At 37.0% G+C, this 120,385-nt stretch overlaps 4 protein-coding genes and 1 long non-coding RNA gene across 7 annotated transcripts in view; 3 read left to right on the top strand and 2 right to left on the bottom strand.

Annotated features, from left to right (window-relative positions):
* Positions 1-3,327, top strand: part of LOC127455572 (ventral anterior homeobox 1) — a 5,456-nt gene extending 2,129 nt beyond the window's left edge. The window contains exons 2-3 of the mRNA XM_051723579.1: positions 124-311; positions 2,761-3,327. Coding sequence (XP_051579539.1) covers positions 124-311; positions 2,761-3,309 — 737 coding nt within the window. The 3' untranslated portion in view covers positions 3,310-3,327. The remainder of the gene's footprint in view (positions 1-123; positions 312-2,760) is intronic.
* Positions 3,328-14,090: 10,763 nt separating this feature from the next.
* LOC127455569 (V-type proton ATPase subunit B, brain isoform-like) lies at positions 14,091-48,493 on the top strand. The gene is made up of 14 exons (XM_051723575.1): positions 14,091-14,308; positions 27,775-27,830; positions 28,308-28,406; positions 29,879-29,972; positions 30,105-30,182; positions 30,985-31,124; positions 38,848-38,949; positions 39,780-39,877; positions 40,946-41,069; positions 43,846-43,996; positions 45,130-45,212; positions 45,379-45,483; positions 45,596-45,725; positions 47,428-48,493. Exons 1-14 carry the CDS (start codon positions 14,200-14,202, stop codon positions 47,577-47,579), a joined length of 1,521 nt encoding a protein of 506 aa, XP_051579535.1. The 5' UTR covers positions 14,091-14,199; the 3' UTR covers positions 47,580-48,493.
* A 2,794-nt stretch (positions 48,494-51,287) lies between these two features.
* LOC127455568 (shootin-1-like) lies at positions 51,288-91,352 on the top strand. The gene is made up of 17 exons (XM_051723574.1): positions 51,288-51,412; positions 55,074-55,126; positions 55,351-55,411; positions 62,321-62,415; positions 67,235-67,400; positions 68,187-68,284; positions 69,175-69,256; positions 71,515-71,609; positions 71,758-71,904; positions 80,495-80,648; positions 80,869-81,001; positions 81,238-81,323; positions 82,554-82,660; positions 82,820-82,870; positions 84,253-84,379; positions 84,464-84,605; positions 90,717-91,352. Exons 1-16 carry the CDS (start codon positions 51,355-51,357, stop codon positions 84,571-84,573), a joined length of 1,623 nt encoding a protein of 540 aa, XP_051579534.1. The 5' UTR covers positions 51,288-51,354; the 3' UTR covers positions 84,574-84,605; positions 90,717-91,352.
* On the bottom strand, positions 91,130-104,199 carry LOC127455567 (enolase 4-like). 3 transcript variants are annotated; one of them, XM_051723573.1, is made up of 13 exons: positions 103,831-104,199; positions 102,732-102,860; positions 100,659-100,855; positions 100,314-100,462; positions 97,581-97,750; positions 96,661-96,789; positions 96,385-96,459; positions 94,039-94,197; positions 92,984-93,109; positions 92,665-92,857; positions 91,841-91,896; positions 91,399-91,516; positions 91,130-91,268 (listed from the first exon to the last, which is right to left on the bottom strand). In XM_051723573.1, exons 3-13 carry the CDS (start codon positions 100,853-100,855, stop codon positions 91,186-91,188), a joined length of 1,455 nt encoding a protein of 484 aa, XP_051579533.1. In that variant the 5' UTR covers positions 102,732-102,860; positions 103,831-104,199; the 3' UTR covers positions 91,130-91,185. The 3 variants fall into 3 exon arrangements, with proteins under 3 accessions (XP_051579533.1, XP_051579531.1, XP_051579530.1); XM_051723571.1 differs by lacking the exon at positions 103,831-104,199 and adding an exon at positions 103,063-103,557 and having other exon boundaries at positions 96,385-96,456; XM_051723570.1 differs by lacking the exon at positions 103,831-104,199 and adding an exon at positions 103,063-103,557.
* Positions 104,200-105,988: 1,789 nt separating this feature from the next.
* On the bottom strand, positions 105,989-115,566 carry LOC127455574 (uncharacterized). Its single transcript, XR_007899693.1, has 3 exons — positions 115,346-115,566; positions 109,064-109,160; positions 105,989-107,285 (listed from the first exon to the last, which is right to left on the bottom strand). It is a non-coding gene; the product is annotated as an uncharacterized LOC127455574 (long non-coding RNA).
* Positions 115,567-120,385: the final 4,819 nt, after the last annotated feature.

The following is a 120,385-nucleotide window of genomic DNA, read 5'->3' on the forward strand; positions in this document are numbered from 1 at the left end:
CCTTCATCTTTGTATTATATGCTGACTTCTGCTAACTGTAGGTGTGGGTATTTAGATGATATTCATATAGCATGAGTGAAGTTTGGACTATTTGCTGAAAGCATTTTTTCCCTTCATATTCAGATGCCAAAGGTTCGATACGAGAGATTATTCTGCCAAAGGGTTTGGATCTAGACAGACCAAAACGTACTAGAACTTCGTTCACAGCTGAGCAGCTTTACAGACTGGAGATGGAGTTTCAGCGATGCCAGTATGTTGTGGGACGAGAGAGAACTGAGCTTGCCCGACAACTAAACCTGTCTGAAACTCAGGTACACTCACATGCACGTATCGATACACATAAATATTGCAAAAAAACAATGGGCAAATAATTATGAAGACTGCTGAAGCAAAATACACATATATGAATACCAGCCTATACGTGCAACAATACACCCAGATAAACACGTACTGTATCACACACATCCTTGTGACACTAATCTAATTATTATTATGTTCTCATTGAGTTTCACTGACAGAGGAGTTGGAGTTGGTCTTACTGCAAATGAAAAAGATTTTGATCTTTATTTCATATTACATTTTGATCTTGTGGCATACCTTCAGGCCACCTAGAACATCAGTGATCTAATCGCAACATATCGTCCTGACATTTTTCCAGATAATTCCCTTTTTATGCCCTTACCAGCAGTGCAATAGTTTGACAGTTTGTTAGTGCTGCAAAGGCCTGCTATAAAAAATAAAATAAGCAAAGTGATGCATTTGTGGCACATGCTTTGCACGGGGGTCAATGAGAGGTCATGAGCCTGAGATTACATTACTGAACTGTACATGCACTCTCTCTCTTCCTCTCTCACTCTCTTTTTATCCCTCCCTCTCTCTCTCTCTCTCTCTCTCTCTCTCCCCTCATGTCTCCTAATCTGCAGTGCAGGGAAACTCTGCCCTTTGCCTGACTGCAGTAGTAAGGCTAATTTTAGAGCCATAGTGAAACAAACAGCATAATCAGTTAGTCTGCATCCCTAGGTTTAGTAAAAAAAAAAAAAAAAAAGATACAACTGCAATTACAGTTTTCTCTTTATTTGTTTTAAATTTACAAATTTATTTATTTTTTTCAAATTTTTAAATCATTACTTAAATGTGTATTAATGATTCGGGGGCTCCCCTAATTGAAGACCCTGGACATCTGCAAACTGAAAACGCTGTCTCAACGTGTCAGATTCTATTGGCCATTTGAACTCTTGTCACATTCTATCACGTCATCACTCCACTAACGACTTAAAAATTCATCTGCTGTCCTGTAGGGTGAAATTACAACATTTAAAGCCCTAAGACAGATCGGTGCTGCTAACACAGGGAGGACAATAGAGTTAGCTTCACTAATGCCCTGTGCAGCAGTGCAGTTCAAATCCATGCCTTGATTACATTAAAGCTTCCCATGTCTCTTCTTGGCCGCCTGATGAGGAGGGTGAAGTGCTCCTTAATGATGCCTTCTTGAAATTAACATTTTGTTCAGAAACCACAAAAATGTTCCGTGGCAAGATCAAACAAGGAAAGTCATCTTTTTTAAAGTGTTCTTGCAATACATCAATTTTTTTAATTTATTTTGCAGGGTTGAGTTTCGTGAATGAAATTTGGTTATAATAGGGAAAATATTGTATTTTTTAAAGATGTGTAGGAATTGGTGGTAATTCAATGCTTTTCTTGGCCTTCTGGTACAGAGTATCCACAAAACAGTGAGATAAGGGGATTGAACAAGCGGGGACACTTGAATAGCCAAATACAAATGACAAAACATGCATTTTAGTTGTGATTTAGACACTATGTCTTGTTTAATCTCACAATTTAGAAACTAGCATTCCATTACAACACTGCTGAAACTACTAAGGCATGCACATTGCACCGAGATAACAAACAGTTCTGTTAAATAGAGCTGGACATTCTTTCTTGAACAGTGCAATACAAATACACACCTGATGATGTATAATGTTGTATGTGCACAATCATAAACATTTAAATAGGATTACAGCCATTGCTGTACTTTCAACATCAATGCATTTACACTCTTTATTTTAATGGTTCTTTATAAACATGACTGTTCAACTGTATGACTCATTTCTGAGATGTTAGTCATTCTTGTTCATAGCCCTCCAAATCTATTATCGATCATTTTAAGTACAGTGAATATAAAGTGGGCCTCTTTTTCTTTATGAAAAATGAATATAAATAATAGGATTTTGTTCTTCTATTGGAACTTGACTTAAAACATGTATTATCTGGAAATTGCCATCGCACTTCCTTTGTGAACCTAAATGAAAGAGATACAAACAGTATTGATCTACCAACAATCTATGAAAGAGGAGCTCATGTAAAACCTGTTGTGGTATTTTTGAACATAACATAGACACATTTGTTCACTTAAATAGGTTTACAGTTACTCTTTTAATTTTTCTTTCCATTTCAGCCCCCGCTACATACAATAGGGCTCTCCCACATTATTGCCTAAAACTTTGTCTGATTTTCTTCCCAAATTGGTGCTAACCATGAATTTTTTTCACTGCTAATCTATGCAGATCAATCTGGCACACTATATTTTCTTCTAAAAAGTCATATCATTATATCTTAAATTTAAATACTCCACATTTTTTCAAATTACCAGTCATTGTGCAAATTCACAGTGTGTTTACGTTGTTCTTTTTCAACCTCTTTCCTGCTTCTCTCTCTCTTCTTCTTCTTCTTCTTCTTCTTCTTCTTCTTCTTCTTTAGGTAAAGGTTTGGTTCCAGAACCGGCGCACAAAGCAGAAGAAAGATCAGGGCAAGGACTCCGAGTTGCGCTCCGTGGTCTCTGAGACAGCTGCCACATGCAGTGTCCTGCGGCTGTTGGAGCAGGGCCGGCTCCTTACTCCTCCAGGCCTGCCAGGGTTGCTGCCCCAGTGCGGGAGCTCGTCGCTGGGCTCTGCACTCCGTGGGCCCTCCCTGGGCATAACGGCCAATGGAGGTTCCTCCAGCAGCAGCAGCAGCAGCGCCACCAGCTCGGGCACAGCCGGAGGAAGCCCCCCGCTGCCAACGGTGACCAGCTCGGGGACAGTCACAGGGCTGCAGGGATCCCCGCCTGCCCATGGGCTGTTCAGCTTCCCTATGCCATCTCTGCTAGGCTCTGTAGCCTCACGTATGTCCTCCAACCCACTTGGCATGGCTGGATCCCTCGCCGGAAACTTGCAGGAACTTTCTGCCAGATACCTGAGCTCCTCCGCCTTTGAACCCTACTCGCGGACCAATGGCAAAGAAGTACTAGACAAGAAAGTTTTGGAATGATCACTGTGGGGTCTCTTTTTCTTTTTTCTTGTTGTTTTGAAATTTGAGCTCTAATTATCGCTCCTTTTTAAATCTCTTTCTCCCCTTTTGTCTCGTCCGTGCTGTTGCGTTTTTTCAAGTTGTCAAACTGCACATTGTTGCCTCTCAGAACTGTAAAAAAAGGTGGACTCAAACTTGTACTTTTCCAAAACAAGGATTGTCAGAGCATTTTGCACTAAATCAAAGTTTCTCAACCCCGTTTTGAATTTGAAAACAAAAGCTTGAATAAGGAATGTAGCAAGAGATTATGGAGGGGAAGAGAGAAAAATGTTTTCCCGTACACTTTGTTTGGAGCTGGACATTTGTATTAACAGAAGTTTCTGCTCAGACTGTAAACGAATCTTTAAAAAGCTGCTGGGTAAAAATGGTAGAGAAAATGTTACAAAACATAAAACCACAAAAAAAAAAAAAAAAAAACTGAACTTGTCATTACACAGCAACATCCTTCATGTTTACCGTTTGAAGTTGGAGAGTAATCTAAACGTGATTTTAACAATAATGATACAGTATATACATTATAACTGGATTTATTTCCAAAAATTGGAATACACAGTTTGCTTACGAACGTCATGAATTTGCCATATTAAGCTATAAAATCAGATGTCTATAACATTTTGTATTCGTATGGTTAAACATGTTCTGACTAAATCAAAGGAAAATGCTGTCACACCTTTAAATAGTCAAATTGTCCTGTGTTCATTGTTCTCTAAATGGTTTCTGTGAGCGTGCTCCCCAAAATGAGTTTTGAAGGCAGTCTCAGTTTGTGAGTTTGTATGTCTTAAATATGCAGTTTTTCTCCTCTCTGTGTGTGCTGGTACTGAAGTTGTAGTCCTGGTTTCAATGTTTAGGTGCGTGTTTAAGCTAAAAACCTTTTGAAAAAACTATGGGGCCCAAATGAGGAAAAATTAAGCTCTGGAGCATCAGTTAGACCCTCGCATTATTGGACTAGATGTTTTGCAGAGAGCAGCAGCCTCTACCAATGCTTTTCCAGAAGAATTCAACTTCTTTTCTATCATCTGAGCTGAGATGAGGCAGATCTCTGGGAGGGAGGAGTGCGGAACAATTATTGTAGTATAAAATGAAGATTGAAATTGTAACTAAAATTGTTATTTTACTGTAAATTATTTACGTCTGTTATAAATAGACCATTAGTATATCTGCAAATAATGAAAGAATGAATGTATGGGGAGGGGGGCGGGGTTTCTGGATGAGGAACCAATCAAAGCTCTGGTGGTGTTGTTGTTAAATATCTTGAAGTTTGTGAACTGTGGTATGAGTGTGGATATATATTATATATAACTAAAAAAATCAAACCAAAACCAATCTCTTCTTTCTTTCATTACTCATGTTGTTACACAGTGAACCTTCTTTTACAACACAAAAGATTTCTTAGCAGTCTAAATTCTATATGGCTATTGTGATGGTTCCTACTTGAGAAATTCTCAGTGTCAGTGTATATCATCCAAGGTCGCTTAACACTGCCAGCTCTGGCACAGAACTTGTTGACCTTCTCTCTTGTGTGATGTGTGAGAGACAGGCAAATAGCCTTGTATGAATGAACAGCTTTATGTCTCTGAACATATGGAATGGCAAACAGTCTTACTTTTACATATTCTGTCTATATGAGGTACCATAGAAATGACTGTGTTGGTTATCACACATTGTAAATTACAGGATGTGTTTTAAGTTATGAGACTGGTCTAATGTTTTGACAACTGAACAGTGGTCAGTCTGACCGCACTCTGTGTACATTAAAACAATCGGAGCAAACACAATAGCAGGGAGTCCATGAGAAAATTACTGGCACTGGTGTCTGAATGTGATATTATAGGAAGAAAACAAGCAGAGTGGTCACTGATCCAATATCTGTCAGTTGCAACAATTTGGTTTATGTTGTATTTACTTTTAAAGGTATTTAAAATAATTGGTTTATGGTTTATTTCTATCAATGGCTGATAAATGAGAAAGAATTATTCTATTTTGAGATTTAAAAAAAATGTGATGTAATTGTGACAGTAAGGTTAATCAGACAATTATATTTTTCCAACATAAAGAGGGACAGAAAGAAAGAAGGAGAAAATAATACAATGTCCTTGTGACTGGACGAATATCATGATTTCATGGCGTAATTTCCATTTTCTGAAAGAAACAGACTGATTGAAAACAAGTTGAGATGTGACAAGAAGAAAGTGAAATTGTCCGTCTGTCTTTGTAAATGTATGGGGATGTTGATAGAACAGAGTTTGAAGGCTACTGAACGGCAATGACCAGCCAAAATTAAGCAGAACTTGCGACACAATGAGGTTCCTTTCCATCTGCACCACTGCTTCAAACCCTTGCTGGATCACCACAACCTGGCATTTGAAATAACAAATATTTAAAGTTTTGCATTTGACTATTTCTAGTAAAAAAAAAAGAAAAGAAAAAAGTGACACTGACTATATTAACACTGTACAAAAGGTCAGATTTCCTTGCTTCCACTGAAGCACACAAGATGCTGTTTGGAACATTCTCAAATCATTCAGTGATAACATGGATCATCAGGTTTATGGATTGAGGTAAAAATGGGACATACCAAATTTGAAGAAATTTTCAGTTCAACTTCTCACTCAAATTATTATGCTGATGATATAATTTTGTAATGAAAAAAAAGTTAGAAAAACAATTATGAACCCCACTGTAACTTAAAATATGACTTGTGACGATGTCTGGCAGATATATTCAACCACATCACATAAACATTTTTAACTCTTTAAACTATTTTGACACTTAGAATTTTAAAAGTTTGCCTACATTACAAACTGATGTTATGCCATTTGTGTTAGTGTTAGTTTTCAAATCTGAACAACCACATGTGTATGTATGTGTTTATATGTGTGCACTGACTAGAGAGTTACAACCAAAGGCCTTTGTCATTTTGGTTCTCTGAGTGTTCGAGCAGTCTTTACCCTTCTGAATCTTGGATATATTCCTAAAAAAAAACAACAAAAGAAAACAACGGTCTTGGCCTCCTCTCTCCCTACCCCCTTCACTCCATTTCTCCTCCCTCGCAGCCCAATTAGGCTGAAGGTCGAGCTGCATTGTGGTTGGGGGTGAGGGAACGGGTGGAGACGATGGGGGAGTGAAAGTGTGAAAGAGGCAAGGAGGGATTGTGTCAGACCACCAACACGTTCCCGACGTCACATGACCAGCCCTTAAACCTGGGCTTACAGCGGGAGGAAAGGCAGCATCCTGTGCGTGTTTTGTACTCTTTGTGAGTCCTTTACTTCCTCTTTTATCTGTTCTTACATATGATGATCAGAGTGTAAACGTATGCTGAGAAAGAACCTTGTCCAAGTGTAGAGTGGACTCGTAACCCCAATGTTCCTGGGGAGATTTAAATCCTGTTACGGCCCTCCTGGGCCTTCCCTAAAGTGTCATACAAGCTTAACAGTCTTTTCTAAATAACTGATCCAATAAACCAATCAGAGGATTTCGTAAAGCAGAGCAGCTACACGTAGATACTTTCAGCACGTAAAGTGCACACACCTTGGCTCAGGTGTTCTATAGTTTGTGTGGCCTTAAAGTAGACGTGCACCAAGTAATTTTTTGTTTATTGTACATTTTGCTGGTCGGTAAGATAGTGGTCTTGGACTTTGTACTGATCAATGTGGATGAAGTTTTCGGTTACAATACCATATAATACCGAATCATAGACATATTTATTACCCACAATTCATTTATTCCCACAAATGAAGGTGTCTGATGATAAGGGGATTTGGCAAGTCATGTGATCTCAACATGGTGACCATCTTGAGGATGTAGCAGCTTTATAACAGATTTTTTTCATGTGGTAGACATAATTTTAAACAGATTTGACAAATGTACTAATTATTTCTATGCCCATTTTTATAGTGGAAAAAAGTTACTTAGTATCAGTGTTGGTGTAATCTGGTTACAAAATAATTTGTCACTGTAAGTTATCAAATTACTTTTAAAGTCAAAAGGTAGTGTAATGCATAACATTTTAAATTCTAGTAATCAGATTAAAGTTACTGACTTTCAATTAAGTATAAGTTTACTTCCAAGTATATTACTTTGGTTACGCATTTCTAAAATAGTATTATTTATGTTTTTTTGTCTGCGACAGCTGAAGGGCATACACCCCCTAATGATTAATTGTAAGGGAGAAATGTGTGATGTTGAGTGTATGAATTGGGTGGAACAATGAACAAGGAGGACATATAGACATCATTTTAAATTCATTGAGCAAAAAACACTTTTCTGAGAGAAGTTTTAGAAAGAAACTTAAAAGTAATTAGTAATCATTGAAGTAATATAATTACAATTTTATAGAAGTAATTAGTAATTTCTAATTGATTACTATTTTTTTTTCTCTCCTTTACTCCCCAGTTTGGCAGAGGATGAATCTCACGACGCGTCTGAGACCGTCAATCCGCGCATCTTATCACGTGGTCTGTTGAGCGTGTTACCGCGGAGACGTAGTGCGTGTGGAGGCTTCACGCTTTTCTCCGCGGCATCCACACACAACTCACCATGCGCCCCACCGAGAGCGAAAACCACACATTATAGCGACCAAGAGGAGGTTACCCCATGTAACTCTAACCTCCCTAGCAACCGGGCCAATTTGTTTGCTTAGGAGACCTGGCTGGAGTCACTCAGCACACCCTGGATTCGAACTCATGACTCCAGGGGTGGTAGTCAGCGTCTTTGCTCGCTGAGCTACCCAGGCCCCCCAGTTGATAACTATTTTGAATAATTTACCAAACACTGCTTAGTGTAACATAAAAAATACCCCATGATAGTTCAAAATTATATTAAAAATGTGTTTGGCCAGGAAAAAGTACAATAGATGAATGTTATAAATAATGTAATTATTTACATAAATTATCAGTAATGATGATGACAATGTAATGATCATATGAAATCTGCCACATTTTTAAGCCTAATAAAAAACATAAGTGATTTGAAACATACAGTTAAGTATCAGCGACATAAAAGGCTAATAATACTTAAAGGGTTTTGAGATGATTACCTGCCTATAGACATGTGATGTGCATGCCAGTTTATAAGAGAAACCTGCTGACCAGATGGCACAGCAGTAAGCCTATTACATATCACACAGCAGACATTTCAAAACAATGATCACCTGATGCCAATAATGGTCCCCTTCTGTGTCAGATGATATACAGGTGTTGTAAGCAAATTATGCAGATTTTGAACAGTAATTATGCAGGTGTAATCGCCACATTAAAGCTGCAAGCATCTCTTTGATGTGAAGGTTTTGTCAGCCTATGAGAGCTGCACTACACCAAAATAGCCCATTTCATAACATTTTGGTTTTGTTGTGCAATATCTTATGCAATTAACAATCACTCTTTTTTTTTTTTCAATAGTGCAATTCCGTAGTGGGAGACGATTCATTTCCCATAGCGTTTGAATCTCTGACAAGCTGCGTCACAGTGCATTTTGATTCAATTTACGTTTCCAGCATGCAAGGTCGCTTTAACAGAACAATAATAAATACATCAACACTCCAACCATTCTCTGCCTGGACCAAACCACACCGCATAGCCCTGCTGTTTTTGTGGACAGACTTTGATATGGATGATGTATTTTAAGCGAGGGCAAGACTCCAGTGGGTGGGTACTCTTCAGGAGCATTAATTTGCTATTTTTTGCATTCTGTCTGAAACATTTGGATTGACTCTCAAGAGACTTTGCAAACGGCAGCATCACCACTGCAACAACCACCCACTCCAAACTCTAGTGCTTTTCCCTGCCAACATTTTTTAAACTAGAGAGAGAGAGAGAGTGTGTGTTTGTGTGTGTGTGTGTGTGTGTGTGTGTGTGTGCGCGTGCTCATATGTGAACAGAATGGGTGTGTTAGCATGTGTGTTTGTGTGCACTGGGTCAGAGGTTTAAATCTCAAAAATTTTATTTGGGTTCTGGATCTATTGTGCTGGCAAATCCAGTGAGAGAGTGAGAAAAGTGCAGTTAAGTGTCTAAAGAGTGTTTAAACATTTAGTAAGCTGTCAGTCAGGAAGAGTGGTAACGGTTGAGTTGAAAGCTATACACACGCAGATACAGATTCTCCCAAATTCAGGATTCTGACTGTGTAGATTTCCTGGATTTAAATGTTACTTGAATGGCTCTTACAAAATGAATTTTAGTGAATTGTTCTGGGTTCAGTTCAAGCAAACTTATTTGACTGAATTTGTGGCATAATGTTGATTACCACAGAAAATAATTGTAAAAAATGTGAAGCCCATATTTTTGTTAAAGCAGTTACATTAAATCATTAGTAACAAAATCAGTTTATTTTCTATGACTTTACCACTTTAGATGGTTACCGCAATTCCTCATAGCAAAATTTGCTCCATAAAAATATTCTGGTATCCTTGTTCATATCATGTGAAAGTTACTTGACTTACGTCTTTGCATGGAATTGACATTGAAGCTGAAAGATTGGATACAACTTTACACAGACAATGTCAGTGAATGATTCTATCACACTAGAATCATGTGTGATTTTTTTGCTTAAAAACAAAACTGCTGGACAAATTATTTTCTGTGCCACAAATTATATTGACACAAATGCTGTTGATAAAGCTTAACTTGTATTGAACTTGCAACATTCCTTTAACAATCATTAAGAGGATTGCATGTATATGCAGGATCCACAATGTTTTTATGGAAGTTTTGAGCTTCAGGGATTGTAAGAGCCACAACTTACTAAGATAAAAATATATTTGTATTTCTTTATATAGATGTGAATTTAATAATTTAGTATAATGTGTGATATACAACATTTGAATATTTCTAACTGTTTACTTATGTAAGTTAAATGAATATTCCGGGTTCAATACAAGTTAAGCTCAATTGACAGCATTTGTGGCATATTGATTATCACAAAAATGTATTTTGACTTTCCCCTCCTTTTCTTTAAAAAATCTGGGTCTTAGTTTGAACATGTGAGTTTGGAGTAAGACCTAAAATAGTGGTAGCACTCTGTCTAATTCTTCTATTTTATTGGGCCACCATGAATTGTAAGCATGAGCTGAATGAGTGTAACATTTTCTATTTATTTTTTTGTTTTGTTTTAATAAATGTTCTTAAAAGAAGTTACTAGACTACTGGATGTTAATCGCGTTCCACACATGCTCACAATTCACGGTGGTCCAAAGAAACAGAAGAATTAAACAGGGAAGGGATGAAAAAAAAAAAAGATTTGTCCCTAATTTTCCTTTTTTTTTTTTTTATTCAACACATTATAACCAAAATTCTAAAGGACTTTTATAGTATCCAGTGACAGTAACTGTACGTTAAACCTGCATCACTGTTCTTACATGTTGGATGTAGAGAAAATGTAGAGGAAAGCCCTTGAAGCCCATGTAGAGCTCTGCAGGTTTTTAACTTTCCTGTCGTACTACTGGAAAAAAGTCACCTCACTGAGGTATTTTGTTGCTCTTTCTATCTGAAGCACTTTCAAGTAGTTTAAAACTGTGAAGCCTTAATGGAGAGACAGAGAGTGAGAGAAAGCTCTAGCAGCTGGATCCCTCTATGTCCCTGAAACTGACACTAATAATGGCACTTTTCCACTGCACGTTACGGTTCGACTCGACTCTGCTCACTTTACTTTTCTGAGCTTGCTTTTCCACTGCAGTTTAGTGCAGCCTCATCGTGGGTGGGATTATAGGCTAATCGTCATAGTTGCACTGCCCCATCCAGCTCTCGTTGGATCCTCTCCTCGGCTACTAACGAGAGGAATGTCTGCACCTCGTTTATTGACCACGGCGTGGTTTTGCGCACAACCATTTCTTTTTACAATTCGAAAGTCGCGTGAACAAATGATACTGCTATCGCTGTTGCTAACTTTAAAACTAGCGGGTTGATGTCCCGTGTCACAAATCCAGTGACGCTGATTCTCTCTGACCAATCAGTGATCTGCAGGGTTTTGACGTCACATTTAGTATCGGCTCGGCTCCCTTGGAACCTCGACCGAGGTGGTACTAAAAAAAGTAAAACCCCCAAAAAGCGAGCAGAGTCGAGTCGAGCCGTACTGTGTAGTGGAAAAGCCCCATAATATCACCCCAGAAAGAAAATCCATTCTTTATGAGTTATTCTTTTAAAGAAATACACGTAGGCATCATTCTTAAGAGAAAATCTACCATTCTGAGTAACTTACCTTGATCAAGTCTTCCAAGTAGGCTTTTATCATAATGAGACGATAGATTCCAGGTGTGAGTGAGGTTTCATCTTTATAGAGAGTGTATAATGTAGCTGCAGACCATGTGATCCAATGTGCTCAGAGTAAGGGCTGGTGGAAGAAGGATAAAGCTTTAAAGACGTGACATAATAAAGTTCCTCAAACAAACTTTTTGCATGCAATGTGAACTTTCCAATTCTTGCGTATACGTAAACCTTATTTTCTCATCTGCAAGGGCTTTGTGCTTGTTTTGCACATCATGTTAAATAGACCATAGAATAGTATATCTATTTTTTCTATTCTGAAGTTGCTGTTTTTTCTGTTTTCATCTGATTTTTGTAAACACGTGAATATTCAAAACTGTTATGTTTTCCATACATTTTGTATTTTATGATACTGTTAACATAGCAAAGTTTAGACAGAGCCATAGTGGGGGAGGATATCAACCTTCTTATAGATTACTTACAGTTGTCTCTGCACATTAAACTGGGAAAAGACTGGGTATTTTAACATTAAAAAAAAAAAAAAACAATTTTTTTTTTTTTTTAATCTGATTGCAATGGATAATGGCTGTTGTTGAACAGAACTTCTTTAGCTTAGTAATTGGATTTCAAATGATCATCACTGGATGACCACTGGTTTTTCTAACTGGATTATTTTTAAGTGATTCCAAAAACTGAAACTGCTTGTAATGAATGATGGCACATTTGTCCCATTTGCCATCAAGGCCATGTATGCACCTGTGACTCACTCTATGAGAGGCAGATATTTTATGAATATTCTGTGTGTAAGTGTTGGTGCACTCTCCAAAAATGAGCTGAGTAGCATCATTGATGGAATGGAATCCGAGCCCTGCATTCAATCTTCTTGAATAGACAGAGTGTGACTTATGTTTTGGGATGTATTGCATGTAGTCTGGGTCGCTAGTTCTTTTACATTGTGTAGTTTTGCTAATGGTATTTGAGGATGAGGGGATGTCAAGCAACCTATCCATGTTGGTATCTACATAATTAGCCTAGCTTCTACCAAGTGACAGACGATTTTGCACTAAAATATTGGGAAAAGCTATGGTTAGTTGAATTTAATTATTTGCTTTTACAATTGTGTTTACCCTGCTGACTCTCAGACCCTTTTAGAATGGACCTGTGACTCATTTTTGGGACACGACCCACTTGTTTAAAAACACTGTGACTTGCTTGACTTTAGAGAAGTATAACTATTATGATATCATGTGTACAGAGACCTTTAAAGGAATATTCTGGGTTCAATACAAGTTAAGCTCAATTGACAGTATTTGTGGCATAATGTTGATTACACAAAAAATAATTCTGACATGCCCCTCCTTAAAAAAAAAAAAGCAAATATCAATGTTACAGTGAGGCACTTACAATGGAAGTGAATGGGGCCAATTTTTGTAGGGTTTAAAGGCAGAAATATGAAGTATAAAATTGTATAAAATCACTTACATTTTTTTTTCTCCCCTTTTCTCCCCAATTTGGAATGCCCAATTCCCAATGCACTCTAAGTCCTTGTGGTGGCGTAGTGACTCAACTCAATCCAGGCTGTGGAGGACAAATCTCAGTTGCCTCTGTGTCTGATACCGTCAATCCGCACAATTTATCACTTGGTGTGTTGAGCGTGTTACCGTGGGGACAAGTGTGGAGGTCAACACCATTCTCAGTGGCATCCACGCACAACTCATCACTTACATTAATTCTTCTGTCAAAACTTGTGTATTATTTGAGCTGTAATGTTTTTTAAATCGTCATTTTTACAGTCGTTTTAGGGTTTATTGACATTACATCATCATGGCAACAAAATTGTAAAATTGGCTATAACTTTAAACAGAAAAGGTTAGTAAGTGATTTTATTACACGAAACTCATGTAAACACATATATTATGTCTTGTTGCTATACTTTAAAAATAGTGAGTATTTAAATGTTTACATTGGTCCCATTTACTTCCATTGTAAGTGCCTCACTGTAACCCAGATTTCTGCTTTTTTTAAGCAAAATATTTTTTTGTGGTAATAAATATTATACAACAAATGCTGTTGATTGAGCATGACTTAAACTGAACCCGAAATATTCCTTTAATTGTCAACAGGTTATGTATGTCAGTCTGTGTGTTCCTTGTATAACATGTACAGAGACAATGGGTAAAAAAAAAATGAAGAAGAAAATACATTAGTACAAAGATTAGACATTTACATAAAATTAGAAGCCAGAGTGTTTCTCACATTGAACTTAAAATATGTAAATGAATGATAATACCGATTAAATGTTTAAAAAAAATTCAAAGTAATTTAAATTGAAACATTAAGAACATTTTTTTAAAGTTATGCCTTCAAAATTAATTAACCTGCTTTACTGTTTCACAAAGAAAACTCCTCACCTCAGTAAAATAATTCACTTACCTTGACACTTCTCTTCATCACGCACGCCGCCGCACGAGACAGGTACCCTACACCACACGGACGCGCGCACGCATACGCACGCGGGTACGCGGACGTCCATTCGCGTGAGCGTGCACGACTGCTACTTCCTGACCGCGGTGTCATATGACTCCGTCTCTTCATCCGCTCCAGCGCACATCTGTTTACACACAGACGCTTTAATTAGTTACGAGCAAAAATAATAACAATGTCTACATTAGTAGCGAATCGGCCCGTTGACCTGAACGGCCCTGAAGCAGCGGCACGGCAACACGCGCAAGCAGTGGTCAGAAACTACATTTCCCAGCCCAGACTGAGTGAGTGTCATTGACCTTTCATTCATACGGCTAACAGCAGCCAAATCTGTCATTTTTGTGGCATTTTATACCCTGCATTGCGATTCGATCTGCATTTACTGTTCATTCAGAGATTAAATAACGATAGGGCAGGTCTGAAATACGGCTAGTCCTGTTTTACGACAAATTTGGCTGAATGTAGCATAGCTTTCCAGCTTTTAGTAGCCACCATAAGCCGAGATTTATAGGAAATAAATCAATACTTTAGCTTGTGTGCAAGTTATTTCTGGAAAGGTCATTGTGTAAATTAAAAAGGAGAAATGGGTTTAAGAAGTTTATTTTAAGTAGAAAACGAAAGACCTTTGGTATATTTGAAGGTCTCATCAAGTAAACATGCTAGCTAGCTAGCAGTGCTAAATCTAGTTATTTTGAAGGCTGGCGGATTAATCTGATCGGATCGTTTAAAAGTCTCTTTCAAAATTATTTTGGTTATACACTGCACGATTTAGGTGATTAATAGGCATCAACATAAATTTTGTGTATGAGTGTTTGAAGTCTCTGTCCATGAAGGGTTAATTGAACTTTATTATTTAGACGATTAGCAGTACCAACATTAAATATAGAGTTTAGGGCTTTATTTAGTGATTTGAATGCATGTTTTTAGATTTGGTCTTCGATTCACACGCAATGGTTATTACACAGCAAGAGACAGATGAAGTGATGATCCCTCTCATGTGACATGATCACGTGACAGCCAGCTGAGCTGGTGAATAATGTGCATGAGGAACCTTATACTTCATACAAATCATGTGACTTTTTTCTTTTTTTTTTTACCAGAAAAAGTAACATATCTGTAACCAGAGTACCCATATCTTCTATTCTAATGCCCTCATTACTAAAGTGAAGTCATATATTATTTGATTGTTTTCATATTTCAATGAAAATGCTGTAATAAGAGTTTTCTTCCCTGCTATCTGCCATGTTGCAGAGTAGTGTTTTTCAGAACAATTCCATTTTGTTTCCAAGACTCTCTTTACAGCATTTTACTGTACAGAGTATCACCAGTACAGAGCCTTTTAGTTCATCCTTTTTCATTATGTCTAATTGTTTGACTTTTCAAATGCAAATTGTCCTTAGCCTAAATGTTTCAACAGGTACAATGGCCATGTTGCCCACCAGCATTTTTTGATTGTCAATATGCTGTAAAAACCTGCTTGGTTAGGGATGTTAGAATTAAAACAGCCCTGACTATATTAGATAAATGTTATGTTGAATACATGCGCTGCTGTTGCTTACAGAATGGCCATTTCTGATATTAGTATATTCAGAGAAAATGGACTCGCTGCGTACAATTACATTTAATATGCTTGTGTCTTTGTCCCTCGCAGTCTGTGTCACTATGCAGATGTATATGACCTGTAAATCATAAAAAGGGGTAAATCATTGCAGCCTTTTATAATTTTAGTTTAGTAGCACAATCTGCTGTTTTAAAGGAATATTTGGGGTTCAATACAAGTTAAGCTCAATTGACAGCATTTGTGGCATAATGTTGATTATCACAAAAAAAATTAAATCCTTTTCTTTAAAAAAAGCAAAAATCTGGGTTCTGTCACGTCATTCTTGTTTTAACCCCAAGGACTCTTATTTTGAATTGTACAAGAGACTCTTAGTTTGAAGTTTTGTGTCTTTCTCTCTTATGTCTGTCTGCCTATCCATTGCCCTAATTGTATTCCAGGTGTTTCTTGTTAGCCCTAGTGTCTATATATCCTCTTGTTCCTTGTTCCAGTGTTGGTTATTGTTTGTGTGTAGTGTGTTAGTTGCCAGCACTGCTGTTGAGTTTGTGTTACCTTCTTCATATGATTCCTTCTTCATTGTATCCCCTTATTTTGTTTATAATTAAAGTTATGTGTTTGGATCCTCACTCTCTCACCTCACCTCTTCTCTTCACAACCCTGACAGGTTCCAGTGAGGCACTTATAATCAGGGTTGGGGAGTAACATAATACATGTAACGGGATTACGTATATAAAATACAAAATATAAGTAACTGTATTCCACTACAGTTACAATTTAAATCATTAGTACTTAGAATACAGTTACATTCAAAAAGTATTTTGATTACTGAAGAGATTACTTTGTATTTTATGCAGTTTCGTTTAATATTTAGTCCTTTCAGATGGAAAACATTTAATATATAAATGATGCGATCCAAAGTGCATTTGAACAGCAGTGAAACACTTATGATGTGTACATTCATACGAGCAGACAGAGAAGTAAGTTTAAAGTAAGTTTGGAGCAGAAGAAATAGAAATAAACATTGTGTAAATTGTCAGCTTTACACTGAGCTAAAATGCTATTTCTAGCCATTTTACATGCACATGTTACCAGGCACGATCCTATTTTTTATCAAGAAAATTCACGTTGGATCATAATTAATTTTTTCTAGTAAGACCTTTGATATTAGGGCAAAAATCTTATTCTTGATGATAATGTTTGTATTGTTTTTCTGTAAAAATATCTAAAAATCCTTATAAAAAGATCAATTAGATTTATCTTGTTTTAGAAACAACACTGCATAAGATATTTAGGTTTTTCAGAGAATGTATTTTTAACATGTGTATTTTGTCTTACTGTACTGACAGAGTTTTTATACTCAAAACAAGTGAAAAAATCTACCAGTGCTGAAGAAGTAATCCAAAGTATTTAGAATACATTACTGACCTTGAGTAATCTAACGGAATACGTTACAAATTACATTTTACAGCATGTAATCTGTAATCTGTTGTGGAATATATTTCAAAAGTAACCCTCCCAACCCTGCTTATTATGGAAGTGAATGGGGCCAATTTTTGGAGGGTTTAAAAGCAGAAATGTGAAGCTTATTTTATAAAAGCACTTACATTAATTCTTATGTTAAAACTCATGTATTATTTAAACTCAAGATGGTTAAATCATCATTTTGTTTGACATTTATATAGTTATGGCAACAAAGTTGTAAAATTGGCTATTACTTTACACAGAAAAGGATAGTAACTGATTTTATCATACTAAAATCATGTTAAAACATATTTTTTGTCTTGTGGCTATACTTTTGTAACAGTGAGTATTTTAACATTTACTTATTGGCCCCATTCACCTCCATTGTATGGAGGTGCCTCACTGGAACTCAGATTGTGCTTTTTTTTTTTTTTTTTTTTTTTTTTTTTAATATCATTTTATTTTATTTTTTTAAAGAAAAGGAGGAACAAGTAATTTTTGTGGTAATCCAATGTTATGCCACAAATGCTGTCGGTTGAGCTTAACTTGTATTGAACCCCGAATATTCCTTTAAAGACATCACAAAACCATCACTTCAGCCTTTAAAACTATTGCTTTGATACATAAATGGCTTATTTATGCTGGTTTCTTTAGCATTTTTTCAGCTTGTTGCATTGATTGTAGTGAACAGATTGCATTTTCAACAAGGAAATCCCAGTAAGATGCAATGACTGACCAAGAGGAGGAAACAGGCCCTGGATACATTGCTGATTCAAACATGATTTTGCAACACAATTGCAAAATTGTGTGTTTTTCTGTATTATTTCAGTGGTTTCACTTATCCATTGGTACTAGTTTTAAAAGAGCTCATTTGTGGATGAGGATTTTTTGCATTCATGCAATGAGTCATGGTGGAAGTGTACAATTTAATTATGGGGGAAGTATAGGCGCTCTATGATCCAAATGTTCCACAAGAGAAACAGTATGGTCACCCAAAGTTTTTCCTCTTATCTCTTATGTGCATATGTATTGATGTTGTTTTTTTTTTTTTTTTGTAATAACCTATAACAGGGGTTCTTAATGGGGGCGTTCAAGGGATGCCAGGGGGCGCTGAGAGCAAATTAATGGTTACAAAATGGGGGGGGGGGGTTGTTTATCAGTCATAAAAATCAAATCTATCATCAAGTTTCTCTTTGCATTAAATCATTTATCTAGACTTGGAGTATATCAGTTGGTTCTCAATTATACGGGTTGGTACACATTTGTACCGCGGTTCATCTGATTTTGAAGTCTAGAGACGCATCTGAAGTATCTGGTTTAGCAGCGTCGAATACACAGGCGGAGGCACAACCTCGGCTAATGCACCTGTATGTAAAATATGGCTCTGTAGATGGATACGGCTCAATGGACAGAGCAGAACGAGCACAAAGCTCTAAAAGCTCGAGCTCTTAAACTCGCAGTTTTGCGAGAATCAGTGAGAAGCAAGGCGCGAGAAGCGGAAACCATTTGAATTCGGCACAGAATTCTACATCACCAACCTTGAATTTACTATAGTATCTAACTGTACTTTAGGCAGAAATAGATTGATAATAAATATTATATCACTACTTCAGCTTTATTAAATTTGTCAGGCTACGTAAGGGGAGTGAGGGAATATAATAAATTTGTTACAACTTGTAAATATTTATATTTTGCATTTATTGTTTTTATAAACGTGTTTAGAGTAGGTCTACTGTTTATAATTTCAAAAATGCCATAGTTTGTTTTATAGAAATCATGTTACATCTAACCATGGTAGTGAAGAAGATCCATGCTTCCATGTGTTTACTATGGTCTTGTTACAAATACCACTGTTAAAACTATAAAAAATAAATTATGAATAAACTAAAATGTTCAAAAAGGCAAATGTAAAATATTTTAACAATATCACTTTTATTATTAGTTTCTGTCTTCACATTTTCATTTTATAAGCCCCAGATATAGCCCTCTATCTGCTTGAATTCAAGGAACGCAAGGTTTGATCTCACATTCATGATGCATAAGCCTGCTGAATTATTTAACAAAACCTAAAAATTATGCAATGCATTGAAGTTGCATTGAGCAAATTAAGCAAATAACACAAATATTGAATGTTATGTTTTTCTTTTTTTTTTTTTTTTCTTTTTTTTGGTACAACAAAGTCTCTACTTTCAAATTATGTCACATAATTTGGGGGGTTCATCAAAAAAAAGTTTGAGAACCACTGACCTACAAGCTATTCCATCAACTTTCTCTGAATTTGTGTTCTGCATTCAACCAGCTGAAACATCAAACGACGACTCCCGGCCATAATGTGTTACCGGCATCTCTTCGATAGCATAATTTGACTCTTGTGTGTGATGTTTCAGCACTTGAGTAGTTAATTTTGTTTACCCATTTAATGGAGAACCTGGCTCAAATTACCACTCGTCTGGCATCTTTCTCTCACCTTTTTTCTGCATGTGTATTATTGATGTTCTTCACTGTAAATCTCATTAATTTAGTCCTCAAAACACGCTGTCCCACTGAGAAGGCCAGGGAGCATGTTTCTTTTTTTCCCCTGAAAATGTCAAAGGAAAGATCAGGCTAAAAGCCTCTTAGCAAACCAGGAAGAAAATAAATGACTTAATGTAAGAATTGAAGCCTGCCCTACTAAAAAGCCAAAGAAGCTGCATGCATAAAGACCCCCGATCTGAACACTCAGCCCCCCCCCCCCCACCACACACACACACACACACACACACACACACACACACACACACACACCTCTAATGTAGGCATGCCAGATAGCAGCACCATTTTGTGCCTCATCACTGGCAGAGTGCATGCTGATAGTGGGCTGTGAGTGAAGGCAAACAGACAGATCTGTACCAATGAATCCCTATGCCATCAGAGTTGAGAGGCCAAGTCTGTCAATGCAGGTCTGATTGGTCCTACTTTGTTCTCAAAAACACTGTGAAAAGATCTTTGTACCCTGTGTTTAAAACTTTTAATTCTCAAATTAAAAAAAGAAACTGTTCTATTAAGACCATTCAAAGCACAGTAAAGCATTCAAGCTGCTGAAAGAATTTCAGCATTTTTCAACAAAATGTTTGGTATGTAGAAAAAATGCCATTCAATTCCATACATTTTTTCACTAATTTCTTTCTATTTGGCCCTCTCAGAATTCCCAACACTTTGTAGTTTGCTGGTCTGTTTAAGTAATCTGTTAGCACATTTGTGCCCAGTCAAATTTCGAAGATGCCTGAAGAAACAAAGTAAACATACAGTGTATTCATCTTTTCTGTGGAAGCAGAGGCCTTTTTGTCTTAATCATGTCATTTTCAACAAAAGCAATTAACCCAGACTGTCTATTCCTTTTGTTTTAATGCTGAATAGACTTTAAAATGTGCTGAAAAGACATTCAGCACAGTAATGGTATTTCTGTGAAGAAACAATTACCCATAATGACATGGTTATAAACAAATCTTTCAGATGTCACAGCCCTCCTTTATTTTAACTACTGTTTCCTGTTGCTAATCCTTTTGTCCGCCTGTAATTAATCAGTTGTCGTGACAGTGAAAGAAAAAGCCCTCGGTGGGCGTTCAACTTCATCTTGCCATCAAAGAAAAGGAAATGAAAGACGAGTACAGAACAGTCGACTTTCAAAAATAGTATCCAAGTATATGAAATGATGTGCTGCTTGGATTGGAAAAAAAAATAATCCTTGCCCATTTTACACACCAGATATATGACACAATATCAGCTTCCCGGCCTTTGAATCTATGGTTTGATACTCAATGTAAATGTGTATATTATATTTACATTTCTTTTGTTATTGTAACTTTTAGTGTCACTTTGATCTTATTTTATATAATTAGCCGTTCTTACGTCATAGTATTCACATCAAGTTTCCTAAACGGATATTAATTTAAATATATCAATATGCATTTAGCCTTCGTACAAAAAGATTACTTTGCCCATTTTATTGCAAAGTGTGTTACATACTGTAACCGTACCTTGTTTGTACATCTGTGCATGGTGTTGAATGCACTATTAGTCAGTGAACTTCCGTTTAAAGTTTTATTGAATTATGAGTGAAAATATTCATTGAGATACAAGAAAGTTGCTAGGTTTAAAATATTTAGGCCCATTTTCCTCCAACTTCTAAGTGTTAAGGTAACTTAAATGTGCCATCCACCTCAACTCAAATAAATGAGATATGATAAACAGCATAAACTTGGCTTGTCGGAGGCTCGCTTTCGGACCTTTGTTATAGATCTGTTGCTAGGCAGCCAACGGGTGAAAATGCGCCTATCCCCGCAAACCACTCTAAAACTGTTGCAGTAACATTACGGCTGTTTCGATCTATTGTAACTGCACCACTTTGCCACCTCTCCTCAAGAGGCGTCGGGGTTAACCAGCTGTCACAGTTTAGCTGTCTCCTCTTCAGTCTGCATCCCACCAGGAAACGCGCACACAGATTACAGCTCTTTCCACCAACCCCACACACACACACACACACACACACACACACACACACACACACATACACATACTCGCACGCAGTTGTCTGATTACACACGGCCCAATCAGTGCATGCGTGTGGGGAGTCCTCCGTTGCAGTCTCTGCTTCTACCTGTGGGGTTAAAAGCATTCCTATTTGATGGGGGTGTCATCACTGTGGTCTTTGTTAGGACAGATGAACAGCCACAATTTTTGTTGCATGGTTGCGCACGTCTCTGTCTTTATCAGACTCTCCGTGGTCTTGCTTTTATATTTTTTGTATTTTTTAGCTGTCATTATGTTTTTGTTTTTTTGCGGTAGCTTTAGAACTTTATGATGGCTTTCAAATTTTTATTTTTTTATTGTGCCATTTAGCCCTGTCATGTTATTCCAAACATTGTAACTTCAGACAGACTGACTCTGAAATGGCTCTTGAAAAGGACATTACCTTTTCATTTACAGAACATTACCTGACCTGTGTGTAAACATACAATGCAAACTTTGTAATTTAATATTTTTTAAATATTATGTCAAGTATTAATGTGTTTTCAAATGTTATCATTTAATTGAATAAATAAAAGAGTGTTCCGGATTCAGTACTAGTTATGCTCAATCAACAGTCTTTGTAGCTTTAATAATTACCACAAAGAATAATTTAGACTTGTGTAGACTATTTTTAGTATTAAAAAAAGCTAACATCACAGTTACAGTGAGGCACTTACAATAAGAGTGAATAGGGCCAGTCTAAATTGTTAAAATACATACTGTTTCAAAAGTATACCCACAATATGTAAACATTATACATGATTTTAGTGTGTTAAAATCGCTTACCGTGATTACAGGGTTTAGCGGCAATACAACATCATGACAATAAAGTTGTAATATTGGATAAAACTTTACACACACATAAGGTAAGTGATTTTATCACACTGAATTCATGTTTACATGTATCCACGATATTGCCACAAGAGTCCCATTGCGGGTGATGTGGGTGGAAATTCCAATTAAGCGCAACAATAATTGTTATAGCACAACACTGAAAATGGCAGAAACTTTGGCCTAACAACTAACAACTGCACTTTTGAGTCTGTAGCACATTGTGCTGTCAATGCCATAATTAGATTCCCTCTGTTAGCATTGAAGACCAAGAGAATACCATCAAGGTCCCCTGTGAGGTCTGATTCACTGTCTTTCATATGTCTGTCATATTGGTCATCCAACGTTTCTCTTTTATTTCCGAAATGCATTTTATTTTGTTCTGCTTTGAACTTGTTTATTAATCTTCTGCATTTCTGAATGGGCGTAAATCTGAATTTAGAATCTAGCTGCTATTACGTGTCTTTACAGAAACCATTATTATTTTCATAAAAATATTTCTCTTATTTTCACAGAAATGTGCTAATGTGTGTTTAATCAAAAGCACAACATGTACATTTTAGCCTATGCCATTCATGTTTTCGCATAAAGAAAGGTCTTTTACATTGTCCGTACTTGCGTAATAGCTTCATAATTTGTAGTTTTGGGGGGGGGGGCAGTTTGGCCTTTGCCAGTCATTCAGTTAATTCTTTCTGCCATAAAGCATTTGCTCACTTATATGCCTGAAGCAGTCTATTTATTATTACTACAAAAATTACAGGTGTCATATCTAACTATAGTCATTTCAGAGTCTCCGAATTTTGAAAACAAATTGTTAAATCATTGCAACAGGTCGAGTGATTTGATACTCTTGTCACCTTGTGCAGTAGCAACAAAATCCACTTCCAATAGCCTGTCATTTTTACTGTTATGATCCATTTTGTCCTCATAAACGCTTGAATGAAAATCTTTTTCTTGCAATGTCTCATTGAAAAAGTGGAAAAATAGTTTCAGAAATGTGTCCAGCCTTGCGTGAGTAAGTCTACACTTTAAAACATGCTTTGACTGTTGTTAAATATTCCAGCTCAAATGAGATTTAATTTCTCGTACTTATGGGGTTATGGATTGTCCTTGGATGGCAGTAAACTCTCCCCTTCAAGGGGTTTCTGTATTATTCCACTGCTTTTGGACTCTGGAGACTGGTCAGTCATTTTCAGTTACAGTTTACGGTAAGATATCCAATGTTTCTGACTTAATTATCAAATAAGCTAAATGCGAGCATTGCGGGAAATGAGTAGCGGGTGTCATGGCTCAGTTGTGTGTCTTGTTTGTCTGTTTAATGACAGTTGAATTTGTGTCCATCTGATCCCAAACATGGGGCAATTAGCACTCTTTTAAAGTATCTTATGGGAAACCACTGTGTGCATGCTCGCTAAAATAAAAAAAGAAACACGGAGAGGATGTATGTGAATGAGAGAAGCCTGGCACCTTTGCCTGCACTTTTGTATCGTTAATTCAGTTTAGCTGCGCAATGCAACTGGCCAGCCCAAAAAACGCCTGTCCCACAGTTTCCCCCCTCCCTGTTAGCGCTTCTCTTTCACAGCTGAAATGGAAATGTGTTGGAATGCTCCATGCCTCCTTTCACCACCACTTGAATGGGCCCTTTAGTATTTCACACCAAGGTGTCCTTCAGGGCGCAGGGTCAGGCTACCAAAACAGCTTCTACCGCCGGATTAGAACCAATTAACATCTCAGCACACAATAGGGCCTGGCAGCTCCACAGGCCTCGCGTTGACCCGCGCTGGTGTTGCATGCCTAGCCCTCGGACCGGCGCACTCAAACTCAAGTGTCCCAGGAGGGGTGGGGAAAGTTTTTCAAGCCTAATGGAAAATGTTGCTACTTCACGCCATGTGAATGTATAGCCATTTTTTAATCTTTATTTTACAAGGCCTCTTATGAAGCACTGAGTCCTCTGTGTGTTGAGTTGAAGTGGGCCGCCATCTTCATCACAGTGCTGGAAGGTGATTGGCTCACAGCTCGGGAGGGTTATTTCATCGCCCCATTTTTCTTTCTTTTTTTTTTTTTTAGTATTTCTTTTAGCTTCTTTATGATCAGACTTTTCTACGTCACAGAGCCTGGAGGTGATTGGCTCATGGTTCGGCAGGGTTATTTTATCGTCCCATTTTTTTTTTTCTCTGTTTTTTAGTATTTCATTTATCTTATTTATGATCAGATTTTTCTACTTTAAGTATTTTTGCGGTTTGCAGAACTCATTATTGTCATTAATTCCAGTGCATCTGGATACAATGGTACCAAAAATTTACCTTCGGCATTCGGTGTAAAAATTGCCATCAGGTCTTGCGTCCTGTTTTGGTTGAGCAGATTAGCACCTGCACACCTTCATTTAACATTCGTCTGGTGTTTTGCACAATATCGGAGCATGTCACGAGCATTGTTTGAGTAAAGATTTCAGCTCCTCGCTATTTTCCATTTAGCGTTGCGTTCGAGAGACTTTTAAGGGGTTGATGTACAATTATATGGCTGCAATTTTCCAGCCTCGTAATTATGATCACCTCTCAGTAAATAGAAATATGTATCTCTTTTGAAACATATGGGCAATTTGTAGGGTAAGTGTAGCTATTAAATCCATTTTATAAGCACCTCCCTGTGAAGCACATACTGCAATTTGTTTGGGCAGTGGCAAAAAGGACAGAGGCAAAAAGGACAGAGGCAAGGAAAACCCATAATATCTTGGAAAAATTATGGAATTTCGAGAAAACGAGCATTTTAGTGTGTATGCGCATTTGTAGAAAGCATCTGTTTTTGTGTGTTTTGAGAGAAGGGAATATTCAGTGTTGGGTTCTTTCACAGTAATAACTGCAATTATGAGACTAATCATTTATTTAGGGAAGACGTGTTGCACAGAGAATCACGATAATGGTAGTTATGGCTGAATTCTTTCACATTCGCATATAATACAAGCTTCGTGAATTTCTCTTTTTTTTTCTTTCTTTTTTTTTTTTAAGTCGAAAATATAATGAGAATATATATTTACAAGAGAAAATATAATGTTCTAAGATTTCCAGCCATTTTTCTTAGCTTTTTGAAAAATAAAATACAATATATAACAGGAAAATAAAGCACTTTTTTTTTCTTTTTTTTTTTTTTCTTTTTTTTGTTTTGTATGTTGCAAGGTGTTAACATTCAATAATATGAATTTTTGTTTGAATTCTGCCATATCAATGAAATTGATATGGTGTTATTTTACGTTCAACTTTGGTGGCCCACATTTGCAGGGCAGTAGCTATGACGCTGGTAGGTCTGGTTTAGTCCACTGGGCAGTATGAATTAATTACTGTTAGTTAATGGTATGCACATTTATCTCCATTCATTGGTAGAGCCACAGGGCAGCCGGTGAGGGGAAAGCGCAGCAGACCTCTGATGTTCAGCAACTGTGATACTTCTAAGCTCAATAATAGACTGTCACAAGACGTTTAAATCAGTTTTTTACACAATATTCATTCATTCATGAGAGCAGGGGGGCTTTACAAAACTTTTACAAATTTATTCCAGCACAGTTCTTCCTTTGTTCCTGAACTTTTTTTAAATGACAAAACAAACAAAAATAATAGATAGATAATATATCTAAAAAATATCTAAATAGAAGAAAAAAGGAATGGAATAATGTTATGCATTTTTTTTTTTTTTATATATATATATATATAACCCATCCTTTTCTTCACAGCCAGTCAGGAAAGTCATGATGTGCAGGTGTGTGTGTGGGAAATGGCAATAGTACATTGACAAACGATTGTGCAGTCTGAAGCCTAATTAGTGGCATAGTGTCTGCTCCCTGTGGGGCTGGGCGTTCATTCTCATTTCCTACTGCCTTTGAAATCAGACCACAGTCTGACGACGCACACAAAACCGACACACTGAGGCGTGATGGACAACCCAGAACAGACAAAGCTGACTCTTCTCCCTCTAGCAAGCACTGTTTCACTCGCTCTGTCTTTCTCTCTCTCTCTCACACACACACACACACACACACACACATATATATACTCACAGTGAAACAAAGTGAAAGGACACACACCAAATTGGCTCCCGTGACAGGATGGATAATGTTTTCCCTTCTAAAGTAAAAGGATAAAGTATGAGACCACATCCTCGGCTCCTAATGATGGCCCACCCTGAGCATGCACCTGCAGCCTTGTCCAAAAACATGTTTAATGTGTGTTTCTGTATAGTAGTTAAATGCTCATTAAAAAAGTTTTTTTGTGTTTAAAGTTGTATCTGGAACTGACACAAAAATTAAAAGGTTTTGTTTTACTTTGTCCAGAAACCTCATAGCCCTGAAGATTAGCAGCATTTTTATTTATTTTTTTTATTTTTTATATTTTGCTTTATTAAGAGTATAGAGTGGAGAGATTGGGCAGAGAGAGGGAGAAAGGTCAGACTTGAACCTGCATCACCCATATGTGCACTGTGACCCAATACCTCTGCACCACAGATCTAACAATTATTTATTTTATTATTTTATATCTTTCCATTCTTATATTTAGGGTGTCTGAGCATATGACTCATAACTTTAAAAAAAAATTAGCTGGATTACAGTCAGACTGTCCAAGCATGATTCACTAGTTACATGCTCTCCTGTCAAGATAAAAGAAGTGGTGTCCCAAAGGCACATCTGTGTCCCACTCAAATTTCTGCCATCTTTACAGAATAACCCATCTGCCTGGTCTGTTATCAGACTTTTTGGGCACCTGGACCTGGATCATAAATTACCATAGTCTGAGCAGAGTAATTGTCGCTCAAGGAACATAGACTGTTCCATCAGCAAAGTGAAGATGTCTTCTACCGTTGTGACATCTGCCGAAAGAGCGTCTCGAATGCGCCAACCATGTCCTCTAGCCGTGACATTTGGACATGGAAATTTATGAAAGCCATTTAGAATACTCCGGTAAAGGTCACTGTGTACAATTAGATGCACAGGTGTCAAGAGAAAGAGTCCTCATTTCCATGCGATTGTGGGCTTTTGTGGCAAATTTCATGCACTTTATTGGTCATGGCTAGTGCATGCAGTGTGAGTGTACGTGTGAGCGTGCACGCACTTATGCCTGTCAAAAAGACATGCAGCAACCTAGAATCAATAAGTGTTCCATATATCTGTTTACTAATAGCATGTTTAGTATTCAGAGCCATTTTAAAATGTTGAAGTAAAAACAGAAAATGTAATGTGTATAATTTACTAATAATGTATAAATGTAGATGAAGCTTCCATTGCTGGCAAAAATCCAGTACACCTTTTTGCTGTAAAAAGGTGTATTTTTTTTTTTTTTTTTTTTTACATGCTCTTGTCCTCCTCAGCCTACTCCACTGTGTCAGGTGTAAATGGACCGCTGGTCATCCTGGACCATGTCAAAGTAAGACTTTTTTTTTTTCTCTCTCTCTCTCTTTTTTTTTTTTTTTTTTTTCCACCACCAGAAAAGTGTTTCAAACTAAAGGGGGATGTGATTCTTTTTTTTTTTTTTTTTTTTTTTATAAACTGTATTAAAGCTTCTCATGTAACAGAAAAGCAAAGAAACATTTGTTTTGATGTATGTTTAGATTTTTTGTTGTTTTATTGTTAGCACTGTCCTGTTGACTCACCATTGGTCAAATACTTAGTCATGAGATTAAAACAGGAAATAGTTATTAATGTTAAACTTTGGGTTTATTTCTGGAGAAACAAATGGGCTTTTATCAAATGCAGCAATAAAATTAGTTGTATTCTTTACAGAAATACTTAAGTTAAAGGCATTTTTTTGATAAACTTTTAAACACTAGATTTTAGGTTGCATTTTGTAATTTCTGTTTAGTGGGGCCATATATTGTTTTCATTCTTTATCCTCATTTTATAGTTTCCACGTTATGCAGAGATTGTGCACCTAACTTTACCTGATGGGACCAAGAGGAGCGGTCAGGTGCTGGAAGTGATTGGCACCAAGGCTGTCGTTCAGGTAAGTGACATACAGTTTTTCATTCTAAAGTGAAAAACTGTATCAGAATTTGTTGTGTGAAAATTCAATAATGTCAAATTATTCTCAAATTTTGGAACACTGCCATAATACAAAAACTTTTATTTACTTATTAGGGCTTTTTCACACTGGAAATTGTTAACCCAGGGTCATCCTTAACCCTGGGTAAACTAAATCCTGGGTTATCTTGTTTCACACTGTTCATACTTAACCCTGGGTTAAAACCTAATCCTGGGTATTCATGTTCTGAGGTTTCACACTGTACATCCGTAAACCCCAGGTTAACGTTCATATTTGCGATGTCAATTACAATTATTGGATAAATGCATCTTGCGACGGACACGCAACCTGTCAATGGAGCTTCTCTACTGTGGAAATGTCGGAAAGCAAATCAGCTGTTTGTCTTTCATCTTCTGAAATATATCACGAAATACATGCAAAAGGAATACTGTCTCTTCATGATGTCTGCATGATGCCATTTGACATCACTGTTCGACATTTTACCAGTTTCCCTCAGACGGAGAACGTAAACAGTGCGTGAATATTAAATTAGGTAAGTACTGAGGCATTATATGATTGGTTGTTGCTTAACAGCTTTACGTAACATTCTAACACCATATCTTTTCACACGGTATACATTTGGCACAGCAATGCAGTGCTAACCCTGCTCCGGAGCAGGTTTCCATAACCCAGGGTTAAAAGCGGTGCTAACCCCCTTTCAAAATTGCAAGTGTAAAATGTTGATTTACCCGGGTTTAAAAGCTGGGTTTAAAAAGACAAAAACCCGGTGTTAGCCGTAGTATGAATAGCTCTATTGCATTGCAGATTAAAGGGATAGTTCACCCAAAATTTAAAATTCTCATCATTTACTCACTTTCATGCCATCCCAGATGTGTAAGACTTTCTTTTTTCTGCAGAACACAAACAAAGATTTTTAGAAGAATTTTTCAGCACTGTAGGTCCATACAATGCAAGTGAATGGTAACCAGACATTTCAAGCTCCAAAAATTACATAAAGGCAGCATAAAAGTAATCCATATGACTTCAGTGATTTAATATATGTCTTCTGAAGTGATGCAATCACTTTGGGTGAGAAACAGAATGTGAAAGTGCAAGTGGAGATTTATAGTAAAAAAGGCCTTAAATATTGATCTGTTTCTCACCCACACCTATTATATCGTTTTTGAAGACATACATTTAACAATTGGAGTCACACAAATTACTTTTATGCTGCCTTTATGTGATGTTTTGGCGCTTGAAAGGTCTAGTCACCATTCACTTGCATTGTATGGACCTACAGAACTGATATATTCTTCTAAAAATCTTTGTCTTCTGCAGAAAAAAGAAAGTCATAAATATCTGGGATGGCATGAGGGTGAGTATTGATGACTATCCCTTTAAAAGCGTATTGCAAAACCGCACTGCTGAAAATGTTTCCATTTTGTGTCCATCAGGTATTTGAAGGAACTTCAGGTATCGATGCAAAGAAGACAGCATGTGAGTTTACTGGCGACATCTTGCGCACACCCGTGTCTGAAGACATGCTTGGTAAGCATATAACAGATACATGTACACACAGAAATTATTTAATGATCTTAGAGCGTGTTATTCATATTCGATTGTTTGTTTTTTTTAGCTTTTTCTTCTGAATAACCAGTACGGATTACATTTTTATTTTAGGACGTGTCTTCAACGGATCAGGTAAACCAATTGACCGGGGTCCTACTGTTATGGCTGAGGACTACTTGGACATCATGGGTAAGAGACTATTTTATAAGATCTATTTTTATAAGTGTTATACAACATTTACACAACAAAAGTTATTTAACAATCCTCTTCTGGTGTAACCTGGAAAAAAGTGCCTTCTTCAAAGGCTCATTGGTGACAAAACCGATGTCATTAACTAGATGTTGGGTCGAATATATGGGATCAAACAGTTTTGATTTTTAGCAGTAAATCCATGCCAATTAGGCTACCATCAGCCATGTTAAATATGTTATTTCTCTCTATGCATTTGTGCAGCTTGCTCTCCGTTTGTTTGCAGTGTTGTTAAAAGGCCAGCATGTTAGAATATGTTAAAAATGCTTAAAATTCCAGCTTGATGGTGTTTGTATATTTTGAGGTAGAATGGGAATTTTTGTGTCCTTTTTAAGCCATTTACTGACCTCATGACTCTGATCTCGGCTAAACTTAAATGGCAAAGGTGATATTTTGAGCTAACAAACGTATAGAATGACAGTTCAGGGCAGCGTCTGAATGAGCTTAATGATAAGAGGGGGTGTAATAAAAGAATGCTCAGGCCTCAAGGTCTCATCACTCTAAACCATGTTTAGCTTGCGTATATGCTCTAACAAGAAAAAGTTTTTCTAAAATATAAAACATTAACGTTTGTCATGAGTGGGAAATGGATAATTTTGCCTTAAAAAAAAAAAAAAAAACATTATTTCTTTAGCCCTCTTTTTAAATTTTTTTTTTAGCATATATAATTTTAAACTTGCAAAGTATTAGATACATTTTCCTGCTCCGGTGAGACATCCTTTTACCTTTTGACCCCTTGTAGGTCAGCCCATCAACCCTCAGTGTCGTATCTACCCAGAGGAGATGATCCAGACTGGCATCTCTGCTATTGACGGCATGAACAGCATTGCTCGTGGACAGAAGATCCCCATCTTTAGTGCTGCTGGACTGCCGCATAACGAGGTATGTTCAACAGCACAGGTAGTTCATTACATGGCAGGTTTAAGAGCTTCACCTGTCAAGGTTTGCTCATGAAGACATTAGAGGTCGACTGATTTGAGTTTCGCTGATGCCGTTATATAGAGAAGCAGAATAGAATACAATTTAATGACAGCTTTACATTAGACATAAACTAAATTGCAGAAATTAAATGAACACTACTTTTACATGAAACTGCTTATCATACTCTGACAGATTTCATTAACATTGCTTTTACATTCAGCTAGCCAGATATTTAGCTGAGGTAACTTTCTTTGAAATACACTCCAATAATGTATCTGTCTTTATCCAGAGCCCAATTCAAGAACGCAAGAAACAATACAGACCATGCTGCTTGCCAGTCTGTTTTTAATTATACAAATTAAACCTTGAGGGATTTATTTAAATTCTCTTATTTGAGGTGTTTGTGGTCAAATTTGGCACCTTATTGTGCAGCTTTAAAGCAGCCGCTTGGCTTTTTGATGTATTATGTTTGTGACTGAGACAAGGCTGTGTGATTAACATTAATTTTAGAAGGATTTGTAACTGATTTCACCCTGTGGTGTTTCTGTGGAGAAAGTGAGGTGGGTAAGGGTTTGTTGCTTTACATTTTCCCTTTGTGTGAATGCAGGAGGAACTGGTATGATTTCAAGAGCTTGAGAGTAAGATAACACTTAGCACTGATCAATACATGCTGTACATGTTATAGGTCAGCTGGTTTGTTTGGTGCCAAGGTGAGTAGGATGTTTTTGTTGTATTCTATGATGATCCACATATGATTCTTGAACCGAAAACTGGTTTCTAAAACTTTCAAAGAACAGAGACAGAGGTTGCAGTCAGTTCCTTTATGACTAGTATAGTATTAGATGCCACATGGAGAGGTGTGTGTGTGTGTGTGTGTGTGTGTGTGTGCGCGCGCGCGCTGTTTTTTGAAACACTTGACTGAAATGTTTCTCATGATCTTAAAAATCTTTTGATCTGAAGGTGTATGCTTAAATGTTTGAAATTAGTTTTGTAGACAAAAATATATTTGTGCCACCATATTAATTTATTTAAATATAAATCTAAAATGTAATTAAAAAAAAAAAAAGTTTTTGAAATTGATGACTTGGACCAAATAATAAAGAAAAGCAGCCAATAAGTGCCCAACATAGATGGGAACTCCTTCAATACTGTTTAAAAAGCATCCCAGGGTGATACCTCAAGAAGCTGGTTGAGAAAATGTCAAGAGTACATTTCTGCAAATTCTAGGCAAAGGGTGACTACTTTGAAGATGCTAAAATATAACACAGTTTTGATTTATTTTGGATTTTGTTTAGTCACAACATAATTCCCATAGTTCCATTTATGTTATTCCATAGTTTTGATGACTTTACTATTATTCTAAAAAAAAAAGGATAATAAAGACTGAGTAGGTGTTTCAAAACGTTTGACCGGTTGCGTGCGTGCGTGCAGATATATAGATATATATAAATTGGATAATAGCCTTCACATACCATACAATGTACGGAGGGAGAGAAATACAATGCCTTTTGTTAATGGTTACAAGGATCTTCTATGAAAACAACAACACATGGTTTCTTGTCATGAACAGCTTACTTGGATTTTATGCTTTTCTGTTCACGGACGGATGGACGGAATACCAGATTGATGGATGGATAGACAGATGATTACACACTTTACCCTTAAACATACTGCTGAGCCTTGTTTGGTTATGTCCACCAGCTATGACTGTATATGACTCAGAATTCGCTAAACTTCCCTGCATTCAGACTGGAAAATTAATGCAATAACCCACAACATGAGCTGTTAAATAGATAAGACTGTCTTGTATTGTTGTAAGAGATGGAAGCTCAATATTGCTAGAAAAGATCATTTGCTAGTCCCTAGAGTCCAGTTTAGTGTTTACTGTAAAGTAGTTCATAGTAATATAATGTCATTTCTAAATCTCGATGCAATTGTTTTACTTATAAATTTTTGTACCGTCTTGGAAAACCAGGATATTATTTAAAATTAACCCTCCTATTGCATTCGGGTCATTTTTGACCCGGGAGAGGTAGATAATAATTTTGAAATGCCACATCGTTTTTAGTACGGGAATCAAACTTTGAGCTTTGTCAAGACTATCAAAATACACATAATAATGTTTTTTGTTTTTTTTTCACTATTTTCATAAAATTGTTTGAGATGTAACCATTTAAAAAAAAATTAACATCTTTTGCATTCGCGGGTCAATTGTAACCCTGGTATCAATGTGCACATGATATTATGTAGATATTTTTATACATCTATGAATAATATTTGTGCGTTGCCACGGAGACATAGCGCGTGTGGAGGCTTCACGCCATCCACCGCAGCAACCACACTCAACTCACCACTCGCCCCACCGAGAACGAACCACATTATAGCGACCACGAGGAGTTTACCCCATGTGACTCTACCCTCCTTAGCAACCAGGCCAATTTGGTTGCTTGGGAGACCTGGCTGGAGTCACTCAGCACGCCCTGGGATTCGAACTAGCAAGCTAGCGAACTCCAGGGGTGGTAGACAGTGTATTTCACCACTGAGCTACCCAGGCCCCAATATTTGTACTTCTAAACACTTCACTTACATTTATCCTCGTTCCCATACTCGCACACTTTATCTCTTACTTGGACTGCATCTTGTTTACAAACATGCACACACACATACAGTCACACACAGACAAGTACACGTTCCTGTACAAAACAGACATGACAGATGTAACAAACATAACAAATAAACTAAATCAAAGATACTACTGTCTAAAGGGGGTGTGGCGAGAGCAAAAGTTCATGCACAAATTAGTCTATGTAGGGTTTGAAAGAGGAAATGTCATCTGATGCCGAACCAGCTTGCAGCATACTAACTCGTGCTTTCCTTCCGGAGCCCTGGCTTCAAAATTTACATTTTTAATATTTTCCATATTAGCGTATGGAGCAAATAAATGCTTTTTTCCTATTTTCTGTTTGCTGTATTATAGAGCACTGCAGACCAATTGAATAAATGATGCAGCTAAAATTGTGTGGGTGTGTTGGTATGGATGTCAGAGTGTGTTTTGTGTGTGTAAAAAAACAACATTGGCATTATGTAAACAAACTGGCATTTAAAAGGTTATAATCCTGAAAATGAATGAATATTTGGTAGTTATGATCAGGACTGATGTTGGTTTAAAAAAATTAACTTCTTGAAAGTGGAAAATAATATTAATATATAATATTATTATGGCAGTTTTTTGACGTGGACATTTTTGTCCTCTAAGGACCTCTGAATTAGAAAACTTTAAGGGTTAATGTTGTATACTTGAGTTGTACAGTTGTTTTGAAGTTAAGTTGAAAAAGAATACGTTAGGTTCATAACTTTTGATCAAGTTGTATTGAGCAGTTTTGAATAATAGGAAATTCAAATTACTAGTAATTCTCACATTAGATGTTAATATTAATTGTATATTATGTTGTTTAGATAAAATTTCACAGAAATGTTGATAGAAAAGGTGTCTTCATGTATCACACTGGTTTTGCTTTAATGTATATTTTGAAACATCAAAGAATTTCTACATTTTATTATTTCTAAACAAATGGCATATTAATATATATTTATATTTGTCAGTTAGCATGCCAAAAATATCAGTCTTGTTACATGTATGAACAGATAAGAATCTATTAATGACTTACAATATAGTTTATATGAAAACCATTGGGTTATGAAAGATTTATAAGCTTAAATTCCACCGAGTCAAAATTGACCCGCGAATGCAAAAGGTGTATACAGATTCTAAATGCAATAGGAGTGTTAAACAATTGCTTTACCCAACTTCAGTCCTCAAACATTCAAACATATCAAAAGCACCTCAAATGTATGTGCAATTGATATAAGAATCACGTCACCTCAATTTTAAACTCTCTGGCACAATATGAATATTTCTGTTATTATAAAAACAATTGACTTATGTTTACTTTGTGTGTGTGTGTATGTATTTTCATTTTGAGTCATATCTTTTATTATACTGTTGTGACGAGGAGGAGGGCGTTGCCGGGCCGTGAGGCTACACGGCCGGCGCTGAATCAGCTGATCAGCGGGAGAGCGAGATAAAGGGGAGCCGGAGATGCCAGTTCGAGAGAGAGAGAGAGACTGAACTGTTACAGTGATGCCGAAACCCCTGGCGGATGGCAGCGGCAAGGACTCCGCAACAGCGCATCACTCCTCCCTCCCGTGTTTCGGCACCACTGTAACAGTTCAATGATGGGCAAGGAGGAGGCAGGAACTGGCTGAACAGTCAACATAAAGGTTTAATGATATATATGAACTTAAAACAACATAAAACATAAACGAACAGACACACATGCTGCACGGCCGTGTGCGTCTCTCTCGAACTGACGTCTCCGGCTCCCCTTTATCTCGCTCTCCCGCTAATCAGCTGATTCAGCACCGGCCATGCAGCCTCACGGCCCGGCCACGCCCTCCTCCTCGTCACAGCTGTCTTAACCCCTAAAATTTGCCCTTTCCAATTCTTTTGCTACTTTAACATTTTCTTAGTGAATGTTGTGTCCTTGCAGTTATTAACAGATGGTAGGTAAACACAAAGGAATGAGAATGGCACCAAAATGTACATCAAATGTCTAAAATATCTCAAATGTTTTATTTAAATGGAATATAATTCAAATTTAAAGATATTTATTTTAACAATATTTTATCTTAGACCCAGTAGCAAAAATCATTTCATTGCATAATTTGTTTTTGCCAAATAACCTAACCTTAATTCTCAGAAGATGTCTCTTTATTATAATGATTTTGGAATTTCTACTTTGGTTACAAAGATACAGAAACATTGTGAAAGATTAATGTTTGAAAAACTGCTCTGTAAGAAGAACATAAAAGGACAGTTTTGAGGTTCTATATTTCCAGTGGCTCTTGGTGACTAAATTATTCAGTCTATTGGACAATTATTAGCTTGTGTAAATGGTAGCACTGACTAGATCACTCAAGCCTGATATTTTAACACTTGAGAGAGCTGCCCTCTCCAAACTATCAACCAGCAAGTTCCAATTAACACTGTTAAGCACACACATAAGCAAACAATAATACTAAAACCACAACACACTCTTGTGATGTTTAGTGTGTCCAGGTCTAAAGGAAGGAAGGCATGCATGATGGCATTGGAGAAGGAAGAATATTCTGTCCTGCCAACAAGATGAACAGTTAATGAGTAGAAAAAGTTTATTGTTTTTAGTATAGAAGCAGTTAAGAGAATAAAGCTATAGTGATTGTCATTTATGAAAATATATGATCAAAAGCCAAGGTTGAATAGTGTGAACTTCCAACAACCGAAGTGTAAAGTGGGTTTCAGTGTCACGCTAATGAAGGCACTGTGCTCTTGCCGTTTGAGTGATATAAAAAGTTTCTCGTTTCATTAAACAGGAGTCGTGGGGTCACAGCCGGCTTTATCCCCTCAGAGAAACAGGTGTTCAGGGTCAGAGTTCAGGCAGGGGTCAGGCCGGATTAGACGTCGAGGACCATTACATTAAGTGATAAGCGTGAAATTCCTCATGCTTATAGTCGTAATCTCTTTGTTGCAACCACACACAAAAATACACACACACACACATATGCAGTATATTCTGTAAACAGGCTTCTCAAAAAAATGTGGTGTTCATTTGAATCATATAGTTTGTTATATTCAAAATGTTTTACATGTATTAAACAGAATATAGTATCAAACATTGTGTTTTTTTTTTTCTTATCAAACTAATTCTGTGTAGGAATTTAAATAAAATTTTTATTTCAACATTTTCTGAAATATGTGAATATCTACAATAATAGCCCAAAATAGATTCTTCAGAGCTGTCACACAAACGTGAATGTTTATCCTGTACCTAAAGGTTTTAACTACTTATTAGTTCCAAGTCATGGAAAACACAAATGCCAGGGAAATATGAAATTGTTATTTCCGGCCTAAAAAAGTCCTGGAAACGAATACTGGAATGTACAGTGCATCCGGAAAGTATTCACAGCACTTCACTTTTTCCACATTTTGTTATGTTACAGCCTTATTCCAAAATGGATTAAATTCATTATTTTCCTCAAAATTCTACAAACAATACCCCATAATGACAACGTGAAAGAAGTTTGTTTGAAATCTTTGCAAATTTATTAAAAATAAAAAACAAAAAAAATCACATGTACATAAGTATTCACAGCCTTTGCTCAATACTTTGTTGAAGCACCTTTGGCACCAATTACAGCCTCAAGTCTTTTTGAGTATAATGCTACAAGCTTGGCACATCTATTTTTGGGCAGTTTCTCCCATTCTTCTTTGCAGGACCTATCAAGCTCCATCAGGTTGGATGGGGAGCGTCGGTGCACAGCCATTTTCAGATCTCTCCAGAGATGTTTAATCGGGTTCAAGTCTGGGATCTGGCTGGGCCACTCAAGGACATTCACAGAGTTGTCCCGGAGCCACTCCTTTGTTATCTTGGCTGTGTGCTTAGGGTCGTTGTCCTGTTGGAAGATGAACCTTTACCCCAGTCTGAGGTCCAGAGCGCTCTGGAGCAGGTTTTCATCAAGGATGTCTCTGTACATTGCTGCATTCATCTTTCCCTCGATCCTGACTAGTCTCCCAGTTCCTGCCGCTGAAAAACATCCCCACAGCATGATGCTGCCACCACCATGCTTCACTGTAGGGATGGTATTGGCCAGATGCCTGGTTTCCTCCAGACATGATGCTTGCCATTCAGGCCAAAGAGTTCAATCTTTGTTTCTCATGGTCTGAGAGTCCTTCAGGTGCCTTTTGGCAAACTCCAGGCGGGCTGTCATGTGCCTTTTACTGAGGAGTGGCTTCCGTCTGGCCACTCTACCATACAGGCCTGATTGGTGGAGTGCTGCAGAGATGGTTGTTCTTCTGGAAGGTTCTCCTCTCTCCACAGAGAAATGCTGATGTTCTGTCAGAGTGACCATCGGGTTCTTGGTCACCTCCCTGACTTAGGCCCTTCTCCCCCGATCGCACTGTTTGGCCGGGCAGCCAGCTCTAGGAAGAGTCCTGGTGGTTCCAAACTTCTTCCATTCACGGATATTGGAGGCCACTGTGCTCATTGGGACCTTCAATGCTGCAGAAATTTTTCTGTACCCTTCCCCAGATCTGTGCCTCGATACAATCCTGTCTCGGAGGTCTACAGACAGTTCCTTGGATTTCATGGCTTGGTTTGTGCTCTGACATGCACTGCTAACTGTGGGACCTTATATAGACAGGTGTGTGCCTTTCCAAATCATGTCCAATAAACTGAATTTACCACAGGTGGACTCCAATCAAGTTGTAGAAACATCTCAAGGATGATCAGTGGAAACAGGATGCACCTGAGCTCAATTTTGAGTGTCATGGCAAAGGCTGTGAATACTTATGTACATGTGGTTTTTTTGTTTTTTATTTTTAATAAATTTGCAAAGATTTCAAACAAACTTCTTTCACGTTGTCATTATGGGGTATTATTTGTAGAATTTTGAGGAAAATAATGAATTAATCCATTTTGGAATAAGGCTGTAACATAACAAAATGTGGAAAAAGTGAAGCGCTGTGAATACTTTCCGGATGCACTGTAGTTAAAGCAGTATTCTGAGTTCAATACCAGTAAAGCTTAATCAACAGCATTTGTGGCATAATGTTGTTGTTCTTCTTGACTGTTTTTTCGACTGGTAGATTGCTGCTCAGATCTGTCGTCAGGCTGGTTTGGTGCAGAAATCAAAAGACGTGATGGACTACAGTGCAGAGAACTTTGCCATCGTCTTTGCTGCTATGGGGGTGAGTGCTTGTCTGTCTGTTTTTTTTTATTATTTGTATCCATTTGTATGTATCCAAGTATGTGTTTCTTTTCTTTTTTCTTCTCTATTAACAGTGGTCAAGTGTGTGGTTTAGTTAAGGTTCCTCTTCTAACATGCTTAATTAAAATTACATAAAATCCTGTTTTACATGTAGGTCTGTATAAATAAAGACCATTTCCTATACTAGTGCTTGGATGTTAGCCTACTGCTTGCATGAATTGTAGGATGCTTGTGTAAAGTGATACTCTGAGTGGACAGAATGTGAAATTGTGTACTTTTTTGAGTGAGTTAATGAATGCTGGTCCTCATAGGTGGTTTAATCCTGCTCTTCAACACCACCTTAACCTTCTGCCCCCACATGTCTGCTTACTCTCCAAACCTTTGTTATTGTCACCTGAGTGGCTGCAGTCTGTCCTCTCAGACAGGTATTACCTGTGTCAGGTTCACCTGTGTATTCAAGTATGGAGGGCTTCCATTAACCTGTGTTTGAAATGCCAGTGACCCAACCTTGTGTCCTCTGGCCGCTTGGACCTGGTTGGGACTAATGGCTAATGCATTCGCTATTGACTACCTGTAACTCTATATCTTGATTTCATAGGCAGGGTGGTCAAAATGTTAAACCTATTATATAGAAAAGAGGATGTTCCTCTTGCAGGAAGTGTACTTCAAGAGGTCATTTTGAACTGAATAATGAACAAACAATACCTGAAATTATTTACAATTTTGGTCATTGTGCTACACCGACATTAGAGTGGGGTCTTAATCTTGGTTTGTTCACTGCTTAAGTTTATTTGTTTGTTTAAATCCCAGGTCAACATGGAGACTGCCCGTTTCTTTAAGTCGGACTTTGAGGAAAATGGATCTATGGACAATGTGTGCTTATTCTTGAACCTGGCCAACGATCCTACGTGAGAACTCATTTTAAATGATCTTAATTATCTTCCTGGCAACAAAACACCTGATTTGTTGTTGTTAAAGTGTCATAAACCCCCCTATTTCAGCATCATTTGTTCACACCTAAGACTTGCATAAAAGAAGAAATAAAAATACAAAGTGTATTTTTAAACTTCTTAAAACAAACATAGTTGGCAAGCTACAGAGAACTGTTGAGGAGAGAGAGAATGAAACGGGCGAGCACTTTAACATTGAGCTCAAACGCATCTATCACGGCTCTGATATGCGAACCGTTTAAATGAGACTGTTGCACGCCCGTCTATTATTGTAGAAACACAATGCCACGTAATAACGAAACGAACTGTGATTGGTCGTTTACATGTCTGAGACGCTCCTTCACATGCAAGCAGGTGATTCTTGGCGCTCTCACAGCCTTAAGAAACAAATCGTCAAAACGGGAGCATTTTACATCCGATACAATAATTCAAAAATTCTGAATATCGGCCGATTTATCGGCCTCGCCAATATATCGGTCGACCACTAATCACGATATTCGTTAAGACAGTTCTTTTTGTATTCCACATTAGAAAGAAAGTGATGTGGATTTGGAATTACATGAGGGTGAGTTAATTATGACAGAATTTTTGTTTTTGGATTATTCCTTAGAGTTTAAGCAGTTTTTAATTTATGAGAAAAATAAGGTCTTTGGTTAACATTACTTGAAGAGACTTTTCCTGTTTTGTTCTACAACATAAATTTACAACAGTACTTCAGCGGTACTGTAAGTACTAAAACGGTTGTCCCATTCATTTTTGCACACGTCATGCGCCCTTGTTGGTATAGTCTTTCAAGTAATGTTACCCACAGACCTTATTTTACTCATAAATTGAAATCAAAAACCTCTTTTCTAAAAACTCATTAAAATTCAAATAATCAAACAGCAGATTTTCCTTGCAAGTTGGCCTTTAAATTTACATCATGACTGACCATCTCTATTGTTTTTATACAGTGTATTTTGTCATTTTATTAAATCATGCATTGTCTTGTGCTACCTTATGTATTTTCTGAATTTCTCTATGTAGCATTGAACGCATCATCACCCCACGTTTGGCATTGACCACGGCGGAGTATCTGGCCTATCAGTGTGAGAAACATGTGCTGGTCATCCTCACGGACATGAGCTCTTATGCAGAAGCTCTGAGAGAGGTGAGGAGGATTTGATGTCTATGAATTATTTCCCATAACAATTGTTGTCCTAGTATGATAAAATGTCCATTTGGAGACCATAAAACAATTGGTTTGTGAGAGCAATCGCAGTGGGTTTTATTGGCAGATGGTCAAGATATCAGGCCTCAGTTAATGTTACTTTCTCGGTTTGACCAATATTTTCTTAAGTTTGTACGCTTTTTGAAAAATCTTGCAATGGTGAATTCAGCCATTTCAACCATGTTGGTCGAAGGTCTCCTTTAGAAAGACATAATGCACTTGTACTTGCACCCTCATATAAACCATTCCCATTGACAATGTATTGCTTTGGAAAGCATTTAATGGAAATGTAGTTTTTTTCTATTAGATGCAAAGCTACAACACCATTCTCTGCTTTGTAGGGATTTTTCCAGTGCCCTGTTTCTTATTGTATCAAGTTGTTTGGTATTTGAAATTTCAGAACTGCTTAAACATAATTGACCTTGTGATGTAAAAAATAAAGTCTCTCTCTCCCTGATCCCTTATCGTTTTATGATTTACTAACAATTGTAAGATGCACTTCTTTTGCTAGACGCACAAAAAGCACATTTATATCGAGTCATCTTGGTGTATCCTATATAACAACCTTTTTTATTGTCTCTAGCTCTGATTACCAATAAAAGTAGTTGTGTGTGCACAGAGCTACTTGATATCATATTTCAACTGTATGCCAGCGATCAAACAGACAACAGTGTGAACAGCTATGAAAGAGCACAGTCTCCCGTAACAAAAGCATAGTAACCTGCTCTTGACATTTGGAACTGTGTTGGAGCAAAGAACAGTGTCACGGTTAGTATTGTGTTTCCTGTGTAATTTATGTTGAAGAGCCACTGTGTCCAATCATAATGAATGGATTTCAGTACCATCTGCAAAGTGTAAGAAGCATTTAAACTTGTTGTTTAAAGAAAAAAACCCACATAGCCCACTCGACTTTGTGCATAAACCAAGAATATGGCTGTATTTGAAATGGAATGCTAGCATACTGCATACTTTGTACTGCATACATTTAAAAAAATATATATAGTATGTTAAAACGTACACAGTGTGCAACACTAAACATTTCAAGTTTTAGCATGGTACATTAATGTTGTCACATGACCTGCTGCATTTTTTTATTTAGAGTGGCATCTTATTTTCACCTGTGAAATATCTTCCCTTTTGGAAGTCCAATCAAATTGGTCCTGAAAGAGATGACAAAAAATGTATACCACTTTGTCACACTGAAAATGGAAGGTCAAGTTAAATGTATTGCAATATGTGCACACAGTATTGATGCAGTGTGCTCTGGTTGTATACTGCACATTTTGGCATATCTAGTAGGGTATTTTATGCATACAGAAAATTTGCATTCTGTGCACAGTACACATACTGCAAAAATTGTACGAGTAGTATGGAAAAACACAATCCTGAACATACCCTACGACACGAACCAAACCAGTGGTACAAGAAACAAGCAGAAGACAAGCACAAAGTAGCATTTGTGCAGCAATCATAACATAAGTTCTGAAAGAGAAAGAGTGGAAAAGCTGCATTCCGTGATGTTCCTCAGCCTCACAGAGATGCCTTAAGTTAATTATTCTCAGATGCTCAGTATGAGAGAGAGGCTTTTTTTTTTTTTTTTTTTGGCTTCCCTTTTCTGGCACCATCTCCTTTTTTTCCTCCCTCATACCACTGATAATCGTTTTTGTGCAATGGAACATGTTTTGATGTCTAAATGTGTCAAACGCATAATACTCATTCTAAATAGTTTGCGTGCATGTGAAAGGACCGTTGCCTACTGCCTTTGTGAAGCTGTAACCTTGGGATACATTCAGTCCTATCAGAGCTGCCTGCTTTTGCTTCTTTCGTAGTCAGACGCTTCCAAAAAGCGCCAGGAGCATTAATATTTAACTTCCTTTCCTATTCAACCTGGGAAAGGTTAGGCTAAGAACAGAATTGGTGGTTTAGGAGTATTTGAAACTCTTTAACCTTGGTAGAAGATCTGAGTGTATTTTCTACTTAATAAAGTGTATCAGTGTGTGGATGTAGCAAGTAAAGGGGAGATTAATGGTAATGATTTCCATTGATCATTTGGTACAGAGGTAATACAGATGTCACTGCCCTAATTCGTCCTTGTCTTACACCATTGGTTGAGTAATTGCTGCCATGTCAATAATTCATGCTTAAATAACAGAGCAATGTTTTGAAAGCACTGTTGGGCTACAGTGTTTACACTTTGAGGGTATCAACCTTCCAATGACTCACTCATAGTTGTCTGTGCACACTAAAACCAAAATAAGGCATAGTATTTTAATATGTTGTATTATATTCGTTTTTTTAATATACTTCACCTGTAACTGTCACCTTTAGGCTTCGACAGACCTCAGCTGATGGGTTATGTTTTTACCAATCAAATGGATTACTTTTTTTTTTTTTTAACCTTCAAGGAATGTATTTGAAGACAAAATCTCTAAGTTCAGACTGTTCTTAAGTTGGAATTTATGCAAATGTCAGTAACACTTTATTTTATAGTGTCTGTGTTACACATTTTACTGTTATTAATTACTGTAGTATTAACAATATGCAAATACACAGTAATTACATGTATTTCATTAGTATTACGCAGTAAATGTAAATACACGGTAACATTAACACTAAAATAAAGTGTGACCCAAGTGTCTCCTGTGATGCATACATTGCACAACTTCCCAAGTCATGATGTGAAACACCTTTTTGTCCTGGTGTGTGTGTTGTATAGGTGTCTGCTGCCCGTGAAGAGGTGCCAGGTCGTCGTGGTTTCCCAGGTTACATGTACACTGATCTTGCTACAATCTACGAGCGTGCTGGTAGAGTGGAAGGCAGAAATGGATCAATCACTCAGATCCCCATTTTGACCATGCCTAATGATGGTGGGCACACACACATTCACACTTCAGTCACACATAAGGCAATTCTTACAAAACCGGTTTAGAAAATACCAAGGTCGTATTTAAGCCCAAATCGATACAGAAACAAATGAAATTATATATTTTCATAAAGGAAATGATGCCTACATTTGAGACCATTAAAGGAATATTTCGGGTTCAATTCAAGTTAGGCCTCATTCACTTCTATTGTAAGTGCCTCACTGTAACCGAGTTTTGCTTCTTTTTTTTTCTTTTCTTTTTTTTAATAAAGAAAAAGAGGAACGAGTCGAAATTATTTTTGTGGTAATCAACATTATGCCACAAATTCTGTTGATTGAGTTTAACTTGTATTGAACCCGGAATATTGTTTAAAGATTTTTTTCGTTTCTGGCATTATTTACCACCCAATTCTCATTACCGTAACTCATCCAGACTTTTACCATCCCAGTGTTTTCATGATGATTCTCATTACCATAACAGTCATTTTTTTACGGTGTTACTGGAGTACTACTATGTATAAATACTTTACAACTTTATATATATAATTTTTTTTGTAATGACTATCATAATGACCATCACACCCATTCTCACTACTCACACACTTTATACTTGGATAGAATTATCTATAAGATTTCTTTCATCACTTTTCATCTATTATACAGGTAAGAAAGATCCAGAATCAGGCTGATTGTGGACAGTAGAGAAAATGTTCACATCTTTATTTTGTGTTCTGGTCGGACACAGCCACTGTGCCCAGTAACTAGTACTCTTGATGGCTTTGGTTACTATAGAAACATCCTTGTGAAGGACCTGTGTGTGTTTCTGAATAGGTCTTTCCCATTATAGCAGCACCGGGAAACCACCATCTCTTTTTCTTTCTGTCTTTTTCTCACTGTTGGACCTTCTATCTCGATAACTCTGTCTCTTCACTGCCCAACACACAAAATTGCTATACTGGTTATTGTCATCAAAGACAGCAACTGACATGTTTTTTGTAAAACCTTTTTTTTTGCCAATATAGTAAATAAATTGGCAAAAAAAAAAAAAAAAAAAAATTAATTCATTGGACACAGTTTTAATAGGCATACAAAAATAAAATAAAAATGCTAAAATATTTTTATTTCATATCAATACAGATATCACCCACCCAATTCCTGATCTGACAGGGTACATCACAGAGGGACAGGTTTATGTAGACAGGCAACTACATAACCGACAGGTGAGAAGTTTCAAGAGTCATAATAGACAAGTAAAAAGCGAGGGTATTAAATCCTCTGCAAAGACACTAACATATGGATTTTAAGGAATTAAGTTTATAAAGTTTAAGTTAATACAGTGCTCAACTGAACTCTCTTTTTTTTTTTTTTTTTTTTTTTTTCCTAAAGATTTATCCTCCCATCAATGTACTGCCATCTCTCTCTCGTTTGATGAAATCTGCTATTGGAGAGGGAATGACTCGCAAGGATCATGCTGATGTCTCTAACCAACTGGTAAACATGTTGTGCTATTCTTATTGTTTACTTTCAGATAAAAGAGTATGTTGGCTAATGATGATGATGTTTACCGTTTGTCTCTATGTTCCTCTCTCTCTCTCTTTCACAGTATGCATGTTATGCCATTGGTAAAGATGTTCAGGCCATGAAAGCTGTGGTGGGTGAGGAAGCTTTGACCCCTGATGATCTGTTGTACCTGGAGTTCCTACAAAAGTTTGAGAAGAACTTCATTGCTCAAGGTACGAGCTCTTGCTCTTTCTGCTCTTGTCTTAGGCTTGTTTGCTCTAGTCTGAAATTGGCATAGGATTCTAAACCTGTAGTTTAACTTTAAAGGGATACGTCACCCAAAAATGAAAATTCTCTCATCAGTTACTCATCCTCATGCCATCCCAGATGTGGATGACTTTCTTCTGCTGAACACAAACAAAGATTTTTAGAAGAATATCTCAGCTCTGTAGGTCCACACAATGCAAGGGAATGGTGACCAAAACTTTCAAGCTCAAAAAAGCACATAATGGCAGCATAAAAATAATCCATATTACTCCAGTGGTTAAATCCATATCTTCAGAAGCAATGTAAAAAGTGTGGATGAGAAACAGATAAATATTTAAGTCTTTAAGTTTTTTAACTATGAATCTCCACTTTCACATTCTGAAAGTGAAAGTGAAAATGGAGATATATAGCAAAACAAGTATTGTAATATTGATCTGTTTCTCACCCAAAGTGATTGCAGTGCTTCAGAAGACATTAATTTAACCACTGGAGTCATATGGATTACTTTAATGCTGACTTTGTGATTTTTGGAGCTTGAAAGGTCTGGTCACCATTCACCTGAATTGTGTGGACCTACAGAGCTGAGATCCTAAAAATCTTTGTTTGTGTTCAGCAGAAGAAAGAAAGTCACACATCTGGGATGGCAAGAAAGTGAGTAAATATTTAGAGAATTTTCATTTTTGGATGAACTTTAAAGACAATTAAAATCTTTAAGGAACTTATTGAGGCTTTCCCGCTGTGCTCCAGTTAGGAAACCTACAAACAGGCAATCATTTCAAAAACTTCCTCTGCTTAAAAGCATAGTAAACTAGATACATTTTATTTAATTTTCCTCTAGCCAAGCTATGCCACCAACCTCAGCAAATTCCAGAATTAGGCTGCTGACAGTGTGTGTGCATGTACTATTATGCTGTATTCTGTTTTAATACTCTGTATCGGAAGCCACTTGGCAGTATTTCTGTCCGCCACTGCTCTTGCTCTGCCGCAAAGCACTTTCACCCCAGTGAATGTTCTTCTGAATGCTGCTGCTCTTCAGTGAGGCACAAGGTGCAAGGCCCTCCGTCTCCAACAAACCCTCCACTTCTCTTTCAAAAAAACACATGTACATCTTTCACATTGATCACAGCCTTATTTTGGGGAAGAAATCTCTCCACTGCCTTTGTGTGCTCACACAATCACTGTCATTACCATCATTGGTAGAAAAGGACATTGTCTACATTCCACCAACACATTTTGGACTCAAATAATCTGTTATTGCTTCTATTTACAGAGAACAAAACATGCATTCACTCAACATTTTTTATACAACAATACAATGTTTTCTTCTTGTAAAGCAATTTTCTGTTGTTTAACTAAAACATGACATGAATTACGTTGAGTCAGTTTGTGGTTTTGATATGGTATTTTGTTTTTTTATGCAAAATACAGGGCTATAGAAAAGATATATTTTGAAAGCAGTGCATTCCATTGCATTCAGTATATTCTGTTTATTTTCTGCAGAAGCTAACTTTTTCACCCAAGTCTTTCTTTTATCTCTGTATTTGTGTTTTCTATGCTTGCACGCCTTTTGAATAAACAAATTTTCTGAACGTTTTTATTTTATTTTTTTTTATTTATTTTTTTAAGTCATTGGACTTTTCTGAAGTGTGTGTGTATCAATTTCTCTAGGTCCCTATGACAACAGAACTGTGTTCGAGACACTAGACATTGGTTGGCAGCTGCTCCGTATCTTCCCCAAAGAAATGCTGAAGAGAATTCCTCAGAGCACGCTGTCCGAGTTCTACCCGAGAGAGTCCGCTGCCCGCCACGGCACCTCTTAAGACCTAAACACCTTCAGGAGGCTTAGGCCAAAGGTCACATGACCTGTGCGCCCCCAAAATCTCATCTCAGACCCCTGTGTCCACCTTTACTATGATACCGAATACAATGATGTTAAGATTATTGGGGGTTAACTCTGGGTTATGACATAAATCATACATGCATATAATGGTTCTGTAAACATATAATGTTGTTAAACCAATATGTTTTGACCCCCATTGTTGTGTTTTACATGTTTGTGTGTATTGCAGTGTGTGGATAAGATGTGTAATTGTGATTGCTGTACTCTATGTTTGCTTTTGTTTTGGTTTACTGTTTTGTTTCCAGAGATAAAAACTGTTCTGTAGTACTTTTCTTTTTTGTTTCACTGTCCCCAAACTAAAGAGAGTGTGTAAAACATTTGAGCTCAAAAGGAAAATTCAGGGCTGACTTGCACACATTTGTTCTCTCACTTCAACTATCACTGGAGCATCATACACACACCATAAACACACGTCATACCAGATTTCCAAACATTCCAATATAATTCCAATGTAATAATTAAGGCTATTTGGTTTACTTTCTAACTAGTTAATAATGGCCAATGGTTGAAGATATTTGTTTTTATTTATTTTTAATGTTAAAAAAAAAACTAATGAAAGCCTGAACAAGAACTTAGTTTCCAGTAAGATGACAGCCATGTAATTATAGGTGTTGATTGATCATATAGTGTGTGACTGTCACTGACAGTGTTATTTCCCTTTAGAGTAGGATGGAGGATGTTTACAGCAGCTGTGCTTTCAAATATACAAGTATGTGCTGATACAAGAATGATTAAACATCCTCTTTTCTGTGCATAAACGTGTTTTACCTGTGTTGATTGCGGTCCTGTCAAACCTCTCAGATGAATTAAATTATATTATTATCATGACTGACACACTGATTTGTTTATTGTCATAATATTTGCATATTTTTCTTAAAGCAAGTGAAAATACCGGGGATTTTCTGTTGTTTTTTGTGGGAAAAGTCTTTCAAAAATAGTTACTACACAGTAAAATCAAATTAGTTGAGCTTTAATTTTTTTAAGGCAGCCGGTCTGCATGCTTTTTCTTAGCAAACACTTATTTGGTTCAAGTAAAGTGAACTTAATTATTTAAGTACAGTTAACTAGTTAAAAGTAAACTTAAATCATCTGTGATTAAATTATAGTTTAATTATTTAAATTGAGTTATAGCACATTTTATGCAGGATAAGACAAGTTATGACTGGACTACCCATATGACTCATTGGATTCTCCCTAGTACTTCTTAGTGCACATAAATATGCACTTTCTGTAAAGAACAATTGAGTAGAGAAGAATTACTTAAATTTAACAGGCTCCAAGCTTACCAGAGGTAACAATAATCACCCTAATGGTGACTAAACACAAATCACAACTATCAACCAGCTACAATAAAACAACAGCAATAGTCATAACATTTAATATATATATATATATATATATATATATATATATGTGTATGTGTGTATGTATATATATATATATATATATATATATATACACACATACACACACACACACATATATATATATATATATATATACATACACACATATATATATATATATATGTGTGTATGTATATATATATATATATATATATATATATATATACATACACACATATATATATATATATATGTGTGTATGTATATATATATATATATATATACATACACACATATATATATATATATATATATATATATATATATATATATATATATATATATGTGTATGTATATATATATATATATATATATATATATATATATATATATATATATATTTATATATCATCTTTTCTCCCAATTTGGAATGCCCAATTCCTACTACATAGTAGGTCCTCGTGGTGGCACGGTTACTCACTTCAATCCGGGTGGCGGAGGACAAGTCTCAGCTGCCTCCACTTCTGAGACAGTCAATCCGCGCATCTTATCACGTGGCTCATTGTGCATGACACCACGGAGACTCGCAGCACGTGGAGGCTCATGCTACTCTCCGCGACCCATGCACAACTTCCTACACGCCCCATTGAGAGCGAGAACCCCTAATCGTGACCATGAGGAGGTTACCCCATGTGACTACCCTCCCTAGCAACCGGACCAATTTGTTTGCTTAGGAGACGTGGCTGGAGTCACTCAGCACACACTAGATTCAAACTCGCGACTCCAGGGGTGGTAGTCAGCGTCAATACTCACTGAGCTACCCAGGCCCCAAATATATTCATTTTTAATAAAAAATTATTATATTTCTCCATAAGTTCCCTTGTCTTGATCAAACATGCATCATTTATTCAAGCGCAAGGGCTTATGGGTATTCCACACAGCCGCAATTATGTACTTGATAATTTTGAGTTTATTGTACTCGAAGCCAAAGTTTAAAGAACGTATATATTTGAGTTACAATTCCAAAATGTGACATTTGTTTAATTACGACCAATTGATTGTTTTTATTAATGACATCTTTAGGGTTTAGAGAGTAAGTGTAACTTAATTAAATCTAGTAAGAATAGTAAAAAATAAAGCTGAAGTTGAGTCAACAATATATTTTTTTCTTTGAGATAACTATTAGTATTTAAAGTGTAAAACTGTTTTAAATAGATGTAGGATCTGCTTCGAAATCTGTAAGACGCTGTTACACCTTTACTGTCCTTGTAATTTCTTATTTTAATTAAGGATGGCTAATAATATGGTACATTTTTAATGAGTGTTTGTTCAACTTCCGGCACTTTTAGCACTGTGAAGTTACTTAAAAGACTTCACACCCTCACTTGTTTATTTAGTCTACTAACAATGTCCAGCAGTGTATGTACATTTATCACAGGAGATGTATATTATTTCCTAAAAGTCATGAAAATTTCAACAACAGTGTCATTTCCACCAAATCTCAAAAAGGAAATTACATTTTTAAAATTACAGTTTTTGGAGTAAAATTGCCAACTCCGTTGTCTTGCTAAGGCTAATTTCATAGCTAACATTTTATTTAGCCTATCCTGAATACATGGATTTTTTTATTTATTATTATTTTTTTTTTTTAAATTATTTTTATAACCCTTTTGGCAAAATTATAGTTTGGCTGAAAGTGACGGCCAATAAAAGCATTCTTCTCACAAGATATTTACCTTGATTTTTCTTTGTTTTCTTCAAACATCGCACTCATATGTCACATCGATCATGCTCTTCACTCACACTTTGTCAACGACTAAACCAGTACACTAACTTTTGGAAAAAAAAAAAAAAAAAATTCAACATTGTTTGATGTGATGGAAATGACGCCACAATGTGGGACAGTCGAAATGTATGAGAAATTAATAGAAACATTTTTCACGCAATAAATATTGAAATGGCTTATGTCACCGTTATAAACGTAAACATTTGTATTGAATTTTTACAATAGATTTTCATAGTTTAATAGTGAATATTGAATATCTGGGTTTGGGACAAGGTTAAAATAAAATCACATAAAAGGCACTTGAAAAGTAGGCTACCAAACATAAATGATGACGGCATTGTAAAGAAGAAGAAAAAAACTTGATATAACAAACAGAAAATGTTTAAATCTCTTAGTTTTAATAAAAATCAACCACTTGGACATTAAATTACTAGTACGGGTAAAGAAGCGAGTTCTGATAGAGCGCTTTAACTGAGTGCGCGTGCTGTGTCCAGGTGTCACTTCCTGTATCGTTCGCGCTGTGGTTTACCGGAGCTTTGAATCGGTGACCACAGGAGTTCTCAATGGCGTCTACAGAAGGGAAGAAAGAAGTAAAGATGATTTCAGATCTGTCCAACCAAGGTACGTGTCACAGTGTCAAATGCAAGAAGAGGGCCGGTGCGCAAAAACAACGCTCTTGTGTGCAATTGGTATGCACTGGAATCACGGTGCATTTAGGAAATAACTGGAGTCTAACTGTGAACAGTTTACGCATGTATTATAAGACATGATGTTGCCATTTCATGTTCCAATACTCGTCTCGATGTCGATTTGGTCATTTAACTTTATTTCCAGAAAGAAAAATCCATAATACTTCTTAAACATGTTTGGAGAACAAATAAACTGGCATAATAATAAACCAACCAATATACTCTGAAGTGAAACAGAGATTACACTGTTGCATTCTCCTTCCTTGCACTTGATCCCTCTTGCATGCAGAGGAAAATTCTACAAAAAGTTTTTAACTCTGGAAACCTGTTTACTTTCGGAGGCTTGTGTAGACATGCACATACATTTTTGGTGAACATCCTGGTTGGCGGCTCGATTTCTTTTGTGTTTCATTCAAATATGAAAGCACATGAAATCTATCTTAACAGATACACATTTTATTCATGTTCCTCACTGCTGTATAATTTCCTTCTAGAATTAGGTCAGTAAACAACTCTCTCACAGGTATCTTAAAGGAATAGTTCACCCAAAAACGAAAATCTTCAAATCATTTACTCACCCTCATGCCATCCCAGATGTGTATGCCTTTCTTTCTTCTAATGAATACAAACAAAGATTTTAGAAAAATATTTCAGCTTTGTTTGGTCCATTCAGTGGAAGTGAATGGTAGCCAGAACTTTAAAGCTCCAAAAAGCATATGAAGGCAGCATAAAAGTAATCCATACAACTCCAGTGGTTAAATCTACACTCACTGGCCACTTTATTGGGTACACCTGTACATGTACTTATTCATGCGATAATCTAATCAGCCAATAATGTGGCAGCAGTGTAATGTATAAAATCATGCGGATATAGGTCAGGAGCTTCAGTTAATGTTCACATCAACCATCAGAATGGGGAAAAAATATGATCTCAGTGATTTAGACCGTGGCATGATTGTTGGTGCCAGACGGGCTGATTTGAGTATTTCTGTAACTGCTGATCTCCTGAGATTTTCACGCACAACGGTCTCTAGAGCAGGGGTTGGCAAACTCTTTGACACAGAGTGCCATTTTTTATTTTCTTGGTCAATGTCTGTGCTATAGGTTGCAGACCGCTGCTCTAGAGTTTACTAAGAATGGTGCGAAAAACAGAAAACAACCAGAGAGCGACAGTTCTGTGGACGAAAACACCTTGTTGATGAGAGAGGTCAACGGAGAATGGCCAGACTGGTTCAAACTAACAGAAAGGCTACAGTAACTCGGATAACCACTTTGTACAATTGTAGAGAGCAGAATAGCATCTCAGAATGCACAACACATTGAACCTTGAGGCGGATGGGCTACAACCACAGAAGACCAAGTTGGGTTCCACTTCTGCCAAGAACAGAAAACTGAGGCTGCAGTGGGCCTACCATTTGTGTACCTTAGTAGAAATCCAGATTTGTCAGACCAGGTGATGTTTTTCCAATCATCTACTGTCCAGTTTTGGTGAGCCTATGCCCACTGCAGTCTCAGTTTCTTGTTCTAAGCTGACAATAGTGGTACCCGGAGGGGTCTTGTGCTGCTGTATCCCATCCGCCTTAATGTTCGATGTGTTGTACGTTCAGAAATGCTTTTCTTCATAGCACTGTTGTAATGCGTGTTTATTTGGATTACTGTCGCCTTCCTGTCAGCTTGGACCAGTCTGGCCATTCTCCTCGGACCTCTGTCATTAACAAGCCATTTTCGCCCAGAGAACTGCTGCTCGCTGGATGTTTTTTGTATTTCGCACCATTCTCTATAAACTCCAGACACTGTTGTGCGTGAAAATCCCAGGAGATCGGCAGTTACAGAAATACTCAAACCAGCCCATCTGGCACCAACAATCATGCCACAGTCGAAATCACTGAGATCAAAATTTTTCCCCATTCTGGTGGTTGATATGAACATTAACTGAAGCTCCTGACTAGGGTTTCTCCGATACCAAAATTCTGGCTTCGGTATGAAACCAGCCCTGGTACCCTGCTACTTAGGCAACAAATAAAAACCTCAGATTTTTTATGAAATTACACACAAAATGGCTTGATTAAAAGAACGTCATAAAGTCTTACAGTTTCTGTGTTTTCATTTTAATTTTTTCTGGATTCCATGTTAAATGTTTTAATTAAAGCTGCATGTATTAATCATAATATTTAATCAAATGAAAATATAATAATTCACTTTTAACAAAAATTTACATTTTATTTTTGGTAAAATAAAATGCTGCACAACAGAACTTTACAGTATTGATGAAAACATTAATGAAAAAATCTGATTACCTCAGGCACAAGGCTGCTATGGCTGAATCACAACATGCTGATATTCAGTACGCTTTTGTGATTTTGTTTAAATATGATTTATGATTTCGTTCATTAATAAATAATCATAATAATCATAATACAACCGTTTAATATTATACTGCTGTTATTATGAGTATTATTGCTAGCACCATTTAAGCAACAATTATCTAGGTATATATAGCACTTACAGTTGAGAATAGCCGTCCGCCTCATGATTCACCGCTGTTCGTTTAAATGAACGTGTGTTGAACGTGACATCGCTTCAGCTCCCGAGGGATTATGGGATAGCTAATTGTCCAGTCGATCCACACTTCAAAATCTCGGCGGAAATAGTAGGTCATCCGGGTGTTTCTCACTTACTGCATCATGAATACTGTCGATTCTGACATACAACTCCATTGACATATTATTTTTGGTATACTACTGTATATAGTAAAGAAGTATGGATATTCAGACACAGTGATGGATTTAACCACTGGAATCATATGGATTACTTTTATGCTCCCTTTATATGCTTTTTGGAGCTTCAAATTTCTGTCCACCATTCACTTGCATTGAATGGACCTACAGAGCTTAGATATTTTTCTAAAAAATATCTTCGATTGTGTTCAGCAGAAGAAAGAAAGTCATACACATCTGGGATTTTATGAGGGTGAGTAAATGATGATAGAATTTTCATTTTTGGGTGAACTTTCGCTTTAAAGCAATGTTCACACTGTCCCTTGTAGAAAACACACTTCAGACCTCATGAATAGAGGCACAGAACATTAAGATTATTCACATTATGTTGTACTCTGGAAGGGGCAACTTGACCAAATGAAACTTAAGTTACTGTCTGATAAGGGTCTTTTCCTTGGTACTCTGTCTCACTGGGTAATAACCCAGATGCAGTGTGGTTTGTTAAACATTATGTCACAATCAGATCATGTCTTAGACCAGTAGAGGTGGTGCTGATTCATTCCACAGGCTATGTAGATATGTACAGTAGAAGAGCAGACATTGTCTTGTCCAAATAACATGTGCCTCTTCTCCTAAAAGACAATTCAGATTTTTTCCTCTATTTGTAATTGTATGTTTTTGCACTCCACCGTTAAAAATACTTTTGTGTTAAATTTCAGGGTGGAAATAAGTGTTAGTTTCCATGAGCAATCCTCACTCTGGACATGAGTTGTGGGTTGTGATTGAAGTTTCCTCTTATTTTTTTACTGATTGCAAAAACTGATTTTGTAGTTCTTTGGAAAGACATGTTTAACTGGCGTCCATGTATTTCTGCAGTACTTCTTCAGTATGAGAGCCTCCAAAAAGAACATGAGAAAATCAAAAAGGAGGTAAGACAAGTTTTGTTGTCATGCTGTGTTTTCTTTTGTCATTTTTATATTCTTGTTTATTGTGCTGTTAAGGTTAGGATGTTTTGCCCTTCATAACATATAACTGATGTTTTCTTTCACATCAAAAATCTGTTCTATCAATTGGGTGCTATACTTTGCCATTACTATAAACACTGAGCCACACTTGTTAATGTATGTTTAATGTAGTTTCGTTTTTGTTTCAGTGTAAACAAATGCAAGAGGAAAGAGATGAGGCCTTACAGAAGCTAAAGGAATTTGAAAAAGGTTGGTTTTAAAAATCTCAGATTTATCTAATAAAATATTCCAGTTTGCCTAAGGTAGTTTTAGAAAGTCTTAACTTGCTAACTGATATTTATACAGGGTCCAAAATTAACTTAATATTAAGGCTGGCCCGGGTATTGTTACAGGTTTCCCGATTCTAGGTATGTTTTGGTTACAATTTCCATTTAACTTAAATATAAAATAAATTATTTCTCAGCTCATGCTGTTAATTATGAAGGGACCTTCTAACCTTCTAGGTAACCCTTCTAGGTACAATTTGGAAATATTACTTTTATATATATATATATATATATATATATATATATATATATATATATATATATATATATATATATAGTATATATATTTATATCATAATAATATAATATATAATATTCATCATATTGGTTGCATTTTAGCTTTTGAAAAATTGTCAAATTCATAATATTCCATCAATAAATGTTTTAAACTGCATTTATTATTTGCATATATATTTGTTACATGTTTATCGTTTACATGCATAAATTGTTCCATTTACAATGATTTACACTGATACTCAGAACACAAGCTAAATTGGAAATATCTCTTTAAATAGACAACAGCATGTGAGCACAACGACAGGTGATTTTGTTCCTCTCATGTTCTTATGGTGGCTTAATGTGAGGAAAATGTCACATGTATCTCATGGAGTTTTGGAAAAAAATAACAGTTATGCATCATAGATTTTGCACTGAAGTAAAATATGTTTATACAGTAGATACGTGAGTAGTGGCAGATGTTTGATTTGAATTGTGCACGTCACTTTAAGCAAGCATCTGATTTTTGTTCACTGTTTAATGAAAAGCATGTAAAGATGCAGTTGCTAATAATGTTACCTACCACCTGGTGAATATTTCCATTTATTTTCTCACCAAAAGAATTTTTTTTCTTGCATTTGGTGCATGCCAGGTGTTAATTTTGGACCATGTTTACATGAATATCAAACAAATATTCACCTAAGTAGCTATGTTGACATGTATGGCTCACTTTTCTTCTGTTAAAAACTATTTTGTTTTTTGTCTGCTACCTCCTGATCTTTCTCTGCTCCTGTTTCTTTTGAATGTCTGATTTTGGATTAATTTCTGTAGATACATTAATGGACTAAGCAAACGACATCAGGACATGTACTCAGTTTGGACCGCGAGCCGCTGACGGACCAGATCTCTTTCACTTTTATAAAGGGGGTTGGGGGTCGCTAACATGGGAGGTGACAAGGCAGATTATAGGGGAACTCGCAATTTTTACAGGTAGAAAACAGAGTCTTGTGAAGTTTTCTTCCAACCAATATCATGTTATTACTATATAACAAATGATAATATAATGGAATATCAATGAAGCCTTTCTGTGGGCCCCCATCCAGGGAGGGCCCCTGTTACTCAGGTCCATCATTACCTGCGGTCCGACACACTGGTTTTACTAATTATATCATGGTTAAACTATGGTTACTGTAGTAAAATCATGGTTAATTTTTGTAATGGAATGTCACCCTAATTAATCAGATGGCTGAATTCAATAATATAATCCAATTGTTACATCTAAAAAATAATTTCTGTATTATAGGGGCATTCATTAGTTCTCTAGCTAGAGTTAGCATTGCTCTTCTTCGTGTACTTTAAGTACCCATGTTACAGTGGTGTTAGACGCTATACTGCCATCTTCCGACATGGATCAGCATGATCAACTCTGCTGCCCCCGTCAGCTTTGGAATATCACTTGCATCTGGAAAATGTCTGCGTTTGAGATCATTTCTAAAGTTATTTATTACTCCTATAATATAATTGCTTTGCCTGAAAACAAACGTCAGAAATCAAGTGAACATGCTACTACAGTTAAGGACAGATTATTATTGTCCCTCATATCAATAATCTTTGGAGACTGTCTACGTTTCACATTATTTCTAAATAATGCTATTTCTTCTTTGCAAGACTTATTCTACACATTGTGTGCAAGCTTCCCCTGTCTTTTGGACCTTAGTATGATTTTTTGAGCTTACGCACCAAAGCTACTTGGAAATATAAGCCCTTTCAGTATTTGGCGCGGATGTCTACAACTTTTGTTCTGCTGTTGGTTTACTAAAGACAGTTATTACCTTTATTAGAGAACTGCTTAGCGTGAAATAAACCCCAATTATCTAGCGATACAGAATGTTATGGTAAAGGAATCATTAGAATTGTTTTTGATGATCAAATTCAGCATATCCATGTATACTGTATTTGAAGAACTCGTTTTTGAAGACCTTTTTTTGCTTCTTCGGCAGTACAGCTACTGGATCTCCCGCTGTCTCCGCTGCTAAAGCACAATAAATAAATATGTTCCATTGTGTTCTGTCACCATGACAAATTCTTTGTGTGTGTTAGCATACTTGGCAATAAAGCTCATTCTGATTCTTTTCACTCTTCGCATCACCAAACAACACTGTTCTAAGCATAGCCAAGCGTATCTATCTACACAGTCAGCAGCCAATTAGCGCGAGTATTTTCTTCTTCGACATTTAGTGAAACACCATGGGTTATGTGATTTCAACATGGCAAAACACATTGAAGGGGGTGACCTGCACCATGTAGAATAAAACACTTTTTATAGAAAACTATTATGAGTACAGTACACCATTCAGATTAAACTTAAAAAAAAAACACAATTTAACACAAATTGCACACGTTAATGTGTAAAACCTTTTAAATTGGCTTCAAACTACTGAATGCACCTTTAAATAACTTCAATGCACAGTTGTTGGCTACTTGTTATTAGCTTGTAGTGTAGCTAACTACTACTCTTTTTAAAAGAGTAGCTTGAATGTACAGAAGTTTAACTACTTTGGTTACACATTACAATAAGGTTCCATTCGTTAACATTAGTTAATGCATAAGGTATCATGAACTAACATTGAACAATATATTTTTTACAGCCTTTGTTAATGTTAGTTAATAAAAAATACTATTGTTCATTGTTAGTTCATGTTAACTAATGTTGTTTATTAATGTTAACAAATGCTACTTTATTGTAAATTGTTACCATACTTTAAGTTATGAGTAGCTTGTAGCTTGGGAAGCTTCAGTTTTAAGTAGCTTCCCCAACACTGTTGTGCATAATACACATATACTATATTGTCAGGATATTTATAGAAACACAGCTACTAGCTAGCTGTGTGCACTGCTGTTTTGGACTTTGTAACCCAGAATCTTGTGAGCACTGTAAAGACCTTGACACAATTCCATATAGACACACCCAAACTCTTCCGTAAGAAATCTTTTTGCCTGTTTTCCAGCAAGTCCTCCAACCAAGAAATGAATGATCTTTGATGCGTGTTATTTAAACTGCTCTAAATCAAATGGACTAGTCAAAATAAATCTGTATCACATCTTCTTTCTTTAAACAAAACCTTGTTTTTCGTTATATGTTAACTGTGCCCAAATGGCAATGTAATGTTGGCACTCTGATGTTTCGATGAATGCAGTAGGTATATAAGCTATTTCTTTTTGCCACTGCAGACATGAGTGGAGCTATCGACTAGTTTGGCTGTTAGGGGCTAAAGGTTGGATTTATATGAATCACACACACCTGAGAGAGGGGAAGAGAAGGGAAGCGACAGGTTTCAGTCTCAAACGAGTCTTTGTGCGTTCCCTCGTGAATGGGCACGGCCCACCAAATCACTGCACTTCACCTCTCTCACACATCTATACAAATGTCACTCTCTTTTTTTCTGGCAAAACATGGAATTCAAATACATGAATCAAATTGCAGAAATTTTAAAAAGCACAACAAATGGCTGCCAGTGTTGCGGGGAAAAATCCATTACATTCTCATTTTAATGCATGAAATAGGTCATTATTTGATTGTGAAGAGAGTGTGTTTTTTGTGAATAATCTTGGCCTTTGCTCATGTTTCCTCAGCCATAAACACGTATTGTGTATGACTTCCACTTAAATAGTGGCTGCAGCTTCTAGCAGAGCAGCTGCATATTAGGAGCTATTACGTGATTTCATAGCTCTCGGAAAATTGCTTCTATTCAGCACAGAGCGTCCGAGGGGGAGGTTGGGAGGTGTTGGGGAGGGAGAGAGAGAGAAAAAGCCCCCAACACACAATCATGTCTTTTCAATTGGAGATGGCAAGGTTGATGACAACATGACCATTGTGTTCTAATGATAAGACCACAAAGGCTTCTGCCCCCTCATCAAGCTCCACGCTGGAGAAACAGCATTGGAGGCTCTAATTCACTTCTCCAACATGCAGGCCTGATAGCATTATACTCCACGTCTTCGCACACATAATCACTGTCTGTCTCTGAGAGGACAAACACACAAGGAGCCAAGAAAAATAGGAGGAACAGTGAAAGAAGAAAGAGATTTGAATATGTAACGTTGATGGGGAGGCCAAAACTTACAATTAAAGCTGCCAACCCTGATGTGTGAACCCCCTCCCCCCCCCGCTCCAAAACCACCTCACACTTAGCCTAGTTTATGTGTAGCAGCTATTACAATTAACCTGTCACTTAGTGTGCTAGTACTACCAGTGAGAGAGAGAGATGTAAAAGATGGGGTGGAGGGGGACCAATTGGCAGCTAAGTACTGTTTAATGAGTGACAGGGAAAGGCTTACAGCAGAGACTTGGATATCGCAGACACGGGCGTTCATCAAGTTTTAATTAGGTGTCATTGGGAGGCAGCCGCTGGCCGTGATGGCACTAATTCCTGTTTTTGCCTCTCAACCACAATGTATAACATGTATAATTAGTTACAATGTGTAATTAGTTAAGAGGCTGTGAACTGGTCTGTGGCCAGTCTCTGGTGATTACGGACACAAATAAGAGCGTCTGTCAGAGTTTTATCTGCCTCCATCTCTCTCTGCCACTTTCAGACTTGATAGACTGCGGGTCCTCATCAGACCAACTACATTATGAATGCCAGAAGCATATACAAATTTTTCGGTCAACAAACAAAGTTTCTCCACTTTGTCTTTTTTGTTTTCAAAAGAGTGGCTGTTAAAATACCATGACAGCAGAAAAATAAGAAAAGTAGGAAAGCTTTATTGAGACGGAAACAGAGACTGTACCTTTTGAAGGTTTTTGCATTCGTCAGTGAAAGCAAAGAGAAAGATATTTGATTAACCCAAACAATGAGCTCAACTAGACAGGCCTGCCTCATACAGCACTGATCTCGTCTATAGGATCAGTAACGAAGGGCAGCACTGATTGAAGAGACCTGTACAATAGACAACACTGCCTCTAGCAGTATGAAGGCTGAGGTAGTGAGTTTGTCTACCAGGAGAGAGACAGAGAGAAGCAAACGGGTTGACAAATAAATGGACACTAATTTTTTTTTAACACTAAGATTTTAGGTTTAAATTTACATACTTTATACAGTGGGGATTAAAAGTAGAAGTCCACAATCTTTCATTGCTTCCATTTAAGCACACAAGATGCTCTTTAAAACATTTTCAGATCATGCCAGGGAAACATGGATCATCAAGTTTTGCACAAACTTGTGTAGTAAATACCTGCTGAATGCATGCAGTATACCAAATTCAAACATTCATGTACAATTTTCAAATTAACTTTTTCACTCAAATTGTTATGCTGATAATATAATTTGTAATGGAAATAATTTATTCGATTAGAAAAATTCGAAATAAATTTTCACTTTAGTGAAAATGTATGTATAAGGTAAAGTTTATATTGCTGTTTCCATCAGTCTGTTAATTAATATTAGTTCATAAAAACTTAATCTGTAGTGTATATCTAAATATAGTGTATATCTAAAGAATTAGATATACACTATATGGACAAAAGTATTGGGACGCCTACACATTACACCTACAGGAGATTTTATGACATCCCATTCTAAATCTATAGGCATTAATATCGAGTTGGTCCCTCCTTTGCAGCTTTAACAGCTTCCACTCTTCTGGGAAGGCTAGCAACCAGGCCAATTTGGTTGATTAGGAGACCTGGCTGGAGTACTCTGCGGTTCTCTGATACGCCGTAGCCTGGTCCTCGGTCACTCCTCCGCCCTCTAGTGGACAACAGCCGTGCTTCACCAGGTGGATCGGAGGCAGTCCTCTGGCCCCTGGCTGATGGAATGCCCCGCCGCGTTTTAGTGGATGGTTGGGGTCTCCTCCACCTCTGGCAGCGGTTCTCCCACTCCAGGCGGTCGGCAGTGAGCCCCTCCACGCTCGCGGACGGCAGTCTTATCTTTGACCCTGCTGCGTTTTAGCGGCCAGTAGGGGTCTCCTCCGCCCCTGGCAGCAGCCCGAATGCTGCAGGCGGTCAGTAGGGAACCCCTCCTCCCCTCGTGGTCGGTGGTCGTCCCTCCGCTTTCAGGCGGCCGGGCTCCTCAGTCCCCCGGTGGATGGTCACGGTTGTTCCTTTGGGGGGGATGGTAGTGGCGAGGACTCATATGAGAAAACATAAATACAAACGCATACTGGGCAGCTGCCTGTAGCTCTTTCTCTCCCGAACTGGCGCCTCCGGCTGCCTTTATCCCTCTCGTCGGCTTGATTAGCCTGATTAGGGGCTGGGCGTGTGTCATCACGGCCCAGCCCCGCCCTCCTCCTTGCCGCACTGTTACAGTACTCGACTACAAAATTACCTGAAATGCCCATACCTATTTTATATGTTAAATGTTTCCAGTATTTCTGTTCAAAAATGGAAACCAGAGAGCATAATAGCTGATAAAGAGCTGTTCTAAGTAATTATAATGAGTATGACGTTGTGACCTTGTCTGTGACCTGAATGATGTTTTATTGCACTGACTGCAGAACTCCAGTGCGTGTTTGAGAGATTGTTTTGAGAGTTTGATTTGTGTAGTTTTCTGTGTTGTGTACATTGTACTGTGTTTGCATTGTAGAAAACATGTTTCGATGTGGTGTTTGTCTTCAGTGTCTCACAGGGTGATCGAGGAGGTGAACAACATTCAGGAGAATCTAGAGATCGAAAAGACATGTAGACAGAGTGTAGAGGCTTTGGCCTCCAAGGTGAGTGTCTACAATAAGGTTGTGATTGTTAGTTTCTGTTTCTGTTTTATTCTGTTCAGATTCATTCTATTCTATTCTGTTTAATTCTGCTTAATTTGATTCTGTTCTATTCTGTTTAGTTTAATTTGATTCTGTTCTGTTGTTCTGTTCGTATCAGATCCATTCTATTCTGTTTTGTTCTGCTGAATTTGACTATGTTCTATTTTGTTCAGTTTAATTTGATTCTGTTCTGTTCCTATCAGATATATTTTATTATATTCTACTTAATCTGATTCTGTTCCTTTATATTCTTGTTAAGTTTTATTTAATTTTGTTCTGTTGTTCTATTCCTATCAGATCTATTCCATTCTATTCTATTCTACCTAATTTGATTATGTTCTGCTGTTTTGTTCCTATCAGATAATTTCAGTTTTATTCTGTTCAGCTTAATTGATTCTGGTCTGTTCTATTCTGTTGAGTTACATTTGATTCTGTTCTGTTGTTCTGTTCCAATCAGATCTATTCCATTTTATTCTATTCTACTTATTCTGATTCTGTTCTGTTCTATTCTGTTCAGTGTCATTTGATTCTGTTCTGTTGTTCTGTTTTTTATCAGATCCATTCTATTCTATTATGTTCTGTTCTGCTGAATTTGATTCTAACTGGTCCATTCTATTATATTATATTCCTTTCAGTTCTGCTGAATTTTATTCTGTTCTATTCTTTTCAGTTTCATATGATTATGTTCTGTTGTTCTGTTCATTTCATATTCATTCTGTTCTGTTCCATTCCATTCTGTTCAAATCTGTTCTATTCTGTTCTGTTCAATTCAGATCATTCTGTGCCATTTAGTTCAGATCTATTCTATTCTAGTCTATTTTATTCTATTCTATTTTCAGTTTCTATGGACTGTGTTCTGCTGTGTTAGGTTCAATTCTCTTCTGATCATATCTGTTCTATTGTGTTCTGTTCTAATTTCTTCTGTTTTGTTCTGTTTCCTTTAGTTCTGCTCTGCTATCTATAGAAACAATTCCTTAAGCATCATATACTGTTTTTTCACTAATGCTTTCATGGTAAATGGGTTGAAGTCCATCATCTATCCATTTATATCCGCCTCCATCCTGAGCAAAGTACAAACAATTGTACTCCACATGGACAATCACTCCATTAGATTCATGCAGGAGTATATTTTAAGACTCTCAATTTTAAGATCTCACTCCTGTATACCTGCATCCTCATGTTTACTGCCTGCCTACCTCACTGAACCCGTTCATTACAGAAGTATTCAATTTGCCATTAGTCCCAGCTCAGCACCTTTTTAGTTGGGTTTCGGTTCTGGCGTTCAAGCTCAGTTGGCTCTGGAAAATGAAGTCGCATGTACGCTGAGCGCTCAGCAGGTAAATGGATCTCTGAAAGCCAATGTGTGAGTCAGATTAGCAGGAACAATTACTGGCTCATTGCCATCTCTCTGATGGATGAATCAACTTTTTTCTGCTGTCTGTCGCTGATGAGTGCTGATCACCACACACAGAGAAATGAGAACAGTAGCTGTGAAAAAAATAAAGACACAGATAAAAGAGATAAAGACGGGGAGAAAATAGTCTTTATATTGAAAAAGGACACTGTTCTGCTGTGATTTAGATGCAGGCGAGGTGTCAGGTGATGTTTTATGATGTCTGTGAAAGGAGGACATTTGTCTATTCATTTAAAACTTCTTTTATATTGACAACAGTTTTTTTAAGGTTTCAAAACCCTGTTGACTTTTGGTTATTTAACATGGCGATTCAGACAGGATTTTTAAACTTTTTCTTAAAAATTGCTTGCTAGATTTCTAATGTAGTTGTAGGCTATTCTCTTGAGATATACATGTTTTCCTTGGAGCATACATTTGAAGCCATCACAGATGTTTCTGAGAGCTGCAATTGAGAAAGACTGCATAGTATTTCATTTGTACAGAGGAAATAGACCTGCAGCTGGGCCGTTTTGTGTCTCAGTATTATCTGTTGGATAAAAGCACGATTTAACCAATCAATGGTTTCCTGACATCCTTAAATGCACAGCCCAGCTTGTTCTGTGTTTGCTGGCGGCCACTGTGCATGAAAACCAGTTCAGATGCCCTTTGTCCTGGTTGCTCTTGAACAGACCCCCCCCCCCGCCGTCTGCTGAACTGTGAACTAACAGTGGGAGGGTCCAGTTGGGTTTAGTGTCCACAGGTTTGCACTATAAATCTGTCACACCAAGTTATCGTTAGGCCTCCTAACCGGTTAAGGATGAAGTTGTGTTCATAGTCACTGGTCACTCGCAAAACACATTTAATGCATTGGTTTGCATTTATAGTTTTGCGTTGGTGTGTCTGCGTCATTTTGTGAGAACACAGCCGCCAAAATGCTATTGTATTGGGACAAAAATGCCTTAAAGAAATAGTTCACCCAAAAATGAAAATTTGCTGATAATTTACTCACCCTCAGGCCATCCAACATGTATCTGTGTTTCTTTCTTCATCAAAACAGAATTTAAGACTTTTAGGATTTCATATCAAGCCTGTTCCTCTAAACAATGCAAGTAAATGTACTCCATTTTTTGATGGCCCAAAATGCATATTTAGGGTGCATCAAAATAATCCACACAACTCCAGTCGACAAATAAAGTTCTTCTAAATGCAAACGATTGATTATTTTTAGAAACAAAACAATACTTATATACTTTTTAACTACAAATGTTCGCTTCCGTACATCTCTGTGACGTGCGCTCATGAGAGGGATGAGGTAAGCTCGTTGGTAAGGTCACGCGTCACGTGGAGGAGGAGTCAGGAAGCGCGTCATCGTTTACATCCTTTTTTTTTTATTATTATTATTATTTGGAAATTTTTATTTTATTTTATATTGTTTTGAAATTGTTTTGGACTGTTTTGGTTTGTGAACGGCACTTGGTCTGTGCAAGTTTCTCTTGTAAACAATGACGCGCTTCCTGACTCCTCCACGTGACGTAAATGTAAAAATGTAAAGCTTATAATTTTATAAAGAATTTCTGTTAAAATCTGTGTATTATTTGAGCTATAAATTTGATTAAACCATTGTTTTTGTGGATTTACAATCAGAATCAAGCATTGTAGAGAGCCGTTTAATGATTAGTATTGTGCTATCTTCTCTTCTCATTGTGTAAGGCTGATGTTCAGATTATCTGGTCCCTTGACCCTGTTTCAGGCTAACAGGCTTTAACCATTTATGCAACAACGAAGATTATCCCTAAATGTCTCCTGTGCTTATTATAATAACAATGCAGATATTTTAATTTGGAAATTTTGCCTTGTTGCTTGTTGTATTAATGGAAACTAATTTTGCCAATGTTGTATATTTGTTCATAAAATTGTTAAAACATTTGATTAAACAAATTGAATAAACTCCTCTCCTACGAGTTTGCCACACTGTATGACTTTTACCTGTATTTGATTTGCATTTCAGCCCACAGGTTGGGAACAAAAGTAACATTTCATCTCTTTTTTCAAATGTGAAGGATACGTTGTGAAAATTACAGCATTGACTCATTCCAAATTTACATTTAAATTAGTCCAAAAATTTTGGTAGGTGTGATTGGAGGATGGGGAATGGAATTGTCTCTTTATTTTAGCTGTTTGATTTATTGTCTATGATGGCTGTAATTTTGTCTGCCAAGAGACCCCAAAGCTGGCAGTCCCGAAAAAGGGGGGAAAAAATGAAAATCATAATCAGTTTCTTAAACTATGGGACATTTTGAATTAAAAAGCAGAAATGGATGAGGGTTTGCGGGTGGTGGCAGTCAAATCAAAGTGCAATCCAAACACATGACATTTTGTTTTGATGTGTGATCAGAGGAGATGAGGGGCCTGTCCACCTCGGGATGCACGTCTGATTTCTGCCACTGTGTAATTTCGCCGCTGCGCTCTCATCAATGCTGGATGATTAATGCCGAGCGAGTGTGTATGTATGTGTGTTTATCCCTCGTATTATATGTTGTTGATTGCGTTTTTAAAAGATGCATTCAACAGGAAATGGATTCACATGCTGTGTGTCCTCACTTGGATGTCATTAATAAAGGCTCGTTAAAGAGGGGGCATTTTATCCCTGCCTCACGCTCTTTTTCCCTCTCTGACCGGAATGTCATCTGGGGCTAATTTACATACCGCCACCCCCATTGGCTCTCGTGGATCCATTAAGTGGCCTCCCTAATAGAAGTGTGAATGACCAGTCTTAAATTACTTTAATTGGATGTTCCAAAAGGTAAAATTTCTCTGATGCAGGTATGTACATTTAGAAAGACAGGGGGGTACGTTGCCGTGCCTGATAGAATGCTGTAATTATTTATGAAAACAGAAGTGTCTGGTGCTGCTACTGCATATGTGTAATGAAATGTCTATTATTTTGCCCTTGATTATTGTTCTTTTTGAGAGCGTTCATGCTGTGTGTGTTTTCAGTGTGTGATTGAGGGGAATTGCATGGGCGCCTGCAGGGGTTCCAGTGGGCAGGTTTGTTTATATGCTGATGATGTACTGATTTTATTTCTCATATCTTTTCCCTCCATGGCAAACAGAAAATCATCGGCTTGGGTTTTATATCATTTGTGGTGTTACAGATGTCATTTTTATGGCTGATTATTCCTATAAATGTGCACTGTCCAAACAGTAATGCATTTAAAGGGGAAAGAGGGTCAATGTTTTGTCAGAACAGGGTCAACTGTTTTGCTGTCTTAAGGTCAAGCCAAAGCATCTCAATCCAGTTGAGGTCAGTACTTGGCAAATCAATGTTTCAGTAGTTCTTCAGTGTATTACAATATTATCTCTTTCTTATCTCATTCATTCTCTAAGTTGAACAGACAGAACCGCTCCCTGAAGAGGAAAAGTATGCTCTATATATCCAGTCTTAATGCCAATGTCGTTGCTGAGATAAATCTTGACGATGAAGAAAATGAAGATCCACAGGAGGAGGAGTTAGGTGACTGTAGCTCCTCCCACTGTCAGCTCGTCATCACAGGTGTGTCATCACACAATTTCACAATGCATTGCCATGGAAAATGTAAGGGTTTTTATTGTATCTTTTTACTAATAAATTTTGAAGGCGAAGCGCATAAGTTATGTGCCACTAGTGGCACCAAACGAAATTGAAATCTGTTGGGCCAAACATAACAACATTGGTTCAATCAATGGCGAAAATTTGAGGCAGGACTGCCTTTTTGTCTTCACAACGGTAGGCAAGGCTGAGTGACCAAGTCTCCTAAGCAACCAAATTGGCCCGGTTGCTAGGGAGGGTAGAGTCACATGGGGTAACCTCCTTGTGGTCACGATTAGGGGTTCTCGCTCTCAATGGGGCATGTGGTAAGTTGTGCATGGATCGCGGAGAATAGCATGAGCCTCCACGTGCTGTGAGTCTCCGCGGTGTCATGCACAGTGAGCCACGTGATAAGATGCGCGGATTGAATATCTCAGAAGTGGAGGCAACTGAGACTTGGGGAGTAATTGGGGAGTAAAGGGGATAAAATAAAAATTTTAAATTTTAAAAAAGTAGGCAAGGGGAATCATTTGAAACTTGTTTAAAAGCTCATTATTTTTTCAATATGGTTTGGTGCCCCACTGCCTCTAGTGGTACAGAAATATGCACTTCGCTTTTGAGTATATCTAGTTTATTAGTCTTTGATGTTAATATTGATTGATAGACTTAAAATGAATGAATTTCCATTTTATTTTCTTATTCAATGTATACTAAATTGAATTCAGCATTTTGGAGGTGTGTTATTAATAGTTGTTTATTTAATTGCTATAGAGCTGAGGGATAAACTAGAGGTGATCCAGGCAGAGAAGAAGCAGATAGCGATTGATCTGGAGAAGACAAGAGAACAGCTCTGCCAGACTAGACAGGAAGTATGTGAGAAAGGCTCTTAATCTTGTATTTTACTACACTGACTCACAAAGACCAACACAGTCTCATGACAACTTGTCATAATACATACAAGATCGCAAAATCATATTATATTGTACAACTCTTACGAAAAGGTATGACTTTTATTCCCATAGAGACCAACCAATCAGCAAACAGAATTTCAAATCGATACAATACAGGCATCAAATTTGAGTTCATGACAGTGAACAAATTTGAATTACTCATTGCATATTTACTTATGCAAGAAAATGACTAATGTATGTCAATAACCTTGAACACGCTTCCCTTTTCTTGTTTCAAACCGTTGTGTTCTTTCTTCCGTAGTACACTAAAGTTATTTTCCTATTAAAATCATGGTTAGGTTTAGGGCTTGGGTAAAGGGTTACACTTCATAGTTACAGTAGATTTAGGTTAGGAAAAATCATAATAACATTGTTCGTTGGTTCATTTATTTTTCTCTATGGTACTAAAGTTGTACGATTTCTTACGATTTTTGCCATCTTGTACTATTATGATGACTTTTCCACATTTACAAGAGGAATTTATTATATTGTTCAGTCTCATTTTGCCTTGGGAAAAATAATGAACAAATACAAAGGGCTTAAAGGATGCTCTACATTTAAAAAGATTTAAAGAATACACTCTTAAATCATTCTCTTTCATCATGAAGGTGAGGGCAGTAAATCCCTTGATCAGGGCAAAACAATGTTTCACAGTTGCATTCACTCAAAAATAAATGGCAATGGAAGATCAAATAGAAAAGAGGGTACAATCTTCACGCCATGAACTGTTCTTCAGTGTTTCAAATGAGCCATTATATTAGCCAAATAAATTAAGGCTCTCTGACTTTCCCTCTCTTCCTCTTCCTAAGCTGCTGAAAGAGAAACATGATAATACTGTTTTGATTGCTGAAACGTTCCAACAAAAGAAGCTCTTGGGAAAATACAACAGAGGTCAGTTGTGCTCCTTTTCTTTACATTAACCTCTCTCTTGCTCTGTCTATCTCTCTTTCTCCCTCACCACTACTTTTCCATGTATTCACACATGTATTGATCCTAACCACTGTACTCTGAGGCAGTACACACACACTGGTGCTTCATTGCAATAATGACACCAGCAGCTTAGTGTGGACTTTTCCACACAATGAACATAGATTTTTTTTTTTTTTACAAATCTGTGATTTTTGAAACATTCTGCTACTGCTAATAGAGTTATAAAGGCATTTAGAGTTATAAAAGATAATCAAAATATCACAAATTAGAATAATCATTTTACACCGATTTGGGGCTGTTCACACAGAATTATTTTAGCAATTATTTATTGCCAGTCTATGTAAACATGTTAGACTTGACATCTTTTGCCGTTGCATCTCACTGTTTTTTTCAGTGTCTCGTCCCATGAACACCATATTTTTAAGATACTGTGTCAATTTAAAAGCCCTGTGTTATATTAAATTCTGCTGTGCTGCACAGTAGTTGTCTAGAAAACATTCTGTGAATGGCCCTTTACATGTTTTTTGAGTTGTTTAACTAGCATATACTTGTACATTTCTTCAAAACAGTCATGAATTGGCATTGTACCATAGACATTTAAAAGATTTTCAAATAATTTTTATTTGTATAGCGCTCTTCACAACACACATCGTTTCAAAGCAGCTTTACAGAAAACCATGCTGTAACAGAGAATGAAATTGTAATGTCTGTAATATATTAAAGTCCTAATTGTGTTGTTTAATTGAATAACGTGATAGTAGATAATGCCTTAATAAATTATTTGCCTTTGGACCTACAGTGAGCAAGGAACACAAAACTCCCTAAGATGTTAGTTAATGGAGAAAAATAACCTTGGAGGAAACCAGGCTCACCGGGGGAGCCAGTTCCCCTCTGGCTAAACAGCATGAATATAATGCCAATATTAGTTATCTATGTTTAATACAAGTCATGGTTTTAATTAGTTAACTGAGTAGATGTTGGTGGCCAATGTTTAAAAATGAACTGTAAGATTAATGACTAAGTGTCTTTGAAGTCCATCCAGAATTAACTGCAGAAGTACACACAGATGCATTGTTCTTTGTTATTTGGCTCATGAAGGCTTTAGTTGGCATTACTGTATTGACTATGTATTCCATTTAAAGAGAGCGTAGTCCATCCTATCACCAAGATGATGCAGGCAGAGGTCAGTGAGGTGCTTCGTAGTCCGGCTGGAAGCTTGTGGCAGTTAATTTTGGTGAAGTCCATCCAAGGTCAGAGGTTCAGGCAGTGGCAAGTGAAGTATCCCATGTCCTGTGCTTGGTCTTGGAAGTAGTTCATCCTCTGTGATGTCCATCATGGTAGACTGAAGTGATGCAGGCAGTGATTATCGAAGTGCCCCTCACTGTCTGGCTGGTACAGACTCCAGTTAGTAGTCATCATTCAGTGACACAAAGTGGCAGAAGTGGGACATCGGGCAGGACTGGAGCTGGATCTGGATATGTATCCCGAGGATGAGACAGAAAAACTAATAGAATAATATTAGCATAGATGCCATTCAATTTAAAGCAGAATTGTAGAATATGAGAAGTGTTTCCAGTTCCGAGGGACCTGACTAATGTAGCATAACTATGAGTTGAGGGATAAATTAGGTGTATGCCTGGCTGAAGAGATGAGTCTTTAGTCTAGACTTAAACTGAGAGAGTGTGTCTGAGTCCCGAACAATGCTAGGAAGATTATTCCATAGTTTAGGAGCCAAATAGGAAAAGGTTCTACTTCCTTTTGTGGATTTTGATATTCTAAGAATTATTAACAGGCCGGAGTTTTGCGATTGTAATGAACATGATGGATTATAGCATGATAGAATGTCCCTTAAGTACTGTGGAGCTATCCTATTCAAAGCTTTGTATGTAGTTAACAGAATTTTAAACTTAATATGAAACATAACATGCAGCCAGTGTAACAAAGATAAAATGTAGCTGATATGAACATATTTCTTGGTTCTAGAAAGCACTCTGTCTGCTGCATTTTGAACTAACTGAAGCTTATTTACTGAACCTGCGTGATATCCTCCCAGTAATGCATTACAGTAATCTAGTCTTGAGGCCATGAACACATTCATTAATTTTTTTGTTATTGTGTGTTTGAATGTATGCTGTGGACATTTAGGGTTCCAACCAATATCTTTCTAAATGCCAGAGCACTTAAAGTGTTCATTTTTACCTGTGTGTGTGTGTATGTAGTGTCTCAGTATGCTCTGGAGGAGTTTGAGTCCTTGCAAGAGGATCTAAAGCTTGAGAGGGACCTACGTTCTGAAGCAGAGAAGTTTGCGCATGAGGTAAAAGCTTGGTTGGCTTATTTTATTTATGAAGTGGTGTGAATATGTGTTTTATCCTTTCTCTCTCTCTCTCTCTCTCTCTCTCTCTCTCTCTATCTCTCTCTCTCTCCCTCTTGTGTGTGTTGTGTGTGTGTGTGGTTGTGTGTAGATGCTAGTAGAACAGAAGAAGCTGAAAAGACAGAGCCAGATTTTGGTCCAGAGTGTGTGTCCAGCCGAAGGTCTGCAGAAAGCTCTAGCAGAGATCAACACACTGACACACACTCTAGAGACCCAGAGACTGGAGCACCAACAGCAGGTAAAACACACTAACATATTCGCTCTGTTCCAAAACGTTGTGAGCTGCCCTGCTGTCTATTGCCTACATATATATTTGGGTTCTAAGGCAACATCTTAACTGAAATGGAACCCAGTAGGTGACTGATTTGGGACACTCTACATAGGCAGCAACTACAAATAGCACTCTGCACGGGAGACTTGATGTTTGATTCCAACACAGTTTGACGTTAGCATGTTGCTAAGCTAACAACACAATACTCTAATTAGCATACAAATACAGAGCACACACAAATATTGGATAAAATACTACATATTTTATTAGATTGAATTATGTTTAGTAATACTTTTCAGTACAGAATGACTTGCATAGTATTTTTATTATCAACATTCTCCCCTTCTTTGATTTTTTTTCCACTGAGCTTGGTGAAATGTTCTCCCTTAGAGAACTGGGAGGGAATTTATTTTCTGAAAATATTTTTGCGTTCTTTCACAATAGTTTTACGTTCCCTCGCAATAGCTTTATCCATCTCTTATGAAAATTAATCATGGTTTTACTACAGTAACCATAGATCAAGTATGGTATTTGTAGTAAATCCATAATAACCACAAAATGCACCATGGTTTTACTACAGTAACCATATTTTAACCACAATATTAACAGATAAACCACAGTAATAATAATACAGAAAAAACAAAACTATGGTAATAAAAATCATAATTATTCAAATTATTACCCAAAAAGCAAGGTTACTTCAATTTTACTATAGTAACACCATGGTTAATGTGTGGTATAAGTACTATGTTTCTTTAAAAAAAAAATTGCATTAGTATTACTGCAGTAACCATGAATGTAGTAACCATTTTAGTAAGAACCATGGTACATGTACCACAAATAAACCATTGTGTTACTATTGTAAAACTAAGCATGTGTTGTTTTTTTGTTTGTTTGTTTTTTTGTGGATGATTTATTATTTTTATTACTATATATAGTTTTGGTTTTCCTAAATTATCACTATGGTTAAAATATGATTGCTAGAGTAAAACCATGATAAATTTTGTGGTTACTACAGTATGGTTTTACTACAAATACCATAGAACAAACAAAGTATCTTTGTAGGTAGCATGATGGTGTCACCTACCTTTTGGAACAGCCTTTGCAACTGTAGTGCACCTCTGATGCCTTAAAAGCTGCAAAAGGGAGGAAGCTCACTAGGTTTTGGAACAGAATTATTAATCCCTACACTGTCCTTTAGGTTGCAGTGTCCTGAGAAAGTAAAAACTGTCATTAAAATAATAACAGAATAATAACAAACAAACCAATCGAATGAAGCCTTAAAGTGCCTGGACAACATCAGTTCCTTCCAGTGTCACACACAAACTGTTTTAAACACACATACACATGGTTTGATGCTTGCTTGTGTAAAAGGAGAAAAGGTGAGCAGTACTCTGCATTTAAACAATCATCAACATATTATTAAAGGATCATGGAAAACGACTGGTGCCAATCCACACTTACTTATCAGCAATTTCTCACTCTCTCATGCTCAGTTATGACCTGTTTATAAGCAATTACACATGCACACACTGTCCAGAGTTACTTATCAGCTGTCACACACACACATACTGTATATGCACTCAGACAGAGTCCTGACTTACGTATCAAAGTGACCCACTTTCTGGGTATTTGTCTGTCACCACTATAGACTATTTTGCAGACTACGAAGGAAAAGAGGCTGTGAGGGATGAAATAGTCTGTTCAATATAGGGCCGTTCACACAGGATGCATTCTTTTGTTTCACCTGTGCTGTATTTTAATTGTTTATTGCCTATGTAAACATACACTAAGACACTTTTGGTCATTATGGCATGTCCAGCTGGTTTTTAGCATTTTGTGCCATGAGCGCCACATTTTTAAGAAACTGTGAGAATCAGGTGAATCTGGGGCTGGGATAAGCATATCTTTATATTAGCAGTGGTGTATGGAAGTAAATACACTAAAAAAAAGGAATTTTGCTGCTTGTTTAAATAATTAAAATGAACTAAAGCAACACAATTGTAGAATATTTTGTCATAACTTGATATCATTGTGTTCTGTCCAGTTAAATTTGTAAAATGGAAGTTTACTTAATCCGTTTAAATTGGGACTACATGAATACATTTTGTGGTGTTAATGTAGCATTAATGAAACTGGGCAGGGGATTTTCATTTTCCAGCATGCTTTGCATGGGACACGATAGGGAGAGTAAATGTTCAAACTAAGTGTTATTTTATGGGGTTTTTTGTGCCAGACGAATATAAAGGGGGATACTTGTTAGTGTTTAATGTTTTGTTATGTTGAGATTTAGAAAAGTTTCTGTTATGTTTGAGTTTTGGGGGTTACCATTATGGTGAAGAGTGGAGATTGAGCTAACGATAAGAACAGGTAGATGTCATACATAAAATTGATTGCCTGCTTCACTAAGCAACTGGTGTGCTAAATATAGCATAGTAACTAAACGACACTCTGTAGGGCCTCCAACCAGCATGTATTTAGCATGCTAACATTCACTTTCACTATTAAGTACATAAAGAAATAAAAGAGATTTATTTAAGTTACATTGACACGTTTTATTTTGTAGGGCTTACCAAATTCAACTAGGTTATTTCTACACAAAGTGTTTGTGTTGAGATTACATAGTAATTTTAAATTAAATCTGAAGTATGTAATTTCTGCAACACTAGTGCCACTGAATGGAATTGCAAAAATAAACAATGTTTTCAAAAACAGATCTTCAAATACAACCCTCATCTGCTGTTGTACAGTCAGATAGTCCCGACTCCAGCTCACACCATTGGTTGAGTAGCGTTGTTGGGGCGGGTCTAAGCAGGTAGTTCAAAACAACCACAGGAATTTTATAGCGCCACAGAGACACAATGTTTACAGTTTTTTTGAAAATTAACATATGAATGGCTTACTAATCTGCATATTAAGCTGGGATAGAAGAAAGTATTGAAACACTGAAAAAGTCACAGACTTCAGCTTTACGAAAACTCATTTCAAAACACGTGAAACCACTGTCCACGACTGAATCAAGTTCAGCCAAGGAGCTATTTTTTTGAGTGTACATAAACTGTATAAACTCAACCTTTTTTTCAATAATGTTGCACCCCATATAGCTATTTTTTTGTAATTAACGTTAATAGAGGAAAACACACACCGAATCAAAATTTAATATTTAATCCCCACTAATATCCTTCCCCAATCACCAACCCCACCCTAACCCCCAACGAACACCCCTGTGGTCACATAAAATAATACACACACACACACACTCACACACTCACACACACACAAAACAAAACATTAAATATATAATAAACAAACATAATTAAACTAGATCTCTCTCTCTCTCCCCATCCTTTCCCCAAGAGTCCCATAAAACTGCTAAATAATTACTTTATTTTCTGAAAAACAAGTCCCCAAACCCCAGCCTTCTACTTGCCACCTCCTCGAAAGCTGCCACCCTCCCCATCTCTGCACACCACTCCGGAAATGATGGCGCTCCGTCCAACTTCTAACCCCTTAAAATAATTTGTCTGCCAATCATAATACTGGCCAGAACCCAATTTTTTGCCCCAAAATACAAAGTCTGGGGCCAAGTAAAATCTGAGTGCCCAAAACGTCACACAAACAACATGAACCTTCAACCAAAAATCTTGGATCTTAACACACCCCCAAAAGACATGGGTTGTGTCTCCAAATTTTGATTGGCATCGCCAACAGGTGGGTGTGTCTTTAAGACCAAGCCTATACAATCTAGAGGGGGTCCAATAAAATCTATGTAAAATCTTGAATTGCATAAGGCGAACCTTTGCATCTCTAGATGCAGACTTGACATTTTTTAGGATCCAAGCCCACACTCCCTCCTCCAATACCAAATTTAAATCTTTCTCCCATAATCTCTTGAGAGAAGTTGAAGCTCCGTCCCCCAGACTCTGAATTAGCAGAGAGTAATACACTGATGCCTCATGACCTTTTCCAAAAGCAGTAATCACCTCTCCCAGGGTATCTGCCGCTTTAAGGGGGTGTGTGCTACTCCCAAAAACAATACAGAGCAGGTGGCGCAGCCGTAAATACCTATAAAACTGAGATCTGGGAATCCCAAATTTTTGAACCAAATTCTCAGAAGATCTCAACACTCCACTCTCATACAGGTCACCGAGTTTAGTAACCCCCCTCACAATCCACTCTGACCAGCAGAAAGGGGACTTAATACATAATTTAGGGTTCAGCCATATGCTTGAGGCAATGTTTAAATAAATGTCCAAATTAAACACTCTGGACACTTTTGTCCATACTGAGTGCAAATGTGAGTTAACGGGGTGTAACTTAACTTCTCCAATTAGTTTGAGCTGCATTTTAATAACATTAACCTTCCCAATCATAGATAAATGTTATGAAGCCCACCTGCCCACATTGCTCGAAAACCTTTTTATTAAGGGGTCAAAATTAACTCTAACTAAATCAGACAAATTTGCTGGGAATAAAATGCCCAAATACGTAATGCCCTGTTTAGGCCACTGGAAGGCGCCCAGCTGGAAAGACGTTACTAGGCAGTACCCTGTCGGAGCCAAAGCTTCGGATTTAGACCAATTGACTCTGTATCCCGAGAATTTAGAAAAGGAATGAATAATTCTATGGAGGCAAGGCATAGATCTAATGGGGTCAGAGACGAATAATAAAATATCATATACGTAAAGCAAAAGCTTATGCGTCATTCGTCCCGCCACCACCCCTGGAAAATCATCTTCCCTTCTTATCACGGCTGCTAATGGTTCCAGGACAAGACAGAACAATAATCCAGAGTAAAATAATCTGAAATTAATCCATTTGTTTGTACTGCCACTACCGAGTGTCTATAAAGTAACTTAATCCATCCAATAAAAGTATTCCCGAACCCATATATTTCCAAAATCTTAAAAAGATAATCCCATTCTACCATATCAAACGCCCGGTGTCAAGTGAGATGGCCGAGACCAGAGTCTGATCATTCGCCACTGACCACTTAATATTGATGAAATGCCTAATGTTATCAGAAGAGCTGTGGCCCCGAATAAACCCCACCTGATCTACGTATATGTATAAGGGATGTCATAACTTTACTTAATCGGTTAGCCAGAAATTTTGACAATATTTTTACCTCTAGCTGGATCAGGGAAATTGGACGGTAACTCTTACACTCGCTTGGATCTTTGTCCTTTTTAAGGATCAGACTGATCCGGGCTTGTGTCATGGTTGGTGGAAGCTTTCCATTCTTTAATGATTCCGTATAAACTTCTAACAAAAGTGGAGCCAATTCTGTAGCATAAGATCTAAAAAATTCAGCAGCAAAACCATCTGGCCCCGGAGCCTTACCTGTAGGCAAGGCCTTAATTACCTCGTCAAGCTCTTCCAAGGTTATCTCAGAATCAAGAGATTTTTTTCACTCAATCGTCAGTTTAGGGAGTTCTAATGGTTCCACGAAGTTCCTAATATCTTCATCAGTAGACGAAGACGTGGATCAAGATAAAATTCTTTAAAAGCATTATTAATATCAGTGGCCGAGGTAAATATTTCCCCACCAGCAGATTTCACTGAGGGAATGGTAGAAAAAGACTCTCTCTTCTTTATGTATCTAGCCAAAAGCTTCCTTGCTTTGTCCCCTGACTCAAAGTATGACTGTCTTGCCCTGAATAGCCAAAACTCCACCTTCCGTGACAAAACAGTATTATATCTGTATTTCAGTCGGGTCAATTCTCTGAGGCCATCAGATGACATTCGGCGCTTCAGCTCTTTTAATATTCCCTTCCAACTCCACGAGTTCTCGTGCTTTGGATTTTTTGGTGAATGATGCATACTGTATGATCTGACCCCTAAGAACCGCCTTAAGTGCCTCCCAAGCTACGCCCACAGGTGGACCAGTTGGTCTATAAACATTAATTTCAACTTTTAACATTTGTTGAAATTCAGGATTTTGCAAAAGAGATATATTAAAGTGCCAACTATATGATTTCTTTTTCTCTGTATGTGGCAACACCTCTAAACTCACCAGAGCATGATCTGAGACTAAGATATTTCCAATTGAGCAATCCACAACAGATGAAATGAGGGACTTAGATATATAAAAAAAACATCTATTCTACAATAAATCTTATGGACTGATGAAAACAATTTATAGTCCCTACAAGATGGGTTCAGAAGTCTCCAAATATCTGTAAGGCCAAGATTTTTACACATCCTGAGAAGCGTCAATGTTGCTCTTGGGGGCTTGTACACTTTTGCTTCACTATGATCAAGGACTAAGTCCATCAAAAGATTAAAGTCTCCTCCAAATATTATATCATGAGGGATGCCAGCGGCTTGCAACATCCCTTCAAGATCTATAAAAAAGCCCTGGTCATCAGCGTTAGGTGTGTAGATATTAGTAAAAATCTAACTTTGCCCCTGAATTTCTGCAGAAACAATAATGACTCTTCCTAATTTATCTTTAATATGTTTGAGACATTTGAATTGTAGATGTTTACTTATCAGTGTAATGACTCCCCTGAGTCAGGATGCTTTTACTTGAGCCAGCACTAAAGAAAACATTTCCACCCCATTTCTTCCCAAATTTTCTAGCTTCCTGTGGGGAAAGATGCGTTTCTTGAAGAAACACTATATCATATTTCTTACGTTTAAGAAAAGAAATAACCTTCCTTCATTTTATGGGGTGCCCCAACCCATTCACATTCCACGTGGAGAGAGATATTAAGTTTTGACATATTAGAAAAAATACATTGTGTGTCAAACACAATATTATAAAGACCACATTCCAACATTAGTGTAACAATTAAACCCCAAACTTCCCCCCAACCAAACAAACAGATAAAAGAAAAGCGTGCACATTAACCCTGTGCACGACAGCGCCAACCGGCGTCCATCCCTCTAAACTCAAACAGTCCATGTACGCCTACGAGAGTCCCCATGACAACTTTGCCGTCAGATTGCTCAAATCCGGTGTTTCTATACAGATTTTGTAAAACAGAATTACACAGCAAAAATCCAGCCAATAAGCGGAATAAACACAAAATAAACTAATAGATTCATCCACATAACTGTCCCGAAGGTGTGTTACTCCACAGAACAAGCTCTAGCCGCTAGCAGAACCAGCACAAAAACAAAAAAAATTCATTAAAAAAAAAAGTTCAGATCTTGGTGCAGTCAAACGAATGTTCAGTAAGCCGGCCCATTCAGCCGATAAATGAGTGCAACAAAAGACCCAATCACTTCAGTGTCCTGCAAGAGATGTTCCACAAAACAAACTCCACGCCACAGGAGGCATAAGCACCAAAAACCTGCAGATTTATCCACAAGCTGCCCCAAAGAAATGATATTACACAAAACAAACTCTAGCCGCTGGGCAGAACCAGCAAAAAAAGAAACTAAGGCGCCCGGCTTCCCCGGGCAGTCGAGTGTATATTCAGTGAGACAGGCCCACTAAACAGCAACATGAAAAACACCAAATGGCTTACTCACTCCAATGTTTTTATGAAGGACAGTGCTTGCTGTGGGCATGTAAATTCTCTACGGCCATCCTTAGCATCTAGTCTCAGTTTGGCCGGAACATCAGAGCAAACGCGATCTTCCGTTGATGTAAGAGATTCTTGCATTCCTTGAATCGATCACATTTCTCTCTTGTCGAATTCGCAAAATCTGGGAACAAGAAAATGCTGTGGTTCTTCCAAGAAAGCTTTCCTTTACTCCTCGGCTCGCGTAACACGAGATCTTTATCGGATGATCTCAGAAATTTGGCCAGAATTGATCGGGGCCTGTCTCCCTCAGCCGATCTCCGAACCAGGACAGCTTATGGCCTGTTATGTCGAGCAGACTCGGGAAGAGCTCATCTAGGAATTTCTCCATATCTCTGCCTTCCTCATGCTCAGGAATTCCAACAATTCGGACGTTGTTTCGTAAATTACGACTCTCCAAATCCTCTAGTTTCTTCCAAATGCACTGCAAGTCTGTCTTGGTCGCTAGCGGGTTAGCAGCTAATTCCCTCTCCGATGACTCCAGATAATCGATCCGTTTCTCTACGTCCGATCGTGTAACCAACTCAGAGAATTTCACCTCCATGGAAGTGATCGATCAATGTATTACAGCCAGATCCTCCAAGTCTGCGACGATCTTCGCCAGCATTGCAGACATGCTCGCCAGTTGCCGCTGAATTTCTCCCATCGCAACGTCCAAATTGAGTCCCTGGTGTCACCTAAGTGTCTTTTAATATCTCCAGAGACAGAGGATTTTGAATTCTTTGACATATTGTCTTCATAAAACAGTTAAGAATCAGGGTGTATCGAATCTCACAGGTTTATGACATAAAAAGTATTAAAAACTAGCAAAGTGCACAGAGCTCGCCGTTCACACGTCCAACCCTCGCATGGCGTCACGCAACTCCTAACCATATAGCTATTTTTAACGCAAAAACGCATCCTGATGAACATCTTACTGTGGTAAGGTCCTAGATCTTATCTACTTTGTCTATTTCTGTTGTTGTTGTTTGCTTATTTGCTTATGTTGTTTATTATTGGGCTGTGTGTGTTCTGTACACCAGGTGAAGGCTCTGGAAGAACAAGTAAATGGCAGTGAGTTAAAGAAGCAGCTGACAACGTTACAGAAACAAACCGAACTGCTAGAGGAGGAGAGAAAACAATGGCAGCACAAATACACTAAAGCTGAAACTGAGACCAAAGACCTCAGATTTTCAGGTACACACACACATTGCTTCATTTCATTGTGTTTCATGGCAGCCAGTGGCCGTGTCAGCTGTGTTGTAAGTCAGATAACTGGCTCACACCAGTATTCTGATCTAAAACTCTTGCAGATATGGCTATACCTGTTCACCTGTACCAGTGTAACAGCAGTCAAATCCATCCAGGTGTTTGTTGCACTGAGGACTCTGTGTGTGTGTGTGTGTGTGTTTTACAGTGGAGGAACTGAAGAAGAAGCTTCAGCAGGCCTCCAACCCCCCACCAGCTGCCCCAGTGCCCCCTCCACCACCTCCCCCACCCCCACCTCCTCCACCTCCTCCACCTTCTGCTACCTCAAGCAACCCACTCAGGTGAGTGTCTGTTTGTGCATTTCAAGTGTCAGTAATGATTGCACAGAAACCTCTCTGTCCCCAAATCTGAGTGGCTGCTCATTAAACAAATAAGCAACCTCGGCTTCAGTCTCCAGAGAAAACACGGTCAAGTATGATTTTCGCCATGTTCTTCAAGAGTGGAGCAGGGCTTGCTGGCCAACAGGGTTAAACTCTATGTCTATGTATGTTTTCTCTATTTTCTCATTCTCTTTCAGCTCATTGTTGTCTTTACTCCGGAAGAAAAAAGATGTCAACACTGAAATTCCATTAGTAGAGAAGGACTCCTCTGACAAAAGCCCAGGTAAAGAGCAAATATCCAGCATAGACCTATGGGAGATTATTTGCCACTTACTGTAAGGCTGCATAGGGAAAGATGTGCGTGCCTCAGCAAAAATGAATACATGCAAAGATTACATAGATTGATCATTTAAAACATAGTATTCAGTGGTTGCTAATGTTTCAAGGTTTTGTTATTGTTTCGTTTCATTAGCAGGGCTGCCCTGTAGTTCCTCACTGAGCTGTATAAAAACAAATAGATTTCAGGCGTTTATGTTGACCTTTTTGATCAGTGTTAAGTGTCAATTAAAATACTGCATTGTATTCAGTTAGAGGGAATGTAATTAATGTACACTGTTTCATATAAAGTTCAGTTTCTCATCATGCAGCAGCTGTTAAGAATGAAAGACTTGGGTCAAGTTCAAGTTTGTCCTAAGCCATTTCTTTCAGCCTTAAAGTTCGAAAGAAGTGAGAGATAATAGAAAATGACTACAGTCTTTTGCTGAAGGACAAACACTTTTGTACAGAGTTTGGATAAGTCATTACCCATTTATGCTTACAAAAATTTGACAATTCTTCAATTATCGGCACAATTTTCTGGTTTATACAATCTGACTGGTGAACTTTCACCTTCTTTTTCACTGAGTTTAAACATTTCCAAGGAATGGTTGCCTTTCGAATGGATTGAATCGTTATAATAATTATAATTGCTAGTCAAACTTAGATACTTCATTGAACAATATTGTGTTCTTGTAAATGTAGAACCACTTTTTGATATCTCATATGAATAGGTTATTGCAGTTCTGAAATGCATGTAGAATTTAGCACAAAAAAAATTTGAGATTGACATTTTTGTCATGTCAGGAAAACATCAGACTCGTAAGCAGATAAAATTCACAGTATTTGCCAGTGTTTGCCATGGCCATTAAATAAAGAAAACATCACAGATCAACTATTTTTCAATTTGGTTTTGATGTTTATGCATTCTAAAAACCCTCATAACCTTCTGCTCAGTTGTGTTTGCACATATCTGATATTATTCTGTATCTGAAATGACAGCTAATGAAAAGCAGCCTTTTAACAACAGATGTGTGTTCATCTGCTTAAATACTGTTGATCATAAGTGCACAGAAATGTGTAATTAAAAGTGTCTTTATGGATTCTATAACCAAAGTAATATTCAGGCAATGAATATGCGTAAATCTGTGTATAAATGTGTTTTAATAGAAATCTTATTTGAATGTGTACCTGACAGAGAAGGACGTTAGACAGCAGGCCGTTGATGAGATGATGCTGCGAATCAAAAAAGGCATTCAACTCCGGCCTGTTTCCCAGACAACCAACAGAGCGAGACCAGGACCGGTACACATTTAAGCCTACCTCATACAAGCATGAAAACACTCACAGCCTGGATACAACTTTGCATAGAACCTTTGTGTAACTTCAACCATTCCAACCTGTCAAAATTATTTTGTTTCATGATATGCTACTTAATTATTTCCCTAATGGATTTTCCTGCAGAAAGAACGGACACCGTCAAATTCTGCCATACAGGAACTTCAGGGAATCTTGGTCAGGATTGCTTTATTTATCTATCTTCTCTAATTATAAATTATTCATCTTTTATTTGATTACTAAATGTAAGCGTTAGCATAGTTCTAACAGTAAGATCTCAGGATTCATTCTATTAGGCATCTCATCCAATCACAATATAGCCTCAGCTTTATAAGCACGCTCAGTTGTTTCTTATTGATGGCATACTTTGTTTTCATTGGCTGATCCAATATCTAAAGCGCCAAAAAGCAACAGTATTTACACTTTTCAGGGGAATCAACCTACAAATGGCTTACTTAGTTTCTGCATATTAAGCCGGAATAGCAGAAAGTATTTTAACATCCAAGAAATTACACACTTTACTTTAGAAATTTATTTTTAAATAAAGTCATATATTTTTAAATATTAAATGAAGTTCCAAAAGTAAGTTTTGGAGGAGCTTCTATATCTAGGCCTTCCAGTCATGTCCTAAGGATAAATAAATGTCTGCTTCCCTCACACCGGTGACGATTCTTCCGGCATCCCTCCACCTCCCTATCTTCACGTTACATTTCATAACACCTATAGCAATTATTTGGGGGAGGATGTTATGGACAGCATGCCAAATATGTTTACCTTAAAGGGATAGTTCACCTAAAAATGAAAATACTCTCATTTACTCACACTCATGCCATCCCAGATGTGTATGACTTACTTTCTTCTGCTGAACACAAACAGAGATTTTAAAAAGAATATGTCTGCTCTGTAGGTCCAGACAATGCAAGTAAATGGTGGCCAGAACTTTGAAGCTCCAAAAAGCATAGAAATGCAACATAAAAGTAATCTATAAGACTCCAGTTAAATCTTCAGAAGCGATATGATAGGTGTGGGTAAGAAACAGATCAATATTGAATTTCTCCTCCCTGCCCAGTTGGTGGCGATATGCACGAAGAATGCGATCCCCAAAAATAAAAGAACAAGAAAGTGAAAGTTGAGTTTTATGGTAAAACATTTTTTAAAAAGGATTTAAATATTGATCTGTTTCTCACCCACACCTATCATATCGCTTTTGAAGATTTAACCACTTGAGTCTTACGGATTAATTTTATGCTGACTTCATGTGCTTTTTTGACCTTCAAAGTTCTGGCCACCATTCACTTGCATTGTATGGACCTACAGAGTTGAGATCTTCTTCTAAAAAGCTTTAATTTGTGTTCAGCAGAAGAAAGTCATCCACATCAAGGATGGAGGGGTGAACTACCCCTTTAATGCACTCCAGAACTATATGAACCAGTGAACTCATGAATTATTATTATAAATACATTACTTAAAAAAAATGTAATAAACATTTTAAAATAGAATTTAGGTGTGTGTTAGGAAACAGCTTGCTGTTGATATGGTAACTGAATGTTTCCATTTAGAACTCTGTAAAGCGTCCCGGCCCCTCCCCCTCATCTGGGACAGGGCCTCCTTCAGCATCACCAAATTCAGAGCTAGAGAAAGCCCTGCACAGACGGAGGCAAGCGTTAAAGACAACGCAGAACAACAGTCAGTTAAACTCAAACACTTCACCACTCATTCTCAGTCCAAGATCTAGTTCATCTGTTTAACTTGTCCACCCTTCCCCTTCAGCGACTCCCAATAGTTTTCTGGATGTGACCCAGATTAAGCAGACCCAGCCAAAAACAGACCAGAGCACAAGGGACCAGGACACACAGCTCAACAACCACAATTTGCAATGACCAACCCAAAACCACAAAGGAGTGCATTGGTTGTGAGTATCAGCTCTTTTATGGAGATCCACAGGTTAACAGACCAATAAAATATGTCTTCCTGAATCATGATTCAGAGATATTCATCCAAACTAACCAAGCATGTTCGACTCCTCTGAGTCATTTGCAAACTCGGTAAAGTCTCTAAATCCCTGAGGCCCTTTAATCTTTTCATATGTAATACTTGAATAATTTGAGCCATAATGTGACTACAGTGCCTATTTTGTTTTGTATTTGCATATAATATACACTCATTGAGCACTTTATCAGGAACACTATGGTCCTAATAAAGTGCCCAATGTGGTCTTCTGCTATTGTAGCCCATCCGCCCCAAGGTTCAACATGTTGTGCATTCTGAGATGCTATTCTGCTCACAGCAATTACACAGAGTGGTTACCTGAGTTGTTAAAGCCTTTCTGTCAGCTCAAACCAGTCTGGCCATTCTCCATTGACCTCTCTCATCAACAAGGCATTTCTGTCCGCAGAACTGCCGCTCACTGAATGTTTTTTGTTTTTGGCACTATTCTGAGTAAACTCTAGAGACTGTCGTGCGTGGAAATCCCAGGAGATCAGCAGTTACAGAAATACTCAAACCAGCCCATCTGGCACCAACAACCATGCCACAGTCGAAATCTCTGCGATCACATTTTTCCCCATATTGATGGTTGATGTGAACATTAATTGAAGCTCCTGACCCATATCTGCATTGCACTGCTGCCATACGATTGGATAATTAGATGACCGCATGAATAAGTAGGTGTACAAGTGTACCTAATAAAGTTCTCAGTGAGTGTATATATGCATATTAACTACACTTCATAAATACCACTAATACAAGAAAAGATTAGTGAAGAAATCCTGACAGTTTACAAACTGTGCTCAGATTAGCCAAGATACCGAAGTCTGCGAAACATAAGTTAGAGATTTCACTCAAATATTTCTCAAATATCAACATCCTCAAAATGCTTTCAACATTAAATATATAGCTCTGTACTCTTACTGCATGTCAACAATTGTCTCATTTGTGTCTGTTTTTACATCTCCTAGGGAATTTTAGAGGGAACATCTGAGACAAAGTAGATAACTTATAAATGTAAAGATAACTCCATTAAGTCCCCTGAGCTGCCAAATAACAACCTCTGGGCAATAAAAGTTGCAGGTTTTTATATAAAATGTCATTTAAACTCACATTTTTGGTATATTGTTTGATTTAGGGATTTTTCCTTCATTTTGAGGGACCTTGTTCACCTTGAGTGTCTTTGGTAGTTTAAAAGTAGTGAAACAAAATCCTCCCATCCCAAAGTCTTTCAGAACTCCAAAGTGGTACAGAGAGGACGGTCCAGCCAAAGTTATTGACACATGCTTTGTTTGTATAAGAAGCATTTCTAGAGGGGCGTTGGTGGCTACCCTTGAACATTTGCCAACCTAGTGTGTTTTTGAATGGCCATGTCTAGACCAGCATTAAACTTGTAATGTCCCACTCGGTAATTACAAGGTGCTGGGGTGAACTTATCCCCTTTTAACAATTTCTGTACTAACCAGGATAGTTTTCTTTCTTTTTTCTCTTTCGGCATTGGTCTCTTTCACACAGAAATTGTTATTTTCTGCGACAATACCAAAGAGAAATGATTTGAGGTCAGCAATCATGCAACACTTTTATTCCGCTAGAAGAGATTGAAGTGATTTTGAAAATAACAGACAACGAATTGACGCTATTTATACAGTTATTGACTCAGCTGTAAAGAAATGTCTTATTCTTTTGCTCCAATTGTTCAAATGCCAACATGACAATAAAACTGTTATTGAATAGAATATATTAAACAGATTAGCTTAAATGGGTGTCTTAAGTGGCTGAAGTCTATTCTGAAAGCATGTATAGCTTTATTTTCTCAAAACGAGAGCAAGTCCTTCATTGTTGCACCATAATCACGTGATGAGGCCTGAGGGGGTTTCAGTTGTTGCAGCCCTAAGGAGATATTGCGAGAGCAGTTTGATCTCTGTGCCACTCTGAAGACTTTCATGAGGTGTTGGTATACAGCAGAAGGCCTTGGCTTATGTAGGAATAAGGCACATACCTGCTGCTGTCACACTGACTTCCAGGCAATGACTCTTTGAATTGTCAATGGAAGAAACTAGTTCTGATTTTCCTTTTCAATGTGACATGTGAAGTTGTAAGTGTTCATATTGTAGAAATCAAGCGGCGGCACATTCAATAGTGTTTTCATTCTTTTTTCATCCAGTAGTGCTGAATTGCAATTTATAGACATATTCAAAATAACTTTTTTTGTATCTAAATAACGTGAAATCTACTGGAAATGCATGCCCCCAAAAATAAAATGTCGAATCCTTTTTAAAACGCCCTTCAAAACTGTAGGTCTCTTTAAATGTTTCTGCACCATGGAATCAGAATTATGTAAGTATGCTTAAAAAATATAATCTGCAAATCTGAGCAAATTAAAACATTTCAATATATAAGGTCACTCTTTTCACACACAATTCTCGAACAAGGACATAACCTTTGATATGAATGTATTATATATTGTACAAGATGAGATCTAAAGGTATTTTGATAAGCTGCAAAGGCTGTCTAACTTACAGAACCCTTGCAAGGTTGTGATCATTCAGGACCGATTTAAAGCATGTCTGCAGACTCAAGAATTTGCTATTTGTTTGAGGTCCGTTTTAAATGTTACAAATACATATAATTACTTCCGTTCATGGAACAAACAAAAAAAAAAAGAGATGTTTGGTAGAATGGTAAATGTTTTTCAGAAGAAAGAAAGCCATAGAGGTTTGGAACAACAATCATAGAATTTTCATTTTTTGGTGAATTCTCTCTTTTCATCTGTATTAGATAAAACTAATCTTTTATTGGATCTTTCATTTCTAGGTTTGATGTTGCTTGTCTAGAACTTTGTGTCGTTATTATCTGTGTCCAGTCTATTGGGAAGTGTTTATTTTGCCGGAATCGTACACTAGATCAGATTAACACAATGGTGTGTTGTTTGTCACACTTCGTTACACAGCAGGATTTCATTTCCTCCGGTGAGCTGCAGCTGCTGTGTGTTGTGTTGTGGAACCGGAGAGGTGCGTGTGTGTTCATGCCAGGGCTCAGTGACGCCTTCTTACACTTAGGCACAATTTCCAGTGCGGCTTAGAGCTCTTCATGGGGTTAAATCTTCCCGGACACAAGATGAAACTCTATTCCCCTCTTTCTCTTTCTGGTTCGCACTCTCTCCCCTTTTCTCTCCTTTTTACTCTGTTCCTACCCTGATCCTGGCCTGTTCAAAGATAGGAAATAACTATTTTTTTGTGTTGTTTTTCCTAGGTTATGGGTGTCTGTAACTCCAGAATATTTAAGATATCTTAATATCCTTTTAGATTCTGGTTCAGAATAAACTTTCCTTCTAGTATTTTCATTTTGTAGGCCCTGTGTGGGTAAATCCCAGAGATATGGGGCTCTCATTGTAGTTCCATCTGTAAATTGTTGTATTTTACCCATTTTCAATGGTCAAAAACCAAATGTGGGTCACACAGTATGAAGCTAGATTTCCTAGTCCAACAAAACAAAAATCTGAAGTACAAATTCTGCTAAAACTAGAAATGTACCTTTATTTCACATTAAAAACTATAGTGTAAAAATCTGGATTTCCGAGAGTCCATAAATACATTAATATTAAAGGAATTTTCGGGGTTCAGTACAAGTTAAGCTCAATCGACAGCTTTTGTGGCAAAAAAATTATTTTGACTCGTCCATCCTTTATTTTAAGAAAAGCAAAAATCTGGGTTGCAGTGATGCACTTACAATGGAAGTGAATGGGGCCAATTTTTGGAGGGTTTAAAGGCAGAAATGTGACGCTTATAATTTTATAAAAGCACTTACATTCATTCTTCTGTTAAAACTCATGTACTATTTGAGCTGTAAAATTGTTTAAATGGTCTCTTTAGGGTTTTAGTGTTTGTTGACATTTCATCGTCATGGCAATGAAGATGTAAAATTAGAAATAACTTTACACAGAAAAGGTTAGTAAGTGATTTTATGACACTAAAATCATTTTAACATGCATCTTGTGGCTATACTTTTGAAATAGTGAGAATTTTAATGTTTACAGATTGGCCCCATTCACTTCAATTGTAAGTGCCTCACTGTCACCTCGATTTGTACTTTTTTTTTTTTTTTAAGAAAAGGAGGGGCAAGTCAAAATAAATTTTTGTGGTATCAATATTATGCCACAAATACTGTTGATTGAGCTTAACTTGTATTGAACCCGGAATTTTCCTTTAAGAATACGTGACATGTGGCTCTTCAGTTAGTGCAATACCTACAGCATATAGAGAGTTTTGGGATTTCAGAAATGTACATATGCAAAGGTCTGGAATGCATCTTTAAGGTTTCAAGTACCAAAGGTGCTGAAACCCTACAGTATTTGTACTAAATGTTATTATGCTTTTTCTTTCCTAAAAGTATCTGCGTGTCAATCTTGGGATGGTCATGGAATAACCCTGATAATCAGTTTTGCAGTGGACAGGCTCTGCAACAGCCTATACAAGCTGGATAGAGACAATATCAGGGATAGTTTAGTGAATGCTATGAATTAATTATGGATGTGACCTTAAAACATGTTTCTTTTCTGCCACTTTTTTTGGAAGGGCAGCATAGAGGTGACAAGAAACGACATAGAGAAGAGGTGGAAATGGCATCTGGAAATTATTTGAATTCTCAGGTCACCCAAATACGTGTACATTTACAATGTCTCTCTACTCCTGCCCGGTGTTTCTTTGATCGACATGCTGTAAACATTCTGTCAGTCTTAACAAGCTTGCAATCATGAAACAACCTGGGCTGTTGCTCTGTCGCTGCCTCTGTCTTACTTTTGTTTTTTATCGTGTTTTGTAACTCCTCTTTAAGTCGTTTCAAAACCATAGTCTGGCAACACAAAACAACCTCTACTGACAGATTCCCAATTTGGAGCCCAGCTTGTGTGTGTAAAACACTTTATTTAGCCTGTTTTGTTAGTCATTTTGTTTATTTTTTAAACAGAATGATTGCCTGGTGGGGAGCCACAGTAACTTGTAATGCTGGTCTCAAATCTCTCTCTGTGCTCCCAGCACCTCCACCCACTCCCACAGTGTGGAAATAGTTCTTTTTTTCACAGATGTCACCCATTGTACCCCCATAAAATGCAGTTTGCTATAAATCATGTAAGTTTGGTGCACTTTGGAGAGCTGGATTTTATCTACTTTATGTACAGTGCTACACTGTAAAATGTGAAAAATGTGCAATTATTTTAGTTACTCTTGATCTGACCCTGAACAATTTTTTATTTTGTTAGTGTAACCTGATGCAGTCAGGTTGATTAAATCATATTAAATAATATTTTTTAAATGAATAAAACCAGTTCATTTAGATGTTGCCAAACAAAGCACATTCATTTCAAATTTAAGGTTTTTGTTGCTAGTTGATTAGGGAGCTGAACCTGTCAGATTCTTGGAAAGTGGTCTGTAGTTTCACATCACAGCTGTGGGTTTGTGTTTTCTCTCACTGTTATTACAAAACAGTCCATTCACACTCTCTCACACGAACACATAAACACACACAAACACTTGTATGAAGCGGACACTGCTGCCCTTTTGAACAGGCTGGATAATTGGCCTCATTCAGTGTGTGTGTGTCTCTGTGCGTGCATTTGTGTGTCAGTATTTGTTGTGTGTATAGCGAGGACAGGATGTGGAAAAGGAAGTGATGTGTTGTTTAATGCCTCTTTATAATTCAGGAACAGCTTTGAATTCTCAAAACCTGTGTGTGTGTGTGTGTGTGCGTGTGTGCGCGTGTGTGTTGGAAATCCCAGAAGCTTTTTATAATTGGAAAAATGCAATACTAGACTTCAAAGAAGTAGAAAAGCATAATACATTTTATTTATTATGTGTAATTAAATGTATTAAATGCATAAAATATGTTTTTAACTTTAAAGTGTTATTAGTAATATAGTTAGTGTTGAAAGTTATATTTCACATGCGGGAAGAGGTAGTGTTTAAAATGATTTAGTGATGAAAGTCCAAGTATATAAATATTATTTTGCATATAATAATTTTGGTATTTTTTTATTTTGTAGGGAAATCTGGAGCACAAAAAATGGAAATGTTGGAAGGAAGAAAAAAATACTGATCTTACATACACTTTTACACACATCAGGATGATGTTTTAATGAAAAATTAATGGCCAAAATCAGCCCATTTCATATACAAACAATAATTATATGGTGAAATATAATTATTCTTAAAATATCTTTGTTATTACTGTGACAAATATTGAAGTATTTTAACAATGGTGTGGAAGTTTTTTATAATAATATTACAATACAGTACACTTTCTTAATTTAAAAAAACCATAAACAATCAATAAGCCCTAAAACATCACACACAGAGTATGAAAGTCTGATAACTGAGATGAGTCTAAGAGTTTCTTACTTTGTGATTAATTCCAGTGCAAGCAATAAATAAATAATATAATCTTGCATAAATCATAAATCTTATTTTCTATTATTATTTTTTATGTCATACAAGCAGCTCAGACAAATGCCATTATGATAATGTTACACCGACTGCAGATGATGTCACACCAGGACTGATGTCATTTATAAGAGGCAGTTTTATTTCTCTGGCACCTGCAGGGACACAAAACTACCACATTAAAAAGCACCAGTTTCCTGAATATAGACTGAATTGTGCTCTTAATTATGGTTCTCTGTTGCCATTATGTGTTAGTGTGAGAATGTGCAAAAGAGAGAGCCGTACCCAGAATCCCCTCCTGTTCCAGTTCTTCCTCTATCGCCATCAGACGATTGTATTTGTCCATTCGCTCTCCTCCTCTCAACCCGCCCAGTTTGAGGAAGGACACACCCAGCCCTAAAGCCTTAAAACACAAACATACATTTGGTTTATGTTGACCAACACATTTACTTTCCACTTTATACTCCATGTCATTAACTGCATCAGCTGTATTATTGTTTTAGTGTATTCATAGGCACATACAGTATCTATATATGAACTATCATTTTGATTGAACTATATTTGAATTTTCAAAAATTATATAATGTGCATACTTCAACTGTGATATTTCATTGGTTTTAATTACTCAACTATTATTTAAAATGTGGAAAATTATAATAATAAAGAATGATTAGGTTGACTGCTAGTGTATAGTCACACTGTATATACCACACAGACAAAAACACACCAGGTCAACGACTGATGTATCACCAGTTTCGCCTGTGCCTGCAGCCAACATCGTATCTGTATCTCAGGGCACATTAATAGAGAAGTTAAGTGCTTATTAGTCAGTATATTTGGACTTGGATTGTATATATTTTTAAGTTCCATGATCACACTGAACATCCAGGTTCAATTCAAGTTAAGCTCATTCAACAGCACGTGTAGTATAATGTTGTTTACCACAAAAATGTATTTTGTTTTGTCCCTCCTTTTCTTTACAAAAAAAAGACAAAAATACAGGTTACAGTGAGACACTTACAATGGAAATGAATGGGGCCAATCCGCAAACATTAATATACTCACTGTTTTAAAAGTATAGACACAAGACATAAACAATATGCTTGTTAACATGATTTTAGTGTGATTAAATCGCAACGTAACACCGTAAACCCTAAAATGACCATAAAAACAATGATTTAAACAACATTTCAGCTCAAATAATACACAAGTTCTAACAGAAGAACTAATGTAAGAGCTTTTATAAAATTATAATCTTCATATTTCTGACTTTAAACCCTCCAAAAATTGGCCTCACTGTAACCTCGAATTTAATTTAATTTTTTAAAGAAAACTAGGGATGAGTCTAAATAATTGTTTTGTGGTAATCAACATTATGCCACAAATGCTGTCGATTGAGCTTAACTTGTACTGAACCCAGGATATTCATTTAATGTCTCAACAAATCTTCACCAGGATAATCATTAATAACAAACATCTCAGACAAACCACATTTTGGTAATAGTACTCCAAAAATCAATCAGATTGTGTGTCAGCAAGATGGTACAATACCTCTCTGCTCTGCTATGCTTTGTGCGAGGTCAGATATGGTCATGTCGCTGTGATGCCTAATAATGACCTTGGTGACCCCAGGTGGGAGGGGCTTTGCTTCACTCCGGCGAGAACAGGGACTGGACGAAGCATCTGCTATTAAGCAACATGACTGACCAATGACTGATGCCAGTTTCTCCCACTGCTCTACATCCTACACACAAAGACAAACTATAAGTTGGCCCTAATTCCGTAGTTTGCCAAGTCAAGCTGAATGACACTAGTAAAGTGACATTGTTTTATACAGAAAAATAAGGATTTAAATGAGTGTTTTACTGGCCTCTTTTCTGAAAGGATCAATGAGTGCTAAGATAGCAGGATATTTATTAATCAGACCCTCATACATGTCAACCAGCTCATCTGGGGATTTGTGGCAGCCTGACATCACCTCATACTTCCCACGTGACTAGACAAATGCAAGAGAAAAATGTAAATCATATTACTGTATATAGTCATTAAAGTCAGAGTCATTCAATAACAGTGTGGGTATATTATTATGACTTCCTTAAATTACTTTATTATTAACATCTGCTGCATCTGACTTAATAGCTTTTCTTTTCAAAGGTATAGTTCACCCAAAAATAAAAACATTTCATTATTTACTCACTGCCTATGGTGTTAATTTTTTTGGTGGACTAATTTTTATTATAAACACACACCAAGCACTTTATTAGTAACACCTGTACACCTACTTATTCATAAGATTATCTAATCAGCCAATCGTGTGACAGCAGTGCAATGCATAAAATCATTCAGATACGGGTCAGGAGCTTCAGTTAATGTTCACATCAACCATCAGAATGTGAAAAAATTGTTGGCATAATTGTTGGTGCCAGAAGGGCTGGTTTGAGTATTTCTGTAACTGCTGATCTCCTGTGATTTTCACACACAACAGTCTCTAGAGTTTACACAGAATGGTGTCAAAAACAAAAAACATCCAGTGAGCGGCAGTTCTGCGGACAAAAATGCCTTGTTTGATGAGAGAGGTCAACGGAGAATGGTCAAGACTGGTTTGAGCTCACAAAAAGTCTACGGTAACTCAGATAACCGCTCTGTACAATTGTAGTGAGCAGCAGAATAGCATCTCAGAATGCACAACACGTCGAACCTTGAGGCGGATGGGCCACAACAGAAGACAACGTTAAGAACTTTATTAGGACCATAGTGTTCCTACTAAAGTGCTCAGTGAGTGTAAAATAACAGTATACAGGTTTGGAATGACATGAGTATATTATGACAGAAATTTTAATTTTTTTCTGTGAACTATCCCTTTGAGTTCTCTTGATGTGAACATCAACCTTATTATATACCCCATTCTGTCCTCCCTTTACTCACATAGTCCATGAGACAGTGAGCAGCGCAGTTTACAGCCAGACGCAGCTCTGAGCCCAGAGGCAGCTCCAGGTTAGCACACGCCTCTGTGACCAGATCAAGAGCCTGTTCAGGACACTCAAACCCCACCTGTAATGCTCCATCCTCTAATATACCTATAGGCTGAATATGAGAAAGAGAGTAGGGGATTCATATAGTAATATCAAAACTGAAAAAAAGGTGTTTACATGTTAGGGTTTCAGACAATATTCTTAATACCTAGCTACTTATCTTATGCAAGAAAATCACACTCTTTTATGTGTTTACTGGGAAATGCTCTTCCATTGGTAATCCATTATGCGTCACTATAAGAGTGGCCAATTCTCCACCTGGAGATTACCTTCTTACAAAGTTTAGTTCCACTTATAATCAGTCCCACCTGAACAAGCTAATCAAGGGGTGTGTTCCATTCAGAAGTGCTCATCCCTAGGCCCTATTCCCTTTGAAAATTTACCAATCCACTGCGAGAGCTTTGGAAGGCTGAAAGGTGTGGGGCTAAATAATAACTTTAATTTGGAACTCACCTTTTGAGTAATTTTTATTGGAAATTATGTTTGAAGTGATCTTACAGCATGACTATCAAGACTGTTCTCACTTCGAAGTGCCCTTCAGAGGCTGATTTTAGCACCTGGAAGGCAAGGAAGGTCTTTGGGTTCATTATGTTCAGAATGGAATACTAGCATACTGCAAAATGCAGAGTATGCACTGCATCCTGCCTATTGTTTTGTTTTTTGTTTTTTTTATAATATGTGAAACAGTGTGCATTATTGCAGCCTTCAAGTAATTGATTAGATCGCTAAAGACAATGATTAAACTACTGGAGTCATATGGATTACTTTTATGCTACATTTTATGTGTTTTTTGGAGCTTCAAAATTTTGGTCATCATTCACTTGTATTGTCTGTACCTACATAGCTGAGATATTCTTCCAAAAATCTTCATTTGTGTTCTGTAGAAGATTAAAATTCACACATCTGGGATGGCATGAGGGTAAGTAAATGATGAGAATTTTCATTTTTGGGTTAACTATTCCTTTAATATACCATGCATTAATAAATCATATAGATTGTGTAACAGTGCAGCAGGAGTATTCATTTATGCTTATCCAATGGTACAATAGACAAGAGTTTTTGCCGTCATTCACTGTGTATTTGTTTTAGTTCGGCTTCTTCTGAATTTTGTTTACAACTTCAATGCATGACATTATGCATAACAAATGCCCAAATTGGATTCAAACAGTGGTATACTACACATGACCTCATTACCCCATTGTCACATGACCTCATTACATTGCATGTTTACTTCAGCGAATTGGAACTAAAACCTGTTGTTTTGCATCTAATCCAATTGCAATCCAATTTTGTACAAAAATGTAGTAACTCTTGGCTGTTTAATTAAATAATGAGTCAAACTGTGGTTTATTACTTCAGGTCATTCATCACCAGTGTTGGGTGTAATGCATTACCAAGTAATTAATTACTGTAATAAAATTACATTTTCATTGAAAAAGGGATTACTCTTAATTTTTCAGTAGTTTAATTAGTTACTTCTGATGTAATTGTGTTAAATACTGTAGAGACTATAGAACAATTCTATATAAAACAATAGTAAATTTAAAATAGAAATGTAATGTCTAATGTTTAAATAAATGTTTTCTATTTTAACGCTGCCCCCTTAAATTCTTTGTCAAGTTCATGAATAATTTATTTGAATTTATAGGATTTATTTGAAAGAATTAAAAGAACAATTTCATATCTATCCTTGTATTTTTCATCTGGTCGAGGTTGATCAACTTACCCAACACTGTTCATCACAATGGAAATGAAAGGTCAGGTTGAGCACATTCCATTATGGGTGTGAAACAGTATTCCACGTAGTGTGCTTTGTTGTATACTGCACATTTTGGCAAATTTAGTAGGTACACAGTGCAGAAAAAACTAGACTAGTATGGTAGCATGCTATTCCAAACATTTCAGCACCCCTACCAATAATGCTATTAAGTCTTTAGAGGCAATAGAAACTATAGCAATAGTGCAGTGTGGTTCCCACAATGCACAGTGCACCCATAATAGCCTCCCATCTAAACATAAATATATATTTATAGAGTGACATGCTGTTAAGTGGTTCAATCTGCTTTTTGCAAGCCCTGCACATGGCTTTCATTCAGATGCTGATGTGCAGATAATCACCCCATCAAAGCATAAAAAATCCACATGTAATTTGTGTACTGCTTGATGCTTTTGTGTGAGCCTGAGCATGGAGTATTATGTGCTTTTGTCAAGGAGTCAAGCCCTATGAGAGCATCCTTACCCCGGCTTTACACGCCAATCCATTCAGAACTCTACGCATTTCACACTGCAGCTCAAGGCCCATTCCGATGACCTGCTAGGCCAAACACACACACAAAACACAATTAAGATGAGCAGTATGGACATTGCAAGCTCTAGCCAAGAGAGTCAGCACAGCATTAACATATCTGTGCTGAACATGGCAGAAAGAAAAGGATTATTGAGTTCTACTTTGCTAAGAGACTGTGTTTGTTTATGTTTTGGTGTGAAAAGGTGGGATTCTTGAGCCCACGCATACTTGTCTGGCTCTTTGTGGCGAGCTGGGCAGTAAGATGACCTCCTCCAGTAGGTTGAGTTTGCCTGCAGAACTTTTTCCACAGCTAAGTATTGTTATCATGGGTACAGGCATGTGAATCTCATTCTGAAACTAAAGAGAGAAGGGGAAAGAATATAAAGGAGGTAAGGTTAACATCAGTATTCTTGTCCTCATGATGACCTTTCTTTGAATGCACCATTCTCTGTGTGACCTTTTGAGTTTGTATCTGTATTCAGAATATTTCTATGTAATGTGTCAGGACAAGCAAGGTCTACTTCCAGAATTCATCTTCTCGAATACACAACCTTGTAATCTCCCACACACGAACATGTGGATGTATCTGTGTGTGTGCCTGATGGGTGCATGATGGATTTAAGTACAATGATGTGCAGGGGTCACCAGTGTGTCAGTGTATGACAGACATTGGATTAAAATGCAATTTTTATCATGGACACATAAAAAAATGTATCTTCTCAATGATATTACCAGAATGGAAGTGTGAACTGAAAGTGTGTTATTTAATGACGTCTCTTGAAAGCAGAAGAGTTTAGGTCAGTTTTTTGGAGAGTATTACCTAGCTAGCTAGATCAGCTTCATGGAAATAAATGTCTCTAAAGCTCTAAATGATTATAGCTTCACCTTTAAATCTTGAGAATGCATGCAAAATCGTAAAACCTTAAAATTCTCTTTTGCAGATAACATTAAATGTGACTATTCAGACAGAAAGCACTTTATCAGTTATTATCATTTGAAATGTATATACTTTTTCCTATACAAATTTGTTTCTTGTTTTCTCTCAATCCTAATAAGTTTTGCCATGGACACATTTGTCTGTGTACGAACATGATTCTGATGATGTGTATGTGTGTTTGTGTACATGATTTTTTTTGGTGCTTGTTTACCTGCTGGTCTCTCACTGATTTGATATGTCTGTATAAGGGTAATCCTCTAAGTCTAGCAGCGGTTTTAGCCACAGCCAATGAAACCACACCCACTGCCATCGCTCCTGTCAGCCTGGGCACTGGGGGTTCTGCAGGAGGGAGGGGCTTCTCTGTGCTGTTTCCTTTTTTACCTGGAGAGCCGAAACAGTGACAGCGAGAGAAGGTTCAGGGGAAAGAGAAATTGTTAGAAGTCATAAGGATGAGCAGTTTAAAGTGTAGGGAGTTCACTCTTCTATAGTCTTAAATCACCTGAATCTTAAAGGAGCACCAAGTCATTTTTGTTTGTGTTTCACTTGGTTATACGAAAGTCATCTTGGACTTTATACTGACATGTTTCAGGGTGGATGCAGCATCACGCAAATGCAAACGTAGAACTATGTCAAAATATCCTTTGTTTCCAAGATAAAGTGATTAATATTTGGCTGGCTGTGTGATCTCAACACGGCAGGCCCTATGAGGGGGCTACCCACCGCATGTAGAATAAAACAGCCTTTTCAAGATCACTGATACAGTGCATCTGGAAAGTATTCACAGCGCTTCACTTTTTCCGCATTTTGTTATGTTACAGCCTTATTCCAAAATGGATTAAATTCATTATTTTCCTCAAAATTCTACAAACAATACCCCATAATGACAACGTGAAAGAAGTTTGTTTGAAATCTTTGCAAATGTATTAAAAAGAAAAAAAGACAAAAATCACATGTAAAACCTGCTCCAGAGCGCTCTGGACCTCAGACTGGGGCGAAGGTTCATCTTCTAACAGGACAATGACCCTAAGCACACAGCCAAGATAACAAAGGAGTGGCTCTGGGACAACTCTGTGAATGTCCTTGTGTGGCCCAGCCAGATCCCAGACTTGAACCCGATTGAACATCTCTGGAGAGATCTGAAAATGGCTGTGCACCGACGCTCCCCATCCAACCTGATGGAGCTTGAGAGGTCCTGCAAAGAAGAATGGGAGAAACTGCCCAAAAAGAGGTGTGTCAAGCTTGTAGCATCATACTCAAAAAGACTTGAGGCTGTAATTGGTGCCAAAGGTGCTTCAACAAAGTATTGAGCAAAGGCTGTGAATACTTATGTACATGTGATTTTTTTTGTTTTTTTTAATAAATTTGCAAAGATTTCAAACAAACTTCTTTCATGTTGTCATTATGGGGTATTGTTTGTAGAATTTTGAGGAAAATAATTAATTTAATCAATTTTGGAATAAGGCTGTAACATAACAAAATGTGGAAAAAGTGAAGCGCTGTGAATACTTTCCGGATGCACTGTATGACTGGAGTCTTCATTGCATGTAAGTGCACATCATTTTAAACTTTTTTTTTTAAACAAATTTTTAGGGATAACACCATTTTAACAGTGGAAAAGTTTACTTCATGCACTGGCATGATCTACTGCACTAACACAGTATGTCATGTCTTCTTCTGAAACCCTCAAACACACTCTTAACCTGGCTCTGATCCCTCTACTTATTGACACCTTTTAATGGTTCAAGAGATAAAAGGAAATGATGGGGTAATGGGATGGGGAAATTACCTGAAGTTCAGTCAGGAAACTCTATGATGCAAGCTGTTAGGTTCCTTCAACATAATCTCGGTAGCCGATCAACTAGTTTTTACCAATTTCGTCAAACATTTAAATAAGCCTTACCTCGATGTGTTACCGGCAAGCTGGTCTCACTTTGCAAGATTTGAGTTTTCTTAGTATTTATCCACCTCCTACCCAGCAGCACCTGTCTAGAGCTGCTTCTGGGGATCTCATGCAAGTTTTGTTTCAGCCACAACAGCATGTATTGCATACTTGTTTTAGCATGTCTTTGTATGTCTTAGCAGTAGCAAGTCTTTGTACTTGTTCTGCAGCAGCAGCAGAGTAAGCAGATCTAGTCCACCAAGACCAAAGCTATTAACTGTCATATTCATTAATAAACATATTTTAGGGGGCCTGGGTAGCTCAGCGAGCAAAGACGCTGACTACCACCCCTGGAGTTGCGAGTTCGAATCCAGGGCATGCTGAGTGACTCCAGCCAGGTCTCCTAAGCAACCAAATTGGCCCGGTTGATAGGGAGGGTAGAGTCACATGGGGTAACCTCCTCGTGGTCGCAATAATGTGGTTTGCTCTTTGTGGGGCACGTGGTGAGTTGTGCATGGATGCTGTGGATAATAGTGTGAAGCCTCCACACGCGCTATGTCTCCACGGTAACGCGCTCAACAAGCCACGTGATAAGATGCGCAGACTGAAGGTCTCAGATGCGGAGGCAACTAAGATTAGTCCTCCGCCACCTGGATTGAGGCGAGTCACTACACCACCACGAGGACTTAAAGTGCATTGGGAATTGGGCATTCCAAATTGGGGAGAAAATAAAATAAATAAACATATTTTAATACTCATTATGAGAGTCGTCATGACTGAAATGTAATAAGCTGGACTTGAACTTGTCATCCACGAGCACCAATGCTCAGTGTCAGGGCATGTGCACTAACCGCGAGGCCATGGCCCTGACATCCCTCTACTATTCTAATATATTTACTGTGTGACCTAAAGTAAGATGTAGCATCATAGCTGTTCTGTGCAATGCAACCAAATGCCCTGTTAATATGGCAAGATATGTGAAAGTGCATTTGAATGAGTGTTTGCTTGTTCTGTTTTCAACACACAATGATGTTGCCCCTAACTATAGGATTCAAATTAGACTACCTTTATCACTTCCCTTCTTGTCTTTGGTGGGGGCAGAAGGGGGAGTGGCCTGGGGTGGAGGGTCAGACACAGTTTCAGTCTTGTTCTTCTCCTCCTCCTCTCTGTTACGACTGTCCTTGTCCTCCAAGTAACGTGCCATTAAGAAATCACTGCAGAACATACACACAAACACACCCTCAGTCCTGTAGATCCTTGAGTTTAAGGAAGTATGTATTTGTGTAACAAAACTTGCTTTGATAGACATTTATAAAACAACTTTTGTTAAATTAGGAGGATCTGTGGAACCTTTCTGAGAGATCTATGCCTGGTGCAATATGTATTTTTTTGTCTTGCATGCTTGCTCACCTGAGCAGTTTGTCTGTATTGGTCTGGTCTTTGGGGTTGATTCCTTGCAGCATTGGACCGAGATGCTCTCTGATCCACTTTAAAGCTGTTGTTACAGAGAGTTTTTGCCAGTCACTGTTAGAAATGGTCTCCTCTGACTCTGCAACACCCCCAGTCAGGCCATCATAAGGGCCACCCATCACTGCACTGCACACCATCTACAATTTCCACCAGGGTCAGATATTAATGCTCGGGGGAAAAAAAAATGCAACCAAAATTCAAAATGTGAGAGCACAAAATTTCCATGTAATTACTTTTTCTGTTTTTTTATTTTAGTTATAATATATATACACTACCGGTCAAAAGTTTTTAAACACTTACTCATTCTTTATTATAATTTTTTTTTTTTTTTTTTTCACATTTTAGAATATTAGTAAAGCCATTAAAACTATGGAATAAAATAAATGGAACTATGGGAATTATGTTGTGACTAAACAAAATCCAAAATAAATCAAAACTGTGTTATATTTTAGCATCTTCAAAGTAGTCACCCTTTGCCTAGAATTTTCAGAAATGTACTCTTGACATTTTCTTAATCATCTTCTTGAGGTATCACCCTGGGATGCTTTTTAAACAGTATTGAAGGAGTTCCCATCTATGTTGGGCACTTATTGGCTGCTTTTCTTTATTATTTGGTCCAAGTCATCAATTTCAAAAACTTTTTTTTTTTAGATTTATATTGAAATAAATATGGTGGCACAATTATATTTTTATCTACAAAACGAATTGCAAACATTTAAGCATACGCCTACAGATCAAAAGATTTTTAAGACCATGAGAAACATTTCGGTCAAATGTTTCAAAACTTTTGACCGGTAGTGTATATAAAAATTATATTCTAGGCCTAGATAACTATTGTAATTATTCAGATTTAATAAATTGAATAAAGTAGAGGTATTTGACATAAACGGATTACATACAATGTGCCCTTGTAAAGAAAAAAAATGCCCTTAGAAAGAGAAAAAAATAAATGTCATAAAATCGATTCCAGGCCTTAATAAAAAACACATATTTCAGACACTGAAAGCAATGTGTGTCTTGCAATAAAGAGAACATGATTGGTTTAGACTGAGTGACATTACCCATTCTGTGGAATGGAAGGGTTCACTGCAGTCAATCAGCTAAAGATTAGTGTGTTTGGGTTTAGTTGATTTTAAAGGGTTAGTTCACCCAAAAGATAGTGACACAAGACCAGAAGTCTGAAAGTTTTTTTTTAAACGAGAGAGAACACATCACATTCCTAGCTCTCCCAAAACACTCTTATTGATCATAGTGTGTGCAGTGGAGAGGAATGCCTATCCTTCTCTACTGTTTTCCTTACCTCTTTCTGTTTCCTCCCTCTATTCCCATGCCCAATACTTTCCACTGTGATCCGTGACCCCCACCCACCTCTCCGCTCCTCCTCTCCTTTCCTCCTCACCCCAGCTCCTGCTTACAACTGGGCTGTTCCCTTGGACATTACTGTCACAAGCTCTAAACGTGCCAAAACAGCAGCGCTCTGCACTGAAATATGGCCACTGTGCTAGAAGGCATGGTGCTTACTTCACAAACCCATACAGAGAGAGAGAGTGAGAGAGAGAAAACTAAACAGACAGAGAGAAAGAGAGACGGAGAATGATCTGATGGTCACACATAGTGGTTGGATACTGAGGCAAGTAGCATCACAGAACAAATGCACACACTCTCCTACTCTAATTGTTCTGTATGTGCATGCATGTGTGAATTGCTGTGCAGTGACCTAAATTCATCATTGTGTCATTATAAATTTCCCCTGTTCACTGTACAGCATGGTGTGAATGGCACAAAGTGAAGGGTCACAGACCGAGCAGCTTTTAGTTCTTTATAACAATCAAAACAGACACACATAGAACTTTTATTCTCCACATAACTCACTTAACAAAACATTGGAGATAATGTCATTATATTAGGCATAGACTTGAAGCCCAAGTGAAAATTGGTAGCTGCCCTGAAAATAAAACGTAGTTACCTGAAAAGTCCAAATTTCGAAAGAATGTGTGGATGATGCCAGAATACCTTTTCCTCATTTCTGATGATGCAGTGCACGTCTATCTGAACTGCTGGCAATCCTCTTCCATCAAACACCTCCCTTCCGGTGATCCTGCTTATCACAGGAGTATACGAGAACCGGGAAAAATAGTTTGCCTGAAAAAGATCAATGAGTGTTATTGATTTCAGTTCATTATATTGGTGTGTTACTATGGGAATCAGATCCAGCTCAGAACTACATCAATACTGACTTCAGTCTGGCATTACAATGCAAACTGGTGGGAAATCATAGCTTAATTAACTCTAAAAATTAAAAGTGTTTAAAGTGTGAAAGCATAAGTCTGTCAGCGGGTCCCACCAAATAACCATAGATATCATCCGGCTTCTGAAAAAACATTTCGTTCAAGGCGTCCTCGATCCTCTGCGGGACCCCGTTAGACCTGTAATACTCAGCTGCTTTGTTTTTTAAGTCGTAAAACTCCTGGTCCTCTTTCGATTCTCTGCTATGGCAGCTCAAGAAACCTTTATAAGACATGGTTATTTGATGTGTCACAGTATTTCGTTTGTTTACAGCATGTGCACGCGGGCTATGTTGATGACCGGTCGTTGCTTGGCAACGTCAAATGTAACACCGCGAGAGTTTCCCTATGTCTCAGTCATGAATCAGTATATCGTGAACACCAATTCGGACAATGGTAATCCACTGAACACTGGGACACTTCACCTGCAACACCTTAAGGAGCTCGCAGATTTCAGCGCAGCTGTCATTAATCAGCACCATTGCTGTATATATAGGCTCGTTCGAGATGAGCTTAGTGATAGACAACTCGAGAAGTTAATCGTTAATTTTAGTGTACCGTGTTATTATAACAGATAAATGGCATAAAGAAATAAAAATATATTGGAGTGTATTTTAAACCTTCTTTTAACAACTCAAATATTTAAAAGATTGTTTCAGTTTCATGGTAATTATGAATGAAATACTAAACTCTTTTAAGGAGGAAATAAGGTTTTGACATCATATATTTATACTAGACCTTTTTCATACTTTCAAACTTTTGCAGGGTAAACTTCGACTGCGGTGAATGGGAGATCACAGCAAATATAAGGCCCAGTTTTCACTTACCCGTTTGCTCCAAGACCAAAAGTAAAAATCCACTGTTACATTTGAATGACTTTCCAGAATAGCAAAAAAAAAAAAAAATAATAATAATAATAAATAAATAAATAGAGATCGGTGGATTAAGACCAATTGACAGCCAAATTTACTGTCTGTCACTCTCTCAGCAGCTGTAATAGAAACCCCCTGGCAGCTGTGGTAATTCGTTTTTTAAAATTCCAGGGTAATATAACGATAAGCATAATATTATAAATTTACACTCAATATTTAACAAATTTATAATATAAAATAAATGCAAGATTTACGCTGCTAAATAAGGCGGAAACGCGTCATCACAGTCTGTGAAAAAGGTATCTTGTGTTCGTCTTCTAACGACTTGAGAGCCTTCAGAAGATATGATGACATTTCCGGTAAGGGAACATAGTGAGTAACGATGCTCCCTGGTTTTAACGGTGCATTGTGGGATTTTTTTAGGGAGCGAACGTTTCAGTGCCCTGGAACGACTTTGCGAATGAGACAACCCTTAAAATGGCCGACTTCCTGATCAGTGCCCTGACTACTGAACTAGGGAACTGATTGAGACGCCCCATTTGAGATCTACGACGCATTTCACTGTAACAAGTTCCATAACACTTTGACTGAAAACTAATCCTAATTTTATCGCTTTTGTTTTTTACCATTAAATGTAGTCTCCAATCTTACAGGACTCTATTGCTATAAATATTGTCATAAATAGTACCTTAGACTCCTTAGCATAGTAATAGACTCTTGTACCTAACCTTAATAAGCCTAAAGTGCTGTAAGTGATTTTAGCCATTCTAGAATTTCCACAAGATGAGCTGTTGGGTTAGCCACGCCCCCTTTTCCAAATTGTGGCGCTCCAAAGATACCAAATGAGTTTACTGAGACCAACAGAGCAGAAACAGCTGTCAAAAACAACAGCAAATAGCGCCCTCAACTGACAACTGTTATGAGCAACATGGCATAAAAATGGCATTATGCCTCAATAATTCACTGCAACTACAATACTATGAGAACAGTGCTGCCAATGATGCTTATAGCACCTTTAAAGGTTTTTTCATGGAAATGTATGCAAAACAATTTACCACTTCCTGAAAGATATTAATGAAATAAGTGTCGTAAGACATCTTACCTGTCTCTGTGACAGCTCTAGACTGTATAAACAGCAAACAAAATGCGTCAGCGGGCTCCGGTCAATGACGCTTTCTGCCTGTCAACCATTCAGCGGGTTCTCATAAAATTGTAGTTGCAGCGAATTATTTAGGTTTAATGCCATTTTTATGACATGTTGCTCATAGCAGGTGTCAGATGAAGGTGCTATTTTTCTGCTGTTGTTCTTGACAACCATTTCTGCTCGATTTCGGTAGCAATAAAGCTCATTTGGTGTCTTTGGAGTGCAGGGATTTGGGAAGAGGGGGCATGGCTTATCTAATATTTACACGTGTAAATTATATTTATAACAAAATCGAGTTGGATACAATTAAACTGGAAATACAAATATGACAATGTTAGATTCATAACACCCAGGGGTGCGTTTCCCATACAATGATGTAACTCGCTGCTGAACCACCATAGTACGATGCATCGTTAGAGAAACTAACTAGCTAGTCACGAGTGTTTCCCGAAACCCTAGTAACTATGTCGCACATTCATCGTTCGAACCATGTTGGTTCAACAATGTGGAGCTGTTGTTAATGACGTTACTCAGGGGGTGGAGTTATAACTTCTGCAGAGATCCAATGGATATCAACTTATAACAGCTAATTTACATGGACAGAAAACCATTTATTGTGAAAAAACGGCTTAAAACATGAAATAGTCATTTATGTTTATATGCACTTTGTAAGTGGCGTACTCTTTGCTACAGTAAGCGGTTTGGTCAATAAACAGCTCCACAGCAATGTAATTTCCCCGCAACGCTGCTATAAATAATGAACATGGCATCTGAGGACTACTTCTGTTATTTTCTGTTCTCCGTTGTTTTGCTTTATTTTCACATGCCCCTCTGTTGCTCGTGTGTTTGTTTTCATCGCGAACTCTCACAGCATTGAGCTGCAATAGTGGGGTTTCCCTCTTACCTCACTTTACTGCACTTGAGCACAAAACATATGCGCACTCTCCAAAAACGAATAAGAACGCCACTTTTATTCTTGACACAATGAAAGATATAGAATGAAATATATATGGAGTGAAAGATACAGACTGGGTCTGTCAAATAGGGCTCTGGTGAAGCTGTGTGGTGCTGCATGGCAACAAACATACGATTTTCAAGTTGCTTTTCAGTGACACAGAAGTTAAAACCCTTCACAATCTGAATTTAAATACAAAATATAATATCCCATTTGATGACCAAAAATACCCTGTCATTTTTTAACATGTGTTTTGAGTTAGTGCTTTTCTAATACACTGGGAATTCATCCAGTAGTTTAACATGATGCTCGTCTTGATAAATTCAAGGAGAACATGGGAGTGTACTCGGAGGACCAAGGCAAGTGATTCCATCAGGATATACTGGACTTTGAACGCCCCTACCAAGGACAGTATAACGAGAACATGAGGGGAGACTACATTTGGGGGCTGATTCGTGAAAGTGATTTACAGTATAATTGTATATCTCGAAAAACGACTCACTTCTAAATTTTTGTAGTCATTTTTGTAGTACTTTAGTATAATTACATGATCATTTGGATTCATGTGTTGTTTTTTTCTGACTTTATGTGAACAAAAAGACACATTCACCTGTTTTCTCATTGGAAATAGGTAAATTTCAAAATATCACTGTCCTGATCACAAAAGCAACGTTTGTGGGGAATAATAGCCATTTTCTATACTTTTGAGGCATAAGCAATTGGGAAATAACACTACCCAGGAACCAAAAAACAAAACAAAAAAATGGTGGCTTTACAAAGAATCCTACAGCTTGAGCACAGAAGGCAACACAGAAGTCAGGTAGTGTATATACGTAAATGCCTTCATAAGGACAAATTTCTCCCCACTTGTCTCTCTGTCTGATGACGACATCATAAGAACATTCTGGATTCCAAGGACCAAGATCCTTGAATTGCTGCAGGTTGTGAAACTACACCTTCAAAGGGTCACAAGAAGAAACTACGCCTTAAGTTCAGCAGTGCAGTTCTTAGCTACACTGCATTATTGTGCTGTTGGAAGTTTTATCGAGATGGTTGGTGATGGCCTGTGGCTCAGCAATTCTTAGGTCAGCAAGGCTGTGAAAGCAGTAACACCTTTGCTGTTACAGCTTATGAACACCACGCTGACTTTCTCCAAAACTCCTCAAAAATCCAGTCACAACATTGCAGTCATGGAAATTTGTTCAACTTCCTGAGGAGGAAGAGGGGGTCATGCTGGTGCAGATGATGATGAAGATGCTGCAGCTACTAATGATGATGATCTACTGAACCCACATCGAGACAGAATGCATCCTGCAGGAGCAGAAGTCAGAGAACATTTAATTCAGAAAATGTTTGGATACTTTTTTCATTCATTTATACTTTTTAAATACAGATTGGCTACTGTATTTTCTATTATTTCATCTGACAGACATAACTTGTGTTAATAAACATTTTGTGTAATTTCATACCTTGGTCTATGTTTTTCCCCCTGCAAACATTAATTGAAAGACTACTGCAAACAAGAAGTATACATTTGTTTTCTATAACAAAGTCTATTGAGAATATTCCATATTCTATTATATTCTACATCTGTGAACACCTCACAATAAACACAGACATGTTATCTCAAACAGAAATCATATATTTCAGGAACTATACACTTCCAGAGTGAGGAAAAAGGCTGGAAAAATCACTCTGGACCCCACTCACCCTGCCCACTACCTTTTTGGACTGTTTCCTTCTGGCCGACGCTTCAGAGATCTGAGCACCAGAACAACTGACATATTTTATATGTCTATGACCAGAACCGTCAAGCACAGGAACAAATTTTTCCCTCGGGCTATCCTTCTCATGAACAGTTAAAACTGCCCCATTGAGCAATGATTAACGTGCAATACACAGCTTAGTCTTTTTATAATACCCAACACATCCAACCTCTTCTGCCATTACATTCCCTTGCACTGTATATAACAGATTTGTATTTAGATTTGCACTACGTATGTGTATGTATGTATGTGTGTATGTCTGTATATATATATATATATATATATATATATATATATATATATATATATATATATATATATATATATACACTACCGGTCAAAAGTTTTGAAACACTTACTCGTTCTTTATTATAATTTTTCTTCACATTTTAAAATAAAAGTAAAGTCATTAAAACTATGGAATAACATAAATGGAACTATGGGAATTATGTTGTGACAAAACAAAATCCAAAATAAATCAAAACTGTGTTATATTTTAGCATCTTCAAAGTAGTCACCCTTTGCCTAGAATTTGCAGACATGTACTCATGACATTTTCTCAACCAACTTCTTGAGGTATCACCCTGGGATGCTTTTTAAACAGTATTGAAGGTGTTCCCATCTATGCTGGGCACTTATTGGCTGCTTTTCTTTATTATTTGGTCCAAGTCATCAATTTCAAAAACTTATATATATATATATATATATATATATATATATATATATATATATATATATATATATATATATATAATTTTTAGATTTATAATGAAATAAATTAATATGGTGGCACAATTATATTTTTGTCTACAAAACTAATTTCAAACATTAAGCATACGCCTTCAGATCAAAAGATTTTTAAGATCATGAGAAACATTTCAGTCAATGTTAATTTTTTATTCAGTTTTTAAATATTTTAAAAGTCTTGTTGCTGTTTTGTATTGTTGTACACTGGCAATAAAGCTCATTCTGATTCTGATTCTGACACATGTATATTTATACAATTATTGTTCATTTATTTGGGCATATTGGCTATATAAAATGACACTGTGATTTGAGAAATTATGTTTTATATATATGAAAGTGTAATATTTTAAAATATGTAAATGAATGAATTTTACACTTACATAGCGCTTTTCTGACAATATACTCAAAGTAGCCTATTGCATATATGTTGCATAGGCTATACTACAGTACAAATATCTTTTTATATCAGTGAAAACCATTAACATGCATATTGTGTTTTGTATAGCCATATGTGACATTTCTCTTTGGAAAATGTTGTAATAAAGGTATTCGCTTGTAAATAATAAAATAACTCACCTTTTCTACGCGAAAATGAAGCCAATCCTGTGTTCCAAACGTCATAAATAATGCCTTCGGAGGGCACTTCGAAGGGAGAACAACTGTGACAGTCACGCTGGAAGACAGTTTTAAAACTGAATTTCCAATAAAAATAACTTTGAGCACCACAACTCGAAGCCTTTCAAAGCTCTCAGAGTGGCGTCTTTGAAAGCAATAGGGCATAGGGGTGATAAGTCTGAATAGCACACTTTTTTTCTTTTTCCTTTATTTTTCTTTCCCTTTCCTTTTTTATTGGGAATGCATAAAAAGGTTAACAATTGTATAAATGTAAGTGCATATACATAAAAGGCATTGACATTAGATAAAAAAATAAAAAACTCTTAATATTTGTCCTGGTTCACGGCACACAAAACAATTCATCATAATATCTAAAAAAAAAAAAAAAAAGAAGAAGAATATTTCTTATTCATGAGCAATCTTAAAGACTAAGTACTCCACTTCAACTAAGAACTCAGTGAACATGGGTAGCTTTCTAAGATACCTCTGCTTGTGCAAATAAAATTTTGCTACAAGAATAAAAAAACAGTCTGAACTGAACACACTCTAAAGCAACTGAGGCGAAATCAATGACGTCAGAAGGAATTATGCTTCTATCCTCAGGCGAAAAGGTACCATGGCAACTACACAACTTTATGACGCTGTTTGCGAATGTTCGTTGGAACTACGGTTTCGGGAAACGCCAAATCGTTGAAATATGTCGGTAATGATTACATTTGCGACCATAGTTCGCTAACGATGCTTTTGGGAAAGGCACCCCAGACTGTTTAAAGGTATGTGATAATTGTAACATTGAAATTCTCGTGCCGATTTTTGACACCCTAGTTTGCTTATGGTTAGGGTAGGTGTGGGTGTAGGTGTGGCCTTTAGGGATAGCGACCAATGACAAGCTACTATGGGGTGGGCTTTAGGGATAGGGACCAAACAGATGGCAAAGAGTAAGTATAAGTAAAAACACGGCTGACATAAAGACACAAAAACACACAGAGTGAAAATATGAGCAATTCATCTGCTAAATAACAAAACTACCATATCTGCAAAATCTGCTCTGTATAGATATGTTTATAATTTACATATATTAATATATTTGTTTATTTTTTTGTATATTTTTCGAGGTGTTTTTATGTATATATCATTTTTTCTCCACAGTGCTTTAGTTTTTTTTTTTTTTTACTGATGTTTTAACTTTTATTCCATTTCGCACAAATTTTGGCCAACTTTTTCTTTTCCTTGATTTTGTTGCACTAAATAAAAATTTACGCACAGTTTTGTGGGTAGTTGATATGATATTTCAAGCATTGTCAGCAGTGTCCTGCGGTGTGACATTCTTTCTTCACCTTAAACTATTTTAAAAAGCATTTTCTTATTTTTTGTATTGTAATGGATAACCCTTTAAAATACAGTTGTATTTGTTAACATGAACTCACAATGAACATTACTTACTTAATAATCTTAGCCTGTGTACATTTCAATACTAATATATTTTTAACATTAAAAGTTTTATATGTTAGTTAACATTAATTAATGCAATATGATCCAACATGAACCAAACAATGACTGTATTTTTATAGCTAAATTAACATTAACCTAGATTAATAAATGCTGTAAAATTATATTTTGTAAACATTCTTTGTTCGTTATATATTTCATTAACTAATGTTTACAAATAAAACCTTATTGTTCTTGGACACGTTAGTAGTTATCTACTGAGTGCTTATTTTTTCATTTCAGTGTTATTAATATAATATAATAATATATTTTTCTCTCTCTCTCTCTCTCTCTCTCTCTCTCTCTCTCTCTCTCTCTCTCTCTCTCTCTCTCTCTCTCTCTCTCTCTCTCTCTCTCTCTCTCTCATTTATTATTATAATTTGTATAACCACTCATCAGATTTGCAGTGGTTCTATAGATGTTGTGGATGACAATATTCACACCGGTGGTCCCATTTTTGAGAGGCCTATAGGGCCCCTCAAACCCACGGGCCGGCTCTGTATAGAAATTCGTCATTATTCGTCACATTTAAAATAGACATTATTTATTTATTTATTTAACATGGTATTTCAAAGAAACACCACACATAGATTACTTCAGCATAACAATATTTTGCCGACTTTCGACGTGATTCTCACTTCTCATATTGCACCTCCAATTCAACGAAACGTTTTTAACGTTTTGTTTCACTAGATTTTCCTGTTTATATTAAATGGATCTGTAGGTTTCGTATTTTACTGCAGTGGAAAACCCTGAATTGGATTTTTCTGCATGTCAAAAAATAAAATAGTAGGCCTAATTAACCCTCAGTAGAACGCGGTAAAAATAAATCAACCAAAACAAATCATGAAAGGCAGAAATGTATTTAGGAATTACTTAGATATTTAAATACAATAGATTCCAATTTTCGATCTGATTGAAAAGGTAGGTAGAGTACTTGGTAAAGAAAACGATTGACTGCAGATAAAAAAAAGAAATGTTCTTTAAAAATACATTAAATACTACTACTACTTATGATATTATTATTATTATTATTATTATTATTATTATTATTATTATTATTATTATTCGTCGTCTAAATGTTTATACTACCGTAATTAAGGGTGACTCTGTCCCGCTTGCGGCTTTCTGTCTGCAGCACAGTAACCCACTGCAGGCTATTAATGTATTGATGCGCACAGAAAATGATCAGTTTCATCAGTCCGCGTAAATTATTCTGCCAAATGCAAGAATTATTCGCATTTTAATATATTTGTTATTTGTTAATCCCTAGAATGCAATGAATATGCCTTTAACCGCGCGCTAATTACCACTTTAATGTTAACCAAGGGTTTAATTTGATATAACAGAGTCTTGCATAGTTTTTGTGTGGATTTCTTGTGATATTAATGCCTGGTTGTTTTGCTTAATTATTGATTATAAACCTTTAAATATCCTATTTGTAAATTGTCGCCGCGCATATAAATTGCAGAACTGAAACTGTAATTTTAATTTTAATGTTTTGTAACAATATATTTAGTGCAATATTTCACTAAAGAGAAGGCTGAAATGTGTCACTGTGCTTTAGGTAATGTAAACTAAATAAAACTAAACGTAGAAAATTAATCAGATGGCTACACAAGATTAAAACATTTGACAACCGAACTAAATCCTCTACAACAAACCCTATAGCAATTAGCCTATGTGATTTGTTATATATATTAAAAAAATACAACTTTGTAGTCTAATACTGCATTTCATTTTCATACATTCTCTTTGGGGTTCTTTTTGAATTTACCAATAATAATAATCAATAAATTGAGTTTTCCAATAATACAAATTGTGTGAATTATTAATTATAAAATTAATTAGGCTGTTATTTATTTTAGTAACAGGTGAAACAGGTGTGTTGTTGTTGTTGTTGTTGTTGTTGTATATATATATATATATATATATATATATATATATATATATATATATATATATATATATATATATATATATGAGCAGTTCAATTTGTCCTCTCTCCTTGTAGCATATAGGCTATAATAAACAAGTTATACGTATATTGTTAGTGAGAGCTTAGCTTTCTCTCTCCCTATTTACAAATAATTTAATTTCGAGTTCAGGGGTATATGCCGTGAACTCCTGACCCTTTTTAGACCCAGCAGGAGATAATAATCCAGATTTTCATCAATCTGCTACATCCACAAATACTGTTACATATCCATTGAGACTAAGTAACATTACCTGCTCAGACTGCTAAATCTGTGAAATAATTAATCGCTGTTGTATGATCAAGATACCAACAGCGCCTATACAGAATTATGAACTCATGGACAAACGCAGTGCTCTACCCTTTTATAATTTAGCATATTTGCAAAAAAAAAAAAAAAAAAAAAAAAAAAAAATATATATATATATATATATATATATATATATATATATATATATATATATATATATATATATATATATATATTTAGGCCCTCCCACTGAATAATGCAAGTGCAAGGGAGAGCACAAATATAACTCCGTTATAGAAGCTAGATTATAGAAAATAGATAGCCTATGTTGAGACGGGCAAACCTATAGTTCACCACTGCAAGGGTCACGCAGCGGTCAGAGTTGAGTTCTCGCGCACTAGGCCCATTCAACATAGATTAAGCCACCATGTAGGCTTATATTTGGTATTCTTTAACTAACTAAATATGAACTCATTCAATATCTATCCTACATCCACCGATCAGCCTCAACATTAGATCCCATTCTAAGATGCTATTCTTCTCACCACAACTGTACAGAGCGATTATCTGCATTACCATAGACTTTGCCATTCTCTATTGATCTCTCTCGTCAACAAGGTGTTTCCGTCCACAGAACTGCCACTCACTGGATGTTTTTTTGTTTTTGGCAACATTCGGAGTAAATTTTACAGACTGTTGTGTGTGAAAGTCCCAGGAGATCAGCAGTTACAGAAATACTCAAACCAGCCGATCTGGCACCAACAATCATCCATGCGATTATCTAATCAGCCAATCGTGTGGCAGCAGTGCAGTGTATAAAATCATTCAGATATGGGTCAGGAGCTTCAGTCAGTGTTCACATCAACAATCAGAATGGGGAAAAATGTGATCTCAGTGATTTGGACTGTGGCATGATTGTTGGTGCCAGATGGGCTGGTCTGAGTATTTCTGTACCTGCTGATCTCCTCGGTTTTCACACACAGCTGTCTCTAGAATTGACTCAGAATAGTGCCAAAAACAAAAAAAAACATGCAGTGAGCAGCAGTTCTGTGGATGGAAATGCCTTGTTGATGAGAGAGGTCAACAGAGAATGGCCAGACTGGTTCGAACTGACAAAGTCTACGGTAACTCAGATAACCACTCTGTAAAACTGTGGTGAGAAGAACAGCACACACACACACACACACACACACACACACACACACACACACACACACTATATATATATATATATATATACATATATATATATATATATATATATATATATATATATATATGAGCTTGTGACTTGGTAAGTACAGAAAAGGCGTCATGTCCAGTGCAATAGGATAGGAATGGTTTTCATTTTATACATGCAGAAGCCAGTAGCTTCATAATTTTAATTATTAAAGAAGACTGTTATCTCACGTCATGGCTGCGGAAATTAAAAAACATCTCAACAAAATCTTAAAATACCTAATTGATTTAAGAAAACTATTTATATATACCAAATGTGGAGAATAGGATATTCAAACAATTTGGTACGGATTTCGAATTAAACGCTGTGTGACTCTGTGGCACGCGCTTCTGCTGGAGCCTGGACTCAGGTTCACGCGGAGGTCAGTCGTTCCAGGACAGGAAGTCACCAGCGTCACTTACGTCACTGACTAGAGCGCGTTCGTTGGCTTTTACAGTGCTTGGCTGGTCGCGCAGACAGGGCCGACACAAATAATATCTCACACATTAAAATCTGATTGCTGACAGATTGACTGAGGCTCTGTCATATTTCCGCGTGAAGCCAAAACAGTATAATTTTCCAGCGGAAACGGGTATTGATATTATGCACATGAACATTGAGCAGATTGCTCATCCCAAAACGAAGAGCATTTTAGCAAGAAAATAAAAAACACTAAACATTCACACAGAAACAGTCTAGTCTTGACAAAATAAAAATCTGACTCCCTGTGCAAGTGAAACCTGCTCTGTATTTTCAAACTCACAATGAAACGGGGGAACTTCGTCCATATTAATTGAGCATTTTGAAGATTAGGATAAATTATGGCCTTTTGAACATAAATGCATTTCAAATGTATTTATCAACACAGAACACCACTTAAAGCGGATATTTGAGCGTATGTAGCCTATACATGTATTAGTGCGGTCAGCTCTGGGGTCAAGCGCGCATGCCTGCATGTTACTGTCGCCACCAGCCGGCACGTCTGTGCACTCTCAAGTTCAACCTGCATATTTTCAATCTCTTCCCAAAGGCTATATTTACACAACATGTATTTTCTTTATGCTTTGTTAGATAAACTACTTGTTGCTACTTGTTTGTAGATACATATATAGATATAACATTTAGGCTACTTATTGTGGGTTACCATTATTATACCATTATGATACGCAAAATGATCTATAACTATATTTCCTAACGAAACATGTAACTAAGGCAACATCACTTTAAAATAATATAAAGATCAATAAAACAACTATTAAGGTACTTTTACCTAACTACTTTCAGTTTATTAAGAATATTTTATTCACTTACATTTAGGAGAAGATTCATCCATAGACACTCCCTTTAGAACAACTGTGGTTTCCAAAGTAATCTATGTGATACAGACAAACCATGCCCATATCTTCAGCTTTATGTTATCTATAATGCATCTAAGAGAATAATATAAAAAGTCTATTTAAATACAAATTGTGCCTGTTTTTGGGACCGCTGGGCCCTGTGAAGGAGTCCAGACTTTCCAAGAGCGTTAGAGCTTGAACGATCCACATTGTCAAAGACATGTGACTGCCAGTGTATCAGACACTCCCAGTTGCATTTGCTGTTTTGTGTCTTCCATTTCTCACTTCTGCCTTTCAGAAACTCTCTGAGCTCATATGCGGTCACTACATTCAGAATTCGTTTTGTTTTCCTACAGTTCTGGCAAGTGATTTTAATGTTAATGTTTTATCAACATTTATTATTGTCAGGCGCGGACAAGAATACACATTCATCCAGCTCGCGCTCAACCACTTGTTGCTTTGTGATCCCTGAAGTCCTGTATACCGTCCTGTTTTACATCTTTGTAATGTTGCCATATTGTGTGACCTCATATAATGCGTGCAGCATGTGGATCATGACAAACACGGAATGTTATGTATTTTGTGCCACGGTCACAGCTTTTACTAAAGGCTACATTTGCATTCACACGTTTTAATTGCTGAACTAATAATGTTAAACAGCTTGCCAAGGGTCCCACTGGGTCACGGGGAAAAGGGCAATTTCTACCTAATTAGCGCGTCTTCTCCAATCCTTAAACCGCCAGATGCATCGCCTGATGCCCTGATTAATGCTTTCAGAGCCGCGCACTTGCCCAGTCATGTTTTCAAACTTTGCCAGGTGTCATCTGAATGAACATCAATAGATTTTCTTTTCTCCATTTGAGTTATAAAAAAACCCCTTGCCGTTCATTAAAGAGTTGTGGTGTTTATAACTTTAGAATCGAGGTTTGGTAAATTGTTAAGTTAGATCACAGCAATATTTTGACGATAACGGATTTTTATGGTTTTACGTTCAATCAGACGATTGTTTAAACTGTTCTAAACGTTGACATAAAACGTTTAATCTGTAAAGAAAAAAATATTAAGTTTGAACTTAAATATTTATATGTCAGAAGTCTGAGAATTGTTTTAGCATTACATCTGCTTTTGAATATCAGGATGAGCATATAGGGCCTACTGACAACTCCATATTATTAAAAAAATAAATAAATAAAATAAAAAATAGGCCTATACGCTTTGTTTCATATCATTCACGTATAACTATTTATTATTTCTTTCTAAGCACGCTGTTTTTTTTATTTATGGAATGTTATGCGTACCACAGATAGGCAAAAAAAAAAAAAAAAAAAAAAAAAAAACACATTTTTAAAAGCACTCTATATTTGCTTTTATAAACATTAAATAGAATAAATACAATAATAATGCAACAGAGAATCTATTCAGAAACGCCCGTTTTGTGCAAACTCATTCTAACAGATTCTTACAGATTTTCAAGCAATTCCTTCAAATTGAAAATGTTTAAGTTTAGTTTTAAATGCAGCATTAGAAAGGCAATTCATGGGCAAAATCAAAATGATATTCGCAGACTAATAGGCCTACCACCAAACATGGTTTCAACAAAAATGAGGACAACTGAACATTTGCGAACAGACGGACAATTTTTGTTGGCATGTATGAAATTGACAGACTGAGGATTTTGACTAAAACACTCACAAGATTTGCCTTAATAAATCGGGCCGATCGCGTTGAAGTCACTCTTCTAAAGCCCACTAAAGAGAGTTCGCGCGACAGGTCGCGCGGCATTGCCCGACCCCACTCAGCGACTCTCTGATGGACCCCAGAGGGACCTGTGTTGAATTATTCGATTCTTTCTTTGCATGGTGCCACCTGGCAAATGCATAAGTTAGCTCAAACCATTGACCTTCGCGTATCCAGATATGATTATGCATTTTCCTGAGAAAATAAGAGACAAGTGTTATTTAACCCAGCCGTGCACGAAGAGAGTTGGGGACACAAAAAATATGTACAGTGATAGGTTGCTAAATGCTGAAATAATAAAATACAGTATCTAGCCTAAACATCAGAATATACGTCTGGATCCCCATCGTTTTAATGTGTTTAAAAAAATAAAAATAAAAAAATAAAAATTAAGATCATTAACAGTTGATTAACTGAGGCCGTTTATTCACAACTATTCACAATTATTCATTTTGAACATAGACATTTGGAGAAGAATATGAGTAAATTGGCGTGGCAAAAAAATCTAGAGGAAAATATGAGCTAGGCCTATAAACAAATATACAAATATATTTACAATTGATTCGGGTATTCAAATATAGTTGTAATGGAATGGTCAATATTTTACGTTTCTAAAGCTGTAAATACGTAAAAATGTTTACGTTTTAGATACTTTCAAACGTCCATATTGTATGTTTTAGTGTCTATTCAAACGTAAAAACATGTACGTTTAATGTTACAAATATTAACGTACAGATATCTACGTATATTAATGAGACCAGGCTGTATAAACACGATAAAACGTTTCTGATTTCAAAAGTTTGGTATTTTTTCAAGAATAGTAGCCTATCAATAATGTTCAGACGATAACGTTTTAGGCCTTAAGTGTTCGGCATGCTACAGCAGGATTTGATGGAGAAAAGCACAAGCAGTGTTAGCTGTTAGCTACTTTGCTGATGATGTTTTCTATTTAAACCTCTCTACGCTTGGCGCCCAATGATGGGGAATTAGCTCCAGTTCACAACAAGCTAATGATTTAAAGTGAACTTGATGTTCAGCCAGTCCTCGACAATTACACCCGTTTTTGCAGAGTAATAATTCTTTCATAATCATTTTGTTGTCCTTGGCAACATTAAATTCTTACTTAAAATCGTCCATAAATTCCTTCGTTACAAAAAAAAAAAAAAACGTATTTTATAAAGAATAAATTCTAGCTCGTGAACATCTGTCATAGTGAGAAGTGCAGATTGGAGTGTGAAACGTATAGGCCTACTCTGTATAATGTGTACTTACAGAACCAAACATGTCCGAAGTGCTATATCGGTTTTGACATTGTGCATGAACACTTCCCCCTTGTGGACTTGAGGGCTCGTTTTCCCAAAGTCAGAGCTGTGATTTGTTTTTTTTTTTTTTGACGTAATTACTTATAGAGCATATTATTCGTAAATAACTCACATATCCTTTGGAACATGTATCATAGCATAGCCTACTTTATAACAGCTGTCAAAACATGTCTGTCATAAAAAAAAGGGTCATAATTTGTTAATAAAAATGTTTCTTTTAAACTGCTTGGTTTTTCCCTATTGTCTGAGATTGCCTTTTTTTTTTTTTTTTTTTTTTTTTTTACATGTGGGCATTGCATTGTTTATTAAAAATATTTTCAAGATTTTGGTGCAGGACAGAGTATGGATGAGAAGTGTAGACCCAGAATGTTTATTAAATGGGCCCATTGGATAGAATTTTTACAACTAGAAAATGAACTAGAAAATGTTGGCACATTGACATTCAAATTACTGTAATATAAAATCCACTTTCAGATGTCTTGTTCAGAGCTATTTTGAATTCCTAATATTTGCCACTAGTAATTGAGCAACAATTTCACATCCCAACATTTCAGCATTGAAGCAACATTACACCAATTATGTGATGTTTCAGGAAGTGAAATGAGGTGTATTTTGGATTCAAAACAGGCTCCTTAGAATCAAAAATCAAGAAATTTGCTGTGTGTTTTCTGTGAAAGAAAACAACCTAATAATAAAAAAAAAAAAAAAGCATAGCCATTGATGAAAATCTATTATTAAACTTTTTTTTGCAAAAACAAATCTTTGTGTTACTTTCGTACCCTTGTCTTTTTCTTATTTAAAAACTAAATAAAATAATAATAAACATGAGAGTTTCTTTTATGCCCATATGATGTTTATATTTAGGGGTTGTTTTCGCCAGTTTGCTGCTGTTTCTGTTTTGAAGTAATTTTATATGATGTACCTGGAAAAAAAAGTTTAAGGGTATGACTTTAAACTGGCTGGTTGTCATAGAGGGTCTTGTGGGTCAAATCCAGACTGACCACTAGATGGGGCATCTGCCTTTTTTATTAGCCAGAAACGCCACAAGAGGTGACCAACACTGTCCAATTTCTTTCTCTTTTAATTGCCATGTGATATCCACTTCAGTTTAAGTTTGTATTCACCTAAATTTAGTTTACCAATACTTAGAAAAACAGTGCACACAATTACAAATGGCAAGACAATGTATATTTTCGATATAGGCTAAAAATGCCACTTATAATGCTGAATTAAACTTTTTCTGATAGTGACAGAAAGTAACTTGTTTCTCAAGTGTATCATGTTTATCCATGTTTCATTCAAAATACTGGTAGAGTTTGCTCTAAAGGGCCCACAGCAGATACACATGCTCTGTGATTTTCATGATGTCATCAAAATGTCACTGACATCACTTGTCATGTGTAAATCTCCACCCAGATGGATTGAGATCACACCCATATGCTGCTGGGCTCAAGCCAGGAGGAGCCATACCTCCTGAGAATTTGTTACCCAGCTTTTATTATGCAGCCTTTAGTGTGCTTATAACTCAGCAGGGATGCAGAGTTTGCACTAAAGTGCAATAAAAACCAACAAACCAAAAAACATTCCAACTCAGATCTTAACATACATCACTTTAGTGTGTCTTACACCCATCTATTTTCTCCATAGAGGGATTCTCTCATCATTTATTCACCCTTATGTTATCCCAGATGTGTATGACTTTCTTTCTTCTGCTGAACACAAGCAAAGATTTTTAGAAGAACATCTCTGCTCTGTAGGTCCTTTCAATGCAATTGAATGGTGGCCAGACCTTTGAAGCTCCAAAAGTCACATAAAGACAGCATAAAAGTAATCCATATGACTCCAGTGGTTTAATATATGTATTCTGAAGCTATGCAATCGCTTTGGGCAGCATTTCCCAAAAGCATTGTAAGCCTAAGTAGATTGTAGAAACCACTGGCGCCAGTGGTCTCTAC

This window comes from Myxocyprinus asiaticus, chromosome 17, assembly GCF_019703515.2.
Source record: "Myxocyprinus asiaticus isolate MX2 ecotype Aquarium Trade chromosome 17, UBuf_Myxa_2, whole genome shotgun sequence".
NCBI lineage: Eukaryota > Metazoa > Chordata > Actinopteri > Cypriniformes > Catostomidae > Myxocyprinus > Myxocyprinus asiaticus.

What these genes read in the sequence shown, in the direction of transcription:
- LOC127455569 (XM_051723575.1), top strand. Translation starts at nt 14,200, where the DNA reads ATGTCTACATTAGTAGCGAATCGGCCCGTTGACCTGAACGGCCCTGAA. An exon ending in TTTGACCATGCCTAATGATG is followed by an intron (nt 43,997 to 45,129) that starts GTGGGCACACAC and finishes ATATCAATACAG; the next exon opens with ATATCACCCACCCAATTCCT. An exon ending in GAAGAACTTCATTGCTCAAG is followed by an intron (nt 45,726 to 47,427) that starts GTACGAGCTCTT and finishes CAATTTCTCTAG; the next exon opens with GTCCCTATGACAACAGAACT.
- LOC127455568 (XM_051723574.1), top strand. Translation starts at nt 51,355, where the DNA reads ATGGCGTCTACAGAAGGGAAGAAAGAAGTAAAGATGATTTCAGATCTG. An exon ending in CAGAGAAGTTTGCGCATGAG is followed by an intron (nt 71,610 to 71,757) that starts GTAAAAGCTTGG and finishes GGTTGTGTGTAG; the next exon opens with ATGCTAGTAGAACAGAAGAA. An exon ending in ACCTCAAGCAACCCACTCAG is followed by an intron (nt 81,002 to 81,237) that starts GTGAGTGTCTGT and finishes ATTCTCTTTCAG; the next exon opens with CTCATTGTTGTCTTTACTCC.
- LOC127455567 (XM_051723570.1), bottom strand. Translation starts at nt 103,239, where the DNA reads ATGTCTTATAAAGGTTTCTTGAGCTGCCATAGCAGAGAATCGAAAGAG. An exon ending in ATGATATCTATGGTTATTTG is followed by an intron (nt 102,861 to 103,062) that starts GTGGGACCCGCT and finishes GATCTTTTTCAG; the next exon opens with GCAAACTATTTTTCCCGGTT. An exon ending in TCATCAGAAATGAGGAAAAG is followed by an intron (nt 100,856 to 102,731) that starts GTATTCTGGCAT and finishes TGGAAATTGTAG; the next exon opens with ATGGTGTGCAGTGCAGTGAT.